The following is a 101,541-nucleotide window of genomic DNA, read 5'->3' on the forward strand; positions in this document are numbered from 1 at the left end:
AGAATCAGACATTGGCGGAATTCCAATCGACAAATCATTTCGTAACCCTCGGAACCATTTTTTATATAATCATCTTCATTGTAACGATCATAACTTAATAAAARTAAAMTAATCTTTAATCTATCYATCCGAAATAAATCGCATTTTAACTTATAAAGGGTACTCGAATGAAAGTGCTTTATTAACGATCTAAACAGTAGTTGGTGTTCCCACGAATTGGGCAACCAAATAAACACAGGGGAAGGAAAATTTAAGTTAAGGATGGATACCCAGGACAAAAGAAAATWCGCTGATGGACTTAAACATATTTTAAAAAACTATCCCTCTCCATAAACTGAGCGATCGTAAAAGCTCGCCTCGCTGAGCTCCCAAATATGTTCGCTGCTTTCTCCGCATCCAATGAATCAAGTACTTAGAAGTTTTCCTTTGCTTGCTATTTCTTACTTTTTATTGACCGCACTTTAAACACTTTCACCCGCTTGGATCGTCGACAGAAGAATGTGCGTGTCAATTACACTCCGCTTTATAACTGCTATAGCCACGTGGCAATCACGGGCATGGTAGAGCCGGCTAGGGCACCTACTGCGGCTGTGATGGGTGCAATGACATTCTTCCACTTTAYTCTTAACCAAAGTGATTCCTGCGTCGACATGCAACGGTTTCCACCATGCCACCGCATTCTCATAGCGGAARGGGGGAATTCTGAATGCGTCGGCCGAGATGACCTCCGGCGAATGTTTGCGCATTGTTTCTTTTGCCATTTTTAATTTCTTTCCTTTGCTAAACCAAGTCCTCACTTCCCATCCAAAAGGTTCCCATGCATCCCACATGTCTACATGTATTTATTATATGGGTGTGTATGYGTGCTTATGTGTGCATTGTAGTTGATGCATTAAAATAAACTTTGTGGAAATAACATATCACAAAATCATTTAAACGTAAGTGTTGGCCAAGTGAATGAGCTAAAGCCACAATGGCCCCGAGCAAATTCTCTCCGAACAGTGAAGCAAAGCCCAGCAGCTTGGGCACAATTTGGTCACTCTTCAAGCGCGTTTTGCATTAAATCCCTAAAGCTTTGACACAACTTCTGAACACATTTTTAGGAACAGAGTCGGTTGTGGTTTAACGTGAGTGCCTGCCTGCTAAGGCCTAACCTCATAGCGCTTTCTTTTGCTAGAAGCACATAGATCAATACAATGCGTTGATCAGCGCCCCCAAAGCATAAGTGCATGCACCTGCACCATACTCTGGAGAACCAAAGCATGAGTGCCGCCACATACACTTATACTCTGGTTCCAATTGGCAGGGTGGAACTCCCTAGCCGCCTTGGCCGGCCCCAATGCGACTCCACATTGCACTATATACCCTTCCTGCATTTAGGTTTAAACCACAGCCACCACGAATCTCCCCAAAGGGCCAAACCCAATGAGCAGATTGGGGTTACCTCCATGGGCTAACTGCTAACCGTGGCACCATGTTAAAGTCTTTGGTATGACTTTTGTAACTTTTGGCTACTTCCAGTTTRAGTTCATAGTAATCCCAACTCATGACTGCTGACATTTGTCGCTTGAACAACAAATGCCTCTATATTAGAAATTAATATAAAAACTATAATATCATTTCAAGCATAATACTCAGCACTTCCTCTGACATTAGACCATGCTGACATTTAAAACAGACCTGTTTKTCAGACATAGTGCATGTGGATTTTAGTCGGCTCTTACGACAGGCATGCCTTACCACGGGTATATTCGGTTTCCCCCCGAACCCAAGGGGCTCCCCCCTACCAGCAGGGCGAACTTTTAGGAACAGGTGGATGCCGAGCCAAACTGCTTTTCATAAAACCTAGGCTCAGACCATTATCGCGCTTAATTTGTCATGTGCTGCAATGCACCCGCAAAGGACTCGTAAGAAAAAGCTTTTAAGCTGGATCGGGCCAAAGTCGATCACTGTGGCAATTGAAACAGCAAAACGGCTCTCGAAGCTGCATTCAGCTATAAATTGGCTGCTGTTTGAACACCTCCCTTTCGCACACACACACACACCGCTTGAGTGGGTGCCTTTGTATAGACATTGTATGGGTTTCGCAGCAACATTCCCCACACAACGGGCATTGAAAGTCCAAGTGAGACTGCTTACTTTCCACTTGTATGGAATTCAATTAACAATTCAGCCGCAATGCTGGCGCACACACACTCAAACAAAGTCGCCCGCACCGCAGGCCAAGACGAGAAACTGCAGCGCTAGAAAAGGTGTGCGGTGGCTGGCGGGCTGCGAAGGACGGACAAATGGCCAGATGGATGGATGTTGGAACAATCATTTTCCCCGCTGTGCACCAGCAAAGGACAGCAATGGATGTTGTGCCAATCAAGCTACAAAAATCCAGCAACACCTGCATTTACACGCCAAACTACACCCGCACACACGTGAGCACACTGCGCCTCATGTAACAGTTAGGTGCAAAACCGAAATGAGACTTTAACTGCAGTGCAGATGCCGAGCTGCGACATGTGCAACAGCACTTGCCTTCGGAACTTAGTGACTCTGCAGGCTTATGTGAGTGTGTGTGTAAGTATATGAGTGAGTATTAGATCAGAGCTTGCACCAATCAAAGTGAGCATTAATTTCATAAAGTACAGCAGCAACATCGAAAAAACAGAAGTAATCAACATCAATGTGCTCAGAAGGCAAACGGCGGAAGGAGAACTTCAGCAAATTCCGAGCCACTGTGTTTTAATTTAATCTTACAAAGCACAATGCTTCTGCACACAAACGCCGGCAATGCGTTGGCCACTCCTGCCACTCCGCACACACACACACGCTTAGTGAGCAAAATTGCTGCAGACCTTCTCCGTTTCGCTCATAAATATTTTGTAGTTACTCGGTTCATCTGAAAAGCGGTCATCAACTATTCAAATCCAACTTTTCTTCACCTTTGAGAACGCACCACAGACCGATGTAGGTGTGCGCGTGCGTGAGTGTGTTTGCGTGAATGATTGCCTAGAGGCACACATGAGCTCATTTGTTTCTTATTTCAAGCTCCTTAATTATTAGTGAGCCATATGTGTACTCATAAAGTATGCTGCGCACGARCCGGTGAGCTCAACGAGTGTGTTGCAGCTCTCGGTGTAAACAATGATGCAACACCGACTCTTCGCACCCATAAATGCGGTGGTGCAGCAAAGAAACTTTTGACCGTCAGCGAAAAAGCAATGAAATTKGAAGCCTTTAAAGGACAAATTCTGCCGGCACTTGGACATGTTTACTACCACAAAAATAAATTGACGTGTGCTTAAAAGCTCTTTCGGTGTGATAAAAGTTCCGATAAAKTGTTCGAAATTACGCAAACAGGGGTAAAAAGTGGCCGTTAGGCCGWCATGTCGTATGAGTAACTCACCGAAAGCGCTTCAATAAAAAATCAAACGCTAAGCCGATGACTAAGTTGAGGCTTTGATTGCGAGCAAGCACAGCAACAATGTTTTATTTGTTTGGATTTCTTTTATTTATTTATTTACTTATTTACTCTTTTTGTAATGAGGCAACACAGACTCTGGTCATTATTGGACTGCATTTGGAAGTTGTTTCTGTTTGGTRATTTCTTTTTGCTTCCGCTTGCACACCTGCTACAAAGTCGTAAAGTCTGAGYGTTTGTTGTTTTGTTGTTATGCAAACAACTGACTTCAGCATGGACTTGTTCTTGTTGGTCCTGTAATTTTGTTATTCAATGTGCCAACAATTGGGTTCATTTCCGCTTTTGGGGCCCAGACACAAATGTGTTTTCATTAMAGGCTTATGTATACATATATGTGCAGTTATTATAACTTCTCTTTGTTATTGTGCTTTTTCTGTTCGTTGCAACTTCCTTTTATTTAGTTATACGCTGTTGCAACTTTTTTAATGTTTCCTGCTGTTTGTTTTATGCAACAGTAAWAGCTTATCAAAGCAGGCAATCTTTCCGCAAACGACACTCGGAAAAACGACAAAAGTTTTGGTAAAATGTGGATAAAATGCGTTAGYCAAAGGCCCTAATCACTAGTAAGTCACTAATCGAACATGTTGCCTTCTTTATGCGGCATTATGCAGCGCAGAAGGTCTCTAACGAGATCCACAAGCTCGCAGACCTTAGAAGCTATCTGCTGAGGAAGTAAAGTAGCCTGTGAATATCATATCTTTGAACTCAGAGAGTGTGGTCCGCATAAAACCAACGAAAGGAGCTGGGACAAARAGACATATCGGTAATATAGACTGTTCTGCTTCACACCTTTATGGGATCTATGTACAAATATGGGAGGCTGTATACTTGCAAAATCTTATGGAGTATGTCCAAAGGATATCTGCGAGTGTATTATCAACAAATGCAACACGTGAGTTCAATAAGCATTATTTTTGTATAGTATTAAAATGTGCCAAATGAAGCAGGCAATTAAAAGTTTTTATATCAAATGTAGGAAGAGTTGAGATTTAAAAAAAAAAATCAAATTTATCTTAGAAGTTTGGCACTGTGCTGTTAGAGGCTGCCGAAAATTATAGTAAACATTTCTTGAAACGTAGGAGTTTTTTGTATTTTAGTCAGGGGTTGTACATAAAAAATCGTTATCWGACACCTCAAATACCCCACCGACCTCTTGGTACATCACTTGCAAAGTTTCCCTTTAGATTTGATGAGTAGTATAATCTAGGCTATCGATTAGCTTATTAGAATTATTATTTTTAAGAAACAATCTCTGATGGCAGTACTGTTTTCTCTACTATCGCCTTATTTGTTGTATATTTTCATACTAAAAGAGAGGTAGACTCTTTCGATGTTTTCAGGTTTGATTTTGATCTAGTGACACTATCTTTCTAAATAATTCAATAAACTATTTGTTTGGATATACTCGACCTCAGGGCCGTCTGGTAGAGCCATAGTTGTCGGGCTTTAACACATTGAAGGATTATTAAATATCTGTATTCCTCTCATTTGTCTATCGCGAATTTGTCTTTAGTCGGTACCCCACCAATTTTCATGCTTGTTGAGCTGCTCAGATTAACGAACCAATAGCAAATCAGTCCACCATATTGGAATATACTTAACCAAGGCAATTAGATAATCGAAATTAAACTTTGTGTGACATACTGAAAAACWTGATTTCTGATGATTTTATAGGGAGTTTTGGAAGCATTTGGCAGTTTGTCAAACTTTTGTACTAGGGAAATCCCGACATATAGTTTAAGGGGGGAGCCTTTTAAGCCTCTTAAAAATCGAATTTTTGAGGATTTTTTTGGTGGGGAAAGAAATAACTGATTAAAGCGAAATTTCTAGGGTTTATAGTTATTTATTTAAACATTATTCACAAATTTTGGATACGAAATCTTTGATATTCTGCCTATGGGAAGAAATTGCCCGATGCATCTCGCAAGTGCATTTGTCGAAATTTTTAGCGGAACCAAAAAATTCTAAGGTATTCATATTTTTTATTAACATATCTTCTAGCTAAAGCTAAGTTTCTTAACAATTGGAAGAAATTGGTTTTTGAGCACAAAAAATTTACTTTATGTTGTTTAAAACATCTTCAAACTTGACTTATCTTAGTTTTTTCAATTTAAATAGAAGATAATTTAATGCCAAAGATAATAAACTTTGCCCCAAATCCATAGGACGTCAATTAAGAAAAATCATAAAAGTGAAGAACCGATAAATCGCGCGCCAAAGTTCTGCTTTCTGTCGAAGCGCTCATGTGTATATCTGCTCGCACGCTCGTCACTATTTCCCTTCCAACTACGACAGTTTCGAATTCCCATCTATAACTTTGGGGACACATTCTTAGATTATTATATTACTAAAGATATTTAAGCAAAAAAAATCGATTTTTTGAAGCTCCTAAAGCAGGCGAACCCATTAAGCGTCAGGAGCACATGACCCTTTAATCACTGCATGCATGTGGGTATCAGTTGGACTGTGGCGATTCATTTCTGGTTTCACACTTAAACTGCACAACATTCGCCTGATGGATACAAAAGCCGAATCCAGCCTCAATGTGTGGCTTCTACATACATACATTACTCTTAGACTGGTGCGCCAACATTCCGTTGCTGCTTYAACTCTTTATTTTTCGCATATGATTACTCAGTTGCAGGAAGCGGCATATTCCCATACAGTAAAGTACTCTCTAGTCTTTGTAGTAATSAGGCGCACATATACATATACTAACAAATCAGCCAACAAAAATATTCACATATAAACCGCATTGCAATGGCGATACTCATTGGTTCACATTACAATCATGAACACTTTGCAAAGAAATGCGCCTTTCTCATATGTACTTWCCCTCAAAGAAAATGTTCTAATACAAAATTAGTTCGGGTCCAGAGCGCTAAGCACCGTCACCACTTTGCATTTAAGCTATTTTCTAAAATAGCACTTCGCGAAATTGTTAGAAACTTGTAGATATCGCCTCAGCGCTTGAACCGTAAGTGTATCCGACAAGTTCAGATTGTCCTGCATGGTCCACGTGGATAGGGCAATGTATGCGAGTCAACTCATAAGAAATTCATAATAATATTCCGCAAGTGTAGCCACGGACTACATCRAATTCCCCCTGTGTCCGCCTACCCATCTCCTCTCACTTCCCAGCTTCTCGCGACTCTCTAGTGGGCTCTGATTTATGTAATTGAAATGCGAACGAGCGAGCCGGCATCACCGGCATGTAGCGACTTTCATGCCGCTCGTTGGCGCTCTGCTGTTGCTCGTTCCCATTCGCCATTTCGAAATTGGCTATGTTGGCATTGATTTGATTTCGTTTATTTTATAAACTTGTTGTTGTTATTTACACTTTTTCCATGTTATGCGATTGTAAACACATGTTCCCGGTTATGTTCAGCCAAGGCACACGTTAAGATTTGTATTTATATTCATATATGGCTCATTTGAATGTATGTTTGTCTTCTAGTAGGCCAGCGAGACGAGCAGGAGCTTCACATTGCAACACGGACTAAAGTGCAGGCGCTATGCCTTCGTAAATGATTACTAATTCAGTGGATGAACTGCTCATTGCTGTTTTCTCTGATTAACTTTACATCTATACACATCCAATTACAACAACTATAGCAAGCTCTTAGAATTGCTGCCGTTACCTTCGTCGATAATTAATTCCAGAACTGCGCATTCACTCCTCTTTTTCATGAACCGAACAAACAGGTTTCGATCCTTGCAACCACCAAAGTTCAATTGGCTTGGGCTGCGGTTAAAAACCCGAGCATTGACCAATAGCTTCCAGGTTTTACTAAAACCCTCCACTATTTACATTAGACTCAGGAAGATTTTCGTAATTTAAAACAAATCATTTACGTGAAACAATGRTTACTGCAGTGGAGGATCGTTCAATACTTCTTCCAATTTGGTATGAAAAACATTACGCTCTTTTGTTGTCTTGTTGGAAAATAGAAAAATTGCGATCGGATCAGAGATCAGTCTGCATTTCAAACAAGTCATCTTTTTCATTGCAACTGCTCAACGAATTTCCCACATTTACAGTCTATGATCTCAATTAAGTGAACATCGCATAAATAATGGCTTCCACTAATCACGTGTGCATTAGTGAGTTATAAGCACTTCAAATTGATTGGCCATTCGCAATCGTTCACAGTTGAACAACAAATCCACTCCACAATACTGTTTTCTGCCAAAGGATTACTTCGGTTYAGCACTACAGTTGACCACAATAAAAATTAATTAACAATTATGCCGCAAACCCTTCATTGCATTCACATTGTGATCACCCACACCTCCCCCCCACTCACTTTACACAGCACTCAAGCATCATTTGATGGAGCATTCAACCATTGGATGTTTTCACTCCTCGAACTTAGCTCTTCCGAGTCAGCTTCCGGCTTCGAGTGTGCAAGCACCTGCCCAACGCATCCTATTATATGTCCTTCTTTCTATCTCMTGTCACCTAWCGCCCCGCCACCAGGTAGCCGTGTGTCCAGTGATTGACTCATGTTGCATGCCAATGAGTTTTATTGCCGCACGGCATCGGCGGCAAAGTCAAACACGTCGGCTAGCACTACTGGAGCCTATCACTCAACCAACTGATGGATGGCCAGAGCGTTTGAAACTCCATTGCAGTCTCCATCTGGCAGCAAATCACGTCCACACAGGCTTATTTTGTAGCCAGATTTTTCCATTTTCCTTTGTGTTGTTCTTCTTGTTGTTTTACCTGCACAGCGTGAATTGCATGCAAAATGCAAAATACCGAATGCTTTCATGAACCTTCCGGCTGCGGTGCGGCGGTGCAGTGGTGCTGCCGATGAGAATAGTGGTGTCCATTGCCGTCGTTCTAACGGCAATTAGAGGCGCTATTGTTCTCTTTGCACGCATTTTGCCAGTCATTAGGGCCAACCATTTCTCCGTTGGCGAGTGAACAATAGCTGTGCACAAATAGTGCACTCTGACGCTCCCCCGTCCAATTTAGTTAAATGCCTTCGGCACCCATTTTGCGGTTTTATCCTGCATTTTTCACCTTACTCACACTTCAAAAGGCCCCCAATAAACAGGAACTTTCCACAAATTCTCACAAAAAGTTCGAAATACACATTCTCCAAATGTCCGTTAAAATTACTTTGGTTACTATAAACACCATTGCTTCTACATCATAGCTCAGATTTAAAATGTGAAGACGAATTCTAAATTGGATGCAGATATAAGTAATTACAATTTTAAAACGTGGTTTCACATTCCAGTGAACTCAGCTATAGCTCAGTGAGGTTCCCTAAATTGCCTTACGACAAAATTATTGCATTTTTCTATTCGTATGAGGGATTATTCTACTCGGCCAACGCGGYGTAATTCCATAAACATATCTACAATTGGTGGCATAATCTCAAAATTAGTTTTAAGTTTTTCTAAAAGGTTTCCTAATCCTGGACTCTTTGATTTTCTGAAACTCGTACACTTTTCAAAGGTTCGGACATATTTCGGCCTCAGAAAACCGTTGATAGAAAGGGGTGAAACGAAAKAACCTAACTATTTGGAAGAACTTCGTAACCGCCCTTCCATTCAGTCTTTTGCTCACTAACACATTGTCTTACATAAATTCTCACTTAAGTTAATTTGGTTTTATTTAATATAGTCGGAAGTGCGGCAGTAAATGAAAGGTTTTCAGAAAATGATTCTGTCAATAAATCTGAACAGCGCTCCACCACCCTTACTCCACCAATCATTCAGGCCGCTTGCCACACAAGTCACAGCATTAAGTTCACCCCATAAAGTTTTACACGACTAAATTTTTACCACTCATAAACATTTACGCCGTTATCGTTCTTTCGCCACATGAATGTTGGCGAATATGTTGCAAACGAAATTATCAAAGCAACGGCACTTTTTATGGCAATTAAATGTTTTCACAAAAATTACAAACCCCATTACAGGGTTTCACACAAACCTACATGCGTGCACGACCACCGACAGCCCAAAGCGAGGCACGCCGRGACCGGCTAAGGCGAAAGCAGCCGAGTACCAGTARCGGGGCAGAAGCGCTGGCTTGACTTTTCGCATTTTGATTGTAGGACAAAATTTGGGTTCCGTTGCCGCTGTTGATGCACCATCTCAGGCAATTTCCGAACGCATGCGGGCGCCTGTTTTATGTGCTGGCAACATCTTCGACATATGATAATGCGTGTAATTTCCGCTTGCCGTGCTCCTTCGTCTTTCATGCCACTTACCGTCTAATGGTTTGAGAGGACCCGCGCTTCTGCGTGTTGAATCACTTTTGACATTTCGGATATACGTATTTGGATATGTGTTCGGATGCCCTGCAGTCAAAAYATCAGTAAGTAGAAAATGTTTTCCGTTATTCTTAGAGGTATGGCCATTGGCGGAAAATATACGGARTTATTAACTTGCTGCATTCGAAAAATAAAACCAAAATATATAGTGAAATTAAAATTTCGAAGATGGCAGTAACTCAGCGGTAGTCGTCATAGAAAGGCTTCGGAAAGCTTTCCTTTGGCGCATGACTGTACGACCATCGCACACGATTAGCTATCGTCCTTCATCCTTTGAGCTCTATACACATGCATATATGCGCGTATATGCGGTATCCTTTGCAAATAACGAGCAACACAATAATCGTAATGTTTATAATGTAATAATAATAATACAGAGTACTGCAAATATAATGATTATTATTGTTACGGTAATGAAAATGGTTTGTTGCCGATTAATGTTAACGGCATCTGGCAGGTCATAACCTCATCGTACCCATTAAGTATATTAAAATATTTACGACCATGTACAACCCCATATGCAAAATTCAAAAGCCTAACCTTCGGTCGTGGGGTTCAAATGTAGGCGAATCTCTTTCAAATTGTACATCTTTTTCTAAAGACCATCAAGCCTCGGCAGTCAGGCAACTCCAAATTGTCAGCGGAAAGGTGTCTTCAGAACTGAATATATAGCAACTAAGCGGGTCAATTCGTAGAACCAAAGCATCTGCGAGCTTAAGAATTCCTAAAACATCAGGTTTTCCTATAAGAGCGCTACAAAAGTTTTTYTAAATAAAGCAAAAATGGTTTGGGATATCAATGAATTCTTTATTCCTGTGAAAGTACACCATTTGTATGGAGATCGATATCTTTAGAATGGCTACCAAGGAAACGCTTCCAGAAGTTCAACCGCTGAACCCAAGTTCGACAATCCGACAATACTWCTGCAATTTCAATTTCGATATTCGAAGGAAGTTTATCAATCGTCGCTTCAACTCGTTKTTGGATCGTACATCTCTCCATGACCTTACTAAGGAGAAATGTCAAAAGAGCGGGAAAAATATGTCGACGTATGCTGTAGATTAAACTAAATATTTATTACGTATTCTGCTGCTGATACGAAGGAAACTATTTTCCTAAAATATCAATTCAGAGCAAACATTGAAATTATCACGAAATTCTACATTTATCCAGCATGAAATCGCAGACACAATACCAAAACTAATTGCAAATACCGTTGTGGGTATTTGGTCTTATCTAGATCGATCTTAAATTATTGGAGGACACACTACAAAACAGCTCACATTTGAGTCCGATAGACATAAACATATAAAAAGCGTATTCCTTCGCCACACTTATGGGAACACATATTAAGAGTCATGCAGTAATTGAATATTCCATGGTGAAACTATTAAATGGTTGATTTGCATTTTAATTAAAAGCCAATCAAAAGTGAGAAACTCAGTCGAAAATCAGCTGAGCGGCTGGCAGAGTTTAATTTGCTGAAGAGAAAAAATCATAGAAAGGCGATTAAAGACCTACGTGTGTGTGTGTGTGTGTGTGTATGTGTATGTGTGAATACAAATAAGGCAAGAAAGAGGAGAATGACGAAAATTAAAAATAAATTCAAGTTTTGACGTTAATTACCATAAACCGCCGCTAACAAATCTCATTTGCTGTCAATAAAAAATGGTTGCGACTCTCAGTCCACGGCCGAGGCAGTGAAAGGATGCCTGAACTCAAACCGTGCGCGAGGACGCGGAAAAAAGAGTATTTCACCAAGTTAGAGCTTCACGCGCCTGCGAGACTTCAARCCTGGCGCAGATAGCACTTTCAATAGAATCGCTGCTGCGGTGCGGTAGACGTCTTTCGCTTGCTATTTTCTCATGATTTTGTTGTTATTGTTATTGTTATTGTGGTTGTGTTGCCACCGGCATTGCCGCTGCTGGCTGTCTTGACAACAAATTCTTTGGTGACAAATTCAAACAGCCGCGCCGGATAACAACAACTAGACAATAAAGGAGGACAACAAAGCAATGGCAGTAGTCGAGCGCTCGGCAAAAACGGCAGAAGACACTAAAGAAGAAAAGTTAAAAAAGCAGTGAAAACTCAATTAAACTTTTGTAATTACAGTTAAAACGGAAGAGGATATTTATCCAGGATAATTGCATTGAAAACGCACGACACGCCGCCACCGCCAACAATCAGGACCAGGGACGCTGCGGCGACTGCGRAGCACTTGGCAAATCATGGCGCAGTTGCCACAATAGATAAATAAACGGCAGAGGGGAGGGAGTGACTTGGAGCAGGACGCTGTTACAACTCGAAAAGAACTGCAGCGCCACCTCAGCTCCTCAGCATGTGTTACTGTAGGGGAAAACAACAACATACTAATTTATAACACATAAGCATTTTCACAAGTGGGAATGTGAACCAGTTGAGCAACTGCAACACGTCGGTTTCAATTGTTGAACGAAAATGAATTATAAAATAAGAATTAACGATAAAAGTAATAGTGCTCGGACTCTGGAAACTTGTTTGCACTTTCAGCAGAGGCYGACTGCCCTTCTACCGGTGACTATTTCCAAATCTGTTTCTTCGACAASCCCTTTAGAGAAAAGTAACCCTGTAGTGGTACCTTAATGCCCACTTAAAGAAAACCAAAATATATGGTATCAGCGATTTGCTAAGCTTTGCGACTCATAATTTGCATGCTGAGAGAGTGCTGATCTCTAATATATATTCAGACCTCGATTCACACGAGACCGCATGCAAATTTAATCGTACAGAAAATCAGTCCGAAGGTTCTCACTAACTAATAACCAGTTTTTTTTTCGATACTCAGCAGACATAAATTTAAACTACTACTTTCCAAGAACTTTTTTCTAGATTGTATAAACCTTGGTTCGTCTTTAAAACCATATCACTGAGTAGGAAGTTGTTGCTTCATATATTTCTTTGTATATGTTAGTACCCAATACTAAGCTTGTTGAATATAATATAAGCGATATTGTACCTCGTAGTCAACTCTAACTAGCTTGGTTATTGCCATGGTGTAGCACTTTGCCATAACTAAACTCGGGCACGGGTTAGCCATTTTGCGCCAACCTGTCTTTATCGCCGCTGCTTTATGTCCACTTGTTTCTGTTTCTTTCGTTGTCATTAACTTTTCCACATCATTTTTGTTGGTGTAGGCTATAAAATTGTCACGTTTCGTTAGTTTTTATTGTGCCACACATGAATTTATTCAAAACAATTTTAATTAAATTGCAAAGTTCGCAAACCGTTATTGTGATACAAAGTACGGATAAAAGGTACCCCGAAAGCAAAAAAATGCATGCTACCAATAGATCACAGTTGTATTAMCAGTGAGTCCCAATATTATTCCCATTTATGAAGATACGAATAAATAAMATCGACGCAGCCTCCAATATCTCTTACAGAAGAGAAAAACAATTCGGGAAGAATTAGCTGTCAACACATGTCAGAGCTGAACAGAACCAGAGTATATTTTGGAACGACAGAGTAAACAGGTAAGTTTCGCTGTGAAATCTGGATAGACATTGGAGTCAATTCATGTCCGACCTTTTAACGTCAAACCGATTTGACTATGAAAATTAAGTTTCTATTGATTTTTTTGTTCCACATTAAAAAACGTTTTTWTTTTTATTTTTTATGAATACAATTTTGAAGCAGAACAACTCTTTSAACTTAATTAGCGAAGCGCCAAGAGCCGAAACGGTGGCTGGCCATTCTAAACTGCTAACATTAAACTGTTTAAAACATTAATTTCATTTGTTGCTTTCCCACACATAAAGTGCCACAACAATCAAYATAAATTTGGTGCAGCAGCAGTGCAAACAGTGCAGGGGTGGCGCGCTCTATATGTGGCGGCTGATGGAAAGGTCAAGTGAATGCAAAAGTTCAACAATAAATGTCGCTCATACGTCCCGCCGGACGGGCCACAATGGACGTGAATAATTCATGTAAATCGAAAAATAATGGCAACGCGAACAATCAACAACTTTGCTCCTACATTGGCATTGACTTGAGCGATTTTGTCACATTTTCATGGTAATTTTCCTCATCAAAGGCAGGCGGCACATTTGCCAGTTGGGAAATGCGGAAAATAGCAGCTTTGTGAAACTTGCAACAAACTTGGACTGTAACTACTTTGTGTACTAACGACATTCATCGAACTTCGAAAAAGTCCATTTAGTTTGCATTTTTATGCGAGAAGGCGTGCCGAACAGCGGAAGCAATTCGTCGAGTAAAAGCAAAGTGTCTTGCATAACAACCTATATTTCCAAAAAAAAAATATTATATATTTTAGTTTTATTTATGCTTTCTGTTACTTCATCTAATTGTGGGCTACTTACTAAGTCCACAATGTTTCAACATATATTTATCATTAGTACCTCATAACACAGAGTAGTGAATATGGTCGCAAGAACGAATATGTAAATGTCACGGCTTGGAAATTATTGGTTTCTTGCACCGCTTTAGACCAAGTTGGGGACATAGGGCGTGTTTAGTTGATTCCACATTGAATATATTCGCATATTGAGGTTTGGCGTTGTCGCCGTGGTAAACAATCCAGTTGCCTACAAATTGGCACTCCATCAACTAACGACCCTTTCGTGATGATAGTTTTTCGCTTTTATAGAAAATGATAACTGTTATATTTCTCAGATTATGCGAAAGAACTCAATCTATCTCGCCAACTTACTTTCAGTAGCTCCTTTGTAAGAATTTGTGCTTCTTTTAAGATAGGAGCCCGCCTTTCCCCGCTGTCAAAGGCACGATATCCTCTATATGCGTATGTTAGAATAAGAATTATAATTTGCTGAGAAATGCTCTTGAAAACGATGATTTGAGTACAAGATCTCGACTCTTCTGAGTATACTTCAACGAGCAACAAYTGACTCTTCTCAAGTAGATTTATGCAGATATTCAATACATAATTAACTCTTTTGATTGGACTATCTCTAATAATAAGTCAAATAAATGTTCCCTATCAGAAATACTTCTCAARTTTTCTTCCTTTATTCACGAAGGATTAATGGCAAAATCAGCTAGAACTTGTGCCCGTATATTAAAACTCATTTCTTATTGGCTTACAATGTTTTCGCTGRCGATTAGTTTGCTGCTTTCTATTTCTCAGAGCCGCAAAGTTACAACCGAAGCGAAAGTTTGCACTTTGCGAAATACCTATATTCCACCTCACTTATACATACACACATATATACCTTCCTTCAAATACAATCAGATATTCAATTTATTCAATAACATTTAATGAAAGTATGTGATTTCCGCAAAGCTTCGAAGATAAATAATGTTAGTTATTTATTCAATATAATACAAACTCTTCAAGCTGAAATGTGAATGTGCCAATATTAGGGCGCGCTGATATAGTTAACAAAAAATACTTTCATACTCAGTCCATTCAGCAACTCCTTATATTTTAAATCAATGACTTATTAAGAAAACAAACTGGTGATTACTAATCCAAAATTATATTTTTTTATATTCAAGCTGCATTAATGTTTATTTTGCTTCTTTAAGTCCAATTTTAGTTATTTACGAAAGTAAGACTACGTAAGGGTTCGGTGTAAGCCAAGAGAAATTGACTCCCCCTAACGCTCTTAACTAAGGATGAGCTCACAGAAAGCTTATCCAGTATCCAGAGCAAATGTGTCTAATAGCGGTAGGCCAGCGGAAGTTGAAGGTAGACTCACTCTATTATTTGGTCAACTTAAAAATACCAACAAACTCTCTTATAGCAACAAAGGTGGCATGTACTTTTGCGATTCTAATCAGGTTCAGCATCGACTTTGCCTACCCTTATCAATCTTTCCATAAATAATTCAGTTTCAATTTTGCAGAGATTGCGATGTCGGCGGCGGTGGCTTCTGCATCGGCTTTGGTAAAGATTCGCATTCTCGCTGYGCCCGCCGTCGTTAGCTTTCGGAAATATATTTTTGACAGCATATTAATGCGTTATCCTCCAGCATATTGCGCTAGCCGAGCAATCGAGGTAAAACCCGAATTTGACCCAGAAAACACAGTGAGCGCCTTTTTGTCAGAACGCCGCTGACGTATGTGTATGTGTGTAGATGCGTGAGTGTAGATGTATATACGTTACTATTGATATCATGATTTAAAGTTGATCCGCTGTCTTTTACCTTTTTTGAATTGCATTCAATTCGCTTTCATGTGTTCGGATTTCACTCTTATTTTTCTTATTAATAGTTCGCATTGACTTGGTGGCGCTGTTTGGTGCTACTTCAGTAATCTTAGTATAGAAGAAGCCGAAGAACTTACGTTTCGCAACGAAGCGATTTTGGTTTGACCCATTTTAAAACACCCAATATCTCCGTTTTGTTACCTCAAGTACGTATCCGATTTGTGAAAGCGTCAACATTTTTTATCTGGCTGCACTAGAAGGTCCACACTCTGGCGCTTTCATTCAGCCTGTCATTGTGATACTAAAGCCTTTTCAGGTTAAAGCCTCTATGCGATAACAATTAATTTAAGTCTTTTAACAGATATCAGCCTTCTAAAACTACTTTAGCGTTATACCCACATTGGAATCATTTTAGATCTTAGCCATTTTAATACACAGAATCTTTCAAGCAAGTTGCTACCTTCTTCAAACCCTATTMCCTACAGAATACGTTTTTGAATATCTTTAGCGTTTCTTGATCTATACAAGTTTCCTAACTTGTGGCAATATTCTCACTGCGTTTGTTTTAAATCATCTGAGTATTACACCGAACAATGCCAAATGGTTCAAATCAAAATTGCGAACACATTTTCTTTGACATCGAATTTTTACGACCTACGGTAAAGGTGTTTCACTTCAACACACAATATATTTAACTTTAAATTTTCAACTCAAAAAATGTAATTGTTTTTCGCATTATTGCTGCGAATGATAAAAACTTAATGCCCGTGCCTTTAAATTCCCATTTTGATAGTTCCCATTTTTCACAATAGCATCGTTGACTCCTCGGGAGGATGGTGAATGATGGAGAGGCCCGATATGCAAGTGACGTCGTGTGGTCAGCCATTTCCGGCATTTTGTATTTCGAAATCACTCAGATCTAGAAGACAGTGGGTCAATTTCGACCAAAAGCGATCCAATCTCATTTGGAGTTTAATATGTTGCCACGGTTTTATTGCACAAAAATAATGCTGGCAATCACTATTCAATTCGCTCTTCTACCCTCGTCTGTTTTGGGAAATAATAACAACCTATGGGCTTTTGAACCTTATTCCCGTTATCCTTTGTGCATTAATCCATTWAAGAAGTCGAAATTGTCGTAATTTCAGTGTTGAGAGAAAGCAAAAACGAACTCATTCTATGCCACTGTGCAACTCCCACCGCGTAAGCGTCGAACCGGTCTCGTGTTTTGACATGAATTTCTCYCATCCCCCTCATTCGTTCATTGGACATTGCTGAGGACGAAGTCGTTGTGGTGGAGCAGTTGGTGTTCGCAGTTCACACATTCGCTAGTGATTGTGATAAATGTGGGGCATGCCGCTGGCACGACTTGCAGTTGTTCGCGTCTCCTCGCATTAATGCCGCGTTGCATGTGGAAGCACCTTTCAACATATTTCACCATGGAACATGCAACATCAGCAACAACAGAACGCAGCGCAATGCTAACACGATAGCAGCAACATGCAACAAACTCCACGAATTTTCGCCGCCYTCCGCCGTCAACTCGGGYGGTGTGTGGAGTGGTAAGCTTAATACTTGTTAATTTGGTGTGGTTGTGTTGCTCTGGTAATTGTTGGCTRGCATCGCCTACATATTCTCTTTCATTGTTATCTCTTTGCCTTCCCATTGCCATTTGAGAACTGCTATTTTTCGCTTTTCGGGCACTATTCTTTGTATTTTTCAAAGGAGTACGAACTGCCGAGCGGTGAATGTATAACTTATTTAAATGATGAGTTAGATTTGGTGAAATTGAAGAGGAAGAATCATAGATGCAGCGAATCCCGCTCACTTCGCGAAAATCGCGTAAAATCGCAAAGATAGCGAAGATAAATAAAAGGATATCATGCGATTATCTCTAATTAAGTTCTGATCAGTTCACCTTCATTGTTTATCGMTGAATGTTTATAGGACCTGCGACTACGAAGCCTACAAAATTCTGCCCATTATTAAAGAGTTCATCGCTTTGAGGCATATATAGTCAAAGAGAAATATATTGGTATGTAAGCTCTAGAGAAAGATCGTTATTTATTATTTTTGTTTCATCCATTTATCTCGATTGTAGCTCCGTTAGAAGGACGGTTAAAATGTCCTCTTCTTGATTAGTACGAATGCCGCTATCTGAAGAACTTGCAAAACACCAAAAAAAAAATCATAAAATGGCGGCAGCTTAAAAATAAACATCGTTTTTTCACAATTTTTCGACTTTTTCGATTTTTTTAAATTACAAATTTCTAATTTTTGTTAGTTCTTGTGTAGTTTCGAATAAAACGCGTTTTAAGTTTCGTCCACCGCTCAGACCGGTCCAGTTGTCACGACACTAAAACGGCTATAACTACGGAAATAATTTAAGTGTTACAAAATCTTTTTAGGCAGATATTTTTTGATACCTAACCTATCGAATTATGAGAAAAAATCTCAATTTTGTTTTTCATCTCTAGACTAGAATATAAGCGGGTATTCTTATAACTTATTATGTGTTGAACAATGCTGTAAATAAATCGGGCAAACAACTAGGCGTTTAGATAAAATCTCCCAAGGCAACCATGAGTAGGCGGAACAAGATCTTAAAATAGAAACGTGAGAAGGAGTTAARTAACCATAACGTTGCCCGCTGAATACAAAGGCAAAAACATATTCAAAGTTCAATTGGATCAAAGCTGACCAGCTGTGAAGGACTCCTCATTGATTTTGTACTGCCTATTTTTCTCGTTCAAGGTCTTATGTTAATATTCACAAACATGTATGTAAGATCACATGCCATATGCGCTCTGAGGCGTAAAAAATGATAATTTGTTAAAATTTTACAAGTTTAATATTCGACGACATATTTGATTACTAGCATTTAGATTAAATTACATTTTGCGTTTATTATATTACAGTTATACTCGTATCATACCTACATGAGTGTATGTTTGGCTGTGTAAAATGCATATATGTTTGTGAGCCTTGTCGCAAAGGACATACGTTCTTATGGCAGGCTCTATATCACCAGGAAGCCATTTCATTTGCAGCCACTTAATAAATTTAATCAACAAATTTTGCGTAAAACTGAAGCTCACTGACAATGAGTGTAATACAATTTATTTCCATTCTCGGTATCTTCACCAGCGCCGCTTTGTGYAGTTTGCGCAGCTCACATTAAATAAAATGAATTAAAGCTATTAAGTAACGTTTTTGTCCGCCACCCCATAACTGGGCCGCCACACCCACTGCCACTCACATTCGCGCTCGCCCTCGCACAYTGGCGCTGCCATTCAAAAGCGCAATAAGTCGCGGCAAAAAATTTAACACTTTACTCCGCTTAATGCCATGCCATTTTCGATTTTTATTTAAATTTTGCACATTTTCCGCTGGTTGCACTTTTTCAGTGGCYCTCRCCCCTTTGSCCCCTCCAACTACGGTCGAGCTTAACTCGGCAGAGCTGGACACTTTGCGCAAGTGGCGTTAGTGGCGCTCCATGCAGCGTCGGTGGCAAAATTCCCATGCAGGAATATCTGCGACAGCAGCGACAAGTGCCAACAATAACAACGGCAACAAATTTGCCGACAGCAGTAAACGCCAACAACATGCAACAACAATAATAACACCAATAACGGCAATGGCCAGCTGCGAGTGTGGTTGTCAGAGACTATAATTGAACGCAACAGTCTAATGGAAGAGGTTTTAATGCAATTAAGTCCACGAACACATACGCACTCGCATGAACATCTCTATGTGCAKGTATGCAAATCGGCTCTGCTCTCGTTTTAGGTACAGTTCGGAGCGCTGTTCACTAGGCACTAGGGTGCTCGAAAACTCCGTTAGCATTGTCATTACATTAATATAAAATTAGGAGACTTTCCCCACATTTTACAATGAAAGGCAGGCGGATATAAATGAGACCCATGTACAACAATTATCTTCACTGAAGCCTTAGTCCGAGCTTCCGAAATGTGTGGCAACTTTACAATTTATGGAGGCCTCCACAATTTAACCGCGCRAGGTGCTCCTTATTTGTAAATTCAGCTCCCTTCGTCGACTGTCGAAACCAGAACCCACTTTGGAATAACTGATTGTACCGAAAACGAGARAAGTTGGGGAGACTTTCCGTTATCAAATGCACCACAATTAAGAGAAGAAAAGGCCAAATGACAGTAAAGAGGAGGTTTTCCTCTTCGCCTGCTTCCCCCGGCGGGTACTGCATCGAATACTTCAAAGCTTTAGTGTTTTCATCCATATGGACGACATGATTTAGCCACCCCAGCCGCATGCCATTTCAGCACTGACAGTAAGTACACAAAAAATTACACCAGTTGGTAAATGTTTCTTTAATCTCATATTAATTTGTATAGAAAAGCAGTGTATCCAAAAGACTAGTCGGTACTTTTTGAACAACTGCATTTCATATAACCTGAGCACCTACAAGTTAAATTTTAACCCACTCACTTTTAGACTCCAAACCTCCTTCACTTATCCGAGTTACTTGTCCTAATGAAGGTCAAGAATGTCAAAATATAATTTTTTCAGGCGAAATAGTCCGATCAAAGCCCCAAGAYAATTCACTTAGGTGCGAAAGGAAGTCGGACTGAACCTGCACAGCTTACGTTTAGTTAAAATGAAAATATTTACTTTTTAAATCGAAAACTCACATACGGCCTTCTAGGCGGTTTTTTATATTTTTGGAGCATGCCTCATGTGCTACGTATATATGTTATATGGACGTATATGTGAGGCGATAATAGTTTGGGCATCGGGGGTGTGGCCCTTCCGCTACTGCTGTGTTGCATCGGATGTGCGAAATGTTTCACAACTGCAGTTCAAATGGTGTAGTGCCGTGCTTGTTTGTTGCAGTTACTTTTCTGTTTGCACCAGCGCCAAACTTGCCTCGGGGAGCACTTGAGCACACCAAACGCTTCGAAGCGTTGAGTACGAAACGCACTGAAGTATGCAAGCCGAACAAACTTAGCCACCGCCCGGTGGCAGCGGGCCGCTGGCGCTAGTGAGAGCACGGTTGCAGCACCACGTTGCATCTGCAACAGAAAATAATTGACTTACCGGCTCGCTGTGTTACAACAACTGTAACTGTTAGGCTTGAAATGGCACGTGGAAAAATTCGCAATATCAAATTTTATCTTCCACGGAACATTAATTAATYCGTGATGCGAGTATATCTCGCTCTTGAATAGTTCAACTACRATTGCTCAATGAATACATTCGAAGAGCACACTTTCCACCTCCCCATTAAAGCCTTACCTTTAATACGGTACCAAAGCCAATTACACGTGTTGGTGGTCGCCATAAAAGATTCATCGAAATTAGCGAAAAGAAAATTTCAAATGCCCACACGTTCTTCACCGAATAGCTACATCAATTCTAATTAMCTTTGATTAGCGTACAATCTCCATAAAAATTATCTCGCCTTCTGCGCTTCSCACTCGTGAATAATGTCGCACACATGCACATTCTCGCCATCGCCGCGAACATTTTCAAACTGCGACGGGTTAGTCGCCGAAAGAGGACAAAGACTCCGGGCGTTCTTGTGGCATTGGAGGGGACATATATGGAGATGGGAATACATATATATACCGTTACATGGACAGGGTCACCACACTCCCAATCTATTGTCAAACTCAAATGAGCAAAATTGCCTTAATTGGAACAAATAGCGCAATAAAAATGATTTTATTACTTTCAGGACTCACCGGCCATCTTTCTATWTTTTCTTGGACTACCGAAGCAAGAGTCGATGCAAAGTGCGGAAATCAAGCGCATCCTTAATACCAAATAAAAGCAAATAAAATTTTATGAAAAGGTTAGATACATAACCTTGAAGTATACACCATATAACTTATGGCCCATCAAAGCAAAGCCAAATAGAAGATCCTCTTAATTTTCTCCTTATAATTCAAAATTAATGAAGTAATTATGTCTTCATAATATGGAAAAGCCACCTCTGGCAACATGTAGCCTAGTTCAGCAGTTTCTTTCTCAAGTATCCGTTGCGTGACCTCACACCACTGATTCTTGCAGCTGTCAACCACTAATTACGAAAATAATTTCCAGACTAAATAATTAATACGATGACACGGCGAATTGTCGAAGTATGACTGCGTATATTGAATTTTTCATTTCATACCTAAAAAATGGCGGTTTTTGAAGGCCATTAGCTATTGCTTCTGTGGGAATTTTCATTATTGATTCATCTTACCGTTTGGTTCTTTCACGACCATATTCTAAAGCGTCCTGTATTTGAAATCCACTGACATCGGCGACGTCTTATTGACCATATAGCAACATTAAGAGGTTACTAGTTCGATCAGAGCTCATTTTGCAACAGATCAGGGCAGTGCATGAGTCCAATATTTCCCAAACAGTTCTTCATTTGAGGATTTACTTTTATTTCCTGCATTATGTATATTTGCTTGAATGCGCCTCCTTGATTGGCTCCATTTATTGTCCGAATTCGCTAAAGCACCACTTTGTTCGTCTTGCCAGAGCTGAGGAAGTGCTTACTTTGCCTGCGAAAAGGGTTTTCACATTTGTCCACCTGTGGTGCGGAATCCATTAAGAATAGTACCCATGTTGCGTATTTTTCTTTCACATTGATGGGTCAGTTCATATCCGGCTTGTCATTCGTTATTATTATCGTTTTTATTACTGTTGTTGCAACCTATTCCAGCTTCCCGTTGGGATGTTTCTTTGCACCATGAAAATGTAGCACAAAGTGTATTAAAGCATTGTTCATTCGAGAGCTCATTGTAACGGTATTTAGGAATTCATTTACAATGGCAAATAAAAGAGAGAAAACAATGACCTCATTTGTCACGGTTATCAGAAAGATTCGAGGTCCGCTTTCCTCTTAAATGAGACTTGTTGGTCTCTAAGTTATTATCAATCTTGGAAACTCATCAGATGTAGATTTAGATCTTAATAAATATGAGAAAACTCCTCAGAGAGCATATACTACAGGTGTTTAACATAAGTGTGAATCAGTCTGTGTACTTCCGGTCGAACAAAACTCATCCTTACTTGGTTTTTATTGTATTTTTCACACTGTGTTTTGTTTATCTGTTGATCTACTTTAGCTTAATTTCAAGTCGGACAGGGTGACAACCACAATCCAAGCAATCGATAACCAACCGGAGGGGGCGAACGTGCCGGAGCACTGGGCTACATGTACGAAATGTAGCCATTACAGCGCTTTTACGTAGCATATTTTCTGATAATTGCATGAACTTCACAAACATCCTTTCCAAAGGAAGTGAACACAACTAAATGGATTATATTGTCTTTAGATCCACTCAGGAGGGGACAAATCCATTCGTGACGACATACCCATGCATTACACATATCGGCATACACGAGTGTGTGTATTTAGCTTAGAGAGCGTGAGGTTTTGTTATTGTTTCATTTAGTGAAGTCTTCTTCGAAACGCACAGTTACTCTGATTTTATTGCCATCAGTGACACTTCTTTCCATATTGCTTCATAGAATATACGAGTATGGTTCATAGCAAGCACACCCATGCACAAATGTGTGGCTGCAGAGACGTGGGTTGAAACTTCCGGCTGGCCGAGAAATTAATAGATTCTGTTGGGTAATGTGAGGTCACGATGTGAGGGCATTTCTCTTAAAGAATGCATTCAAATACGTACAGTTATTGCTTGCTAATGCGAGGCAAAGTTTATTAAACCGGCTATGATTTTGAAAATTTCTGTTTATGCGCAAATGGCAGTCATTAAGACTCTGATTCTAACCAATACACCTTTGCTTATACTATATACCTTACACAATTCTTTCATATTTTGAATATCGCTTGGCTCTCAGCTGCCAATAAGTCTCTGTATACTGGCTTTTTGCTGTTGTTGTTGTTTTCAAAAGCCTAATGTAAGATATCTTGTGTTTGTGTTAATTTGTTTCCATAATTTCCCTAACTTCTTCATTAACTTTCTTTTACAGTTATGAAGGAAGATGGTTAATTTCAGTCCGGTCCAAAGGCAAATGCAACAATTTCAATAAATTAACATTAAACTTCCACTACAATAAATTTAACAGCTTTTGTGAAAGCTCCCCTCCCAACCATTTTCGATTCCAATTTTCCACAATAATTCACCGGCAGATTTCAAAGGTCTTAAACTCATTCATGCAGCGCACAAAAAGTACGCAGCAGCGCCGAGACACTGCCTATCAAAGCAAGCATCCTACAGGCGCTCTTTGATAGCCTCAATTTCATTTCGAATGCATACAACAACAACAATAATAAGCAATTTGGCGTTATTGCTAACACAAAAAGATGAAATATGCTCAAATAAATATAAACAAATTAAGGCACAATTTAGATATGCCAGCGCCTCAAAGAAACAGCCAACACGCACATCCACCCACACACCTACATGCTAAGTAAGAAGTTCAATACATGCAATCCTTAACTGCTATCTTCCACACATACAGACATACAGACATACAGACATACACACACACATTCTTTTCGAATGGAATCCAATGAGCCCACGAAGCAAGTGCTCGGGAAGAGACACCCGTTTGCAGGCTCCCCCGCCCTCCCCACAAAACTAATCAACTTTCGTTCAAACGGAAATACTTCAGCGGCAAATGCGAGCAGCAAAAAAGGCAAAACATATTTGCTGCAATCATTATGCACAATCCGAGCAGACAAAACAGACGCACATACACTCGCACACGATGAAATTCACACCTTGATCATTTCGCAATCGCTCCCGAGAGATGCAAAACTACAGCAGCCATGCGCCCCCCTGCCCCGCTCGACTTCGTGCATGGCTATGCTTTGCTTTTTAAGCAGTCGTTTGTGCTCGTAATCCCTGGCAGCGCCGTGTAAGCCGATATGCAAATTTAATGAACAATAACAATTGCAACAACAATGACTTCGCTTCACCGAATTTTCGAATATAAATACTTATGGATGCGCACTTACACAGCCAACATAGAAACACATATGTGCTTGGGTGCACACACACATGCGGACATTGGCATAAGCCCAGCAGAATCGAAGACGAAGAGGCGTGTGTGTGTGGGTGTGTGTGTGTGTGTGTGCAAACGCTTTGGCCACAATAACATTGGCAATTGCCAAAGAAATATCGAAATGCGAATTTAAATTTAAATACATTTCGCAGCCCCCCCTCATCGCTCCTGCAACGCCGGCATATCGTCGACTACTTGTCGCCATAAAGGAGGCTTTTACTAATTGTTGTGCTAATAAATGCAGTGTTATGTAATTTTATGGTTTCCTCGCACGTGTCTGTGTGCAAGGCTGTGCCCTCCTCCTTCATCTTCGCTTACCTACACAACCTCTTGCACCTCGCGTGCATGTGTGCGTACGTATGTATGTGGAATAATTATTTTTCATTTCACTACACAATGGGAATTTTAAATTATTTTTATTTATTCATAAACTGAGCTGTCGTAGCCACAAAGTATGCTTTTATTTTGCACAGTTCGCCTAAAAGCAGCATGTGTTGCTCATTGCCTGCTCCATTAGGGTGACTAGGGGAGTAGTGGGGTGAAAGAGTGAGCGTAAGCTGTAATCGAGTCCATGACTAAGCCTTCATTAGTGGCAACAGGATTTTCCTTATCACTGTGCCACTGAAATTTATTCATTGTAAATTGTGTGCCAACTTGCACAAAGCGCCATCCTCTTCCTCGATGCATCTCCAGTCAGTTCGCAACGTTTGCCGGCTGCCAGCTGCCAGCTGCCAGCTGCTTCTTGCACCCAAACACAAACAATGCACATATACATATATACATACAGAATTATGCATATTGGCGGAGTGAAAAGTCAAAGTTCGGAGCAATTTGCTCAAACAAAATGCACAGAATCAACAGCTGCCAACTGAAACAGGGTGGCATCGGACTTAACTGCTCTTATATTGCGACCGAATAAGCTTAAAMCAAACTCTTTCTATATTTCCCTACTTCAGAAATTTCCTTGATACAGAATTTCCTCCTTAGTCTTAACTACCGCACCAGCGATACTGATCGCACTCTCATACTCGGTTCATCGTTGGGTTGGAGTATGGTGAAACTCTCCATCTTCTGGCTTCAACATCAATATTTTATAATTTTACTTTTTTTAATAYATTTGCGAGATGCAAGATCTTCGTACCTTTCTTTTTTGTCAAAAGAAAATATTTTTTTCTTAAGAACCTGTTTGGTTTTGATAGCACCCTTTATCGTTGTCAGTTCGCTGGCATGTAGTTTTCTCATTTCCATATTAATTACATATCGACCAAATGTGGRTTCATCCGCTCGCTGCCCTCACGTTTGGCCCAAGCGTCCAGTTCAATAGATTTACATGAAAATTACACTGCACACATACGAGTTCACAAACATATTCGCGTCGTAAATGTTCGTATAATTATGCGCTTATATGTATGTACGGATGTGTGTGTGCATTTGAACTCATATAAAGGGCAGAAGTGCGACGGCTGGAGGCAGCTGGTTGTAATTATGCAAATTTTTCAACTGCCAACGCTCAAAAATGCCAAAATGCCAGTGAAAATTGGCGCTATTTGCATAAGCACAGCAGAAGACGCCAGTGCATTGGAAAACTGTGTATCCAACTCGAGATTTGTCCACCCACCCCCGCCTTGGCACTGCGGACTTAATGTGACGCCAATTGTTGTAAAGGAAACCTGCAATGATTACAAAATAAAGGCGTCCCAAATCATTTGGGCGGCTTTAATTAGGGCTATTCCGGAGATCGGATGCTTCGGTGTCCCGAATTATACAACAGAATCAAAGCTTTCTGCTGCAAACAGATTAAACCGTCCAGACTGCATTCTTACGCGGTAGGTTCCGCCATCAATCGCCAAGCCCAAGCAAAAGACGTCGAGTGACGTTTGAGTGCGACTTTGCAAAAAGAAAAACATTAGTGCCATATAATTATTGAGCAATTAAAAATTCCCTCTTGCTGTCAAATTCCACTCATATTTYCATCAGTCTATGGCCAGTGTGATAAACACTTCGCGTAATTGCTTAAAAGCCGCAGTGGCAGCAGACGTTCGCACGCTCGAAACTTACATCTAAATCCTCAACATTTAATGGTAGAAAGACGGTTTTCATATTTTAGGTTGGCCAAGATGTGGCAAAAACCGATACCAAACTGAAAGTGGTGAGTCGGGCAACAGCTACGAGACAACTGGGAAAATTAGCGGCAAGGACTCAATGTACAGCTGCACTCAAACACTAATGCTTCAAGAGCTTCTTCGCTGAAATGAAGAGTAGATTGCTTTTAGCAGCGAATAACAAACAGCAAATGACTCACTTCCGTCAAAGGAAGCCCACACATAATTACGCATTTGCCAAATGCGCCGATGACGCCTTTAAAATAAAAACTGAGCCAATTCAGATGTCCAACTRATTTATCTTAGGTAGAAATACAAGGAAATTTAAAAACAACAAACAAATGAAGGAACTTGATTGAAGGTGACGGGGGCTAAAAATTTAACGGTAATCTTCGATTAAACAGAGAATAAGCTCGTCTTGCGAAACTAGACCTTGGAAATGACTTTCTGGGTCAATTTTGGAGTGAAAGTAAGCTTCTATAAACCTAAAGTTTTTTCGTTTGAAGAACATCAAAGTTTCTTGTTTACTTTTCAAATTCTACCAATTAGAGTCACAGAAATAAAATCAAATTTTACTGTTAGAATCAAATTACCAGTAAAGCGAAGGAATATGTAGAATGCAAATATTAGGGTATGTTTTAAACTCAGATTTGGTCTAAAATGGCGTGAGATATACGGCTGCTAAAGGAGAGTGGTATTCATTCAAAAATGTGATTCAACAAAGACTTCAAGCTAAAATATCTTAGATCCAAAAACAAAATATTTACGAATATTTTTAGGAATCTTATAGKGAGATTACTTCATATTATAGTTTTCTAAAGTTTTTTTTCTACTCTAAGAATAACACGAAGCTTTAAAATTACATGAAAATAAGACTATCTAGTCTCCATATATGCCTATACTATATTTCAATTTGTTAGTTTACAAAAGAGAGCCAGCAACACTTGCTGTGTAAACTTCTATTTCTGGTTTTTCCTGCAGGGCTCGTGTGTGTCTACATTCGTACATATTTATATGTATTTATGGCCGAAAATAAATATTATAAACACTCTGATGTATACGATGCCATTGACGCTCGATTTTTAATACGAATACTAAATTAGCAAAGAAATTAAAATTCTTAGTGACTCATCACCACAAAGTTGGCGCAAAAATAAAATATGCGAGGTTGGCTTGGCTCGTTTGCAGTCAACATGCATTCATTTACTTCACAGTAATACATATATACCATATAATACATAAAATATTCATAAACAATCTGGCACGCACTACACGCTCATCTCGAGAGCACTCGGATGGCGCTGAAGTTTCGCAAAATCACAATCTTAACTAAATCGCTGAACCTTTTTCAACTAAAGAACGGAGCGCTCCCCTTGCTTCTAGAAAAGCGTATATGCGTGCGTACGAAAAGTGAAAGCGTATCTTTGATCTTCGCGCAGATAAAAGTGCGTGAGCGCATAAATGGCGGAAAAGGTGGCTGGGTTAAGGCGGGGGCCATGTTTGGAATGCCGTAACACAAGGGTAATGATGGCGAGGCAAAGCAATAAATAAGACTAATGAAAAATGCGCGTAAACAACACAGTCAATGAATCTTATAAAACACCAAAATTAAGAAATTAATTTTTCATAAAGCCGACCGAAACATCGAAATCACCAGAGCACCGAAAATACGCACTCATTAAATATTTTATCACTTGTTGTTGTGCCGTTTGTTCTTCGCTATTGTGGTTGTTGCTGCTGTCAGCAGCTCATCAACACATAGGCCCAGCAACAATGGCAAAGGCAGTCCGCCTCTGACGACCAGCCATCCATCGCCCGACGAAAGTGAGGGGTCTGCTTCACTAATTTACTAGTCTTGCTGGCGTCGGAGAGTGCTGAGTTGGCGTCTTCTTCCATAGCGTCTATTGCAATACTTTTATTTACCTGAACGACTAAGCAAGAGAAATATCTGCCAATAAATGRYGAATCAGTAGTTCCGCCTGTGAACGATAGTTTTCGRATTAAGCGCACCCAGTGATAAAAGAGAATCAACATCGTTAGATAATTGTTTCTGGATTGGTCTCTTAATCCACTAGCCGACTACGAGATGGTCGCACCTTATTTTGWTTGGCCGACCTTTGAAATCTTTGCATGGAGGCCACTAAGAGGTAAAGTCGAAGACTTTGATATGATTTATGATTAAAAACCGSACTCTCTTCAATAACAATGCTTAGAAAATTTCGAAACTTCTCCCTTAGACTAGATGTACACTCGAAATCTTTCGTCACTCATTAACGCTAAATTCTCTTTTGGTGCCGCTCATTGCTATTCCTAGCGCTCGTTCATTTGGAAAAGCGCAATTGCAATAATTTCAAAATTAAAAGGTTAGGGAAATTGTGTTGCAGCGGAATATTGCGAACTCACACAAAATAGGTTTGAACAACAAGAAAGCGCGTGCGGGAACCGCCGCTTATCATTTAAAAGTATCTTTGGTCGCGGCATTATTTCCATATACTATCTATTTGACTAGTCGTGGAAAATTTATGAAAGCTCCTTTACTATATTAGTATCTGGTTTTCAAGTTTAATTTACAGCAAAAGATGAAAGAGAGACTAATAACCTCCTTATTCTCCGTTAAACTCATTGTCGCATTTGATCTCAGCATTTTGACTTTTTGCGAAAGATCGCCCAGAAGAGAGAGCCACTCACGAGTATATTGAAAGTGGGCATCAACGCACTGCGAGCCAAAAAGTTCGAGCGGTCCGATTCAGATACCATCTTCGTGTGCTCTTGTTTAAACGTGTGCGAAAGCGGAAAATCGTGAAAAAGATATGTTTGGGCAGCGATTTTAGACTGAAAAGCGCGCGTTGTTGCTCTTATTGCTACAGTGGAAATTGGCCAGGCAGAAAAAAGCCAAAGAAACGTAGAAAAGAATTTATAGTGAAAGGAAAAGAAACTCGCCGCGTCATGGCCAACAGCGGCCGATGGAAAAGTGTGCGTCGCGTCTCGTAAAGCCTATCGGKTATTGAAAAGTGAAGTGATTTCTTTTTAAGCGATTTCAAGATAATTTCCTTTTGTAAGACGGATCAATAAAAATAGTGAGAAGAATTAGTGAAGCTGACAAGGGTACATGCATATATATAATTCATGATTCCACTCACCTATATGTGTGTATATAAAAAGTAGAAAAAATATRTGTCKAAACAATWWAAKTCMAACAAAATGCTCGTGTTCATTTACCTTATGTACATATGGACATGATCGGAGGCGAGGTGACGTCACGCCGAACGCATACCAGCAAAGGCCCCCACATGCAGCTACACATGGCCAATGAACATACATATTTACTTCGCATAGACACCGACGCACGAGTGCAATATCATCTGGACATTAAAATTTAAGGAATTTCGCTTATATCGCGCTGAAAACCAACGAACAACAACAATACCACTTCTACCAAAATAATCGCGGAGAARGAAARCAATAAGCGCCAGTTGAACGAAATTGAAATTATTTMTTCTCCCATTTATCGAAATTCGTTCAGAAACAAATTTTTAGATTTGCTGAATTTGCTAAAAAATGCAAAACTTGCAATTAATTTGTAAAAACAACAGCAAGGTTGAAAAATTGTGAGTGAACTATGAAGATTGTTACTGGACCGCAATCAAATCGAAGCCTAAATATGTACTTGCATGTAAATATGTATATGTATATGCAAATATGTGCATGTGTTCACAAAGTAAATCGTGCAAATCAAAATATTTACTCAACTTCGTACATATATATACATATATAATTATGTATACATACACACACACATATGTGGTATTTAAGTAGTAAAAGTAGGCAGGAAACAGACACTAAAAGAGAGGGAATATTACTGAGGTGTAAAGTCATGAAAACCCAAGTGTTTTGCCTAATTAGCCACGGTGTTCTCGCGTATACTCTCGCCTCCAAAGTCTGCGTGCCTTCTGTGGAGCGTGTAGCTGGTGGTTGCCCGTGTGCGGTTGGATCTCTCGTCGCAGCCATGAGCCTTTATCACTGATATTCGCTAAATAATCGAACAGTGGCAACTATTGCTCTGTCTGCTGCCAAAAAATGTATCACAAAAAAAATAGAAAGTTGTTTAATTAAAAGCAAACAAATTCAGTTCTTTGCCTCGACCCACCCAGCGGCACTACTAGTTAAAAACTAAAATGGTTGAGGAGAAAACTATTATCCTGATTGTCTGTTCATTCCAAATCCAACACTTCATGACAAATTCATGGTTGAGACATTTAGGCCAAAACTATTTGTGTAAACTGATTTCTTCAATTGGTGGTGATTCCTCAAAGCCATTAGAACTAAACAAAAACGCTGCCAAGTATATATTTATACATAAGTTCATATGTATATACCAAATATGTATAAATCAATTTTTAAATTTACTAAAAATGCCTGCTAATTGCAGGCTTATATGAAATCTAGGCGGGTATATGTTACAATTTGAAAACTGTTTTCGAATTGAACCGTTCAGTGATGAGAAATTTCAATAAACATTTCCGCGCACTCATTAATTTTTTACATTTGGGACTAAGAGTTGGTATGGACAATTAAAAGGTTTCTGTTTTGATTTAGAATTCGCTCAAAATCGCACCAAAACAAACACGATGCAATAACAAATAAATAGCATAACAACAAAAATCAGACGCCTAAGGAAAACGCACTGCACTAATTATGAAAACGGGCATTACTTGGAACTACGAGTATTTGTAATCTATGATTTAGAAGCAGTACGCTTTACAATAATTGTTGACTAACCAAGTTTCCGCCTGCTGGACAGATCGATTCCACAGACAGTTTAAATGTCAATCGTAGGGCACTTTGAGAAACTTCTATTTTTGTTGGTTTTTAGTTTTGTTCGCCTAACGGTTGTTTCTGACACATAAAACTATTCGAATTAGATATATGGTATATGTAGTTCAACAGGGTGACGAGACTGGTTGAAGTTCGGTCTATATGCCCGCCGGTTCGTGCAAGCGATAAATTGAGTAAAAATTTAGATATGGCGACGAAACTTTATATATGTTTTACATGTGAGAATGGGTGAAATCGGACCACCACCAACCTCTAAATGCAGTGAAATCAAATAATATCAGTTCCACAATAGATACAAACATGTAATTTGGTAGAAGGAATCGGATTGGCGAAGGGCAATCTGTGGTTTACATTTTTTTAAATAACTTTATAGTACATATTTGACACACCTCCTTCTACATTGTGTAAATGTTTCAAAAATACTACCTAGATAGGATTGTCTTCTATTTAGCCTTGAATTGACAATGATAAATGCTATCCCATAGAGCAACTTTCTTTTACTTATTGCAGTTGACAAGATTAAACAAGTTAAAACAAATAAGGAAAGTCTAAATTCGGGTGCAATTGATTATTTTATACTCTTGCAGCTAGGAATCGAAGCAATTTTATACTTGTATATACATATAGTATACCATATCTCATACACCTACCGCCATGTTCGGCATAAGGTTTGTTGAAAAAACGAAAATCATTATATGCAGTATATGAGAGTTCGGCGTAGTATTGTCCYGATTTTATCTATTTTTGCTAGTAACACATACTACTAACCAGCCACTTACTAAAAAATTTTTCCCTGGGTTTTATAAAGTACCTCACATACAAACCCCKCTCACATATAGAATTGCCAATGGTTGTATATTAGGTATATATGCGCTTAGRAAAGTATTGAATCGATTAAACTCATTTTTCATACACAGGGCTATTATTATGAGGAGAAGTTTTCTTCAGAATTTCTATTGTATATTCTATTCATAGACCGATATTTTCAGTCTACTAAAGATACTGGGGTCAACTTAGTCGGTATTTAGAGGCTTGGACCGTTTAGATAGACTATAAAGGCATCATTCGTGCTAAGTTTTATTTCGTTATATCCGTATTAATTGCTTCTTGATTTGCATACCGAAAAAGTCAAATGAAATTGTGAAATCTTGCTTTATTGAAAGTGGGCGTGATATGGGCGTTCACCAAAAAGTATGCGGTGCCACGCCCATCGTCCAATTTTCACACCGGCTCCAATAAAGTCTTCTCATACCATCTCTGGGTGATGCGCTTTTAGTATTTCTTAACACTACTGTTATATAGGGAGTGAGCGGTGTTAACTTCATATTCCATCCATTTTCACAATGTCGATAGAAGAATATAATATTTCCGCTGGGCAGTTTGGTTATTGTAATTGTAGTAGTTTAGAGAAGACAAGTATTATAAACTTATGAGGAGACAGAGCCACGCCCACTTTTCCAAATCTTGTTTCCACCGATGCTTCTTGCTACTGTGATCCTCTGTGCCAAAATTCAGTTTTATATCTCAATTTATAAAAATTGTATAAGTTTTCAGTTAACGGCGATTTTTGGGAGCGGCAGTTGTCAGATTACGCCCRTCTACGATATCTCAAGTTTTACTCAAATCTGGCACAGACGGGCGSACAGACAGACAGTCACCCGGATTTCAACATGGAGGGAAACATACTTATGTACATATACAATATATGTACTTATCTGTAAAGATTCTTTAACAATTGGCTATTATAGATTTACATATTATATGTATATKTATATACTATATATAGTATATGTTGTTCAGGTCGCTGGGGAAAGAGGCCGAACAAATTGATCATTGGAAACATAACCAAGAACACATATCATTGCATTCAAAAAAGTAAATACTCCTCTTYTTTATTGAAATTGGGAGTTTCCTTCGAAATCTGATCCTCCAATAAGAACAACAACAACGGCACAGAGATGATGTTCACACGCGCGCAAGTGCGCAAACCTAAGTCCAGTGGCCACAACAGCAATCAGAAGATGCAATCGCGCTCCTCACATAAGCACCACAATCTACAACAGCAGCAACATGAATGGGATGTAAAGTATTTGCCGAAGCCCCAAAACCTGTAATTAAAATTTATAAAAGATCCACCCTCTTTTTGCAGACACACTACAMACAATCGCCGCCCAGAAATGGACGAGTTCACGATTGGGAGAGGAACCGGGGTTGGGATAAAGACCGAGACAGAGATAGAGATCGTGATCGAGAGCGAGAGCGAGATTGGGAATACTACAGTGATCGCAGTAATTTTAGTACTCACAAGTCGCATTCCTATGAACTGCCTCGTCAACACTCCAAAGAAAAAGCCTATACTCCGTTTTATGAGCATGAAATGGACCACAGCRCTGTCGGTGATTGTAAAGACAGGCGAACRCGGCCACGTAGCATCACAAATCGGCGCGGCGCCATCAAACAGCTCAAGTAAGATCGCATTACTTCATTGATGAACTAAAATCGTCTACCAATCCGTAAATCAACTTTCATGTCTTCAATTTTATTTAATTTGGTCCCAGAACTCAYGATTACAATGGCCATCGATTTGTGGCGAAATTCTTTCGACAGCCGACGTTCTGTGCATTTTGTAACCTCTTCGTGTGGGGGTTTGGCAAGAAGGGTTATCAGTGTATAAGTAAGCAAATCAAATTTCAAATTCATGARCTCTTCTAATATAATTCGCAACGTCTGCAGCTTGTCAAACGGCAGTGCACAAGAAGTGTCACGAGAAGCTTCTAAGCAAATGCTCTGGCTCTGTCTTTAATTCGGCTAGCACAATAGTAAGTGAAACTCTCTTATGATACCCACACATCTTCGTCCTCACCTGACAAAATTTTTCTCCTTTTATAATGYAGTTGCTGCGCGAACGCTTCAAGATTGACATGCCCCACCGTTTCAAGCCGTACACTTTCATGTCGCCTACTTTTTGTGATCACTGCGGTTCCTTGATGGCCGGCTTCTTCATACAGGGTCTGAAATGCGAAGGTGAGTAGCGCTGCACATTTCACATTTCAAAAGAATTTAGTTCAGTTATTGTCYGTAAGCGAAACTTTTGCAACACAAATCAGAGAACGTTTATCATAAATGATATATGTATGTACATAAATAACAGAGAACGTTCTCATCATATGTTAAACGTTCTCTGTAAATGATACACGTTCTCTGACGTTAGTTTCTGATGTACGCGCCGTCTAGCGGTAACTAGTGCAGACAACCTACTTATTCTAGACACAACGTAGATAGAACGTATATATCTGTGTCGTGAACCTTTTCTATTATATACGTTCTCTGCTCTGGAGAAACCAAATTAATATCGTAAATGCAATTGAAATGTTCTTTACACTCCTTGCAAAAACCAAATCTCTTCAAATGTAATAGACGGAAGACATGTCTCGGAACAATATCTTGTTGCAATATAAGCATCTGCCTTTGTTCAGCAAAAAATGCACGGAAGGTTCGACGTCGAGAAGCTGCAGTCCCAACTGACTGCCGAACGATTTTCTTGCCGACTTGCACTCCTGCTCTCTGAGCAACTCGGTATAAGGGAACTGTGGGGCGGCATTTCAAGCTCTTTACGTACAGCTGCAAAAGAAGAAGAAAATTATGGAGGGAACAATTTTCCAGCTGCCGAATGGCAGTGAAAGCATAACAGATGGTGAACCCGGTTCCCCAACTGGCATCTTAAAATTATAAGTCCAAAATGTTATCCGTTATATTAATTGCTTCTTGTTTTGTGTACTGGAAAGTGAAGGAATCTAATTGAACTTATTAGAGGACGARACCACGCCCACTTTTTTAATTTTTTTAAAATAAGTTCTTAGTTATGGCATTTTATACGTTTTAGGTTAATGGGGTTTTATGGGCGTGGCCGTGGTCATATTACGTCCATCTACGAACTCGTATTTTTTTTTTACAAAGCAACCCGCATACCAAGATATCTCAATTTTTACTTAAGTTACAGCTTACACGGACAGATAGACAGGCAGTCACCCGGATTTCAACTCGTAYAGTTATCCTGATTATTTATATTAATAACCCTCTGTCTACCTCGATTAGTTTTAGGKGATACTTGCTCTTCTTCTCCTTTAATGGTAGTTAACCGAGTTAACAAAAGCGCGCCAATCTTTTCTTCTTTAGCGCCTATTCGAGATCCCAGGTGTAGCCAGTTCTTCTCCACTTGATCTCTCCAACGAAGTGGTGTTCGTCCTTTTCATCTGGCCCGGCGGGTACTGCGTCAAATAGTTTCAGAGCTGCAGTGTTTTCGCCCATTCGGACAAYACAGCCGAGGTCTCTTAATCCGCTGAACTATCTTAATGACGTCGAAAAGGCTCATAAACCTTCCCCAGAACATTTCTCTAGAAAGGTCAAAATGTCGACTTATCAGGTGTTGTTATCGTATGTGCCTCAACTCTATATAGCAGGACGGGAATAATGAGTGACATATAGAGTTTGGTATCTATTCGTCGAGAGAAGACTTTACTTTTCAATTGCCTACTTAGTCCGAAGAAGCACCTGTTGGCAAAAGTTATCCTGCTTTGGATTTCGAGGCCGACATTGTTGTTGATGTTGATACTGGTTCCATGATAGACGAAGTTATCTACGACTTCAAAGTTATGATTGTCAGCAGTAACGGAAGAGCCAAGTCACGAGGGCGACGGCTGTTTGTTTGATGACAGGAGTTATTTTGTTTTGCCCTCGTTCACTACTAGGAGAGTCTGGAGAAAGCAGAACTAAAGRCGGGGGTWTGAGGCCAATTTTATAAATATCATAATATCATAGGCATACGCCAGCAGCTGGACACTCTTATAGAAGATTGCTCGATTCAACTGTTAGAACTAACCAGTCCCTTTAACCTTTGTTCCAAACTTGCAAATCTACAAACGACATTCTTTCGAAAGGGCTAATAGCATTAATTCATTAACATTTTATATATCGGTGGCGGTAAGACTTCGAGAGGAAAAGCCGATTTGTAGATAACAATTCCTGCTATAGCATGMTCCTCGTAACTTATTTTCTAAGTGGTCCATATTCTATCATCATTGTCATTCYAATCAGCATCAGCAATCAAATRCTAAGRAACTAATCAGTTGCTTGKATTGTTACAAACAACTCATTCTCAYAGCAATACACACATTCTAAAAAGAAATTCGCTTCCACTGACAATGATCTGCAAATAAACGACCAGGATTAGTGCAGAAATAAACTAATCGCGCAAGTTCTGTTGCTTCATATTCTGTTAATTTATGAGGCGATGTCGTGATCGCCGTGCCAACCTATGTACATATGTATTTATGTATATACATATAATAAAAGCCCGCCACATCTCCGATCCACTCATCGGCTGCGAAGAAAGTTGARCGTCACTGCGAGCGAGCATAAGTTCAACATTCGTATGGGTTTATGTGCGCACGCATGTGTGTATATGTGTGTTCAGATTGGCATGATTGCTGTCAAGTCAACGGACGAGSCAAATAGCGAGGCGCGGCCGGTGATCTAAAATCGAATGCAGCACACGATTGGATATTCTTAGACGTCACAGTGACGTTGACGTTCACATTACACGGCTGCAATAGTTTCTGAAGAAGCCGGCCAACTGCAAAATTATTAACGAATTCTCAGCATATTTTCGGATTTGCGACGCGAGCATTGCAATCCTTATAACGAGCTTACTGCGGTACCAAACAATATTTGAGGTTGCTGGCGATGACAGATGAGATATTAGTAAGACCGCTAAGCACTGGCTCTAGATTGTAGCGAAGCTGAGAGCGGCGCATTTTTCAAACATGTACATATTGCAAATTCATCTTCGAGACACGACAAGTCACGAGTTAGCAAAGAGGAACATGAATGCTTATTAGTAAACAATATTTTCCGCTTTTTCTCTCGCRTTACCACAACCACTATGCCTTCGGASCGCCGCCCCGCCTCCACGCCATCGACCACATCGGTGATTACCGCTAGCGCGCCGCACACGTAACGTCAGAGCACCATGAGTGTATGCCATTTACAAAGCGCTTAGGCTAATTTTCCCAGCCACCAATGTGTGCTTGTGCATATGTATTGTGGATAAGTGTGTGTTCAGAAAACACATAGTATAGCCACACACACGTTCCGATAGRCAAAATGAAATGCTCGAAGAAACATTCATTTATTTTTCACGTATTTTCGCATCTTGGAACGTTCATTTGACGCCGCGCCGTGTGTGCCAGCTGGGTTACTGAGTGCGTCTGGCGGCCGCGTTGTCGGTGTGTCGAAGGCGATCTCTCGAGCACGAACGGCCCAGCACCAGGAAAGCCTCGACGGCCAGCGCAGTTATTGTGGCAGCTTCCTGCCAAGCGGTTCGCGGTTCGCTCTAGCATTGGAAAATTCTAATAATCGCCTAATACTAAATACTTAGCCCACATTCATACCCGTGAGTGTTTGTGCTTGTGTGTATGTGTTGTAATTATTCATTCCTCTAGCTAATTAATTTGAACGCGTATCTCAAAACTTCATTCCACATTTGACTGCATAATTCAGAAGAGTTGAAGCTTCYAAAATTATTTTCTGTGGAAGTGCTTGAAGAAATCACTCGAAAATTGTAGAAAACCTCTTACGTCATTCACCGCAATATCGGCTGGTGTCCTAGGCTCTTGCACCATTTTTTAGTAAGCACGGAAAAACGGAAAACATATAGAAATATGTCTAAATATTGGYTTAATTTTCGCAACTTTTTTTTTTATTTTTTAAATAAACAAATGCGTTCTGAATRATTTGAAATATTATTTTCTTCACCGGTGTTCTCGGAAAAGAACACATTTGTATTCAAAAGAAATCTCATAAAAGCGCAAATGGGAATCAATATTTTATCAAAAATTCCGAAAAAAGCCCCGTTATTGCGAATTTTCGCAAATATACACAGAGTTCATGGACGTTCGAGGTTACGTTTTTTTTTAAATAATTTAATATTAAAAATTTTTAATTTCTTACCAAATTACGCATTCATAATAATTTTTYGTCAAATAAACGGAGAGGGAAATTACTAAAAGTATTACAAAAAATTTAGTTCCTTAATCCGTGATCTTTAGTGCAACAGGTCACAAGAGATTCYAATGAAATTGTAGTTTGGCCTCACCTGTCAAAAATTCACTATTTGGACATATGTATGTATAGAAATGTAGTTATTTTGTCTTGTACCAAAATATCTGCAATTAAAACGGCACATTGCACAACTATAAAAGCGAAAGTGAGTCACAGCGCCAGAGGAACAGTAAAAGCACACATTTGGCACACGTGAATGCCGTAAAATAATGGATATAATAAATGTTCATATCTTCCGGCAAGAATAATTTAAAGCCTTCGAAAAAAGAACAAAGAACTTTATTAATCGCACAACGTGTGCTTGTGTGTGTTTTTGTGACAGCGTAAGGAGGGGAAGGTCCATGATCGAGAGAAAGTAATATTTTGTTAAGTAACGAAAACAATAATTAACGAAATAAAACAAAAAAGTCAAGTAATACATTTGAAATATTTAGAAAAGTTTTTAAGCAAAATACTTACATACATCTTCGGAAAATGACGAAAGTCACCGTCGCAGTCGAACGGTGAGAGCTCTGTCGCGCGTTTCTCGAGGTGAAGCTAAAAATAAACCCATTTGTRCTAGAACAAACAATCCAGAATAAAATAAATTTAAAAGTGTGCAAATGCCTCAATAAAAGTGTCAAACAGAAGCAATATATAATTTACAAACGAGATTCATAGTATAACACACGACAAAAGCATAACGGTTTGTTTAGTGAAATAATTCGAAGAAAATCAGTTCATTCGACACTACACCATGCCACTCTACACAGATCCGGGCTATTATTATAGCGGCGGTAGCAGTCAACTCTATGCCCCTTACTACACACCGGGCCTATATGGGGCTAGCTCTTCGAGTAGTTCTTACGCTCCGTACTCCTCCACTTACAATCGCACGTTTGGTGGTAGCTATACACTGCCTTTGACGCCGCCGCGGTCTCCGACTTACACCTCAACACACACCTTGGCATCCCGGTATCAGCCAAAGTTGTCAACCATCACCGAGACTTCTCCCCTCATTAGTTCCAGACACGGAGGCATTTTACCGTTAACACGAATACAGTCTCCGAAAATTTCGCCGTACACAGCCACCTCGGCAACCACTACAAAATATGTACCACCACGACCGATACCCATCAATACGGCTGATATTGATGTATCTTCAAAACGATATCCGCACCACAGAGACGATCTTGAGAAAGAAAAAAATKATAAGCAGGATAACGAAATTAAGCGCAAAAGTAAAGAAAAGAATAAGAAAGATAGTAGCGAGGAAGCAAAGGAAGCAAAGGAAGAGGGCAAAAATCAAGAGCATAAGGGAAGGTTATCCACTATTAAAAGAGACCGCCCTGTAGTTCGTTTATCCACAATTCGCTCACGTAGTAAAGACCGCAATCGTAATACAAAGTCCACATCTCCGGGTACTGACGATTCCCCTGAWCCGAAATCCAAAATGTTCAAAGATCTTCCTACAATAGAGCCGTTGCACCCAACCGAAACACATGTTAGTTGGCGTCAGAAGTTGGCCGAAGAATTGGCCACAGTGCCTACGAACAATTCAAAAAAATCACCAGGTGATTTGATTCGCGAACGTTATCTTATACAGGACGACTCGTCCGATAATCTCGACAAATTTCAGGACCAGTCGTCTTCATTAAAGGATGAAAATGAAACAAAAGACAAGCTTGCTAGTGAAGTAATAATTGAAATGGACTTGGATATTACTAATAACAGCATCCGTCGCTTAAGTATACCACAATGTCCCTCTTTCCATGATATATGTGAGGATATTTCGTCTGACAAAATTGACGATGACCTCAACGCAGGTGAACTAAGGCGTCGGGCTTCACTTATTCAAGAGCAAGAACAAGAAATCCTCAATCAATTACAGAAGTCTGCGTCTGGCACTTTCCAGCTTATTCATCTRGAAAGACGTGATAGTCACGACAGCACGACTGAAGAAGGACATCGTCAATCAACAAAGAAACGTACTTCGAAAAAGGGGAAAAAGATTAGGCACAAAATTACAGCTGTCGTAGAAGTGGAAAATTCACCTCTTCTTCCGGTACTTCAAGAGAAAGACGAGTTGCCTACTACGACACCTTGGAAGGACTCATCTCCTAAACCTAAGTTCACTTTTAATGTTGAATCGGTTGAAGAACATCACGAAATTCATAAAGTCTTTAAGTTACCTAAGAGAAAAAGTGTAAAAAAGGTGATAAAAACAAAAACAGTCGCTTTGCCTGAAGGATTTATGGAGGCAAGTCCAAAAGCAAAAATTCAGCCAAATGCCAAGTCTCCGACGAGAAAAGGCACGTTCACCAGCACGGCAGAGATTTTCACATTTGAACCMTCGAGTGTAGATTCGTATTGGGCAAATAAAGAACGTGATAACGTAGAGGCAATTGCAAGTCCGAAGTTTCAAAATGATGCTAAAGACGAATCGAATTTCACCACCCAATCTTTTGAATCACCTAAATTAACCATTTCAGAAACAAAGGATTCATTGCATTCCTCATCAGAAAATCAAAGCACACATACAAAAGAACTTATCCTTCCCAACGAAATAAAGATCGAAACTACAAAACCTACAAAAACTGAATTACCAAAGGTTTTATCAAAAACAGTAAATGAAACCAAGAAAAACCCCATTGAAAAGTCAGACAGCGGAATAGACTTTTGGTCCGAAATTGGGAATCGTGAATCAGTGTACATGACAAACCGAAAGAAGAGCCAACTTGAGAGCCAATGGCAAAAATGCGAGGAACTTTTAGAATCCCAAGCTGTGGAAGACGTAAGCAATATAAAAGAAATAAAATCTGCCGTAACAGCACAGAAAAACGAAGCTCTAAAGAAAGCAGATCAAGATATAGCAAAGGCAAATGACAAAGGCGTGGTAGGAAGATCTCAATCTACAGAATCTGCAATGTCTGATAAGGTTTACAAAGGCCAAAAGAACTTGAATTTGTTAGGAAAAACGGRAAAMCAAGCGATGACTAAAACCTCAGCGSCAACTGCACAAAAATCTTTAATCGAACACAAACTTAAAACCGAAAATTTAACAGCAACACCAACAACGAGCTCTCTGACAGCCGCGACGACTGCAACAAGCGCCGCGACCAAAATAAATTCTGGGCAAGTCGCCAAGTCACCTGCACAACAACCGAACAAATTTACGACACTAGTAAAGAACGACAACGAAAGCAACATACAATTAGATAAAGCGAAATTATTCATTAGCCAAACCGACACAAAAACTACGAAAGCACAAACAGAAATACCAACTACACCGAAATCTATCACAACATCGGCTAATAGCATTTTAAAGGAGGGCAAACTATGGCCAGAAGTTAATGAACCACAAGCAATCGGCGCTGTAACTGAAGCAAGAACAACGTCATCAGTTGCCGAAAGCGGTAGGCCGGAAATAATAGTGGTGGGACAAAATGAAGCATTGTCGGCTATCTCGACTACAGTACCACCTGCAYCGACTGAGTCCACCTCCTCTACCTCCTCTACCCTTAGTGGTACAAAGACAAAAACTGCCCCTAAAGCAATAGCAACAAAAGAAAAAACTATAGCAACAACTGTTGCCAAATCAAAAGCGTCCCCACGAAGYGAGCCGGTGACACCCATCAATGCCGATCAATTCATTTCGATAGCACCCCCAAAGACTACGACGTCACCACCAAAAACGAAAACAACGTCACCACAAAACATAAAAGCAAAGGCAAAGGCAACAATAGCGATAAACAAAARTGTGAACGAGAAAGTGGCCAAAACAAAAATATCGCCAAAAACAACAACCTTAATAGCAACAGCAGCAATATSGCCCACAACAATAGCATCCACACACGAAGTAGCGACAACAGCTGCCGTCGCCATTACTGCAACTACATCGTCGACGACAAAGCTACCAGTCAGCTCGTCTATGCAGTCGTCCACATCCCCAGAGCACCCAACAGCTGCAATCGTCTCGCCAATAGTGGTCGCCWCAGAATCGTTGGCGCACCGCAAAAGTCACGAAGATGCCGACGACGACGAGAAGAATCCCCAACAAAAGGCACACGCGCCAAATAATTTATCAAAATTCGCAACAGTACAGAATTTGGCGCAGTGTTTACAAGACGTCGACGCCGATCTAGAAGACTACATACCGTCATCTGCGGAAAATAGCGATGACGAGGACAGTTCATACAATTACTCCAGTGCGGACGGTTGTGATTATCAAAATTTGAGTGCAAGCATGAAGAAAAAACTGCGACAACGGCGCAAAAAAGAGAAACAGGCCGAACAGGCTCGTTTCGATCCCCAGAAGAAAATTAAAATCGATCCCTCCAACAAGTGTTACGTGAAAGAAGAGGCACCGCGTTACCCGCTTGTCGCGACACCGCGTCCACTATGGAAACGTGAAAAACCAGTGTATCCTGACGAGAATTCCGATGACGAGAGTGGTGACAGTGATGAGACCGGGTCGGGAAGTGAAGAAACCGAAGACAGTGAAGAGTGCACTACGTCCGAGGAATTCGAGGACGACTTGAGCACCACTACCAGTGGAGCGCTCACAGGCAGCAGCAATGTGTCTAAGGAGAATTCCGCTATTATACGATTAAGTACCTGCAGCAATGATTCGGGTTTTGAAGGCGGCACTGCACCATCTAGTCCGAAGAAAATGCTTGGTAAGTCCACGAGCACACTTTCACATACTTGTTCGTACGTCAAACTCAACTGAAGAACATTTCCAAATGCATGGTGGTTACTATCGATTGGCAAAGCCTTCTACCAGTATAAAACAAATATATGTACATATATATAAGTAAATCTATATATACATATATACTCGCATGTACATATATTTATCTATAAGAAATACTGAAGAAATCGACTTCGAAAGCACCTTTTATTTTAGCTCAGCCGAAATATTCGAATACGTCAATGGGAGACATTTAGTTAATCTGTTGCCAGAATTGCTCGTAACACACACATTTTTCCTTCCCGTTATTGCTGTATACTTCAATGCTAGTGCATGTGAATATTTCAAATCTCATAGTGTTTGAATATTGATTACGAGTATGTTGTTCTCACAATAAAATAAATTACGTTCCCAAATGCGAAATTCTTAGTTTTGAAATTTTTATATTTAAAGAATGTTGAAATTCTCATGCGTCGGCGTGACCTGCGTGTCATTCGGTATTAGATCCTTAGAACCGTTGATGTCCATTAAGAGGACTCTATAAACGGGTGATTATGTTTTTCAATGCTTATTTTTTCTTATTTTAAATCTGTGTCTGCATCTGGGTGCCGTTAAGCTTAGCAGAGGTTAAAGTATTTAATACCTCAAATGTATGATACTTCACTTGATGTTCTCTATGCGATTAACATTTAYTTCATATAGGTATATTARCAGCAAAAGAGCAAATAATTCATTAAAAAATATAGGGAATGTTATGATGAAATCCTCATTCGGTGTTAGGCAAAATTGAGAACCTATTTTGGACCAGCTCATTGTTGTCAAATTCGATGAATGCTGACCAAATCGAGATTGAGTCTATAAAACACATATACATACATACGAACATCCATAAAAACGTTTTCTCACATAGTTCTGAACTCTTCGAGACATGCTAAGTAAAGATTAAGGTTTTTATGGATTTGTTGCCTTCATGATATTGGATTTTAATTGACTCTTTGAATTTGATTACCAATCATTTCCTTTAAGGGTGTTATATCAGTATACTTCCCGTTAGATTTTYGCGAACACACCGACCTACGTTAGAATAAGCACCTAGAAAACCATATCTCATTTACATTTCATAAACTTGGRCGATCTACATTCACCATCAGGTTTATGCAGTAGGTGGGAGCTGCATCGGATAATAAAATTATTAACGCCTCAGTATGAATTGAAGCTTTACACATGTTCCAAAAGTTTCGCTTCGTTATTATTGTTTTATATAAATAAATKAATGCATTTATACATACATACATATTATGAAACTCATTGAACTTTTTAACCTTATGGACATGGATATCGCCGATCCACATATTGCAGAATGTGATGTTAACTGCCACAAGAAATGCGAGCACTTAATGGCCAACTTATGCGGCGTCAACCAGAAACTCATCGTCGAGGCATTGGCATGCGTAAAGCGAGGTAATCGCTACCCGAAACGAATTTCATSCAAAGAATATTTTATTTGATTTATACCCATTAATGCTAAAAACACCTAGAGAACAAGAGAACCATCAGTTAGGAACTCATGGCTAATATGTTATAGGCATTATACCGCTGAATCCTAAGGCTACTACCAAGGACAAGAGTCTAAAGCTACGATGTTTGAGAACTTAAACTTGTTGTTCTACAATCATAATATTATTATGTCACTTGAGTCTGTCACAATGAGTCGGGTTTCAGTTAAAGCCGATCATATGCCTGAAGACCTCAAAGTATAGAAGCTAGTAATATAGTATAGGTATGTGTATGCATATCGAGGCTAAAGAGCCGCACGTAGTAATCTTATTACTGAGAGCTCGAATTTCTACTTTTTAGAAATCATCTCAAATATTTGTTTGTGTCCGCTATTTCCTTCATATTTTGAGCATGTTTATTCGAGTTGTTTAGACTCAGCAAAACAATCATACAAACACACACATATATATAAAAATAAACGTATTGAAAATGCATTTATATACACAAATATTTARCTAACGGTTCGATACATTATTGGCTTGGGGCCAATGCAGGTCAGGTGATTGTGCCGTCCATATATTGTTAGCCGCCCAAAAAAATTTTTGTGGGAAGATTTTCTACGTGCAGTGTCCCGAATACTTAAAAAAATATTGCTGTTATTTATCGCCGTTTTATGGCACCAGTGGCAGTGTTGCACATATGTATACAAACGCGGGTATACCGACACGGCATTCTCCCGGCCGCGTTCAAATTCTTGGCACACTTCTACATTCTTGTAACGCACTTCTATGATCTTACACATGTATTTACACACAATATCATATACGTTTGAATTTTACGCAAATTACATACAGRCGTGTGTATTATTTTGCATTGCTTATTAGGAGCACCGTTACAATGTTGAAATAGTACTTTGCTAATATTTATAACTCTACTTCAATTACTTTGTTTGTTTGTTGTTTGAATTTTATAATTCCTTCAACAGTTCTGTAATAAATACGTTTCCTAATAAAATAAAACTATTCCTCCAAACTGAGACGCAATTTCCGAATGTGGAGTCAACGAAGGKGTAAAAGTAGTAGCAAACACTTCAATTACGCATCGAGTTTAAGCAGAAGCACCAAATTTATTCATCCACCTATTTTTAGGGAAACTATCTATTTTTAGTTCAGTTTGCAAAAAGTAACCTCAGCGGTTCGATGACTAGCGACTGGCTGACTAACATACCAGTGATTGACAGCCTGACAGGTGGTCAAGACCGACAATTTATCATATAATTTATGATGAATACCCAAAATTGAGAGGTCGGGCAGTGAATTTATATYCTATTTATTTCCAAGGTTCAGAGTATACATATAGCAGTCACTTACATGTACATACATATGTATATTTAAGTACGCACTGTTCTCTCCACAGACAAGGCATACAGCAGAGTCCTTGAGTAATTCCATATACATACTCATGCATGTATATTCATATATCGWATGAGGTGTGTTGAGGTTATTGTTTTCGTTTTGTGTTTAGCATATTTGGCAAACATTTGTCGTTATATACATACATATATACATATGTACATAAGTGTATACATTTCCCATTCATCTAATGTGTAGGCGCACGGGAAGTCCGAGAATCGTCAACTACTCCACCGAGTTCAAATCCAGCATATACGATCGAGTCCAACGAGGAACAAGATGGTATGCTATGTGTCCGTGTAAGCCCTTGGACATGCGTGCTTTACTAACCTCACTTATAACTTACTAATACATTAAATACATAATACATTAAAGACTCGTGCAAAAGAAATCTGTATATACAAAATGTAATAACACTTTGATGTATCTTAATACAATATATTGGGTAGTCGAAAAAGTMTTTTCGTATTTTTAGTTAAAGTGAGATTTTAAGCTTCATTTATACAAAAAATTATTTTRTTCAAAAGTAAGTGAAAATAATGAAGAAATTCGCTATATTTTGATTTTTTACATATTTGTTTATTTATTTGTTAGTATATACTTATATAAAAAAATAAGTTGAAGTTTGATTAGAAATACGAAAAGACTTTTTCGACTACCAATAATATCGTTTGTTAGTCGAACAGAAAACAGCCAGAAGATCAACGTGTGAATTGAGTTGAACATTTAATTATTTCAGTTGAAATTATGCAAAAAAAAAGCGTTACTTTCCATTAGCTTTCTACAAATAACTCAAATACATAATTTGCTTTTGTTGACGGTAAACGCGCACCATTCCTATTGGGTTAGAATGAATCTTAAATATAGTGAATATATGTACAACCTGTACAAAAGTGTGTACTATTATATTTAAATGCGAGGACTGTCCACTAAAATAATGCATACGACACTGAGACTATATGTTGTTGTTTACTATTTATGTGAGAAGTGTCTTATTAGTTACGTTCCACGGGTCGTGTCTTGAGTTGAAGCAGGTTTGTTCATATTCACCCAAGTTTTAATGTGAATTTAATGTAGATAAGCAATGTGTATGTATGTAACTGTATACTTGTACATATGTATGGGCATAGTTACCAGATAAAGCTAATTTTGTGTTACTAATACTTTGCCATCGAAGTAACCACTAAAGCGCAGACATTGGAGTTGTCATGTGCTCCTCYTTAATTTATTCAACGGAAGTCACTATCGATCCCCTCTAATGAGGCATCGGAGGAGGAAGATCCAAATATTGATTGATTCTATTGACCGCTGGAGTTTATTTGCAGAAACGTCGTACACATATTCCCAATTTCAAAAGTCGGGGCGTTTCACGGCGCCAGCTACCGTTATACCACGGTTCAAAAACTATTCGGTAGATGATTTCCACTTCCTAGCTGTGCTGGGCAAAGGCAGTTTCGGCAAGGTAATCAACRAAATAATGCCTCCACAAAACTCAAGTAACCCTCGTTTCGCATTGTAAATTTCAGGTGCTGCTGGCTGAGCTGCGCGACACCACTTACTACTACGCCGTCAAGTGTTTGAAGAAAGATGTCGTTCTCGAGGATGACGATGTCGATTCAACCTTAATCGAACGCAAAGTGCTGGCATTGGGCACCAAACATCCGTATCTGTGTCACCTGTTTTGCACATTTCAAACGGAGGTAAATAGGAAGCAATCGTGTAGACGAAAATAATCGAACACGATGAAGGTTTTCGATTTTTATTATTTTTATTATTTTAATTGAAATTCACGATATTCATGTGCGTTTTGACACATACTTACCACATATTCCTGCACATACTATATATGTAMATATATATACATAGGTATAGTACAGATATGCTAAAATCTATTTTTATTTGTTTTTCAATTGCACATGTTTTAGAGTGTTCCTGAATCAATTCAATTTTCTCGATTCACATACAAATAATTTTTTTTTTTACATTTCGATTTACATATGTACTATATACATATATACAAGTACATTCATTTTACTTTGGCATCGAGCATTTATCTATTCATAGAATGTTAGATTTTTGGTGTATTCCGTTGTGTGCAGCAGCATATTGAGGCTCTAGGCGGGCATAAGAGGGGCTAACGGCAGATGTCTCTATGTTAATGTTTTGCCCTGTGTAACAAGCGGTTTTCCAAAAATCAGTTTTCATCTGCMAGTGCTTGGCACACACTTAAAAATGTTCGTAGATTAATATGCTGCTGTGTTTGTTGTCATTTTCGTATTTCTCATCAACCCTGATGCAGTTGAAATTTCGATTATTTGTAGCTGCGGCSCGACGTGGACAAGATATTAGGTGTACATCGTACACCTGCCGGCATGCCGCATGTCTCACCACTCCCCCCGCCTGCATGGCGAATTGAGCCACCACAAATAGATCAATTAAACGATTGAGGAAAGGTGAAATGATAAATTTAGCCCATTGTTTGACCATCACTAGGTGAATTCGAATGAACGCGTAGTCGCAGACAGCGCGACCGATGGTCAATTTTCAAATGTGGATCAGGGCATTTGTTTAAAGTGAATGTCGGCATTAATTGCGTGCATCGCGGAGGAGAAATTGCCACACTTATCGCAGCCACATTTCACGATTGATCGAGCATCGTAAGGTGTCGTAATGGTTTTGTAGCCATGAAGTTGCTGCTACTTRATAAAGCTGCATTAATTAGGAAAATTCAGCTTTATAAAGAAATACTTGTCTCATATCCGACTCATAGCCTCACTCAATACGTTTTTTATAACTCTCCCAGCATTTCAAAATTAAAGTAGACCGGAGATTAATATTACAGAATTGTGAATTTATCCGACCAAATTTAAATGCTATGAAGCGACTACCACTACTTGATTCGAAGATCAAATATTTATGTAGCTCCAAATCAAGTGTGAATTCCTGTTCTAAATGTTCTTGCGTTTTTCCAGAGCCACTTGTTCTTTGTAATGGAGTACCTTAATGGTGGGGATCTAATGTTTCACATACAGGAAAGTGGTCGGTTTCCCGAAGAACGTGCACGTTTTTACGGAGCCGAAATCATATCTGGTTTGAAGTTCCTGCACAAAAAAGGAATCATTTATAGGTACTCCTCATTCTATTAACTGAAGTATTTTGCAGCGAATAGCATAGTAATAACTTTTCTGTGGGCTTTAGAGATCTGAAGTTGGACAACGTGCTATTGGACTTTGAAGGTCACGTTCGCATTGCCGACTTCGGAATGTGCAAATTGCAAATCTACCTCGACAAGACCGCTGACAGCTTCTGCGGTACACCCGATTATATGGCGCCCGAAATCATTAAGGTACAAAAACAATTATTTTCATTATTACATGTGTTAATTTTTCTAACCGAAAAGGGCGAAAAGTACAATCAAAACGTGGATTGGTGGTCCTTTGGTGTCTTACTCTACGAAATGTTGATTGGACAATCGCCGTTCAGTGGTTGCGATGAGGATGAATTATTCTGGTCGATTTGCAATGAGATTCCTTGGTTTCCTGTTTACATATCTGCAGAAGCTACGGGTATTCTGAAAGGAGTAAGTCTTCAACCTAGTAAAGTCACSCAGCAAGATGTTTAAAAAATCTTTTATTACAGCTTCTTGAAAAGGATTACACAAAACGCATTGGATCTCAATACAGTCCCGCTGGCGACATAAGCGAGCACATATTCTTCAGACCCATCGATTGGGATCTACTAGAGAAACGACAATTACCGCCACCTTTCAAACCCCTTGTGGTGAGTATTCGATTGTGTATATCATGTCCTTTCACATATTAACGGACATTTAATCGTTTTAGAAACACCCATTGGATACTCAATACTTTGATCGAGTTTTCACAAAGGAGCGTGTGCGCTTGACCCCCATCGAAAAGGATATTCTGCATTCAATGGACCAGAAGCCGTTCATGGGTTTCACATATACCAATCCACACATAACTCTAGATTAAGTTAAACGCGCACACACTATTTGTATATTCGCATATAGTCAAGCAGGAATATAATTCATTTACAAAATTATTATAAGGACACCCAAGGAACCCAACAATAGAACTTCGGGAATCATATAGTTACATATGTATAACTATAGTTACATATGTATGGGATTGCGAAAATATTAGATTACAGCCCAAAGTTAGTTTCACACCAGTATTTAAAAGTAAACAATTTAGACTAAGTGGGATTATTAAATATAATATATTTTAGTATAAGAAATTGAAATAAAATTAGATAAGTACAGATGTTCAAACAGTACTACTCAACGTGCCCATACAACTATTGTGAAGTCACTCGGTCGATAATTGAAACCATTGTTTTTGTGATGCGGACCGCAATATATTTTTCAAATTTAAGCAGTTACGATACACACTTATTTCTAGACCTTAYTGTTACTCTGATTAGATTTAGTACTGAATGATTGCACAAGTGGCGTTTGGGTTAACGTTCCGGAACGTAAGTGATGCAACGAGCTAGAGCTTAGCTAATCAATCTAGGGTTATCATAATCAATCGTTTCTACGTATTCTTGTGGACACACATATCTTTGTAGATTTATTGTATTTACACACATAAACTTAATATGTAAGTAGTGAACCAAAGCAAAATAATAAAAAWTTTTAAATTGAAACCTTTCGAGCTGCTTTCTTCTATCTATCACATTGCTGCTCGGAATCTAGGGTGTGGCTTGATTTTTTGTTAGTTCATCAGAACCCTGGTACCTAATGCCAAGTAGCCACACTTTCCGTATTTCCAACAAGATTTGAACAAAAAAGGAAATTGCTTTATTTGATTGGATTGCAAATAGATGGAGGAAACACGATGGGTAACCCAGCGTTCGCAATATTTCGTCCAATGACGTTCAGATCGATTACAATAGAGGGGCCCTTTCATAATAAGCTTGTTTGGGGATCGATAATCGTTACGATAWTTTTTCAACATTTATGAATACTTAATGAAGAAATACATACATATGTGCATATCAATTAAYGCACGAAAGCTTTTTGGCTGAATTCATTAAAAACATAATTACAGCAAAGCATATGCAAAACCCATATACTGTTAACGAATGACTAAAGAAAACGTATGATAAAGGCAGCTGAGCTAGACGGCTGAGCCGTGAACTTGAAATTGATGTGCTTCCACGTCTTCACAAGCTTTCGAACTTTTGTTCATACTTTAATTTGTCTCGCCTCACGTTTTGATCACGATTCGTATTTATAAAACGAGATGCCTACATAAATAAGTATTGGCAAATTTCTCAACAKAAATTCAAAACATGTAGCTGAAGCTTGCCAATAAAGTATTTTGTGGCTCTATTTAGGATAAAAWTCGCAGATTTACTATGTCATTGATCTAACTTCTATCTGAAGGAGATTAGGCATACTTATTTCAAGCTTCATAACTTCTATCTATTGGTATAATGAAAATATGTAGTCTACTTAGTAAGGCAACTCGCCTCATGGAATCAAAAAGAGTATTTAGTTCCCCACGTACATGCATATTACTAGTATACATTTTTAATGAGCTAACTGTTACAAATTGTGCAAGGGCTTAGGTCGACAGCCGGTCGAGACCCTGAGCATTTCTTTGTCGGGGAACCAGCTTCCAACAGTGTTGCAATGTTAACAGGTGGCCAAGTTAACTTTAATTATGAGTGTGTAGCTACGCCAACTACCAATCCGAATATGAAGATACGCATCTCCACACGAACCTGTCGACACAATAAACGAAAACCAAATGATCAACTAACGAAAGTGAATAAGTGAATAGAAACGAAGAAAACATCTTCGATACATTCCGGACCTATTAAAACTGCCAGTACYACATACATTAACCTTTGTTRGGCAACTGCATTGATTATAGTTCGGCATATACTGTTTTTGTTGTTTTTCACTGATTCCAGCGCTTTTGTGATTAGTCGCACGGTAAACTGCAAATGCATTCGGTCTGCGCATCCATAGCGTGCGACTTGTATGTGTGGTTGTGGCGTCGCATATAAAGAAAGCTACAATARCGGCAAACACATGATGGCATCGCTGCCAAAAGCTGAAGTTTGCGTTGCGTGTCTTTTGTTTTCGTATAAATGACTGTCTCTCGCCTCTGTAAGCATCAGTTCATCGTTTAGTTTGCATTAAAGACTCATCATAACAGTATTTTCAGTAAAGCCACATTCGAGGAAAATACAAAATGAGGGTAAGATTGTTATCCTTATGTAAATATTTAGAATAGCCATTAATCTCYTTACCCCCAGATATCTGTTTGTATGCTCGCCATTTTAATTGGATCAAGCTCGGCGGGTTTTCTCGGTGGTAGTTCCGGTGGTGGAGGTGCTTATGGTGGTGGACCCGGTGGACACGGCGTTCATGGTGGTCACGGTGGMTATGGTGGTTCAGGGGRTAGCGGAGAGATAAAAATTATTCAAATCATTCATGAAGAAGCCGCTGGATACGGTGGAAGCTACGGGAGTCACGGCGGTCAAGGGGGCCATGGGCATCACGGTGGTTTTGCTGGCCACGGGATAGGTGGAGAAGAGGTCAAAACCATAAAAGTTATCCATGAACAGGGGRGAGCAGTTGGAGGACATCATGGTGGTAACGGTGGTCATGGTCATGGACATGGTGGGGGCCATGGTGGCAGCTTTGGAACCATCAAAGTTATACACCAACAAGCTGGTGGYAATGGATTCTCAAATGGTTATGCTGKCAATGGAGGCTACAGCAATGGCAATAGCGGACAKGGTTCCCATACTGGTGGTCATGATGCTGGACTGGATGAGGGGGCACCAGGTGGTGGTGTGGTAAAAACAATTAAAGTTATTCATGAACAGGGACATTCAGRTGGCCATGGAGTTGGCGGAGCTATTGGCGGGGGTCACGATGAAGTGAAGACCATTAAAGTCATTCATGAGCAAAGTGGAGCAGTGAGCGGTGGTTCCGATGGGGGTTATAATTATGGAAGTGCAGCTGGAGGTGCTGTTGGTGGCGGCGAGATCAAAACTATCAAAGTCATTCATGAGCRAGCCGGGGGTGTAGGTGGTGGTGCTTTTGGTGGAAGCGCAAACGGTGGTGCTGAAGTGAAAACCATCAAAGTAATTCATGAGCAAGCCGGTATCGGAGGTCATTCCAGTGGTGCACACGTAGGCGGAGGCAGCTTTGGGGGTGATCATGCTGGATCTAATGTCGGTGGAAACGATTCATTTGAAACGATAAAGTCACTCAAATTAATTGGTGAATTAGATGGTRGTTATGGCGGTTCAGGGGGAAATGCGAATGGTGGAGGCCATTTCAGCAGTGGAGCATCCGCARGTGGCAATAACGGCGGTGCCTCCGGCGCTGGATACCTACCCCCAGTTAATGAATACGTGCCTCCATCAAATCAGTATGGACCTCCACCAAGTCAGTATGGGTCTCCATCCAACCAATATGGGYCCCCTTCCAACGAGTACGTGCCGCCATCGAACGGATACGTACCTCCCTCAAATCAGTACCTGCCACCAAGATTGTAGCAGTTCTATTAATGTCTTAGGTTTAACTATTTACTTACTAAGTTATCTAGTTTATAAGCGTTGTACTAAGCGTTGCATATGCCAATTGTTTGTATATATTTCTTTTCCTATCGGAAAGTAAATTAAAGAGTTAATATGTATAAACACAAATTTCGCAGTACTTTCTTTTTTCCAAAATTAAACAAAAGTAACTTTATAAAGTATATTATAATTAAGAAGAAGAAGAGAATTTTGTCATAGAGAATATCAACCTTGGAACCCTTGCCAGAATCCAACTAGTTTTTACGACTCTTTGGGCATGAATGAACCAACGCGGCCAATTATCATCATCAAAATTAARCATTCAATTCACATGGCTGTGAACTCTGAAGCATATAATTGAGCCGCATAAAGACTTCAATTTCAATGTCCGCGTCCATTATAGGGGTCAATCTAGACCAGAAACTATGCGTTTGTTTGTATATGGAACATTTTTGTATGGAAACGACAGCAAACCCTCATAATTCGGACAAAAATCTGGTATGCCGTAGTTTTTTGTCCTCTACATATTTGTATTATATTTGTAATGAAGTAGATAAGCTAGAAGGATACTCCACCCCGCATTCTCCATCCGATCCAATTTAGAGCACATAAGTCCACTTAAGAATTAAATGCAGACGCTAAGCACCAGTTAAATCTCTTACTCCATATAAATAAAAATTACCCGGGAAGACTACGATAAATGCAATAGTCGTAATTGAACATTGGTGTTTGTCTTTTTAAATCTTAAGAGACATCACATACGACTTGACCGCAGACCCTAGTATATATGTATGTAAGGGGAATTTGGAGTTAAGTAGATGGTAGTTACATTTAGGCGTCAAAAATGTTACCACGTATGGAATGTTATATTTTTCACGGACAGGTGTTTGGGCGACTTGAACCGACTGAGCCTTAAGAGACTCACATTTGTGGAACATTTCCAAATTATATACAAATGCATCTATATAAAAAATAAATATAAATGCACATCAATGCAGACGAGTCTATTGTCATACAACTAAATTAATTTTGTAGCTATTGTTACAGATAATGTGAGCTAACCGATATGCGGTTCCCATTAACACCATTCGCTGCATATTTGCATACTCGCGCCGGTTTATTGTTGTTTAACTTTTGTGTCTCGATAAATGGGATGGCTTTTCATAAAGGGCATTCAAAACGATTTCGAAACACCATTGTATGAATGGCTTTGATTTCTATGCAGATATTGTACATATCTATGTATGTATGTACCTATGAGCGCGAGAATTGCATCAATAAATTTCGTGGCCTTCCGAACTTTGTTCCATTTTAGTTATATAAAAGGRAAGGTGTATAAAACCTTTTGCAGTTCTGCGCACAGCCGCACTTCTTCAACTTCTCTCCAAATTACATATAATCCGATCAAGGGCCTGTCGATATGAAGGTTTGTTACATAAAATAACTCGTCGTTCAGGACCATTTGATTTTGCATACTGTTAAATTTCAGGTCTTTACGTATGTCTTGTGTATGTTTGTGGCCTCAGTCAACAGTGGATACACCCTCCCCGGGAGTGCTCTCAATGAGGAAATCGACTTTAAAGGCGATTTCGTTGGAAACAATTGGCATGAAGTGAACCAAGATGATGGAGAAATGTCATTGACCACAGGCTATAAGAGCACTGACGCAATTGGTGATTACGGTGGAGCCTTTGGAAGTGGCAAACCAATTACCGAAGTGATGCAGGAAGAAAGGCAATCTGGTGAAGATATTGGTTTGAATAGTCAAGACGATTACGGCAAATATACAAGATTTATAGAWGATGCCGGTGTTCTGGCAAGTAAAGATGCTGGTTGGTATGGTATTCCCGGTGATAGTAGTCACTTCAGTGGGCATAGCCGTAAGCACCATACGGGGAAAGTTATTCACGAAGAAGTTGGAACTGGGAGACTTGAGTCTTTTAGAACATTCCAACCCCATGTTGGTCCCCATGATCATATTCATCATGAGGCTATCGAAGAATTCAAAGGGCCACTAGAGTTCAAAACAACGAAAGCTATCCAAGGAGAGGAGGGAGATGATGCACTCGGAGCGTACGGAGTTTTCAGTGGGATCAGTGCCGGTCAAAGCAATTACGATGTTGGCGAACAAGATACAACTCATTTTGGTGAAAATCATTCAGACCATCACGAAGACAATAAAGGAGAATTTAATATTTTTAACACTCATACTGATCATGGAGATAACACCGATCACCACCAATTTGGTGCATACGGCGAATTTATTGGACACCAAGGCGAGGATTATAGTCACGGTTATCACCACTATGGTGGCTTTAACTTTGATAAAACCGAGTTTGACGATTATGAACACAAATTAGGCGGTTACAAGTCTGATGGCAGTCTTTCAGATATAGCATAACCCAATGTGGTTAAGAGTGTCATTGATAAATTAGAAATCGACATAAAATTAAATGAATTTTTAATTTATAATTTCATAACTATTTAAGTTCAATATACATAATACATTTTATAAATAATTAAAACCCTTTTTTATATTAATTTTGAAATAATATGCCAGAAGAGATCTTATGTGGCGCACCATCATATGTACAACCAGTAGTGATGAATTCGTTTGAAGCTTTCGCTTGATTGCTTGGGATACAGAACAGTCTTTCGCCTATTCGTCGAGCGTTTAGGTTCAGCAAAAGGACGATGTTGAGTCTTGTCTACTTTTAAGTCCAACATGTGCTCACCTTCATCATCGTACAAGTGAAATAACTGGATATTCTGCTGGGAAAGCGCCAAAAGTGACTGCTTTCGTAAAGTTGACGATCTACTTTTTGGATTGTTGTAATTATGGCGATGAAAATTGATAGACGTCCTCCGGGTTTGACCAAACATTGGAACTTGATGCGGCATTGGAGGAAACATAAACGGCTTTTTTGCTGCAAGACCTTTGACACTCTTCAAGGAGTTTCGGCGATGGTTGTGAGTTTTTTGTTCCATCTGCAATTGTTGAACCACGCCAAAGGGAAGAAGATCTGGGGTCGCGCCGGAAAACATTCCCATACTTAATTTTGCCGCAGTTTTAGGAATTTTGTAAACAACGAAAACAACAAAAACTACTATCGATATTCCGAGTATTCTTGTTTTAGAAACCATAACGGTGGTTGAAAATTATAAATGAGGTAAAACGCTGCCGTTAACTCGAAGAGTGGCTGCGCTTCTTAATCACTAAACGTTTATCAAATCTCGGACTCAAATATTGGTATATCGTGCCGCATTCACGTTGCGCTTCGTACTGCGGAGACTGATGACAATTGAGGCAGTCTCCCATGTCTGCGGTTGTTATGGTGATATGATGGCTCATTAAAAGAGCTGCTTCTGCTTCTGCTCATATTTTGAAGTGTAAATAAAAAGGTTAATTGGCGCATATTTCACTTTCCAAAGAGCTCAGCGCACCCGTGTACCCGTGCTTGTGCACTTCCAGGTCATCACAGCACTTTTCACCTTCATTTAAATTACAATGCACACACTAATATACATATTTACCTTTGTATATCAATGTGCTCGTAGGTTCAGACTTTTCTCTGCGACCATTTCGGATCGTTAACGGTAATTAGATAGCATTGCCTACGTACTTTTTCAGTGTTTTATATTTTTATTGCGCTTTTTTATATCTGCTCAGCATTGTTGTTGTATACAAAATTCTGAATTATCCCACCAAAAGATCCATGATCCATGGAAATTTACATTATTATTCATATAGGGCTTTGCATGTACAGGTATGTACATTAGCGAGATTCAAAAAAAAAAAAATTCGTTTGGTACTCTGAAAAATGAGAATGAGTTCTTCATTGTAACGGGAAGGTCCTCCTACTCACAGTTTTACTACTGTGCCCAAAAAATAAGGTGACATTGTATTTATTTTCAAAATTCTTTATTTATTCTTCCAAATCAATTTCATCCCCYTCAAAGTAATCCCCACTAGATGTAGTACAATATGCCAACGGATTTTYCAATCTTCGAACCCCTAGTTGTAGTGTCACTTTCCGGGATGGCCTTCAGTTCAGTCTTCGCTGCGACTTGAATATCGTATAAAATTGGTACCCCCGGAGCGGTCTTTTGAGCTTGGTGAACAGCCAGAAGTCGCACGGCGGGTGAATACGGTGRTTGCGGAACGATATGGGTTGAGTTTTTGGMGAAATGATCATTGAATGCGAATTCTTTATTCAACAAATTTCGACATCGCAAAAAACGAAAAACTCACTTTTAGCAGCTCACAAAATGGCACGTATCTCAAACACTAATGAATATTTTGACATGAAATTAATTCTCCAAATCCTTCGACGCGCGCAGTTTAAATTCAAATGTCACTTTATTTTTTGGGACAGTTTCATTCATAATGATTTTTTTCATTGAGTTATAAAATTCATAAGAAATAAAAATTTTTCCCAAAAATAATCAAATTTAGACCGTTAATATCTGTTAAACGGTTGGGTGGACCTTTTTAATTGAGCATTCAATTTCCTACAAAATGTAAGGAACAAAATATTTTTTGATGTGGTTGGAAGCGAGATATAAATTTTTCTATCTGATAATAAGAAAAAATAGAAAACTGTAAGTAGGAGGACCTTCCCGTTACAATTAAGAACTTATTCTTGGAGATGCTTCCTTAGAGGTGTCGAGGAGCCTATTTTTCAGAGTACCAAATGAAAAAAAAATAAGTTTTTGAATCACCCTAATGTACATACATATTTATATATGTACTATGTCAGAGCGGGTCGATTTTTTCTTTAAAGCTAAGTAATTACTAGAGTACAGTTTATGTGATCTTACGTTTTCATACTATTGTAAGAGGTTGCTGCAGAGTATACTATTTTTTTCACCTAAAAGTTTTAGTATTGCCTAAAATTAATCGAGATAGATATAGGATAATGTGCATATAAATGATCAGGATGACGAGACGAGTTGAAATCCGGGTGAGTGTCTGTTGGTCCGTCCGAGCAAACTGTAAATTGAGTAAAAATTGAGATATATTGATGATCCTTGGTATAGGCGTTTATTGGCAAAAAAGTACGTAGGGAACTGGTCCCCGCCCTATAATAAATTTAATGTACATATCTCCTATACCACTAAAACCATAACAACCAAATTCGCCTAGCTCAAATATTACAATAACTTCTACCAAAAGTGTGGAAATGGATAATATTGCATGATAACTCTACTTACTCCCCATATAACGGTACACATAAAATTTACTAAAAACTCGATAAATTAATAACAAAATACGCCAGAAACAGTAAATTTTAGGCCACAGAAGATGTGAGAGATTTTTAAAGGAATCGTAGTCAAAATTGGAAGATGGGCGTGATACAACCCACTTTTAATTKAAATCTCATATCTCGAGATCCGACAGCCACGCCTACTTCCCATATAACACATTTTTCCGAATTAGGTCTTCCTTACTTGTTAAATAAGGGCTTTTTACCGGAAAGTAAAAAAGACACATTTACACAAGAGTGTAAATTCAAACAGTTCGCGATATACAAAACATTTGTTTTATTTTTATTTTCTTGCAATGGATAAGTCTCAATTAATAAAAATCATTAAATTATTTTTAAACATAAATTAACTGAGGAAATGTTTTAAAATTAGTATATTATTCAGTTGTGAATCTTAAAACAAGGCTACGTTTATGTGGACTTTTTAAAATATAACTAATCACATACATTTAGTATAAATAGTTTACTTATAGTGAATATACTAGGTTATTAAACGACGCCATCGGTGATTACGTRATCAAATACGTGCGCTTTTTATTTTGTCTATATTCTAAAACCGTTGGTCGAATATGTCGGTTGAGCTTACCGCGAAGCTTAAAAATCGGTAGTAAAAATGCATATACATTCGTGTACGTATAAGCCTGGTGAATTGAAAATGCAAATCATCTTATTATGTAATAAATAATCGGATTAGATAAGTTTGAACTTTGTTAAAAAATAGTTAATATTTAAAACATGCCTTCATTAGCTTACTATTGCTCGTCATAAATTGTATAAAATAGTTTCCTGTAACGGTGCAATAATCTTATATATTCTAGGTGAATGTGTATTACTTTCTACATGCGTTCAAAGTGACTGTAGAGAGCGGAAATCTCTTATTTAAGCTTAGACGACCAATTGGATGATGATAGCGTTCAGCGAGTGGTGAGGGATATATGTATGTATGTATGTGTTTCCATAAGAGCTTCGCTCCAGTGAGTAGTGCTGATTGCAGCAATGGTAAACTGGTTGCAATGGTGTTAGAGTTAGTGATATGTGATCATGAACGTGCGCAAAGCCTAACGATTTTTTACTTTATAATATCGTAAAAAATTGCTGTYTTAGCTTTATATATGTACATATATATATATCCCATCTACTGTTCGTACAAAAATAATTTCAAAGTTCGATGCTTATTTTATAAACCTTTGCGTACTGTGTGTATGTACTTAGAGTGAGTGCAGCTACAGATGTGCTCCAATTACAACTAGAGTACAAAATATTTGTTCATTGTCATAATTTACGTTTCAATCCGCTTTGCCGAATTATTAATGGAAGGAAGTTGAATTACTCTTACGATATAAATATAATTATTTCTTCGTCTTATAAATACAATATATTATTCTTGCTTTTTATGCAATTATTTACATCCTTAAACACTTGTTTATAAAAAACAAAAGCGAATTTCAAATCAAAACGCTCTAATCGCAACTTTCTCCTTTATTCGGAAGTCACTCGGCTCGCATGTAACCAAAAATTGTTGCTTATTGCGTAATATCGTAAAAAATTGCTGTCTTAGCTTCTATTATTATCATGATTTTTACATTAAAATTGCGGACCTATCTTCAGTTCTGCCACTTTCGTGTATAAAAATATGATGTTCATAAAAAGTCTCAATTATATGTACATCTTTTATTTTGGACTGAGTTTTATATTTACTTTTGCCTTAAACGCACTATTGTTTCTACTTTCAAAAAGTATGTCTCTACTGCCATCCTACCGACGGGGTTCTAGTGCGCTTCCTCCTGCTCCTCCTCCTAAAGGCACTTTCCAATAACGAAATGGATTTAAATTAACGAAAATACGTGCATTGAAACTTGCAATGGCTCAAATAATTGCTATGTTACTTCCTTCATTCTCTAATAACTGGGGGAATGTTTTTAATTATTTTGTATTTTTTTTTTCGTTTTGGGAAAAAATTTGGTTTCTCAATTTTCATTCATAGGTTTTTTGCTTGGGGGAATGGATATCTATAATATATTTATATTATTTTAAAAATGTAAGTACTTTTACGATCACGCTTAATAACTAGTGAGCCCTTCTCTCACGATCATGTTTAAATGAAATTGCGTCCGCTAATTAATTATGTATATATACATATGTATATGTATGTGTATGTGTTCGAACTTTTTACAAAGTATGTGGATACGCGTTTTCTTATTATTGTATATTATATTATATGCAGTGTTATGCAAGAATATTTTATTATAAAAACAAATCAATAGCGATAGCTTGGTTTTCTAACAGTTTTTCTTGTTATATGTTGTTACTTTATATTCGTATGAGAAAACGGTCAACAAAATGTTGAGAATGCAAACACACGTGCAACTTAAAATACTGTTAGTACTAGTTTGAAACATAAATGTTACATGACATATGCAGTGATTTAACTCTTTACGAACCTAACAATAAATTATTAACAATTTCGACACCATAACTAATGAAAATAAAGGYGGACATAAAATGTATATATGTAGTGAACGAAGCCGAATTGGCTACTGGTAAACTGAAATATAAACAACACAAAACATATGTGTGGAAACGTGTAAGGTTGAACCGGTAGACCAWAATGTTCCATTAAATATTAACAATCATGTTTTGCAATTGGGACAGAGTGCTGCCGAAATGATTACTTTCTGGCAAATTGCGTATCTGTAGCAACCAGTGCTGGCACTCGATGCATTTGCGGTGACGCTCCTCTCGCGAAACATCGACTCCCAAACTATTCGACCAGGGATCAATATTGTCTTGTATAATCGGCAAGAAATTCGAAAGAATCACTCGAAGCGTGTCACAGCCGCGCGTGTAATGACTAAAATTAACCAACAAACGATATTTCGAATGAACATAGCAGAAATTCATTTGTTAATTTTAACAAGAGTGTACTTACAACTTGTGTGGGCTTTGTAACAGTTCATAGATTTCCGGTAGTAACAGAAGACACAAATCTAAGTTCCACGACGAGCTATGTGCACAGAAATAGTATCAATTTAATTAATATTTTTACTTAATTGTCCAATGTTTGGTTACACTCACGTTTTTTCCATTATAGCGCCTAAAAGATCGACGAACACAGTTCGTCCTGTCTTGATAGCTTGCTTCAAAGCACCAATAACGTCGTGAGACCTTCATAATACCAAATATAATAGAATCATAAGTAAAGAACATTCAATATAATAATWAATATGTTACCTTGTAGAATTCCGTATGAGCTGCAGTGTTGCATTTCTGTTGCTTAGCTCTTGAAARATTTGTTCATGCGACGCCAGCAATATTTGTATCTCTAAACTATCATCTATATTTTGATGGTTGCCAAAACTCTTCTGGTTCAAGTTCCCTTGCGTTAGTAACACTGGATCCGGCCGAGCGTTGACAGGTATCTACAAAAATTAAGCATTAACGGTATTTGTTTACATATTGCACAAATGCCTTTACACAATCTTACATTAGGGATTGTGCTGCCATCTGCAACGTAACTTGAAAATCTCTAYAACAGATAATTGTTGTTGTTAATCGGATATAAATGATCGTTTGAACTGAACTTACATTAGATTGCCTTTGAGTAGCCACCGCTGCAGAAACAGCTTGACGTTGTGGCGAGCGCAGATCCAGTGTGGTGCGCGAGCGCGTTGGCGGCTTTGCGTAGATTTGCACACTTATATTCTTATTTTTTGTGTTCTCTTTGTTGAGATTTGAWTGCGTTTCGYTTCCACGCTTCGTCTTGTTTATGTAATGCGACGAAGATGACTTCTTCAATGGCATATTGTCATCTAATTTATGCAGCTCTGTAGAACTCACCGACGACACCTGCGACAGCTTGCTACGATGCTGGTGTGAGGAGTTCATGTGTGATTTGCCAGTTGTTGATATTGCTATTTGCGTGCTACGTTTTTGTGCGCTGGTTGTTGCTTTCGATTTCGGACCCTTAAACGCCGGAATCGCTTGGGCCAGCCCCATTGACGCGGTAGTTGAACTCACTGAATTTGGTCCATTTGGCTGTTGATGAATGTTTTGGTTCACCGGAAAGTCTTCGACCAGCTCTGTGTGGTCATAGTTCGATATTATGGGCGGATTACTTTCATTTAAATTATATTCAATGTCATTTGCAAATGAGTTCCCCAATGGCATGTGGAGATAAATATCACGCTCTCCGGGCATTTTTAACGAGCTGGGTCCATCGAAATTTAACGAGCAGTGACCGTTGCCACCGAATGAACTGTACCCGGTGCTGGATGCCATTGACGGAAAATTATATGGAGGAGATGTGTTGGACTTATGCGTCATAGATGTCATTCCTCTATATGAAGAGTCAAAATGCAGGGAGTTACTATTGACAATATTAGTATTCATGCCATTTAATGACGATATAGTAGGCGCTGGTGGTGGAGGAGGAGATGTGGTATCCAGCAAGGACTCGTCAACCAACTCAAGACTTAAATTTGGGGACGAATGGCCATCAATACTGGGACTTCTGTTATCTTCATTCTCTTCTACAAGTCGCGATGCTTTTGGGCCAGTGATTGACAGTCTTAACTTCTGGCTACCACGCGAGAAGCTCTTGCGTGTAGTAGAGTTATGACTGAAAGCGGTGGGCGTTGAATTGGGTGGATTGTAAAATGGAAAGACGCGATCAATGCTAAGTGCATTGATGGAAACAAGACTTTGTTCATATGAACCACAAATCTAAGAAGTATACGTAATATTTACAGAAGATAATATTCAGCAAATTGACAAAATCGACATACCAACTTTCGATTAACCACCTTCATATCGCCTAACGCTGTCCATGTTGATATTATGTGATCAAATTCGCGGTCTGGTTCCCAACCGATCACAGAAATACCTGCTGCTGTGCCCACAAAGAGACATTCTCCATTCTCACTAAAACAAAAAAGGCATATGCTATTAGGTCTGTAAAATCTTATAACACAACTCTCTAACCTGAACGTTATGCACTTTATTGGATGACCATAAAATTGACTTTCTGTTTCTGTTTGAGATATACGCGATTGACTTTCCAAATCATATATGCTAATGGTACCGTCAACGCGGCCAACTGCTAATAGGAACTCAAACGGATGGAACTGGATGCAAGTAATGGCAGCTGCTGGAGGGTGCTCACTAAACTCCATAATTTGTTTACTTTTTCGTATATCCCAGATGATTATGGATCCTTCTGTGCCAGCAGATGCAATCCACAACCCATCTGGTGAAAACTTTACCGAGTTAACCTGAGCGATATGGCCCCGATAAATTTTAATGCATCTATTTTGATTTCTAACGTCCCACAACCTGCAAAGAATAATTTTTTTTTTTTTTTATAGACAATTATATTATGTATATTTGAGCTAGGAGTAGTTAATCGACGTTATTTTGAGTACCAAAACCCGTCTTATCATGTGAATATTATGTACCTAATACACACACCCTGTATCATGAAACTGTTGTTTGTAACAACTAAAACTAATCGAGATAGATGAGAGTTATACATTGTAAATGATAATGATTTGTCACGACTCGAATTTATGGTGACTGCTAACTAAATTCGACAGATAACATTATCCCGAAATTATTTTCTTACGATGTGAAATAGATAATATATATATTTAAAGTCTAAAATTCGTCAAAAACGAGCCACCAAATACCGAAAATTTGGACCAAAGTGTATATGACCAACTTTTTACCGAAAGTATCGATCAATGTGTGAGATATTTATTGAAATTCGGAAAATTTATTTTTCGGATAGGACTACCCCTTGACCCCATATACTCAATATAAGGATTTCAAACTTCGTGTTGTCTTTATGCAGTATATGATATATATACATATGTTAATTTGTAAGATATGTTTGCAAAACTAAGTAAATGCATAATTGAATTCTTTCATTGGGTGAATATATCCAGAGAATACACAATGATAAAGTGTAATTATATTGTATATTATCTAATTGTATTCGTTATTATTATTATTATAATAGCCCATGATGCTAGTGCTGCGTATTTTCTTAGTTTGTATAATAATTGTATTATTATGTAAGCTTTTATAAAATAAAAAAAAATAAAAAAATATTATTATAATTTTTTTTTTCTCAGATAAACATATTAAGGCCCATTCACATACAACTTTCCACGCTTTACGTGACACTAAATACTAAAACGAAACGTAGAAAATAAAGTTGTGCTACAATGTACGCTGGTCTCCCAGGTTTCTCTATATTAAAAATGGCGATTGTTGCGAGAGTTATCCAATATTTTGCTGGGCTTCGCGTCAAAAAAATGTTATGTGAACACAAAAACACGTCCTATAGGAGCGTACTTTCAACTTTTCTGTCAAAACATAAGTCTAATGTGTGGAATACAATGCTCGCGACAGACTGCAAACGACATCTGTCAAATATTAAAATAYACACGTTCKTAWGGACGGACCTATTTTGACAGCTGCACGACTACACGCTGCAGGCCGACAGTTGTCGTTCTCGCTAACTTCAATTTTATCCTATATTTGCCAACGACAGTAGGACGACAGTAGAGTTGACAGTAGAATGGAAAATAGAGAGATGAGGTAGAGTGGTGATGCCACTAATATGTAAAATAAAAAGTTCTATGTGAATTAGCCTTTAAAATTGTGTGCAGTATGTTGCGGGAATTTAAGCAAAGACACAAACCATAAGAAATAAAACAAAATCCAAACTGATGTCATTAGACGGAATTGAGAATGTATATGAACCAGAGAACGTATATTTATATAAATTATGCATAYATTCATAGAAATACGCAAAATTATAATCATATCAGTTAATATGATTGCATGTAAACGTATAAAAATATATTCAAAGGGCTAACATACGTCTGCAATAGAAATGTATATTTCTGAGCATAATTTTTATTGAATGCTCAGCTCTGTTCACGCTCCACTGTTAAGATTTCTCCTTCTTAGCTAGCTGTGGTGAAATRCACTCATCGCATTTTGTTAGCTTTTGACAGTTTACACGCCTGTCCGTTGTTGGACCTTCTCTATAAATATACGTTCTCTGTATGAACAAAGGCAGAGAGCGTGCGTTCTCTGACAAAGGTTTTTGGATAAATACATGTTCTGTAAGTTTTTTTACTCGCCGTGATTTCAGAATTCGATGACGTTTACTAAAAAAATTAAGTAATTATCAAAAAATATGGTGCATGGTTAACGTATATGCAGACTAAAATATTTCAGAACTTTACTTAGGTGAGTTAAAAGTGATTCGAACTTTGTTCCACACAGTAGAAGCCTCCAACATACGAATGTGTCTTAATATAGTATGTATATGTAATAAAAAAGGTAGTTTTATTTATCGGATGTTTCTTATCATTATGCACACACTCAAGAGAGGTGGACTTTGTTTTGCAAAATGAAACTAATCAGATTTGCATTGTTAATTTAATTTCACAGTTGTGGAAATCAGCTTCAGTTTACCAGTGGCAAGTGCGACTTACAGTACCTAAAAGCGGTAGTGATGAGTAAAATGGCCGAGAATTTGCGCTTTGATGGTCGAGTTGCCGTTGTTACGGGTGCCGGTTCTGGGCTTGGTCGTGAATATGCACTGCTCTTTGGATCTCGAGGGGCGAAGGTTGTGGTAAATGATTTAGGTGGTAGTTTCCACGGCGATGGAGCATCCAAACGAGCCGCAGATATTGTAGTTGAAGAGATTCGTGCACAAGGAGGCACTGCGGTTGCTGATTACAATTCAGTTGTTGACGGTTCAAAGGTCATAGAAACAGCTATCAACAATTTTGGACGTGTCGATGTACTAGTGAATAATGCGGGTATTCTTCGCGATCGCAGCATTGCCAAGACTTCCGATCAAGATTGGGATTTGGTAAATGCAGTCCATTTAAAAGGCAGTTTCAAATGTACGCAAGCCGCTTGGCCGTATATGCGAAAACAAAATTATGGGCGGATCATTATGACTTCATCAAATTCGGGAATTTATGGTAATTTTGGTCAAGCCAACTATTCAGCAGCGAAAATGGGACTGSTGGGCTTGGCCAACACAGTTGCCATTGAGGGCCAGAAAAATAATATACATTGCAATGTTATCATTCCGACTGCGGCTAGTCGCATGACTGAAGACGTCCTTCCAGACATACTTTTCAATGAGCTGAAACCACACCTGATTGCACCTGTTGTGGTATACTTGTGTCACGAATCTTGCAAAGATAACGGTAAGCGACTTAGAACATAATATAAAGTGCAAAATTTTGTAGTTTCATTATTTTAGGATCCTATATTGAGAGTGCTGCGGGTTGGGCTACAAAACTAAATATTGTACGTGGCAAGGGTTGTGTATTGCGCACATCTATTGATCAAACTAATACTACGCCAGAATACGTGAAAAGCGTATGGGCAAAGATCACTGACATGACAGACGCCAAACTTTTGGACACCATTGGGCAGGCTTCTGGCTCTTTACTAGAAGTTCTGGAAAAGTTAAAAGAAGGCAAATATGGAGAATACGAAGATACTTTTAAATATAGTAACAAAGATTTGATTCTTTACGCATTGGGTATCGGTGCCAGTGTCAAAAATGAAAACGATCTAAAATTTCTATATGAAAATCATCCCGAATTCTCGGCTATCCCATCATATTTTGTTTTGCCAGGTCTCATGTTATGCATGACCACTGATATTGTCGGCAGTGCATTACCTTCAGGAAAGGCTCATCTATCGAATATTCTACATGGGGAACAATATTTGGAAATATGTGACGATATTCCAACAAGCGGAACCCTTACCACTATCGGAAAAGTATTTGATGTTATGGACAAGGGCTCTGGCGCACTTGTTGTTACGAATACTGACACATATGATGAAAGTGGCCGACTTTTAATTAAAAATCAAAGTTCCACTTTCATAGTTGGAGCTGGAAATTTTGGGGGAAAAAAGACACCGATCAAAGGCGTTATACCAATTGTGAACCCACCAAATCGAAGCCCAGACGCCACATGTCTATACAAAACATCAGAGGACCAAGCCGCTTTGTACAGACTGTCTGGTGATTTGAATCCCTTACATATTGACCCTGATTTCGCAGCTTTAGGCGGATTTAAGACACCAATTTTACATGGTCTATGYTCATTGGGTTTTTCAGTACGCGCGGTTTTGGCACAGTACGCTAATAATAATGTRTCACTTTTTAAAGCTGTAAAGTTAAGATTCTCGGCCCCTGTCATACCAGGTCAAACACTTAAGATTGACATGTGGAAGGAGGGCAAACGTGTTCTCTTTACTACCACCGTCGTGGAAACTGGAACGAAGGCAATTATTGGGGGATATGTAGATCTGAAGGATATTGCGGCCAAATTGTGAAGTTTCAAAAAACCACATATTCAGTTGATTAAAAGCACAATAATATTTTATGGTTTTTAAAGGGGTATTTTCTTATTGCTTAAATAAAATTATTTTGTTAAATATTACAGGATTGCTGTTTTATTCTAGCCAGGAATCTGTTGAATTGAAAAAATTTACTTTCAAAATGATCAGAATATATGTATAGTATGTGGATCGTTTTACTTAAAAGCGGCAAGCCTACGAAAACAAAACAAACGAAATCTTATTTCAACCAAAACAACAAAGAGCTTTTGTACTGTTATTGCAAAACTATTAACAGCTCTTTAAAGGTGACTGGAAAATTTCTTTTTCGACAAATTCAAGAATATCAACCAATTTTGATTTACAAATTTGCAGCAGGCTTTATCGCCTTTTTTTAAATGTCATATGCATATGTACATACTTTCGTCAATATATATATAATTTTCTGTACAAGCATAAGTTCGTATTCTCCTTACAAGTTAAATAGAAAAGTTTCTTTAATTCCATCTTCATCGTTTGTAAACCAGTTGGACTCAATTTTCTAATTATTATAAAAGCGTACATGTTGAGCTATTAAGTTATAAGCAATAAAATACCAGCGAAACTACTAATACGAAGCTTGTAAAAAATACCGGAATGAAAATTGTATGTATGTAARTACGCAAATATGCATGCCTATTATTCGTTGAACATCAATAAAAAAAACCTTGCTTCAAATTTTTTATTTACAAAAATTTTAATACCATGTATGAATGTAGATGTTTATATGTATGTAGGTTAGCATTGACAGCAGCCAAGCTACATGTACGCTTTTATAAGATATGGAAGTAGCATTGGCGTGTGGGTTTCTAGTTATTTCAAATATGAATACAATTCAGCAAACTAACTTATGAATATTACAGGTTAAAACACATTTAGGGTTCTCATAAAGTTATAACTTTTTTAAACAAGTGTAARCATTTAATCGTATAATAATTTTATACAACCCAACAAACAGATATAAAACTCATTTCATTTATTAACTTATATTTGATGCAGTTTCATTGAATATTAACTTGAAATTCCGATTTCGAACTAAAATTTAAATAACTCAATACGAACGAAGGGAAATAATGTCAATATGTACGATTGTTAAAACCAAAGCTGACAAAGAAGAAAACCTCCTACGCAAATCACGACCTATTGAAATGCTTGGGTTTGAGCTCAAAAGTTCATTGAAATGCGATTCGAGTTTAAAATACAAAATCTAACAAAACAAAGTCGAAAAGGGTAAAATTCTTTGTCTTTGTTTTTTTTTTTTTTTTGAACATATGTTTGTATGTATCTGAATTAAGTTTCTACTTCGATATTCACATATGTATGTGGATAATAAATGCATATGTATGCAAAATCATCAACACACAGATGTGTAAGTTATTGTCAACATCACTCATCTAACTTAACATTATTATTAGATTCTTAGGCTTACCTGACGGTAGTATCATTGCTGCCCGATACCACATATTCACCAGAAGGATTAAAATCTAGAGTTCGTACACTTTTCATATGACCATTCAAAGTCGAACAAATGGTTTGTGCGTTTAAGTCCCATCGCCTAATAATACCAATATCGTCCGCCGAGTACACGAAATCGTCATTATATGCAAAACGTACACAATCAATGGGTCTGTTATGTCCTGTTAAGGACTGGAATGACAACATAAGTATTTGTGACAGTAGTTCACATATACCATATAACTTACCATGAAAAGTTCTTCCCGACCGATTGCCCATAAATTTACATTTCGGTCCTGCCCTCCAGTTACTAAAACACTGCCAGTTTCTCCAAGGTCTAGACTGGTAACATTTCCGTCATGAGCTTTTATCTCATCTACAGGGAAAGTTTGAGACATGAGTTCCATTGAAAAGATTTAAAAAACAATGTTCCTTCGCACAAGGAATAAAGTTTGCAAAGGTTGAAACTTACATATTTTAGCGGTCAATTTTCTAGCCAATGCCATAACTTTTAGCCACCTCTATATATTCAATGTACTCCGTTGTACTGTCAAATTTATAAATCAAATATATTTACTTTATCCTAAGAATAAAGAATTTCTGAGTTTTAAAGCAGAAGTTTTTCTTCTATTGTTATGCTTGGTTTTCTTGCTATCTTTCATTCGTCGACTAAGTTGTCGCTGCCGTCATCATTGTTACCGTTTACGAATTCTACAAATCTCAATTTTTAGCTCAAGAATTTTTCATGCACCCGACGTCGTTGTCACCGTCACAGCCGTTACTTTTACGCAATTTTCTATTTTCGTTTCAAATCACGCAACATTCGTCCATGGATGCTTTCCAATTATAAAAATACAACACAAAATTTTTATTTGATTCTTTTGCATAAAATAAAAGGAAAACAAAACTTTTTTTCGTCGTCGTTGACGTTGTTCACAAAATACTGTCAAAACCATCTGAGAATCGGACAATGACGACATAAATAGAAAGGAAACTGATAAATGACGTCTCAAAAGAAGTATCAAAAAACGGACTGCCAGCTCTCGATTAGACTCAATTAAATTACAAATATAAGTGACGTGGAAAACTTTGTATTTATTACGAGTTTATTTTGAGACATTTCTAAGTTAGTCACATAATGCTGTTGTTGATATGGCACCAGTACTGATTTCAGAGAAAATAACTTAAGAAATAATGCACGAAAACAAATATAAGATGCTATTTCATTGTATATGCCTCAAATATCAAAAAATCTATTCGGTATCAGCTCTTGGAATAATAGAAGTCATATAATTCAACCCACTCATCTAACTAACCGGGAGATTATAAATTTTTTAAAGTGATCTCCTCAACTTAAATCAATCATATTCCTTCATATAAAGGTATACTAAATTTTTCAAATTAATTATTTTAATTTGAGTGCCATCTCTGTGTGAAGTTTGTTATATTCCTAGGAGAATCTTAGTCTGGCAACTTTAATTGAACTCCATCTAAGTCTGGCAGTGCTCTTTCATGAAGCTGACAAACACTTTTTCATTTATTGTAATTATTGCCGCAATTCATTGTAGATTAGTTTTTGTCAGAATTTGTGAAATATAAATATTACAGCAAAATGTCTGCACGTTATGATCGCGCTGTAACTATCTTCTCCCCAGATGGTCATTTGTTACAAGTGGAATATGCACAGGAAGCAGTGCGTCGAGGATCTTCTGCTGTAAGTGACCTTAACCTCCCTTGTCCATAATTATCCTCTTCAATCTCAACTAAATACTACAGCTTATTAATAAAATTTTCAGGTTGGAGTTCGAGGAAAAGATGTGGTTGTGTTGGGTGTAGAAAAAAAATCAATGCCTACTTTGCAATTAGATCGGACAGTTCAGAAAATTTGTACATTGGATGAACATGTAATCATTGCATTTGCCGGTTTAACTGCTGATGCTCGTATTCTTATTAATCGAGCTAGAGTCGAATGTCAAAGTCACAAATTGAATGTTGAAGATCCTGTCACCTTGGAATATATAACACGGTAAGGTTGAATTAAATATAGAAATATCGGACAGAATTTACATTGGTCTTAAATTATAACTTACTAGGTACATTGCTCAATTAAAACAAAAATACACACAGAGCAATGGTAGACGACCCTTTGGAATATCGTGTTTGATCGCTGGATTCGACAGTAATGGTGAACCACACCTTTACCAGACTGAACCTTCTGGAAATTACTATGAATGGAAAGCCAATGCCGTTGGTCGTGCTGCAAAAACCGTTCGCGAGTACTTAGAAAAGCACTACAAAGAGGAAAGTGTTGCAGAAGAAGACTCGGCAGTGAGGCTCACGATAAAGGCGCTTCGTGAGGTAGCACAGTCCAGCGGGAATTTAGAAATTGTTGTAATGAAAAAAGCAGAAAAACCTGGTGATGCACCAAAATTGGTTACACTTTCCGCGGAAGAAGTAAAAAAACACGTTGAAGCTATTAAGCAAGAAAAAGAAGAAAACGAGAAGAAAAGTCAGAAAAAGTAAATATTTTGTGGATCCTTATCACATATCTTTGCTTTTTCTTAAACTAAAAGTTTCTGTAATCGGAAATAAAATCTATTGAATAAAGATTTGTACAATGCACGTCATTATATTCTTTCGTATATACAAAAATATCACATTGGCTTACTTTATATAAACATACATTTTGTATCTTATTTTAAATGAGATCGCTAGGAGATAGCTGTGATTCACCTTCTGCTAAATAAATTTGCATTGCTTTATATAATAAAGATATTCCAAACATTTTTTTCTCCTTCATGGTCCAAGTCTGCGCTGGGCCGTAGTAGTCCCCACGCTTGTGATTGGTTAAATGCTGTATTCCAAAGGCATCAATTATAGCTGCCTCGCGAGTGTAAGCTTCTGAAGGCAATATATTGTGAAAAACGTGAAGGCACACCACCCCTTTACCGCACCTCCAAATATCCAGAATCCGTTCCAACTTCTTGTTATCCAAAGGCGTTTGAACATTTGCTTTAAAAACGTCTAGACAAAGCGTCTGTTTCCTTATAGCTATAAAAACATATTTATATATTATACAATACATATCCAATTGATTATGATTTACATGAAGTTTTCCCTCGCTGGGACTGTACTATATCTGTTCTGGAATTAGTAATCTTCTGGTGACTATGAACTCGGGAATGTAACTTCATAGCTTCATATAAATGTGAGTACGGGCGAGAAGTTTTTCCTTTTCCAACATAGAACACTGATTCAAGGAATCGCACCCACGCTTTATGCCTCTCTATATACTGTGTACGAGAAAAATATTTAATTATTTATAGAATACTCCGTTGATTAGAAAACGTACCAGGCTTTCTCCGGGTAAATTACAAGAAATACGCGGATCGATTAGCATATATATAAAACTTTGCTTAAGATGACCTTCTCTCATTTTATGTTTATTTTGTAAATTAGCAAAGTATTCAGTCGATTTACATTCATACTTGTGATACTCTGGTATTAGGGCAAAATGTTCCGCAGAACGTATAGTTCGTTGCAATTCTACAGACAATTCTAATTCAATCGAAAAAAATTAACAACAGATATAGAATATTAATATATGTTCAAAAAGAACATACTTGCACTTTCTGGGGCGTTTTGTTTTCCATTTGTATTTATCTGTTGGAGATCTGGGGCATTTCTTTTGTATTTTATAAGTCTTTTTATGTAAAGTCTTTTTGTACTCCTTGTTATTGGACCTTTAAAAATATGTTTTAGTTTAAGCATTGTCCGTATACATAAATACCTCATAATAATATATGCATTAGTTACCAGGAGGATCGCCAAACTGAGCCAGTTCAGCACGTAGTTCATCAGTTTCGTAATCCAAAATGTGTGTATTATTAGTCGATACAGTACTGTCCAAATTTTGTTGTTCACTTAAAAATCAATTTAAATATTATATAAACATTTAAAACACATATTTGTTAAAGATTTATTTTAGTACCAATTAGTTGCACTCTTCTGACTACTTAGAAGTTTAGTTTCGTAAAAGACTAGCCCATTCTCATCATCGGTGTGAACGTAAGCTTCCGCCATTTGTAATATATAATCCCCTGATGGATTTTTGTCAGATTTTTCTTTTAAATATAGCTTTGGAGAGTTTCTCGAAGGTTGTTTCTTAATACTTCCTCTGAATTCGTTGTCAATTATTGGGGGCACTGTATGATAACTACTATCTGGGTCTGGTCCTTGTTCTTCTTGATCTAATACATGGGCCTGGGCAGCTTTTTGTATTATAGCACCCAAAGAGAGATTTGGGATCATAATCGGATTGGTTTCAGATTCGTTGTCTTCAGAAACTGTTTTCGCATTTTCTTGTAAAATAGTGTTAGTGAAGTTCAGGTGATCACTTTTCATTACTTCGTTTACCATTTCATCTACATCTGAGTAACACCTCAAAATAGACCTTTTAGCGCGTGATGACTCAACTTTCTTTCGCCATGCTTCGATCATTGAATGACAGGAACGATCTAAATTAGATGTCTTAGAAAGTTCTTTCAAATTTTTCTCAGTGAGGTGAAATACATTAACAGAAGATTGCGTGTCAGTAGATTCCTTTTCTTGATCTTCCTGTACATAAAATTATTATCAAATTGACTTAAATGAAATTAACTTTACGTTATATAGGTATAGGATTACCTTAGTATTCGGGTCTGGCACTGATAAATTCTCACATTCAAAGTCATTTGATTTATTTTTAGAGTTTGGTGGAGATCTAATAGGTGGAAATACTGGTTGTGGTCGGTGTCGACGATGAGTTATATTTATATAATACGGAGATGTCACATCATAATTGTAGTGTACACGGTTCGGTGTGTATTTATTGTTTGGTGTATCAGGGTTTCCTGAGTCATTATTACGAACATTAGAAAACATTCGGTTAACAGGTGTCACATTGGAACCTTTTTCTTTTTGTTTATTTGATTCTCCTCTGGTAGAATAATTGCCATTATCAGAAACGTATTCTATGGATCTTTTACGCTCAAGTTCATATTTATGTTGAAAAATATGGTCTCTGATTACTTCCAATACATCAAAATGGCATTCTTCGATAGCGTAATGTATTGGTGTTTTCCGTTCATCGTCCAGTAAATCATGTCGAGCACCATATTTCTAAATTTTATTCACGTTAACTTCGCTTATAGTAATTTTATTACAGTTATTACCTACCAAAAGTAAAACGACTATATCTACACGGCCAAATATCGCAGCAACATGCAATGGTGTCATATTTTCGTTTGACCGGACATTGGCGTCAGCTTAGGTTCACAAAAAAAATTACATGCATGAATTTAAAGCAAAGTGAACAGTATTTTTAACTTACCACCGCCTTCAAGAAATATTTTTATAATGTCCACAGCTACTGCCGCGTTATCCATTCCACATGCATAATGAAGGGGTGATATACCGCGTTCGATAGGAACATAACTCGCATCTACCTTATTTTTAGCTATTATGGCGTATATATCACTAAAAATTTTAATTCATACATATGTACATAAATGTTGTATTTAAAAAAGTAATGTAATGTGTAATAATATTTATTCTCAGTTGCTACCTTTCGTTTCCATCCTCTAGGGCATCCAGTAAAATCAAAGATATAAAATTTGACCGCTGGTCCACTTGGAAATTTGTCATATCTGGGTCACTCATAACTGCTTAACGAAATTGTTTTATATAAGTTGTTTTGAACCGATAGTATTGCTAATTTTATGTAGTTCGACTAACTTTACTTCCATTTCAGTATTTATCGCGGCATTTACATATGTAATATTTTTGTTTAAATTAGTGTTGCATTCATAAACCTTCCATGCTCGACATTTGATACGTTTCGTACTGTACCACAGCTCTGTTCCCGTAAGCCATGGCTCTACTTGTACAATTTCTGACAGACAAACGTCAACGCAAAATTAGACTTTTATAGTACGTTTATTAGAAGTTGTACAGATTAAATGTTGTGTAACTTAATTCATCATAGGGAAGTATTTTTGTACATTACCTTAGATATATCCCTATTACCATGCGACTCACTTATCGGCTAAGCCACCAGTTAATTGCCCAGAGATTTCTGGTAAAAGTTTCCTAAGATCCCATTGACAATTCTAACCGAAACTCTTGCGATCTATCACGTTCTTACGCAAAGACGTTCCACGTACATATGTGTAGTTTCACATACACAAGCATTTCAAGGCACCCACTATATTAATTTCAAATTTAAGCAATTTATTTATTTAACGCATGCCATACATACATACATATTTATAATCAAATCAGAAAAGCCTCTGTCACAGCTTTGATATGTATATACATATGTATGCTTATTTGTGAGTACCTTTGTAAGTTTGTTGCTCAAGTTACATCAGCTTTTCACACGAAATTGTGTAAACTTGATGATAGCTTCCGACTTTCAATGACACTCGTGTAATAAGAGACTGAATTTTTCAGGTAATGAAATGAAGGTTTATTTTTGATTAAAGGTGTCGTTAGCACGCAATCGCAAAACATCAAGACTCAAAAAATCCGTACGTATAGCCCCTCTTCCACTCAAAGTTATCGATTAAACTCCAGTGAGTGTAGTGTGTTACTTTACAACCGTCGTTTATGGCATTCAGCACAGCTTGCAAATGAGACTGAAAATTATCAGAAAACATACATAGGGTGTATTTATAAGCTTATATTATTATGGATAAATTTCATAAAATTTATTAGGGACTAACACCTTGTCATAACGCATTGTAAAATTATAAAATATAAATTTTTACACTTATTTAAAAAAAAAATAATTGTGGTTGGATTATAATTACAATTCTCAACATTATGATTTCTATTCGTTATAACTTATAACTGAAAATGAAACTCCAACGCTAACCAACCAAGCTATGTATATTTAATAATATACAAGATACAGAGTCTGATTTAAATAATATAGTATAATGATGTGAAAATGTTCACCGAGTATTGCAATGCACGATCCACAATATCTTCTGTTCCAAATTCTGGGTTGTTAGTGTAATAGAAGCGGCTGCTGATAGTGATGCCCACTTTACCTTTTTGATAATTTGAATACTTGGCTTTATAAAGGTGATAGGCGGAGGCGTGCGCCTTTAAAGTATTATCCATACATAGGTAGTCGGCAACGCCAGGAGCGTGTATCATAGGTGGGAAGTCGGCATTGCCATAGCCAGGTACACAATAATCGAATGGTTCATTGAATGTGATCCATTTTTTTACACGATCACCAAAAGTTTTGAAAAGAAAATCTGCATAATAGCGGAAGTACTTAATAACGATGTCATTGGTGAAGCCGCCGAACTTTGTCAGCTCTTCACCGTTTGAATGGTCACCGATACGTTCCGGATGTAAGTGGGTATACGTGTTCCAAATAACCATACACCAAAGGAAAAGTCTTCCTCTTATTCTCTAACTTACATTCGCCTCCTTCGTAAAAATATCTTGATTTCGTAATTGAAGCATAGGAGACGAAAAGGCTATTTTTTATATAAAGAATACAAATTAGAACACAAAAAATATTACTAAAATTATTTCCATAGAAATTACCACAAAAGAAGTACATGTTGTTCCCTCATCTCAGCTTACATTATCACTACAATAGACCGTAAAGTCAGCTTTTTCTTATCTTTCTCTAGCTTCGAAGCATGGTATAACGATGGAAATATGTAGAATATTATATTAACAATTCTTTGCATAAAAGAATACAATATTTTTATATAGTTCTAGATTTAGTTTTTACATATATTCTGTATATTTCTTAAATAAATTATTTGCAGAGTTTTCAAAACCGTTGTCATATAAAATACGTTATAGCCTTGACCAGGAATAAAGGCAGGAATCAGAGATAAAGAGACGTCCAACTCCTCTCTCACTGGAAATGAGAGAACTTTGACAGTTGATCGAGTTCAGGAGGTTTTGACGTTTAGCAATTGAAACGAGCGATAACCAGATTGAAATCTTACCAAAAAATATGTAAAATTCTAACACTTTTTCCGCATTACAATCAATTATTGCTTTAAATTTCACTCTATTATCTTTTAACGTAGTTAATAATAAACGAATATTTTTGTTAAATTTATATTGATTTTCGAAAAACACCAAAATTTCTCTTAATAATTTATCTTATTCATTTTAATTTAAATTTTTTATAATAAATAAACAAAGTTCACTATCAGCTGTCACCTTAAAATTTCAATGCGCATTAGCGTTGCTTAAGGCGCATTAGTTTTGCTCTCTGTCAGAGCTATTAAATATACATATTTCTTTCCTAGAAAATAGTTTAAAATTATCTTACGCAACCCTGTTAACCTCTGTTGAATAGCAATACTGACAACACATTTAAACATTTTTAAATTAGATTAAGAGGATATTCAATGCGGATGGTGATGGCGATTATTGTGTGATCGAGATTTTCTATTATCAAAATTGCAAAATTCATTTATTATGAAGTTGAATTTCGCAAATTATAAAATTTTATTCAGTTTCGTGGAATTAGAATTTTTTGAATCCCGTTTCTTACATGGTTGCTTATACCCATTTAACATTTTTCAGTGGTGAATATTTATTAATTTACCACAGTTAAAAGAGGCATATACATATATAAAATTTAATAATTCTTATGTCGGCTTATAATACACGCTAACTTAAAAATATATAATAAAATAAACTGATTTTATTTTGAAAAAATATCAAGGTTATACATATACCCAATACTCAGATTTATCTCAGCGATTTATGTTAAAGTTTCTTAAGACCCCATTGACAATTCTAACCGAAACTCTTGTGATCGTTCACGTTCTTACGCAAAGACGTTGCACGTATCGGTATTTTCACATAAATAAACATTTCAAGACACCCTCTATATTAATTTCAACTTTAAGCAATTTATTTATTTAATGCACGAATATACATATTTATAATTAAATCAGAAAAACCACTTTGAAAACATTGATACATATTTGTGACTACCTTTGTAAGTTTATTGTTCCACTGACACCAACTTTTCACACGTATTTGTCACTACATGATAGCTTCCGACTTTCAATGACACTCGTGTAATAAGAGACTGAATTTTTCAGGTAATGAAATGAAGGTTTATTTTTGATTAAAGGTGTCGTTAGCACGCAATCGCAAAACATCAAGACTCAAAAAATCCGTACGTATAGCCCCTCTTCCACTCAAAGTTATCGATTAAACTCCAGTGAGTGTAGTGTGTTACTTTACAACCGTCGTTTATGGCATTCAGCACAGCTTGCAAATGAGACTGAAAATTATAAGAACACATACATAGGTGTATATTTATAAGCTTATTATATCTAAGGATAACAATTTCGTAAAATTTATTATTAGTTTAGAAAAATTATTCTTGGATGACATACAAAAATGAGTTTAAGCAATTACAATTCTACATACGATTGTATTTATATACCATATTCACAGTTATACATACATACATATGTATGTCATATGAGTATGAATGTATGCTCAGGTCGTCAAAATTTACCTTGAGGTAATCAGTGCGATCTGTGTCGTTTAATTCGCCTTCATCGGACCAACCGTTTTCCGTAATATATACTTCGATATTGTTGTAGTTATCACGGATCCACCTAAATAAAAAAATATCCGGATCAATATATCTACAGGTTTTGTTTTTCAAATCTCCTACTTACTTCAAGATATCTTCCAATCCCTGTGGTACACAATAGAGCCAGTCCGATTTAGCACGCTTCCATCTCTTGTCCACCGAATATTTGAGGCGTGAATCATGTTCCCAGGAGGGAGTTTCACCCCCTGGAGGTTCGGCCATATGGACAAAACGAGAGCTGTAATAATTAAGTCCTAGAAAGTCTCCTGAACCTTTCACAATTTTTGACCAGTATAAGTTGAGGGGTCGTAAACGAGACCATGCTAGTCCTTCTTTCATGCTGTTGCTTGTAATGTCTTCGATAACGATATAAGGATAATTACCTGACTCTCCAAATATGGGGTGCGCCAACCAACCAAGCTWTATTTAATAATATACAATATACAGAGACGTGATTTAAATGATATAGTATAATGATGTGAAAATGTTCACCGAGTATTGCACTGCACGATCCACAATATCTTCTGCTCCAAATTCTGGGTTGTTAGTGTAATAGAAGCGGCTGCTGATAGTGATGCCCACTTTACCTTTTTGATAATTTGAATACTTGGCTTTATAAAGGCGATAGGCGGAGGCATGCGCCTTTAAAGTATTATCCATACATAGGTAGTCGGCAACGCCAGGAGCGTGTATCATAGGTGGGAAGTCGGCATTGCCATAGCCAGGTACACAATAATCGAATGGTTCATTGAATGTGATCCATTTTTTTACACGATYACCAAAAGYTTTGAAMAGAAAATCTGCATAATAGCGGAAGTACTTAATAACGATGTCATTGGTGAAGCCGCCGAACTTTGTCAGCTCTTCTGGCATATCATAGTGAAACATTGTTACCATTGGCTCAATATTATTTTCTAGTAACTTATTGATCATCATATTATAGTAATCAATGGCCTTTTGATTTTGCACTCGTGTATCTGCACGAGGAAGTACTCTGGGCCACGAAATTGAAAACCGATAAAAGTTAACCTGGAAGAGTTGCTTAGATCACATATGTATGTATTGTATAAATGTATACATTTTAACGCACCTTGAGTTCTTTTAATGCGACCAAATCTTGAGCGAAACGATGATAAGACTCTGCAGCTTCATCACCGTTTGAATGATCATCGATACGTTCCGGATGTAAGTGGGTATACGTGTCCCAAATGGAGGGCCCCTTACCATCTTCATTCCATGCACCTTCGACCTGGTAAGCTGCCGTCGATACACCAAAGGAAAAGTCTTCCGGAAATTTCGAATAATTCCCCTTATGCTCTAACTTACATTCGCCCCCTTCGGGAAAATATCTTGATTTCGTAATTGAAGCATAGGAGACGAAAAGGCTATTTTTTATATAAAGAATACAAGTTAGAACACAAAAAACATTACTAATATTATTTCCATAGAAATTACCACAAAAGCAGTACGTGTTGTTCCCTCATCTCAGCTTACATTATCACTGAAACCGGAGAAAATTGTGCAATTGCTTTGAACCACTGAACAGATCATAAAATCAGATTTTGCTTATCTTTCTCTAGCTTCGAAGGCTACTAATCGGGCGATAAGTTGCATGCTTACATTTATAACAACACTTGGAAAGTGCACACGAAGCATTTCTTGGTGCGATGGCAAAGCTGAGAGTCGATTCCTCTCTCTATGTTTTAATATTCAGAGCGATCGTAGCTTTATGGCTTCGATCATATTGAACAATCAGTTCGCGTTCAGAAGCTGTGTGGGCTTATTAAAAATATTACTGCAGTTTCGTAGCTTAAACTGGTGTACGATTTTTGTGAATATGTTCTAATAATAAACTATCTCAAATTTTCTCCTGAACTTTATCTCCTCTATCGTCTCAGAGGGGACTCCATTCTCATTGCAGAATGCTTGCTTTTCGTCGGCCTTTTCAGGCAAGGGAACAAAAAAGTTCCGGTGGAAGCGTTGGTTGCGGATCGTTGGCATGTCGACCTTTTTTAGGTATCTATTCCCAACAAAATCGGTGTGAGCTGGGGCGTTGTCGTGGTGCAACTTTCAATCGGCTGCGAAGCATCGTCGGACCTGATTGACCCTTCGTTTGAGTCTCTTGAGGACTTCCATGTAAAACTTGGCACTGACGGTTTGTCCAGAAGGAGCAAATTCCTGATGGACGATGCTCGGAAACAACTGACCGTAATGTACTTTTGAGACAACATAATCTTATTGAATTTTTTCGCAGGCAACTTCAAACTTAACCGCCTTACCGTTAACAAGGACTTGTTGGTATAACTTTCTGACTTGACTTTCTACTAGTTGCATATGTTATGTAATTTTTATGGTGATGTTATCAATTTTATTGTTCACCATTTTATGTTTTCTTACTCATTTGTTTCTTGTAAATGTTTTGCTGGCATTGCCGTGCCCATATAAGACGCTAATTAAAACAACTTTAAATTACATCATAATTTTCAAATTCAGCTGCAAATGTAAAGTCGGTGCAGAAGATCGCAGTAAAAATAAGTTAAACCCCATAATAACTCATCCCCAAACGAAGATTATTTGCAAAACTAAAAGAGTTGGTTGTAATGGTTCAGCAAGTTTGCACGTGAAAAAAGTAAAACAAACTGCCTGAAGATTTTGGAATAAGAGCTAAAATAGACTTATATTTCTGAAAAGAAAGTGCCTGCTGCTAAAAATTTAAAAAGTCGACCTAACACTTCCCTAGCTCATGTACCTAAAWAATATGTGTCGGTCTTCCGGTTGAATTTGAGAAGAACATTCATTATTTGGCATTTTCAAACATAAYGTAATTTAATGTCAGGAATCGATAAAATCGTTTCACAATTCCCCATATTTTTCCCTTTTATGCCCAATAAAACTTTTACCGTGTTTATTTTTGGTAGCAAATTATTCCGAAATTCGAATGATCACTTCGTATGCAGCATTYTCATGGAAGTATTTTCATGCCATTGATTTTAGGGCTTTGTGGCAGTACTGTGCCCTCCTTAAGTCTGTGGAGCTTGAAACCTAGTTAGTAGTAGCGAGCGTGTATTTAAGAATGTTGTGTGAATATCATATTCGTGTAAATATATCCGTGCAATGCTGTACTGTACAGTATCAAGTCTCTAAATTTGACAGAGACAATTTTTGAGACTTGAGACGATTTCGCTATTCTGTAAGTGATAGTCACAAACTCTATTACATTTCATTATTCAGAGATGTTTTTATACTTGAATGAAAATATATATGTCGATAACAAATATTAAATTTTCTATAACATAGTCAAAAAACATAATTATCAGTAAAAACATAAATATATGTTCACTTTGTTTCATAATACTRACGAAATTTATGTAAAATTTATTTATTTTTAACCTTTTCGTGTTTGAGGTGCTTACAAAATATGCAATCGATTACTATCTATGATGATCTCTATTCAGTATATTCAAAATGGCAGACACGAGTTCTTTTGGTTTTGTGACTTGCTAACTACCAGGTCTCAAATTTGAGGCAATATTTTGAGGCTAAAGCTAGAGACTGTTTAGTGAATAGTAACCAGTCACAAATTGAGATTTTACCACAAAATGTCTCAAATAGAGACTAGAGAATCCCGCTATAGTACTCAAAAAGATTTGAATGAACATTTAGGCCTTCTCTATTTATTAAGATTTTCTGGTCGAACGTTTAAAGTATATCAGGATTAAAAATGCTCACACAAGAATATTGATAATGGTAATAGGTTTACCTAGTAATAAATTACAATGCTGGTTGGTAATAAATATCGCCTGAGAAGATGTGGCGTTATATTGTCGATTTGCAAAAATTTCTTATGATATAGTAAGTAAAAATCTCAATATACAAAATATATATATATTTATTAATTATATTAGATGTTGAATGTAATACAGTTTAAATAATTCAGTACCAAAATATTAAAAGAACTGTGGTATTTTTTTAAGGTGGCAAAGTTTAAATGTCACCGCCAATCAGCTGTAAACCAAAACAGTGCAGATTGCAATCAATGCTCTCTGAAAATTGTACGAACAATAATGAATAATTTGAATAATCACAAATTAATAAATAAACGCATTTTAGAATTCTATGTAAGCCATAACAAGTTTGAACTTGAAGAAATTCGAAAGTACCTACATGATAATTGGTCGTTAAATTTTGAAGCATTGTATGGATTGTATAAATATATGTTAAATCCAGTTCTGGCAGGTACGTTTACAATTGAATAATTTAAATCCTACAAATTTCTGAAAARTTTAATATGGGAAAAATTATTACAGATTACAATTACGAGAAGTCTTTAGACTCTTTTCGAAAATTATTGCCAATATTTGAAGGCATACATTTCTTGTACAGCAACGCTCAATTGGATTTAAAAAAGTTTAATTTTGAATGGCTTGGAGTAAATTCCAAATATTTGCTGGAAACTTTAGAGTCAAATGAATTTGCAGAAACGTGTACCGTAGAAAAAACTCTAGTATTAACTTCAGTTCTGGAAAATGCGTTGGCAAATTTGTTCTTTGTAACTACTGATAATTGTACACCACCGCATTTGTTGCGTGACTTATTAGGCTCAAAGGAGCTCGACAATATATTCGGGCTAGAAATAGTGAGTTTATTAATTTCATAAATATTTACCACAAAATAACCTACACATTTCAGATGTCCTTATTAAAAATAATAATGGGTACGCCCAATGCAATCAATTTACGGAACATTGTATGGCATGGCTTTCCAAAACCTGAAGAAATACCAAATTATTATGTCACAATACTAATCATTATTATGCATAGCTTGGGCTCGGAGCTTAAAAGTAAACATATTGTTCAGTTGATGGAGCGTCCAAAAGCTTCAGACTTTAAAATACTATGTGAGAAAGTTTTAAACCAACTTATATTGCCTTCAGAGTTCGTAAATGAGAGTAAAGGCTTTGAACAAATTAAAAATCATGTGTGGCTACACAAAGCTTTTAAGCAGTACTGGTATCGGCTATTCCAATATTATGAAAGAAAACAGTTTCGGAATTTCGTARTATTGATCATACCGCAAATCGAATTATTACTTCGATTCATATATGCACAAGCAAATAATTTTGATGTTTCTGCCAAGTTGGATGAGTACTATATTACAATGGATTCAATATTTGAGTGTAATATTACCACTGAACAAATAGTAAAAACAAGCTAATAAATGGGAATATTGTAAGTGAGAACCTGCTTAACCTTACATATGATTTATTTATTGCACCAAATGGACCACGCGTGAGAGATAAAATTAGTCATGGTGAAATTGATATTGCTCTAATAGATTATCGGGAATTATGTGATATTTTGCTCTATCTTTCTATGGGCTTATTAAATTTTGAGCAGCCGTTTCAAAAATATGAAAGTGTTTTCCATTTAAATTGCGTTACAAAAAACACATTGAGTCGAGCTGCAAAAGAATTTCAAAAACTGACAGAAAAACATTTAAGAGAAGAAAATATAGACTCTTCAAAATTACTTATCGAGCATGCAGTGCCCTGTGATATAAAAATATTTAATCGACCAAAAAAGGAATCTGAAATAGTTAATTTAGTCTTAAGAAATGCAAAATTTGTCCAAACGTCTTGTGCAAACTATTTATTTTCCATTGATACTAGATTAAAGCTATTGGAACAGCGCGAATTACATTCTAGAAGGCGTCGTACTCTGGAGCGCATGCTGGAAGCTCTGCCGAATATTTGTAATGCCTTAAGTGGTATTTTGACTAGCCTGTTGTGCATATTTGTAAAGCTGCAAACTGACGATTTCATTTTACAAAATGAAGAAGTTTCTAAAACTCTGCTAAGGTAATGCCAAATACTTAACAAACAGACTTAGACAAACGCTCAGGACTTTTTATATAATAACTAGTGCATCCGGCCACGCGTTGCTGTGGTATACATTCTATAATTATATTCAAAGGCGAAACCGTTTTTATCGGTATAGGAATCCACAGGATTGGAGTTGAGATTTAATTTTGAATATGTTCATAYAAATAAATTATATTAGAAAAAATAACGAATTTAAGGTTGCTTTCTCAATGTCTGGTTATCAGTCTTTCTGTCCAGTTAATAGAGTTGTCCGCTTAATAGAGCTCTCACTGTATTTTTTATTTATGAATGTTTTTCTAAGTTGGCTCGAACTGGATACAGTATGCTAAATTTTACTAAAATCGGTTCAGTACTTTAGGAGTYCATAGCGGACAAACAATGTGACACGTGATTTTTATATATAAAGATAATTTCAAACATAGACTTGCAAATTATAAGAAACCTTTTTAATGTACTCCGTACCATCATTCTTTATTTAATTGAAATTGTAATTAGCTTAAGTAAACCAATTGTTGYTGTTGCCGAGTTGACTGTCCTTGGTCAGATAAAAATTCGGGTCCATTCCGATTACGTAGACCCGACTGTCGTGGGACCGGGTAAACCAATTGGTCTTAATATTGTTTAATTTTTGTTTATAAGGATTTTTAAGCTGATTCTTTATTACAAAAACATCGTAAAATACATATTAAAATATGCAAGCAATAATTCATAATCAGAGCCTCGCTTATTACATATTTCAAAACTTTAACCAGGACACTTTTTATTGAGACTATTTGAGAGATCATGAGAATATAAAAAAAAAAAAAACAAAAAATGTAGTCAATATATAAAGATATTGAACCATCTGGAACCTAAGAATATACATAACTAGTTTTAAGGAAAATTCAGATGTGTCTATTTACCTAATCTGTACATCCATTATAAACTTCTATAATTTTGTGTATTTCTGAAATATTGATTTAATTTCAGATTTTTAAAGCACGCATTAAAATTGACCGAAAATTTCACTAAATATTCCAGTGAGAGCAGCAATGAATGGATTAAAGCTGTTCAATTGTGTAAAAAGTTCACTRATGTAAAACTACTATATTATCCGAAAGAATACTTCTAATAATGGACCTTCCTCAGGAATAATAAATGTAGCAGATATTTGTGCGGTTTAATATCTATTTATTGCTTAATGCTGATATGTATGTTTAATCATTAAGTTGTGGCTTTTAAATATATATAAGTCTTAGAAATTAGCATACCATCACTTAAAATGCAAAATAACGTAATCTCACTTTTCATTTAAGTTTAGGTGATGGAAAACACAATATGCGATATAAAATATTGGTAGTCGAAAAAGTATTTTCATATCTTGCTACCAGTCACATCGTCAGCTTCATTTACCCAAAAAAAAAAAATTAAATTCGGGGAAGTTGAAAAAAAGTTACAGCTATTAAAACCAGCATCGAGTGAAAATAATGAATAAATTCGCTATATTTTGAAATTTTTGTATAAAAAAGGGAAGAAWACTGGCAACCCACCAATGAAATTTGTGAAGTTTACGGAGAGATGTATCACTTCGTGTAGCACAACAACGATTCGCTAGCTTCCGTTTTGGAAATTTCGATTTGCAGTGATGGAATAATGTCTCTAGCAGGAAAATGTAAAAAAGTGATGGACCAAAATGGTACATATTTGTTTATATATTTATTAGTATAATTGAAAACAAAATAAGTTGAAGTTTGATTAGAAATACGCAAAGAATTTTTCGATTACCCAATRTAATCCTTTTGAAACAAAATATTAATTTTGGTTGTAGCTTGATTGTATTTGATAACAGAAGCTTAAAACTTTGTGTGTAAAATGATGCAGTGAATCGCAACCAATAAAAAATTCAATTCAAAATGTGTTTGATGATACGTTGTTTTGCATTTTATGTGACAATATATTTGAAATATATATTATATTTGTATATGTATGTACATATGTATATCTTTATGTGAGTTAATRTTGTGAATTCACTTGATTCTTATTGAAGACTTGCCTTGGCCATAACTTATGACTAATGAATGAAATGTTAGTACTGATGGCATAGGTTTCCCACCATTAAATAGATGTCACGCATGCCGGTGCAAAATATGGGCAAAACATTCGTACCTCTACTCATGTGCATGCCGACATATACTTATGTAGTTATGTATGTATATATACTGGTATGTTGCATTCATGTTAAACAAATCAGTGACAATATGGTAGGCACATTAGGAACAGCGAATACACTTTATACAAGTKTTTGTATTACGAGAATACATTGATGCACCTCCAACCCTGTGGTGCGTTAAACTAGCCATTCCGCCACGAGAATTACCAGTTCAAAGTTAGCTAATACATTCGAAAGGTTCGCAGCAATCAAATAACGCTCCAAATTTTATTTTTAGTAAAATGTCCCAAAATTCCATTAAATCRAAAGTGGTTTTTTAGTTTTGCTTTGTATTTGAATAAACGCAAAACAATCTTGCTACTTTCCAGTTTCGTCATAACCTCAACCAATTTTTTGCTATTGGGTAGACATATTCAAAGCATGTACATATAAACCTAGACCGAGCTGGTGGATTTTTTTGATGGTAAGTATGTATGTACATATGTATATATATGAAGTTTTAACCGCGCTCCAGTGATTTCGAATAGAAAGAGCGGATCATGCTTGTTAAATTGTTGTTGTTGTGGTTCCGGGAGTGCAACCTACTTTYGTGGCGTAGCTAGCGGGTTCGTTGSCWGYTTTTAGCATTATTATATGTGTTTTTGTAATTTATATTTTAACTGTTGCTTTTGTTACTGTTGGTAGCGTGTGACGGTGTGTGTGGATTTGGATGCGGGAGTTTAGTTTTTCTGATCGTTCAACGATAAGCGACACAATTATTTTTTTTCTTATTGCCAGAATGCATAATGGCCATTACAAATATACGCTGGTGCCACAAATGTTTTTTGGGGATGCCTTCTATTGAAATTCAGTTGAACAGTGCAGTTGCTTTTCAGAACCTGAATCGAGTGGTATATCACGCTGTTCAAAGTGATCTTGCAGTTAGGACTCGCCCATCATTTTTATAATTTAAAGAGTGCCAGTTTTCACAATCTAAGCGAACGTAACAAAGGTCAACAGCATAAATATTTTCATTTTCCTCGAACGCATTTTTCTGTTCAAATTACTGGAAGATAAAATAATATAGTTAGAAATGCGCTGTCCTCGAAATGAGCTACGGGTGCTTATTTACCCTTTATTTGCGAGTTACTGTATTATTCTGGGATGTGCTATGCAAATACCTCAGGATGTTGAAATACTTGATGGATTCGAGTTCGACGATACCCCGGAGTATTACCCGACTGATTCAAACTACTATGAGGCCAGAAGCTTGCTATCTGGTTTCCAAAAATCTATTCGCAATAAACGCTCAACATTAGAATATGATAATGCTAAGGGGTTACCTCTGGCAAGTGTTTCGCCCCCAAATGATCTATCAGATTTTCCTCAGAGTATCGGCACCCAGCAAATAAAAGTTCATGGAAAAGAGGAAAGGGGTAGGGAGGATAAATTGGAGTCTGACATGCCACGGGCAGAGAAACAAATAATGGATCYCGACTATGACTACTATTCTCAACGGCACATATCCACTTGGAATGACGCATATGGATCGTCAGCGGTCAGTAGTGCATCGCGACCACCAACCGACAGAGAAGATGTCATGGCCGATGCCAGTAACAGTTATGCAACCCGAGGACGTCAAGCTCGTGTAAATTTCATTACACAACCCAAAAAGGACCTTACTGATGGTGCAAAAGAGCTGACRGACCCACTTGTGCCCAAACTTCCAGTTGCAAAACCTCATTACGATATGAATTATCCAATAACTTCTCCGACCTATAATTATGAAATGTATCCATCACGTTCTTATGCGCCATATTTACGTCGCTACGATCGGTAAGATTCCATCTACCATGTCTTTATGTTATAAAATTAATTATTTTAATATGAATCTGATATTTTTCAAGCTTTGACGAACAGTATTCTCGTTACGACCCTTACAACTAYGAAGACCATTATTTACACCGTCGGCATTACGATCCCTATGATAGCTATAGTCCCCGGATACCACAATACCCTGAACTATACTATAATTATCCAGATCGGCGTTATGACATTCCTGAGCCAAGAGAATATGTTCCTGTCTACAATAATGAAATCTACGATAAGACTCCTTATCCCGCAGTAAACTATCCCTCCAGTAATAGCTACGCATCCACAAAGTATCCGGAGTATCCGCGACACCAACGCCGCATAGTATATTACGCGCATTTGCCAGAAATTGTGCGCACACCTTACGACTATTCTAACCGATACGACCGCTACGATGATCTCATGAAGGCGAACAAAGCTATCACAGGAGCATACAAATTTGAAAAACCGTTGTCCGGGAACACAGGTGCTGCTACTCCAAATGCGGATTCCTATGATTACATGAAGCGCGATAAGAAGGATCGACCAACACCAAAACCCATCAAACARAACAGCAGCGGTCGACAGTAGGGAAGAAGTCGCTAAAAACTTCAGAAGCGAGATCCCTTTGGACYTTTTCCAAAGCAATATCAAATGTACTCAAATCTTCGTTAGCACTTAATTTTGACTTTAAATGTAGCCCATCAAACGATTCTTTATTACACAAATACATATGTACATTCGACCTTAATTTTTTTACCTAAACACATATACTTGGTTTGCCCGACGAATGTACCTACTAAATATAAATATTTGGAAATCAGCGCTTCGTCTTTACAAATTATTTAGGATTTGTGTTTATTACACTTTTGCAACCAAAAGAAAACAAAAGTTATTAATTTGCAAGTCAATTTCAGGTTGTTTGACTGGCCTAAGGATACGCGACAGTGACTGGACAATTTAATTACACTCCTCGCTAGAGTGTAAGAGTGTTGGAGGGTCCGGGCGTGGTCGAGATACTGYGTGTCACTCTCCAGTGATTCGTARGGCTGGGGCTGGGCCGATGAATRTGCGGAACACAAAGCAAAGAGTCATATTAACAAATATTCCGGTCAATTTGAACGCAGCGWGCCACCGCCTTTCAGCAACACCGGCGACAAAAGAAACGGTCCAATGCTTCAGCTTCTTCTTCAGCTGCTGGTGGATGGTACAATACCCGACCACTATTTRCATTCCCTTTTCAGCTGACGTTACTACAAAAGCAACGATTGGCAGCGTCACTTCCTACTGCCCACCGGAAATATGTTTAATCTTGCGTTAATAAAACGATGACGCTTTGACCAGAATTCGTTTTTATTGTTAACTCATTAATGTGCGTGTGTGCGTGTGTGCATGTGTGCGTGTTTGTTTGCGCGRMAGCACACACGTGCAGACTAGTGCCCATGGAATTTCGAAATAAAAATACTCATTTTAAGTTGCGGCTCGCAGCCCCACTGGGTAGGTCTAGGGGCACGGCGAGAGTGGTCGCGAACCATTTTAAATTCATTAAACACGAATCACTTACACATACACAGAAGAGCACGTACATATACATATGTATGTATGACATAGGTATGTAGGTATGTATAGATAGACAAAAGCGCTCTTGCAAATGTTGCCGCTGGGCTGTGCAAACTCGCCAACAAACCATTCTAACCGTCGAGCGTCCAGCTATAAACATAKGTACGTGGCTTTATATACATACATACAGCGTTCTCGTGCGCCCTACACACGGAGCAGAAGTTAGCTTTGTTTTGTTTGTCAATTTGTGCGGGGTTGACGCTGGCTTTAGCCAATACCGGCTGTGGTTAGAAGTTTATTCGGACTGCAGCAGTGCGAGCGCTGACAGTTGACTTTGTTGGCTCGCCTTTGGTGAGTTGGCATTGAAAGAATTTGTGGAATTCTTAATTAAATTTGCATGCACGCAACAGTTTCCAGCATCTGCAGAACTCAAACAGCTAATCAACACACGGCTACATAAATATACTATACATACACTACGTACATAACTTTGGCTAATTTCTGGTTTCGCTAAACTTAAAACTTTCGTTTGCGACTTTCTTGGCGCGTACTTCACAAGTGAAAGAACTTTGGTTGTTTAAGAAGTTTCACTTTGTAACTCACGAAACAGATGATGGAAGCACTTTCGTGTGTCTTCATTTTTTGTGTGGAGGATAAGTGGGCGAACGCTTTTCAGTTAAAACTTAAGCGARAATCTTTAATGCACTCTTTTAAAGAGATAATAGATCGGACATATCTGGGATCTGGGGCGGGAGAAGTAACCATTTACAAGAGGGCGCAAATGGTCAAACGYCCAACAAAGCTTCCGATGAGAACATCAAAACAAAGTGAAGTTGATCGAGATATCTGACACGGAAAATATATCAAAGCAACTGGGCGGACAYATCGTTCATGGTAAGCAAAAGACTACACAAYCCAAAGCGTGGAAAGAAGGAAGAGTCAACTGACAGAAAAATCGGTGGTTAGGACTACGTGTTTCTGATTTAAAGCTCTGAAAATATCGAACTCTGTTCAAACTGGAAACCCTTGTAAAAGTTCAAACAGAAACTATGTGTGGTGCCTAGATGGAACCCTAAAAATTAAAACTTTTGTGTTATTTGTTAGAAACTTTCCGAGAAATCTATTACAGAGTATTTATTACTGATTGAGTMTCATTGCAACAAGACCTTTTGTATGCAATGCAGTAAAGTTTTACCCCAATTGAATGCTATTGTCGCACACTCACATATACCCAAGGTCTATTCACTTGCAGCCGAGTAGAGATGTACACATGTTTATGGCGAATCCATGATTCATAAAGTGTAAAGACAATGCAGTAGGTAAAGAAATTATTACGCGCGACGTTTTGCCGCTAAGACGATACACTCCCATAGCGGAAAACCGAAACCTAGCAGTCTTAGCTCGGAGGCAAACGGAAGCGCCATAAAGTTAGAATACACTGAAGCAAAGCCCCGAAAGCGTCCACCAGCACAGGATTAGCGAGTCAGTCGACTGGAAGATAAATGGCAACATAAATGCCAACAAAGCGACAGAGCGTCGTTTTGCCGTGGGATCAAGGAAGTGCTGAGGCTTTCGTTCGCCTTCTCGCCGACAAACATACTTGCATACATAAATTCATCAATGCAAATGACGTGAAGCGTGCCTAAATGAAAACGTTATGATATGCCTTGTGGCACACGCAAACCCAAGCGAAAATTCATGTGTTCAACGAGTAGTAATTGCTCTTTTCGGCAGACGGCAGGCGGCAGGCGGCTGCCGTACCAGCCCAGAGCTGGAGCGTCGTCGGGCTGATGTTTTTTGGCAGCGCATTTATTTCCTTGGCGCGACATTCTACGCACATTAGCTGYAAATTGATACATAAACGCAGCAGGTGGCGCGGGCGGGGCAGGGGTAAAGCCAAGAATGTGCGCGCTCGCGGCAAATGCGGAAACTCAAATAAATAAAACAAATGCAATTTCCGCAATGGCAGGAAGCGGCTCAGGGCATCAAATCCACTCCGTTGACAGTTCAAAGCTCCAGAATCCCATAACAGTATTTGGGGGGTTTGAAATTCAAAATCTAAGCAAGTATAACTATTACAACGGCACCCAGCATATCAAGCCTTTGTTCTTACCTAGAAAGTTTCAAACACTGTTCCATTCACAWGCTGCGCCAATAAGAGATAGCAATAAAGCAAACACGGCAAATCGCACACCTTTAAACATTWTGATTATTAAAAGTAATAACATCGCTGCTGCATATCAGTAAGTTCGAAATTAAGAAGACTTAAATCAAGCAATTACATTCGAAGGAAAATCCGAGAGATATATGAGACRCCCATGGAATTTATTGCCATAATTTGTCACCTTCATAAGAATTCAGAATTATATTCATCAAAATCATTGGAATGACTAAACCGATTTGCGGATATCCATTTTTCACACCGGCTCCCATGTTTTATACCACCTCGAAGGTAAAATTTAATGTCTCTGGCGTAATTAGTTATATTAGTGGCCGAGGTTATCTTCCGATTTCATCYATTTTCTCACCGTCGGCAGGAGTTTTTATAATATTGCACTCAGCTAATTTGGTTCTAGCTTTAGTAGTTTAAGAGATATGGCGATTTGTGGGCGTGGTAGTGGTCCGATTACGATTTTTGTACTAAGAAACCCGCATACCAAGTTTCATCTCCATTTTTAATCAAGTTACAGCTTGCACGRACAGGCGGGCGAACAGACAGACAGTCACCCGGATTTAAGCTTTTTTTGCTTATATATCTATCTCTATTAATTTTAGGTGTTTCGTACAACCGTTAGGTAACAAAATTATAATACTCTGTTGCGACGGGTTGCAAGGTCGGAAAATAGCCCGGCTCACTCTCCACATAATGGTATTGTTAAAAACCTGTCTCTTATACACATCTCTGTTGCGACGGGTTGCAAGGTCGGAAAATAGCCCGGCTCACTCTCCACATAATGGTATTGTTAAAAACTGCTCAAAAGCGCAATAAATCAATAACTAATTACTAGAGATATTAAATTTTACCTTCGAGATGGTATGAGAGGGCTTTATGGGAGCCGGTGTGAAAATTGTCACATATCTCGGGACCAGACAAACCGATTTCGACTAATTAAGTTTCTGGTAATTAATATAATGGGATAAAACTTAGCACGAATAATGCCTTTAGAGTATGCCATCTTATGACTAAAAATTGTCCAAATCCAAAAAAAAAGTGTTCAAACCCCTAGGTACCGAATATGTGGATTATAGTATCCATAGTTGACTTTTGGCCGAAAATATCGATCAATATACTATACAATTGAAATTCAGAGAGAATTTTTTTCTGTGTATCAAAAATGGGTTCAATTGCGTCAATGCCTTCCCTGTGCCCCAATATACATATGTATATAAAGATTTTCGAACTTCTAGGTGACTTTATACCTCATATGAGAGTTATCTCAATAAAAATGAAAAAGCGTGTTTTACGCATAACAGTGTATCTCTGTGACAAAAATAAATAAAATTGAGCGAAAACTTGACATAGCTCCCATACAAGTATAACTAATATCATTATTTTCGAACATTCATCTGACTTTACTTCATATGATTAGTGTTTACATGTCAGGTACTTTCTGAAACGCTGTGTTTTAGTATGTGGCATGTTAATAGTATGCGGTATGGGTAAAACAAAGATAAAATCGGGTCGATACTTACCCAAGTCCCATATCGATCGGCTTATCGATATAGTATAAAAATATAAAATTGCTTGGATTCCGAACGTCTGGCTGACGTTTTACATCGTAAAGTATTTCCACGGCTTTAATTTATGCAAATTGCTAGATTATAAAATGTTCGGCTGCACCCGAACTTAACTCTTTCTTACTAGTTGGAATTGCGGTTGTGTGGTTTTATGGCAGAACTCAATTGACGATCATCGCCGGTGAAAGTAATAAAGCGCACTCATGCTCGTGTCTCGAAAGGTGCCATGAAAAGTGGTATTGTGTTTCCCCTCCAACAAGAGCGTTAGTCGCTGGAATCATATTTTGAACGCTTCGCGGAGAACCATAAACGTTTGGTGGGAGGAGTTACGTCCACCGAGATAGGGCCACATGATGCACTTTTGGAGTCAGTAGAAGAGCTGTGTACTGCGGCACGCTGCAGACTTAATAGTTTCATCGCATCGTCAAGGGTTCCCTCAACGTCTCTGGATGGCAATTTGGCTGATATCAAATTGAACACGTTAGCTATTCCGTTATTTGATGGAGACATGTGCAAATGGTTAGCGGCAAAAGATTAGTACATAATTCGGARGACCTAGTAGAATTTAGGTTGGAAAACTTCGGCAGGAAGTCAATGCGAATATCGGGTGGCTATCAGTGTTGTATGGAAGGCTYTAAAGGGCCGCTAGGACAATAAGAAGCAGTTAGAGGAAATATACGTTCCCATTTTTTTAACCTTAAAACAGCTACCCATGAGTCATCACAATTGACTTTTGTTGACACGGTTCCTAAGTCGCAACGTGCATTGCGTGTTATGGATATCCTGGTGGGTAATGTACTCCACTATAGAAATGCCACAACTAGAAGATCTATTAAAATTTCTGGAAAGACGAGTACATAGCCTGGCTTCTAAACCCGTGGTCGCAATTTATGGCTTGCCGTTAGCAACGACCACAGAGTGCGCACGTTGCGACTACGGATGCCGCTCTGTGCGCTCATTAGGGGTTAACGCATCGAGTATCCAGGTGTTGGCTCTTAGTATCGAGCAACTATTTCAAGCTCTTAACAGATTGAAATTGTGTTACAGGTGTTGGTTRTTAKTRYCAACAGTGTTTGTCTGGTAATTGCCCAAATTGTGGTCGCAACCGCAACRCAATTCTATGTCGAGACAAATTCATCAACAAGTCAGCGAGATATATATCGACGAAAMTGTGACGTGATGTGACCATCAGGGAGGACCACCGGCTGGAGGAACTGTAGTCSAAGTTTTGGCAAATGGAGAATATAGCGCTGGTTGACGCTTGGTCAGAGAACGATTATGGAGAAATCTTGGAGTACCTCAGACAGCTGTTATATTGTACCTAAGCTACCCTTGCGACGAAAAGCAGCGAAACTGAGAGACTTTTACATATTGGCATTACAGCAATTTCATAGACTGGAGCGTCATATGGCTGCGAATCCAGTYCTTAGAGAAAAACACATTTCATTTATGAGGGAGTATGCAGCATTGGAACAAATGYAGTCAGTACAACCAACTTATGGCCACACTAGTGGCTTTTATACTCTTCATCATGCGGTAACAGCAAAGTTTCGCGTAGTGTTCAACGCYTCGGCACCTACCAGCACTGGTATCTCACTGAACGATGTTAAACTGGGAGGTCCAACGCATCAGGCTTCGCGGATACTTTAAGGCATACTTTTACGTTCTCGTCGCTATCGYGTTGGCTCGCATCCCTCGTAAGGCTTGTTTATTAAAAGTCCTTGATATCTTGACCTCAATCCCATTGAGAATCTTTGGACTCATATAACCAATTTTATTTGGAAGGACAAACAACTATGAGATGTGGTCCGTATTTAACGGTGCACTGCCAACTATATCTCCGAGACACCTGTGGAGTCTATAAAGAGACTTTGCATAGTTGTGATTAAAAAATAAGTTGATACTACCAAGTTCTATGTAAAGACATAAACAGAACTTCAAAAACATATTTCAACGATAATTTAAGRTGACTTTTTCTATACACTATGACACGCGTAATGCGTGTGAAATAAAGTTGTATATAATAAAACATGACATTAATTATTTTTATTTATAAACAAAGCATGGAAAGGKGGTTTTACATTTTTAATAGAACCAGAGCGAAAACTATTGAAAATTGTTAACAAAAATTAAGAGTGTTGGGATCCACTACTATTTTATTGCTCGCAGCTGCTATTCCATCTTACAACGAATGTTAAGCTCATTGCAACATTTGTTTTTTAATTTCCGGAAACTCCAGCAAATATTTTCCCGCCTTTGCTCCTTGCGAATTGCGAAAGTGTATAATGTGGTCTGCATCCGAAGTTAGCTTTTCCATACTTCTCTTTCTTATATCTTTCGTTGATTTCAGTGGTTGGCGCTGGGAAGCTGGAACCTGAGAGAAGTTAAAAAGGGGTCTATATACTTTAATACTTAACAAAAAGCTATTTATTTGCATTGTAATTAAATTTCTACGGTTTAGGCTTCGTGAAATTGTATTTCGAAGACTGGTAGTATGCATATAATATATAATGCATTTTAAGGCCGACCGATAAGCCATAGCGACAGAAAATTAAAGAGTTTCTTCGCCTTTAATTTGAGCGCTTTCACCACAAAAGAGACGGTCCGGCTACATCTTTGGTTTGGCTTGTCCATCGTCTAKCTGTCAACGTCTCACCACATTCAACTTAATCAATTTCTAATTTGTTCGTAAACATTTTCGCATTTTGCGTGTCAAATTCAAATTGTCCTTTTGTTAATTATTCTCGCTTTTTTCCGAGCATCCACCACAAATGCATGTTTGAGTATATTTATTTGTCGACTCCAAGATAAAAAGCATGTTTACATGCGGACACGTAAGGGGGAGGGCAGCAGCTGATGCCCAGTTACACTTTCACACGTTGCAACATTTGCCTGCGTAATGAGTAGGTCATCAAACAGCACATTAATCTCGTTGGCCTTGATGACCACGCAGCTCCGGCTTTAACGTGCGGAGGACTCATCTACTTATTGCAAACCCGACGAGTGAATTCCCAAATTGTCTGTTTATATGGGAAATGGAGAATACTTGCTACATTGTACTCGCCTGCATATGCGTGCGTGTATTCATGCAAGTGTCCAAATTATTCTTGCGTATAGTACTGTGCAAGAAAATCGATAATCCGAATTTTTGTGTGCAAATATGTCTGCTCTCCGGAGAAGGGAGGCTGTGACGTTGCATACATTCGCTCTGTTGCTGCAGTTTTTCGGCGGAATTATTTGGAGGTGGCTGCAAAACGTCTCTACCATTTTCAGTGTAAATTAAACATACAACCGTTAGGTGAACAAAGTACATATTATATACTGAGTGAGTATAAAAAGAAGAAAATGTAGAAGTCAATATGTGAAGATGCTTGTGTTATATAATAAATAATCGAGTAAATACTTCATACTATTGATATAACTTTTTATTCGCTCATAAAAAATATACGGTTCTTTGTATATACGACACTAATATAAGGGCTCTCCAGCGTTCCAGGAAAAATATTAAAAAAAAGTCCAGCAGAGCAGTGAAAATACTGCTGCCACGTTTGCTTTAGAAGAGTCTTCGATTTTATTGGTTGGAATTTATTTGTGACGACAATGACCCCAGTTTGCAGCTTGAAAAGGACACAATTGGTTTGTCACATAAACTGCAGCGGCGGCAGAGTCGGCGTCCGTTACTGCAATATCGACAACAACAACTCCGTTGGTTTGGCGTCAACACTTTTGTTGTTGGCGCTTGCAAGTAGGAGTGTCACCATCATTTTACTGAGAGCAACTTTTCCTTCACTCTGGGGTTGGCTTTGCTATTCTGCCGTGAGCTAAAAGGAAAAATGTGTGTACACTCGGACGCAACATTTGCAAATGTTGTGAAAAGCTTTAACTTCCGAGAAAAGGCAAGCGAAGAGCRTAATTGCCTTTCATACTCTCTTTGTTCGAATGCTCGCTTGCTGATAACTTTCGGTTATGTGMACCAACGCTTTTTAAGAGAAAATCTGATTAAAAATGTAAGTTAAAGAAAAAAATGTCGACATTTATTTTAATAGGACTATATTTATAGCGCGTTTGAAAGAACACACATGCTGATGATTGCAAATTTTATGTTAGGACAATGATAAGAAATAAAATAGGCAAGGCAGTATAGATGTAGCCCCGAAGAGTCTTGACCATTATAAATAGCCAGGCCAGTGTTTTTTAACCTTGGGAGCTATCTCGTAATAGCTTCAGGGTTTAAGAAAATATTTGTTCACTTCGAACAAGAGGGTTAAAACTAATTTTGAAAAATTGTTCTCCTATTGACCATCTGTATAGCAGCGCCATTTTACTAAAATCGGTATGTATTCGTCCATATCTTTATCTTCTTTCAAAAATTGTTAGACCTTTTTGATGTCCCAATAAGTCATCGATAAATTCGGTGTTTTGGACGGTGGAAAAGTTAGTGTGTGTGTGTGTGTGTAGGGGCATGCGTTGTCTTAGTGATGGACTTGTCGTTTCTATTTGCCCATTTAATGAAATACATACAAATAATGCTCCGTGCACTTGGGCAAACAATCCACTCAGTCTTATGGGTTGCTTCAATGGCGTTGTTGCTAAATAATCATTAATAGCGAAGGTTAGACACTTACATTAATCTGCTTGTGCACAGATCTATTTTTGGTCTTGGTGAATCTTGAAATAWTCCAAAAAGTTTTGTTCTATTTCGATCATGTAATATCGTTTGGATTCAGGATGTGATCAGCTCAAACAAGTGCAGAGTTAACAAAAAATCGTATTTTTAATACCCAAAGAAGTTTTTTTTTTCACTGTTTGTGGCTTGAACATCGTGTACAGGTGTGCCTTGTTATGTCTAGAGTATTATTTGTCCGGTCTCATTAAAATCCATTTTTGAAAACATTAATTCTCTTGTGGTCTCGCAAACAAGTGCCAAAATGTTCCCGTTATTCAGTTGTCATAAACAACATTTTCTTTGCTAAATAATGTTGAACCGAAACAAATAAACCCAACTKCTTCTAGACTAATTGTAAAGATGTTTTTCTCGAATGAAAAGTATTTTCATGTTATAATCTCAAAACACGGCCAATTACACCTACAGTCAAAATATGTAGCTTCTCTTCCAATGTTATTAAAAGAAATTGCCGCACTTAATCATCCTTTCGACTTATGCTGATGAAAAAACGATTCCTGGGAGGTGATTAGTGAAGTCACTGCCAACTGGCGGCCGCGAGTGGCGAGCAACAAGACACAAAGCAGCATTTAATCCGTTTTGCCCGTTTAATAGACGGCCACTCTGCTTCCCAGCTCGGCCAGTGCGCCTCAAGCGACAGCCATTAATCATCCGCCAAATGCAATGCGCGCGTCTTGGAGCAGATTTCAATTACTAATTACGGTTGACATGTGGTGCCAAAGCCACAAATTTGCGTTTAAATTTTTGCCGCAAGGGGAGCTAATCAAAGAACATGCTTGTTTTTATCAAAAAAAAAAAAAAAATGTAATCTTTTTACAAGCTCGCTTTGGGGTGTTTTGATGGGGAAAATTGGAGTACTAAATGACTAAACTTACACCCTAACATTCTGGGGGTGCGTTAGCGTGTGAGGGGCTAAGGGCTGGTCGTTTGGCCGTCGCGGTGTGAAATTCGTGAAACATGACACCGCACTTAATTTACAATTCATTTGGTGCCATTGTGTTTGTTATTGCAGTTATTGTTGTTACAACAGGTTTTGTCTTACGGGATGTGCCACACGCCATTACAGYCGGCTTAATTGCACCATGAGTCGGTGTTTTCTTCGTTTTTTCTAATTTTTTCCTCTGTGGCTTTTAGTGATGTTTTGTTTTTATAAAAAATTAGGTATATTAGTGGCCATTATAACGGTATTTAGTGTCGAAATATGGTAATAACCATTTGACATTTTGAAATAGCCGATTTATGTACATATTTACGGCTATACCAGGAACAGCCTTTTGCACGCTTGCCGTAATTTCCTTACAGAGTCTAGTGACATTGGATAGTACAGGGAGCACATCTGTTGGCTATATAAAATTTTACTGCAAGTACTTGAATATTTCTTTAAAAGAATTTTGTAGCAGATCAAGATTAACTATCCCAGCAAAGCGCAATTACTCTTCTTCACCCTTTGAACTCCAGCGTTCTGCTCCATCTTCTGGCGCTTGCTAAGAGCTTGCCGCACAAGGSYTCGGCTTGTTTGCTTAGTTATTTACTCGTACACTGACCGAAACCGAAACATTGCAAAATATCCTTAAGCCATGCAGTTAGTCTAATGAGCTGCCATGCATATTACATGTAACCCATTGTAGGGCATTAATATTCTCTACCCCACGAACCCTTGAACCCAAGCCAATAACTTAACAATTGTAGCCTCTTGTGAACGAATAGTTGTACACTTTAAGGCGCTTGCTTGTAGTTTCGTCCTTACTGCTTCATTCTTCA

At 37.9% G+C, this 101,541-nt stretch overlaps 10 protein-coding genes across 21 annotated transcripts; 7 read left to right on the forward strand and 3 right to left on the reverse strand.

The window, feature by feature from the left end:
• Positions 1-29,820: 29,820 nt before the first annotated feature.
• Positions 29,821-51,257, forward strand: LOC108978835 (putative protein kinase C delta type homolog). Of its 6 annotated transcripts, none has more exons than XM_018949316.1 (15): positions 29,821-30,153; positions 33,685-33,965; positions 34,034-34,350; positions 34,443-34,558; positions 34,618-34,703; positions 34,779-34,908; positions 45,035-45,136; positions 46,783-46,866; positions 47,910-48,046; positions 48,111-48,284; positions 49,557-49,711; positions 49,783-49,930; positions 49,985-50,164; positions 50,224-50,364; positions 50,427-50,576. In XM_018949316.1, the coding sequence occupies exons 2-15, from the start codon at positions 33,843-33,845 to the stop codon at positions 50,574-50,576; spliced, it is 2,043 nt and encodes a 680-aa protein (XP_018804861.1). In that variant the 5' UTR covers positions 29,821-30,153; positions 33,685-33,842. The 6 variants fall into 6 exon arrangements, with proteins under 6 accessions (XP_018804861.1, XP_018804862.1, XP_018804863.1 ...); XM_018949317.1 differs by lacking the exon at positions 29,821-30,153 and adding an exon at positions 30,245-30,656; XM_018949320.1 differs by lacking the exon at positions 29,821-30,153 and having other exon boundaries at positions 33,907-33,970.
• A 1,407-nt stretch (positions 51,258-52,664) lies between these two features.
• LOC108978814 (glycine-rich cell wall structural protein) lies at positions 52,665-54,279 on the forward strand. Its single transcript, XM_018949275.1, has 2 exons — positions 52,665-52,817; positions 52,876-54,279. Exons 1-2 carry the CDS (start codon positions 52,812-52,814, stop codon positions 54,127-54,129), a joined length of 1,260 nt encoding a protein of 419 aa, XP_018804820.1. The 5' UTR covers positions 52,665-52,811; the 3' UTR covers positions 54,130-54,279.
• A 1,225-nt stretch (positions 54,280-55,504) lies between these two features.
• On the forward strand, positions 55,505-56,644 carry LOC108978822. Its single transcript, XM_018949283.1, has 2 exons — positions 55,505-55,576; positions 55,640-56,644. The coding sequence occupies exons 1-2, from the start codon at positions 55,571-55,573 to the stop codon at positions 56,549-56,551; spliced, it is 918 nt and encodes a 305-aa protein (XP_018804828.1). The 5' UTR covers positions 55,505-55,570; the 3' UTR covers positions 56,552-56,644.
• A 4,028-nt stretch (positions 56,645-60,672) lies between these two features.
• Positions 60,673-71,229, reverse strand: LOC108978857 (katanin p80 WD40 repeat-containing subunit B1). 2 transcript variants are annotated; one of them, XM_018949356.1, is made up of 11 exons: positions 70,768-71,229; positions 70,544-70,671; positions 70,270-70,487; positions 64,398-64,748; positions 64,202-64,337; positions 63,003-64,139; positions 62,902-62,943; positions 62,649-62,836; positions 62,493-62,582; positions 62,347-62,421; positions 60,673-62,268 (listed from the first exon to the last, which is right to left on the reverse strand). In XM_018949356.1, exons 1-11 carry the CDS (start codon positions 70,799-70,801, stop codon positions 62,034-62,036), a joined length of 2,634 nt encoding a protein of 877 aa, XP_018804901.1. In that variant the 5' UTR covers positions 70,802-71,229; the 3' UTR covers positions 60,673-62,033. The 2 variants fall into 2 exon arrangements, with proteins under 2 accessions (XP_018804901.1, XP_018804902.1); XM_018949357.1 differs by lacking the exon at positions 62,902-62,943.
• LOC108978858 (peroxisomal multifunctional enzyme type 2) lies at positions 66,492-68,905 on the forward strand. 2 transcript variants are annotated; one of them, XM_018949358.1, is made up of 3 exons: positions 66,492-66,677; positions 66,882-67,654; positions 67,711-68,905. In XM_018949358.1, the coding sequence occupies exons 2-3, from the start codon at positions 66,946-66,948 to the stop codon at positions 68,796-68,798; spliced, it is 1,797 nt and encodes a 598-aa protein (XP_018804903.1). In that variant the 5' UTR covers positions 66,492-66,677; positions 66,882-66,945; the 3' UTR covers positions 68,799-68,905. The 2 variants fall into 2 exon arrangements, with proteins under 2 accessions (XP_018804903.1, XP_018804905.1); XM_018949360.1 differs by lacking the exon at positions 66,492-66,677 and adding an exon at positions 66,728-66,748.
• Positions 71,230-71,785: 556 nt separating the features above from the next.
• Positions 71,786-72,922, forward strand: LOC108978839 (proteasome subunit alpha type-7-B). The gene is made up of 3 exons (XM_018949327.1): positions 71,786-72,009; positions 72,092-72,321; positions 72,389-72,922. Exons 1-3 carry the CDS (start codon positions 71,908-71,910, stop codon positions 72,816-72,818), a joined length of 762 nt encoding a protein of 253 aa, XP_018804872.1. The 5' UTR covers positions 71,786-71,907; the 3' UTR covers positions 72,819-72,922.
• On the reverse strand, positions 72,899-76,968 carry LOC108978838. 2 transcript variants are annotated; one of them, XM_018949326.1, is made up of 13 exons: positions 76,675-76,968; positions 76,342-76,539; positions 76,071-76,227; positions 75,901-75,997; positions 75,667-75,812; positions 75,513-75,601; positions 74,982-75,455; positions 74,287-74,912; positions 74,112-74,218; positions 73,919-74,038; positions 73,648-73,853; positions 73,402-73,588; positions 72,899-73,346 (listed from the first exon to the last, which is right to left on the reverse strand). In XM_018949326.1, the coding sequence occupies exons 4-13, from the start codon at positions 75,993-75,995 to the stop codon at positions 72,994-72,996; spliced, it is 2,403 nt and encodes an 800-aa protein (XP_018804871.1). In that variant the 5' UTR covers positions 75,996-75,997; positions 76,071-76,227; positions 76,342-76,539; positions 76,675-76,968; the 3' UTR covers positions 72,899-72,993. The 2 variants fall into 2 exon arrangements, with proteins under 2 accessions (XP_018804871.1, XP_018804870.1); XM_018949325.1 differs by having other exon boundaries at positions 75,901-76,227; positions 76,598-76,968.
• Positions 76,969-79,237: 2,269 nt separating this feature from the next.
• Positions 79,238-81,530, reverse strand: LOC108978840 (myrosinase 1-like). The gene is made up of 6 exons (XM_018949329.1): positions 81,394-81,530; positions 81,029-81,323; positions 80,431-80,967; positions 80,024-80,358; positions 79,858-79,960; positions 79,238-79,617 (listed from the first exon to the last, which is right to left on the reverse strand). Exons 1-6 carry the CDS (start codon positions 81,420-81,422, stop codon positions 79,492-79,494), a joined length of 1,425 nt encoding a protein of 474 aa, XP_018804874.1. The 5' UTR covers positions 81,423-81,530; the 3' UTR covers positions 79,238-79,491.
• A 2,416-nt stretch (positions 81,531-83,946) lies between these two features.
• Positions 83,947-87,088, forward strand: LOC108978808 (endoplasmic reticulum membrane-associated RNA degradation protein-like). 4 transcript variants are annotated; one of them, XM_018949265.1, is made up of 4 exons: positions 83,947-84,174; positions 84,246-84,574; positions 84,628-85,166; positions 85,607-85,682. In XM_018949265.1, exons 1-3 carry the CDS (start codon positions 84,003-84,005, stop codon positions 85,150-85,152), a joined length of 1,026 nt encoding a protein of 341 aa, XP_018804810.1. In that variant the 5' UTR covers positions 83,947-84,002; the 3' UTR covers positions 85,153-85,166; positions 85,607-85,682. The 4 variants fall into 4 exon arrangements, with proteins under 4 accessions (XP_018804810.1, XP_018804811.1, XP_018804812.1 ...); XM_018949266.1 differs by lacking the exon at positions 84,628-85,166; XM_018949267.1 differs by lacking the exon at positions 85,607-85,682 and having other exon boundaries at positions 84,713-84,787.
• A 1,482-nt stretch (positions 87,089-88,570) lies between these two features.
• LOC108978816 lies at positions 88,571-90,589 on the forward strand. The gene is made up of 2 exons (XM_018949277.1): positions 88,571-89,783; positions 89,855-90,589. Exons 1-2 carry the CDS (start codon positions 89,041-89,043, stop codon positions 90,387-90,389), a joined length of 1,278 nt encoding a protein of 425 aa, XP_018804822.1. The 5' UTR covers positions 88,571-89,040; the 3' UTR covers positions 90,390-90,589.
• Positions 90,590-101,541: the final 10,952 nt, after the last annotated feature.

The sequence above is a fragment of the Bactrocera latifrons genome, unplaced genomic scaffold (genome assembly GCF_001853355.1).
Source record: "Bactrocera latifrons isolate USDA-ARS-PBARC rearing strain unplaced genomic scaffold, ASM185335v1 scaffold_128, whole genome shotgun sequence".
Lineage (NCBI taxonomy): Eukaryota > Metazoa > Arthropoda > Insecta > Diptera > Tephritidae > Bactrocera > Bactrocera latifrons.

What these genes read in the sequence shown, in the direction of transcription:
- LOC108978839 (XM_018949327.1), top strand. Translation starts at nt 71,908, where the DNA reads ATGTCTGCACGTTATGATCGCGCTGTAACTATCTTCTCCCCAGATGGT. An exon ending in TGCGTCGAGGATCTTCTGCT is followed by an intron (nt 72,010 to 72,091) that starts GTAAGTGACCTT and finishes TAAAATTTTCAG; the next exon opens with GTTGGAGTTCGAGGAAAAGA. An exon ending in ACCTTGGAATATATAACACG is followed by an intron (nt 72,322 to 72,388) that starts GTAAGGTTGAAT and finishes ATAACTTACTAG; the next exon opens with GTACATTGCTCAATTAAAAC.
- LOC108978838 (XM_018949326.1), bottom strand. Translation starts at nt 75,995, where the DNA reads ATGAGTGACCCAGATATGACAAATTTCCAAGTGGACCAGCGGTCAAAT. An exon ending in AATATTTCTTGAAGGCGGTG is followed by an intron (nt 75,602 to 75,666) that starts GTAAGTTAAAAA and finishes TGTGAACCTAAG; the next exon opens with CTGACGCCAATGTCCGGTCA. An exon ending in CAGAAGAGTGCAACTAATTG is followed by an intron (nt 74,219 to 74,286) that starts GTACTAAAATAA and finishes TTGATTTTTAAG; the next exon opens with TGAACAACAAAATTTGGACA.